This window comes from Panthera onca, chromosome E2 (genome assembly GCF_046562875.1).
Source record: "Panthera onca isolate mPanOnc1 chromosome E2, mPanOnc1 haplotype 2, whole genome shotgun sequence".
NCBI classification, from domain to species: Eukaryota; Metazoa; Chordata; class Mammalia; order Carnivora; family Felidae; genus Panthera; species Panthera onca.
The window spans coordinates 59,452,083-59,557,769 of NC_138353.1; the positions used below are offsets into that span (position 1 = coordinate 59,452,083).

General features: G+C 59.9%; 2 protein-coding genes and 1 non-coding gene across 4 annotated transcripts; 2 read left to right on the plus strand and 1 right to left on the minus strand.

The window, feature by feature from the left end:
• Positions 1 to 5,041: 5,041 nt before the first annotated feature.
• TRNAW-CCA (transfer RNA tryptophan (anticodon CCA)) lies at positions 5,042 to 5,126 on the plus strand. The gene has a single exon. It is a non-coding gene; the product is annotated as a tRNA-Trp (tRNA).
• Positions 5,127 to 22,388: 17,262 nt separating this feature from the next.
• LOC145713192 (uncharacterized) lies at positions 22,389 to 23,690 on the minus strand. Its single transcript, XM_081791383.1, has 2 exons — positions 23,657 to 23,690; positions 22,389 to 23,413 (listed from the first exon to the last, which is right to left on the minus strand). Exons 1-2 carry the CDS (start codon positions 23,688 to 23,690, stop codon positions 22,389 to 22,391), a joined length of 1,059 nt encoding a protein of 352 aa, XP_081647509.1.
• JPH3 (junctophilin 3) lies at positions 23,374 to 101,059 on the plus strand. Of its 2 annotated transcripts, XM_081791331.1 has the most exons (5): positions 23,374 to 24,070; positions 57,203 to 57,980; positions 95,341 to 95,465; positions 96,919 to 97,811; positions 99,393 to 101,059. In XM_081791331.1, exons 1-5 carry the CDS (start codon positions 23,689 to 23,691, stop codon positions 99,471 to 99,473), a joined length of 2,259 nt encoding a protein of 752 aa, XP_081647457.1. In that variant the 5' UTR covers positions 23,374 to 23,688; the 3' UTR covers positions 99,474 to 101,059. The 2 variants fall into 2 exon arrangements, with proteins under 2 accessions (XP_081647457.1, XP_081647458.1); XM_081791332.1 differs by lacking the exon at positions 99,393 to 101,059 and having other exon boundaries at positions 97,140 to 97,805.
• Positions 101,060 to 105,687: the final 4,628 nt, after the last annotated feature.

Consider the following 105,687-nt stretch of genomic DNA (forward strand, 5'->3'; position numbering starts at 1 on the left):
GAATATGTAAGCGCTTAGGTTGTGAAGACCGAGCAGCGAAACCCGCAAGTCAACTTGGGAGAGCCCCGCCCCGATACACTGTCGGGGGAGACGTGTGTCCTGGCAAAGCGATTATCAACAGCATCTGGGATGGATCCCAACCTCACACCTCGAGGTGAGAACGAGACGGCATCTTGGGAAACCGAGGATGACGGCTCAGGAAGCGGCTCTTGACGAAGACGCCGATGTCGACCACACGTGCAATGAATCTGAATAAAACTGACTCACAAACTGTGAGTGGACCAAGCGTTACCTCTAAGTTAACGTGTTGAGTCAAGGACCGCATGGAGCCCTTGAGACGTTCACGGGGTTCGTCCTTTTCTCAGATTAGTCGTAGTCGGGTGTTTGGTGGGTGGCCTTCAGAGGCCCAGGGCCCTTCATGCAGTGGGCCCACTGTCCCCTGGGGTGTCCAGACAGCAGATGGTCTACAGGCTGGGGAAAGCTGGACGTGGGAGGTTTCTGAGGCCAGGCCTGGAGCCACGCATGACCTGACTGCCCGATTTCCACCGGGCAGACTGTTGAGTGCCCGTGCTACCTGCCAGGGAGGCTGGGAAATGGGGTCAGCCTGTGTCCCCAGGAGTAAGAGGGAACCGTGCCCTGGACAATTCGCCAGCCTCCAACACGTGTTCTATGCGATCTCACTAAGGATTCTAAAACCGCCTTCCTGAGGGGCGCCTGCGTGGCTCGGTCGGTTGAGCATCCGACTTCGGCTCAGGTCATGATCTCTTGGTTGGTGAATCTCAGCCCCGCGTCAGGCTCTGAGCTGTCAGCTTGGAACCCGGAGCCTGATTCGGATCCTCTGTTCCCCCTTCTCTCAAATAGAAACATTAAAAAATGTTTTAAAATAAAAAAATAAAAATGCACTTCTAATTTAATTAAGATTTTATAAGCATTCCTGTGACTACTTCATGGACATCCAAAACACTTGTATATTCATGTTGGCCCAAAACCATTTTGGAGGGTCCCATACTAGGCATTTCCCCGGATTTGAGGCTCCCTTATATCCAGGCACAGGTGTGATTTCTTGATTGGGAAAGAGGTCTGCCCTAGGTGAGGTGGAAAGGGCAAGCCGACGAACGAGAGGTTCCTGTGGCTGCCCGCTGGCGCTTGCCCTCCCTCGACGTCCCAGGGGACCTGCTCAGGGGGCTCGTGGTGGGACTGCACCCGTGCGCACTCGCGGTCTGACCAGCGAAGACATGGGAGGCAGGCAGATGGCATGTTTCCACGAGACAAACACACGCCGATGTGCACGCGAGAAGGTCTGTAAGGAGACACCGCAGAGGGGAATAGTGGCGATCCCTGGGAACAGAAACGGTAAGTCTCTATTTGGTCAAGGTGTGATTGAGCGCACACACGTGGAAAAGCACGTTGTAAGTCAGACAAGCACAGACGCGCAGCCTCCCTGCTGGGCCACCACCCCAGCTTCTGGCGCCGCGGGGTAGTTTCACCTGTTTGAACTTGGGTGCAGATCATGGAGCCTTAGCGCGTCTGGCTTCCTGCTCGGGTCGGCCGCCGCTGTGTGCATGATCAGGGCGGCTCATCTCCTCCCTGGGCAGTGCAGTCGGGAGGTTTTACGTTCTTCATCATGCTTATCTATATTTTCCCATTTTTCTACAATGCATATACATTACATAATGAAACACATTTTTAAAAATCAAAGCAGGGGGGAAAGGCAAATTGGTTTCAAGGAGAATTCAAACGACAACAAAAACGGCACTGTCCTGGGGCTTCTGGTTCAGGAACAGCTTCAAAACATATAATTTCTGGCCAAGGCCAGCCTGTCTGGCGGCCAAATGGGGGGAGCGCGGGCAGCTGTCACCACAGGCGATGTCCTCCTCCGGTCCCATGACCCGACCCTGGCAGGCAGAGGAGGCCTGAAGCCAGGAAGGAGGCTGCCTCGCTCCTCCGCCCGGCTAAATATACACGCCAGAGGCCCCGCTCCCAGCCTTCGGGTCTCTCCTGGCCTTTTTCTTTCCCACCCAAGCATGCGGCGAGGAGAGAGGGGACCCACCCTCCAGAAGAATGAGCGGCCAGGCGGGAGCCGCCGCGGGGAGTGGGCACGGCTCCCTGTGCCGTGGGCAGAGGCTCACCTGAGAGTGACAGAGCTCGTCCTGACGGCCGTCGTCAGAGAAAGGACGAAGCTTGTGCGGGCTAGATGTGGTCCTGCAGTCTGGCGGACACGTGGGGTCCGCCTCTCCTCTGGGACCGCCGGGCTCCGGGAGGGTCTGGACCCATACCTGTCTCTTAGGGCTGTGTCAACTGTCTCCCTGGAGTCCTTCCTCTCAGTTGTCGAGTGAGCATACGCACCGGATACACCCCGGGATTTCTTACTCGTCTGGGCTGCAAAGGAGCCAGAAAAAAGGAAAGATCATCACTGACGTATAGCTCAGAAGGGAAAAATAGATTTATGTCTTCAAATACGTGCCCCAGGGGTTCAGAATGTGGGTTCCAGAGTCAGGCTGTCTGCTCTTGTGTCCTGGTCCCACATCTACCAGCTGTGTGGCTTGAGGAAAACCACTTTGCCTCTCCGAGCCTCAGTTTCCCCATCTGCAAAATGGGGAATAATGGTAAGACTTACCTTAAAGAGTTGTGCAGATTAAATGCGCTAATAAATGTAAGGCCCTGAGGATGATGTTGGGCCTGGGATAGATGCTCAATAGTATTGTGAGGTGTGCAAGCACATACACACATGCACAGTTCACTTATGCACACACATACACGTATACACACACTTCACTCATGCACATGCACACACACATGCACACTTCACTCATGCACACACACTTATACACACACTTCACTCATGCACACACACATACACACAGTTCACTCTTTGCACACACACATACACACACAGTTCACTCATGCACACACATACACATTTCACTCATGCACACACATATACACACAGTTCACTCATGCACATGCACACACACATACACACACGCACAGTTCGCTCATACACACATGGTATACTCATGCACACGCACACACATGCACAGTTCACTCATGCACACACACATACACATACATTCACACTTCACTCATGCACATGCACACACACACACGCACAGTTCATTCATGCACACGCACACACCAACATAATATACTCACCTACACACCCATGTATACGCATGTATACACACATGCACACAACACACACCAACACATATACTCACATACCCACGTATACACACACGTATGTACAGATGCATGTGCACGCACCCACACATACAAAAACATGCAAACACACAGTCTACAATACACGTACACGTGTCTGCATATACACGTACAAGCACACACATGTACATCCTGACACATGCGTGTGCACATGTGTACACAGGAGCGTTCTCTACAATCAGGACCAGGGCCACCAGGACTGCGGGGTGATCCCCTCTAGGTGTAAGCTTGCACTGTGGGACCCTGAGTGCGGGCGCCTCTTGACCTGTGCCCCCTTGGTGCCTTGCTTGCCTCCCCTGGCCCCAGCCCGACCTGCGTCTTCCAGAGGTGATGCAGCAGCTTGCAGCCCCACAGAACCAGAACGTGGCTGTGCCTGGAGCAGCAGCCTTGGGAAGGCCTCTTGATTCCGGTTACTTAATCCTGGGTGAGTCCGGGTGATTAGTCATTCCTCATAATGGCGAGGCTAGTCCTCAGCAGGACCAGAGGGCACAGCTTCCCGTCTTAGACTGGGTTCCGGAAGCAGACCCCGAGTTCGTTCTAGCCACAGTGGTGGGAGGACGTGGTGGAGGCCCTCCACCCTGTCGCCCGCTCTCTGAGGGCCGCCCCTGTGCAGACACCCCAGCGTTTCAGCCTCCCCGGTGCCGCACCAAGCGTGCACCACACCTGCCGGGCGGCCCTGCTCCCGGATTCTCGGGCTTGCCGGCGGCAGCTTTGGTGGCCCGGCGGCTCACGCCCGCGCTCCATTCTCACATTTGCAGCTGCTCGCTGGGTGTCTTCGTGCACCAGGCCTGGGCGCGGGGTGAGCAAGCCCCTCCCTGCTCACCTGGGGCTCGCAGCCCCCTGTCCGGACCTTGCCCCAAAGTCACGTGGAAAGTGACCCCTGGACAACGTGCAGTCATGAAAGCACTGCGCTCTCAGGGCACAAGGGGGGCCGGTGGGCGGGGGCGGGTGTCCTCGAAAGCAAACAGACCCAGTGAGTCCACACCCAGGCGTCTCCCCGGGAGAACCGAAGCCACCGGTCCACACGGAAATCTGTGCGTCGTGGTCACAGCGGCGTTATTCCTAATAGTCGCAACGTGCAAACAACCAGATGTCCGTCTGCCGAGGAACGGGTAAACAAAGGTGGCCTACCCGAACAGCGCCATGTCCCTCTGACACAGGCCGCAACGCGGACGCACTGGGAAACGTCTTCCGGAGGGAAGAAGCCAGCCATAGAAGGTCACACAGAGCAGGATTCCTCTTAAACGAAACGTCCAAAGACGCAAATGTGTAGACAGAAAGTAGAGTCATGGTTGCCAGGGGCTAGAGAGGGGGCGGGTTTCCTTTGGGTGATGGAATGTTCTGGAACTGCATTGTGGTGACAGTTACAACGGCTCTGTGCATGTGCTAAATGCCACTGGATTGTTCACTTTAAACAGTTAATTTGATGTTATGTGAATTTTATCTCGATAAAAAAGGAAAGAAAAAACAGCATTAGCAGCGGGTAGGAGGCAGCACAGTTCCATATGGAGCCCAGAGAAGGCCCAGGTGGGACATAGCAGGGACCGTCCCTGCTCCGGAGCACCTCCCTGCCCCACCCTACCACCTTCCACCCACGGCAGCCACAGGCCAGCCCTCCTCAGGGGCTGGCCCCAAGCGCCTCCTGTCATCTTACTAATACAGTCACGCTCTCTGCTAAGCGCTGGCCCTGCTCTTGGACCTCAATCCTCTCACCGTCCTGGAGACAGGATTGATTATTGATTATTGAGCCCACTCTCCAGATGAGGGGAGTGAGCCCGGAGGCAGCGTGGTGGGAGGAGATTGGAAACCCAGGTCTGGGGGCGCCTGGGTGGCTCAGTCGGTTGAGCATCTGACTCCAGCTCAGGTCATGATCTCACGGTCCGTGGGTTCGAGCCCCGCGTCGGGCTCTGTGCTGACAGCTCAGGGCCTGGAGCCTGCTTTGGATTCTGTGTCTCCCTCTCTCTCTGCCCCTCCCCGTCTCGCGCTCTGTCTCTCTCAGCCTCTCAAAAATAAAGAAAACGAATTAAAAAAAATTAAAACAAACAAAAAAGAAACCCAGGTCTGTCTGATTCCAAAATCTCTTGCCATGGGGAAAAATTCTAAAACGCTTTTTGTGGCAAGGATTGCTGGATTCTGTGATACTGGGAAGGAAGCTCAGCCAGGTGACTGAGCTGCAGGTCTGAGTTTATTCCGTGGCGATATAGTCCCTGGAGGGCAGACGGTGGGCTGGAGGGCAGTGGCTGAACAAACAGGACCGGGAGGGGGAGTTTGCCGTGGGTGCTCACACAGACGTGCTCCTGGGGTCGGTTGTCCCGGGTACGGCTCAGCATGCTGGGTCAGGGGGCCGCACTGGTGACTCCTGGGTCATCACACTCTGACACCAGGACAGTATGAGGAAGACATACCTGGAGACTGCTGGTGGTGGGGCCAGGTGGATGCCAGAATCCGCCCGTGTCCTACACCCCGCCCCCGAGTGTGCGAGTCAGCCGTTGCCTCGTAACAAACACTCCCAAACTCAGGGACTTAAAACAACACACATGCATTAGCTCATGGTTTTGGTGGGTCAGGAATCCGGGAGCTGCCTGGTGTTTCTGGCTCCTGGCGTCTCCCTTGGCGGTGGTCAGGAGGTCACGTGGGGCTCTAACTCGGGCACAAGGGTCCACTTCCCAGCTAACCGTGGTTGTTGGCAGGCCTCAGGTCCTCGCTGGCTGTTCACTGAGGCCTTTACTCCTTGCTATGTGTTTCCACAGGGCAGTTCCCAACATGACAGCTGGCTTCCCAGAGTGAGTGATGGTGGGGGGGGGGGGGGAGAGGGAGGGAGAGGGAGGGAGAGGGAGGGAGAGGTAGGGAGGGAGCAAGAGAGGGAGGGAGAGAGAGGGAGAGAAGGGGGGAGATAGAGGAGGAGAGAGAGTGCTTCGACTCTAACTTCGATCCCCTCAAAAAACACTCAAAGCACGTAAGAACAAAATTAGCATTTGTTCGATCTGGGTACACAGGCGTCCGGTACGTGCTGAGCTCTTCGTAATTTGGATCTGGGGTGCGTGTTGACAATGGAGCCGCTCTGGGGGTGCTCTGGAGAGGTGGGTTGAATTCACCCCCACAGTTGCTGATGCGCCGAGACTCCCAGGGGTCATCACGCTCCCCGTGCGTCATATGTGCACGTGGGTGTGCGTGTGACCAAGTGTCTCGCAACCGGAGGCAGGCGTGCCCACGTGCGGTGGCATCTGATTCCATCTTAGACTCTGCGCTGCTGGTGGCCGTCGAGCCCTATCCCCTCTCCCTGTGCCCCACGTCCCGCCCCGGCTGCTCCTCTCCTGGGGGAAGAGCCCCCACCCTCCAGCCGCAGTAAGGCCCCAGGCCCGTCTCCTTCCCTTGCTCTTTCCAGCCCTTTTGCAGCAATTAGGGGGCTGCCTGGCTCTCCCCAGAAAGCCCCATCACAGGAGTGACAACCTGTTCCCACCCTCTGAGCGTGTGTGTGCCTCATCACTCTTGACGTCCAAACCCAACTTTGGCGGGGGTTCCCCCTGTCCCTCCAGCGTGGCCACAGCACAGCGATCCCTGGGAAGTTCTCACCTCCAGATTCTGGAAGGCTGGGGCCAGGTGAGTCGGGAATCTGGCCACGTGTTAGCATATTGGTGCTTTTGTCTCCTGGAGCAGGAGGGCTCCACCCCACCCTGAGTTAGCATTCTCAGGGGGCGAGGAGCCCTCCGTCTGGCCTCCCTCCCCACCCCACCTGCTGGTCTTTCCTGGGGCTGACCCTCAGCATCTCGGTGGGAGAGAAAAGTGGAAGAGGAGGGGCCCCCGCCGACACGGACAGACGCCAGCGCCCCCCACCCCGGGGCCTCTCCCCCATGTTAGCCCCTCACCGGCGTGTGGCTCTGAGAAGCATACCATGAGGCACAGCAGCGCTCTTATGCTGGAGAGAAGAAACAGGAGCTCTGGCTCCCTAAAGTCCCCAGAGCTTCGTCCAGAATTTCTCTGCTGTCAGAGGGACAGAGGGACACAGAGCACCTGGCACCTGTTGGTAGCAATATGTGCGAAATACGTGATTGCATACAAATATACCAGCTTTGCGTGTTCCAAGGAAGGGGGTGGGGGGGACTGTAAAAACAACCCTGAATTTGCTCTTGGGATTAACACCGAACTGCGTGAAACAGCCCTTCGGGAGTACAAAAATGGCCCAAATCAGCAATTTCGTGTGGCCAACACTCTTTTTGTGCCCTCCGCCCAACTTGTACCAGGATTCAAGTTATCTGCTTGTTTGTCCGTTTGCCTCTGGCCTCCCCCGACCCCAGTGCGAGGAACGGGCGCTTGCAGCCTGGTGGGGTAGAAGGGAAACGGCATCTACTCCTGTGTCTCTGTCTCCGGTTGGTTCCCCGTTGCCGGGGTTTGCGGCCGAGAGAGCCGGCTTCCGCGCTGCACGGCCGCTCCCGTCCAGACGGGGTCTCCCTCGGCCCGCCATCCTCTCCGGACCTGCTAGCTGCTGCCGGAAGCCTGTAGGCCCCGCCGAGTGCGGGGCTGGACGCCCGCCGCCTGGCCTTGGTGCAGAGAGCTGGTCTCTCCCATCCTCTCGGGGTGGATTAGATTCGCCGAAATTGGCTGCATAAACAGCCCGGCTGGACCGACGGCTAATGGCAGAGGTTCAGGCTCCTTGGGGCTGGCGGGAGCTTGCCAAGAACCAGCCTTCTCTAGCCCCCCACGGCGACATTAACACCCTGCCTGGGGCTGTGGTCTGTGGGGCCCCAGGGGCACCAGGCTTCCTGCAGGAGGACGGTGGCAGAGAGCCCATGTGCGCCCCGGCGACCCCTACAGCTGAGAGGGTGCCCCTGGACCAGCGCATCAGAAATGCAGAGCGCCAGGCCCCGCCCAGTCCTGCTGAACCAGTGCCGCTGTTTAACAAGAGTCCAGGTGACTCTGGTGCTGTGGAGGGTTGAGCAGCGCCGTGACAAAGGGGACCGTCCGACGACAGCAGCAGGTTTGCAAAATGCCCTTGACCTGGCCCTTGTACGTTTCCGAATCTATTCAACAGAAGCGAGCGGAGGGCACACGTGGACACGTTTGATCTGGTGGCACAGCTCTTACTGTGGGTGTCCCATTCACAGCAACCTGGGCAGTGGCTCTCCGGGGCCCACGAATGTTGAGGAGGCCGGAGTCGTCCACCTAGGACAGGGCAGGGTTAGCAATTCGGGTCAGACAGTCGGCAGACCATTCTCCACCCCCAAGCCCCCCAGCAGCCCCACTGTGTGAGCCATGTTATCTATGCCCGAGGGCAGGACGGTACGTCTCCAGTGCTGGGGGCTGGCCGGGGGGATGCACTCTGTCTATAGAACTGGGGGTCCTACTGTCCAGTTTGGGGGACCCGCAAGGTCACGCAAACACCCTTCCATACCGGCCTGCAGCCTATGCCTTCTTCCCTTCTTCCCCTACAAAGTCCCAGAACCTCAGGGGCTTATGTGGCTTCCCAGGGGAAGGAGGGCCTGTTCTGCCAGCCAAGGCCCTTGCTGTTGTGGCTGCCCCTGGAGTTGCTGGTTTCCATGACCAGCGAAGCCCCTGTCTGAGGCAACACAGGCCAGCATCACTATCGGCAGCCTAGGGCATTCTGGAACATGACGCTTGAGACCAGAGGGGTCGGGAATCATTACTGCAGCTAATGCTGCTGAAGCTAACAGCAGCTCCGTGGTAAAGGGGTTTCCAGCACTTCTCACAGGTGCCAGAGGGCGCATGTGGCCACACAGACAGGTGCAACCACCTTCCCCACCGTAGGCTCCCGGGAACCGTGGGCACAGACAGCCTAGCATCGGTGATACGCTGGGCGCGCAGTCAGCTGGCCCTCCTGCCCCCTGTCAGGATGCCTTCCAGAGCTCCAAAGAGGAGACAGCCCGCCCTGACTCCCCGGGACCATCCCTGCCCCGTTTGTGCCCACGATGAGGGAGCTTTAGAGGCAGTGTAGACTCTGGGACCAGACACCTGGGCTCAGATCCTGGCCCCCGCCGCTTAGCGGCTGTGTGATCCTGGGCAAATGGCTTTACCTCTCTGCGCCTCAACCTCCTCCTCTGTAAAATGGGTCCTAAGAGGATCCTTAGCTCACGCAGGTGCTGTGTGGATTAAATGAGCTGGTATACGAAAAGCACTGAGAACATATGAGCACGAGGTAAGCCAAGGCCTCAAAAGCACAATATAAACAACACACACGTGTAAACGTTTGCTATTATTAACGGCCACAGACGGACACCAGCAGCTGTTAAGCTGGGCTGTAGAAGACAATTTAATGAAACAGGGAAATGTCCGGGACTTACTGCTACCTGAAGAAAAAGCGAAGGTCAAAACAGCCTTTTCCACGTGACGCTGAGTTTGTAAAGTAGATGCGTGTTCACTGCGCACCGAAGGAAACAACTTGAAGGAAATAAATCGTTAGCTGTGTGACTGCTGGGCCCTGGGGGAGTGGTTCTCGTTTCTTGGGTGTGGTTTTCCACACTCCCTAGAACGTGGGTAGTGAGTGTGACGGCTAACACAGGGACCAAGCACCTTGTTAACATCTGTTCTGCAAAAAAGATGCTATAGTTCAAGGGTCCCCAGCCCTTTCCACAAGGGAGCCTTGTCTCGTGCCCCCAAAGCCGAGGCCCCGCTGCAGGGCGAAGTGAGGTTGGGACAGCCAGCTCAGCGAGCACGGAGGCTCTGCGCCTCCCACGCTGGGGTGTCTGCTTCCTTTTCTGGGGGCCCTCCCACGTGGGGTTGTGCACAGTTCCGGAGTAATGCCTCTCCATAGACGGAGGGATTGTCGCCACCTGCCGCCAGGTCAACGCCAAGGCTCCCTTACAGTTGTGTGCCCTTGACTCCTTGCTACCCAAGTCGGGGGCTCCTCGACGGACACGACTCCTTACTACCCCAGTCGGGGGGCTTCTTGATGGACACGACTCCTTACTACCCAGACCTAACTGCCATTTGTCGTCAGGGCGTGTGGAGCCTCGAGTGTGATCGCTTTCTGGCCACGTGGACCCAGACCACGCCTGCTCTGCTCTCTGTATCCCTGACCCTAGCCTTCGGCTTCTCGAATGCATGTTGAGTGGTCGGGGTGACGGGTCTGTGTTCTGGAGGCAGGAAGGTGGGTGGGGAGGGAGCGGGGCACAGGAAGTATCCGATCTGCTCCAGTCTTCAGGTGGCAGAGGGCAGACACTGGCTCCCGCTAGCGCTAGCTTGAGGCCGCGTGTTCTCTGGGGTGGATGGAGCTCACAGGAGCGGTAACGGGCCGGGAGAGCCCGTGAGTCAGCAAGCTCCAGGCCCGTCAGCCCCCAGAGGGGTAGAGTGTGACCGGCGCCCATGCTCTGTGGTTGTCCGGCTTCCTGCCGCTGCTCCCTTCCTGCCCTTCCTTCGGGAAGCCCTGGAATGTCTGTCAGCTGCAGCCACGGTGGGGGGTGTGGCTCAGAATCTGGTCATCCCGGGTGCCTGAGATGCTTCCTCTGAGAACACGCTGTTTGCGGGAGCAGGTGACCCCGATGTGGTGGGCTCAGAACCACCCCCTCCTCAGGTTGTCGCTGGGAGGCCAGGCTGCCTCGCTGAGAGGACAGAGGGCAGGGGTGAGCAGTCCTCTCACAGAAGGTGGGTGTGTTCAGACTCTTTAGCAACGACCGCAGCAGCACAAGTGACACCGGGCGTGACCAAAATCAAAGTCCCGGAAAGGAAGACATTTTTTGCAAATCATCCATCTGAGAAGGGGTTTGTATCCAGAATATACAAAGAGCTCCTACAACTCATAATAAAAGCACGAGCTGCAAAAAGGAAAGGGGTTTGAATGAATATCTCTTCGGGAGGCATGCAGATGTCCAACAAACACCTGCAAAGAGGCTCTGTGTCACTAAGCCTGGGTGGTGGGGCAGCTGGTCCAGAATGTGGTCTGGGGGCCCCTCAGAAGGTGATACAGTCACCACATGACCCGGCAATTTCATTCCGAGGTTTGCACCCACGAGAAATGAGAACGCACATGAAGACTTGAACACACGCGTTCAAGGCAGCATTATCCACCGGAACCCAAGGTGGAAGCAACCCAAATGCCCAGCGGCTGAGGAACAGACGGACAAAATGTGCCCCATCTGCACAGTGGGGCATTACTCAGACGTGAAAAGACGGGGAGTTCTGACACCTGCCACAACATGGATGAACCTTGAGGACATTGTGCCGGGTGAGAGATGTCCGACATCCTCTCGGATGATTCTGTTTTGATGAAATGTCCAGAGCCAGCACATCCCTAGAGACTGAAAGCCAATCCGTGCTTTCCCGGGGCTGGGGGGTGGGCGCCGGGGAGTGACCGCCAGGAACTTGAGGTTTCTCTTTGGGGTGATGAGACGGTAACATCACCTTGTGGCGGTATTTCCCAACTTTATGATTATACTAAAAACACTGATTTGTACACTTTAAACGTGTGTATTACATGGCATGTGAATCACATCTCAATAAAACTATTTTAAAAAAAACACGCACCCCCTTTGCAAGGAAAGGAAACCCGGCTCCAAGTGATGTAACCAGAAAGGGGATTGTTAGCTTCTGTGCATCAGTAAGTGGCCAGGTTCAAACACAGGCTGGCTTCCGGTTCTGCGTGGTTCAGGGGGTAAAAGAGGTCATCAGCACCTGGGTGGAGACCTACTAAGAGTGGGGATGAGAACTGGGGGGAGGCGTGAACGCTTTCGCCGGAGTGGGGGTAACGGATACCGAGCAACCTTCTATCCGTTGAGGCTTTCTGTTCAGAAAGTAGCCACTCAAAGGGCGGAGAGGGAGGCCCTCCTGGCTCGCCTCTCAGGAAGGCAAAGTTGGGGGACAAGGCTGAAAGAGGGCAGAATCTGTCCCCACACCTGGTTACCTCTGAGTCACTCTCTGATGCTCTGCAAATACTCGATCACCATATTCATTCAGTCACCCAGAACGTATTTACTGAGCACCTGTTATATACAGACAGAGCTGGGATAGGGTGTGAATGCCATGGCCACGGTGCCTGTTGTAAGTCATTCACAGAGAATGTTGCTAGGGAAACAAGCCTGGGCCGTACACTGTGCCCGGTGCTATGACTCAGAAGGTCTGGGAGCACCTGTCCTGGGCTTGGACAGGGCGGGAGTCAGGCAGGCTTCCTGGAAGAAGCAGTTACTAAGCTGTGGCACGCAGGGGAGCAGAAACAGTGAGGGCGGAGCCAGCCTAGGCAGGGTGAAGTAGAGGAGGGAGAGCGGGGAGGCAGAGGGGTTGGCAGGCGCCGGTCAGGGAGGCCTTGTAAACCGTGTGAAGGAGGCTGGACGTCATCTGCAGGCCAGCAGTCTGTCATTAACAGGACAGTCGTGAACGCCCCTGGCCAGGCCTGTGTGTGGAACGAAGCTGGTCTACACTGGCCGGGGCTCCAATCCACTACTGTGACTTCTGGGTGCATATCCCCAGCCTCTGAGCCTCTCCACGCTGCCTTGGACCCTCAGAGACACCCCTAACCCATGGGAGCTCAGCCCCCTGCCCACAGCCCTCGCTCAGACTCTACAACTTTCGTCTTCCTTTTCGGTGAAGACGCCTGCCGCCACCCAGCTCACTCATTTTCTGGGGATGGGCGGGTCGGATACGCGGTGGGTAAGGAAGGGGCATGGGGAACCACTAGCCGCCTCATTCCGAGGAGGTCTAATCCCACTTGTTAGCCCTGGGAAGCAGAGGAGGAGCAGAGGCGAGCACTCCGGCCGGGAAGCGCTTTTCTGGATGTCTTTATGTCCGACACATCATCTGCTGAGCAGGGAGAGAGTGAGGCTCTCTCCCCGCTCCTCCACTGTGGACTACGTCCCCAAGTGCCATGTCGGTGATATCAGCGGGTGTCCAACAAGGTCAAGATGCAGATCGGAAACAGCCACGGCCTTGCGTCTTAACAGCGCCTCCGGGCTCTACCATTCACTTCCGTGACCTGCTCCGATTCAACAAATGTTAGGGGAACGCTGACTGTTCATTCATTTATTGGTTTTGTCGTTCACCATTTACTCGAAATTCTATGATCACATTCCTAGTGCCGGACGTTGTGCTGGGCGCTGGGTGGGGAGGAGAGGAGCCCAACAGGGTCCCACTGGGCCGCACGCCTCCCCGTCCCACGTGAGTGGATGAGGCCTTGAATCAAGAGATAGCTACCTGGCAGAGTGACATATGCTGTAATGGGGGGAGCACAGGTCCTACTGCAGCTCAGAGAGGAGGCACCTGCTGGGCGGGGATCCCTGGAGAGGGGGGTCTATGGTGAGTCCCGAGAGCAGTGAGTGTTCCTGTGCACACATTTCAGAACACACGGACTATGGCCCCGAACTGGAAACAACCCAAGTGTCCAATAACAGTGGAATGGACATCCAGACCATGGAATATTGTACAGCCAAGGGGACAAAGGACCCCAGAGACACACAACCGCGAGGATGAGCCTCGAGCATAATTTCGGGCAAAAAAGTATGAGTCGAGTCCAATTCCAGTCGCATAAAATTCAACAAGAGGCAAAATGAAACTACAGTGTTTCAGGATACAGAGTCACAGGTGGTAACAATAGAAGGGAAAAAAGGATGATCGTGTAAGTTCGGATGGATGGTTCCGTCCCACAGGAGGAGAGGGTTATGACTGGGGAGGGGCACAAAATGGGTTTTGGGGTGGGAATAATGTTCAGTTCGTGGGCCTGGGTGGTTGATTGCTCATGGACATTTGCTGTCTAACCATTTATTAAATTATACAAATATGTGGCTCAACCACAGACAACAGGTCATCTTCCCCAGTGAGGGGACGTTGATGCACTTGAGACAGAGGAACATGGTTGTCACATGCCGTACTCTGCTGGCAGCTGCTTGGGTTCGTTTCTACTTGGGCAAGTGACTTGACCTGTCTCAGCCTCAGGTTTCCCCATCTGTAAAATGGGGATAATAACAGTAGCAGCCTCATAAAGTTGTTTTAGGATGAAATGTGATAGTGAACGTAAAGTGCTCAATACAGAGCCAGGCACAAAAATGTGAAAATTAGTCATCATCGTCACCATCATCACTATCATCCTCCTCCTCATCACCGCTATTATGACCATCATCATCACCATCACCATCGTCATCATCACCATCACCATCATCACCACCATCATCACCATCACCACCATCATCACCATCACCACACCATCAACATCACCACCATCACCACCATCACCACCATCATCACCATCACCACCACCATCATCAACATCATCACCACCATCATCACCATCACCACCATCATCATCATCATTACTGTCACCATCCTCCTCCTCATCACCACCTTCCTCATCACAGCCTCCCTTTTCTTCTTGCTAATCCATCCATATCACTTCTGTATTATCCTCATTTTCCTCTTCCTTCTTCCTCCTCCACCTCTCTCTTTTTCATTAGAAATTGAATGGCCAGGACAGTGCTCCCTGGCATCATAGACAGTTGTAGATCTTGGTAAATAAAGAAGTATAATTACGCCTACCATTTTTCAAAGCTCTTCCATTCTTAATTTCAAATCATCTGTCCCATCAATGGAACATCCCAATTTTTGCCTCAGAATGTGCTTCCTCCACTTGTGCTAGAAAGGCCAACCATGTCCTTTGCTTGCCATCGCAAGGCAAGCCCCCAGTCCCTGACCACGGCTTATGGTCAGAAACGGTGCCTGACTCAAGCTGACCCTAGCTGAGTCTCACCCAGGAATCTGGATCTATAGAGTCCAGTTTATTGACTGTCAGGGACTGAGAGCAAAGGAAAGAGCAGAGTGTGCAGACTGTGGAGAGCAGACACAGAGAGCAGTCAGGCGAGAGCAGAGACGGGGGCCCAGGATGAGGGAGACACTTGGGTTCTGACTTTTCAGCCCCTGGCTTCTGTCTAGAGCCTGCTTTCACCTCTACCCCCAAAGCTGGAGAGGTCTCTACTCTACCCTCAAGTTGGAGAGGTCTCTCCTCTGCCCCCAAGGTTGGAGAGGTCTCTCCTCTGCCCCCAAGGTTGGAGAGGTCTCTACTCTACCCCCAAGGCTGGAGAGGTCTCTACTCTACCCCCAAGTTTGGAGAGGTCTCTACTCTACCTCCAATGGCAGAGAGGTCTCTACTCTACCCCCAAGGCTGGAGAGGTCTCTACTCTACCCCCAAGGTTGGGGAGGTCTCTACTCTACCCCCAGGGTTGGAGAGGTCTCTATGTCTTCAACAATTGCCATGTTCCCATCCGTGCTGGTCTATTCGTTGCATACTATTTCTCTTTAATTGGATCTCCCTCACCTCCTTTCTTTTTTTAAAAACTTGGATGGATTTATCTTCAAAGAAAACTTCACATTAGTAATCTAAATAGAAAATCAGTGGCATATGATACTCTCAGAAGGAGACTGTAAAAATAAATAGAGCAAATAAGAAATAAGAAAAGATATGTTTATATCTATTAAGTTGAAATTAAGTAGTGAGCTATACATAAAAAAAACAAGCCTAATTAATTTACAAAGTGTTTCAGAAACTCAAATTAGAATCACAATGATATACCACTAAGGCACACTACATTGGCTAAACTTTTAAAGGCTGATATCACCAAGTGTTGGTGCGGACAGGAAGCAGCTGGAATCCTCACCCTCTGTTGGGGGTGGGGGAGGGGGCTGCAAACTGACCTGACCACTTTGGAGAACACAATTCTAAAAATGAAATATACGCCTAGGCTAGGTCCCGGGAAATTCACTCCTAGGCATACGCCCAGGGGAGATGGGTGTCTGCCAGAAGACACACATACAACAGTGCTCAGACCAGCTCCGCTCAAGACAACCCCCAGGCTGGAAGCTCGGATTCTATCCACAGGAGAAGAGAGAAAGGAATTGTAGTATATTCGTGCAATGGAATCCTATACAGCACTGCCAAGAACAAAGTGCTCTTACCCAGAGCCAATCAGATGAATCCGAGATATAATGTTGAATGAGAGAAGCAAGACACAAATGTATGAGTCCACGGATATGAGGTCCAAGGACAAGAACTAATCTATGGTGATATAAGTCAGCATAGCTGTTCCCTGGCGGGGGGGCGGGGGGCGGATACTGTAGGACGTACCTGAGGGAAACGCTCTGTATCTTGAAGTGGGCGGTGCTATTATCGCCCCTGTGCTTGTCACCTGCATGGGGGGGGGGGGCAGGCAGAGAGAGCAGTGGCTGCAGTGACAGAGCACTACTGCTGCTGCTCCTGATGCCATCATTCCAGTGGCTGTGTCGGGGGAGGGGACGTCACAGGTCAGCAGGTGGCCACGTGTCTGCTGGGAACCCAGATGGCTGCTTGCTGCAGGTTCGCTCATTGGCCCTAACCTCTGGCTCCTCACCTGTAAAGTGGCGCCCACCCTACAGCGGACGTGTCTTGGAGGTCGGGTTTTGGGGACACTGAGCCCAGCTGGGAGAACGGCCAGGGATCCGGGTTCCTGGCACTCCAGCTGGGAGGACCGTTGGTTTGGATGAGTCTGGAAACAGCTGGAATTGGAATGCCTAGCTTGGAGAACCGATTCCTGGAGAATTGACTTGCGGATCTTGGGCAAGGCATTTACCTGCCCTCTGCCTCAGTTTCTTCGTCTGAAATGTGGGGGTAACAACATCGCCTTGGAGTTGTCATGAGGAATAAATGAATTAACCACTGGCACTCTGTTAGCACCCCTGTTAGCCACTGTTACCACTGCATTGCCGGGGACTAAGATGCGGGGCGGGCAGCATAAGGAAAAAAAAAAAAAAAAAAAAAAAGACGCTCCCAGCGGGGGGTCTGAGACTACAATTGCAAAGCTCAGACTAGGTTTCTCAACTTTTCTCCTTAGCAGACTTTCGACTCTGGAGGTGGTCATCAACTAATCAAGAACAAAGGATTCTTCTGTATCATGTCCATGTGGATCCATCTCTGGGGATGGGATGCCTGCCCAGAGGGCCAGGTGCTGGCAGCGGGCAGCACCCCAGGAGGACATTCCCCTCAAAGTTCACCTGGCTCTTCTGGGGTCAAGCCCCGACGCTGGCACTTGCTAGCTATATGTCACCGGGGGCCACTCGCTTTACCTGCCTGACCCTCAGTTTCCCCATCTTTAAGAAGAAAGAGATGGTCAGAGTCTGGATCCCAAAGGACTGGATCCCATGCCAGGACTCAGATGAAATAAGGCATTCAAGGTCCTCCTCCCACCCAGGGCTGGCATCGTTTTCTGCCTCTGGTCTGGGAGAATCGGGAGCCCCAGCACAATCTCATGGGTGCCTCCAAGTGACCGCCGTCTTGTATGGTAGGGCACACTTGGCCATACAAGCATGGGCAGGTGAAGTCCTACAATCAGGTGGTTTGGGAGGAGGACAGGGGGCACAGCACCCTCGGGGTCATCTCCGTTCCTGGGAATGACCACCCCTGAGGGGGCAAGGAATAACAGCTGTGAGTTATCGGGGACCAGTGAGGCAGTAGGGACCCCAAACCACCTTACTCACGTGGGCTGAGCCGTGTCCTCTTTGCCCCAGCCCTCCCTGCACAGTAGGAACAGGCGTTGGTGCCATTTTACAGATGAGGAGGGAGGGGCACAGAGCCATGTGCCAGAAGCACAGAAGCACTGGTCTGGGTGCCACTGCTCCGTAACAAACCACCCCAAAACTTAGTGGCTTAAAACAGGGTGTTACGGACTGAATGCTTGTGCCTTCAATTCACGTATCGAAGCCCTAACCTCTAGCGAGGCTGTCTTTGGGGTACGGAAGTACCAGAGGTTCAATGAGGTCATAAGGGTGGGACCCTGATCCCATTGGATTAGTGTCCTTATAAGAAGAGTCACCAGAGAGTTTTCTCATTCTCTCCCTTCCCACCCCACTGCCATGTGAGGACACAGTGAGCGGGCAGCCAGTCACCTGCAAGCCAGGAGGAGGGCTCCTCCCCGAACCTGAGCTCGGTTTCCAGCCTCCAGAGCTTCGAGAAATACATTCCCATTACTGAAGCCGCTCAGTCTGTGGCAGTCTGTTACGGCAGCCTGAGCAGACGAGGACACAGGGCTCTGCACGTTTCTCCTCTAAAGGAAAAGGTGGGGAGTATTTTAGGCTTTATGGGCCATGTGGTTTCAGTCGAAACTATTCAACTCTGCCGCTGTAGTGTGAAAGCAGCTGTCGCCGTGTGTTTGCGGATGGTCATGGCTGGGTTCCAATCACACTTGGTCTCTGAAGACCAGCCTTTGGCCCCTGAGCTGTAGTTTGCGTGCCCTCTGCCTGGCTTAACATAATAGCAATCATTTATTCTGTTCAGAAATTGAAATTATGATGGAGACGAGTGTCCACTGAGGGATGAGTGGCTCAAGAAAATGTGGTTCATGTCTATAATGGAATATTACTAAGCCATAAAGAGGACGTCTTGCCATTTGTGACAACATAGATGGACCTTGAGGGCATCTTGCTCCGTGAGATAAGCCAGACAGAGAAGGACAAGTACCATATGATCTCACCTCTGTGTGGAATCCAAAAACAAAACAAAACAAACTCATCTCATAGATACAGAGAACCGATTGGTGGTTGCCTGAGGTGGGGGTGGGGGGTGGGCTGAATGGGTGAACGGACTCGAGAGGCACAGACTTCCAGCTCCAAAAGAAATAGGTCACAGAGATCTAATCAACAGCATCATGGCCATAGTTAATACTGTCATATTTCAAAGTTGCCAAGAGAATAGATCTGAAAAGCTCTCATCCTAAGAAAGCGAAATTCCATTAACTATGTGTGGCAATGAGCGTTAACCAGACTTCCCGGCTGTCCTATGGGTACATATGTCAAATCGTTATGTCATACACCCGAGACTAGTACCGTGTTGCATGGCATTGTACCTCAAGTTTTAAACACTGCAGTTATGGGGCGCCCAGGTGGCTCCGTCGGTGGAGCATCTGACTCGATTTCAGCTCAGGTCATGATCTCATGGCTCGAGAGTGGGAGCCCTCAGGTTCTGTGCTTGGGATTCTCTCTCTCCCTCTCTCTCTCTCTGCCCCTCCCATGCTTGATCTCTCTCTTTCTCCAAATAAATAATCTTAAACAACAATTTTTAAAAATTGCAATTACGACCAGGCATGATGAGGAAAGCCCCATGGGTGAGGTCCCTGCTCGGCGTGGCCACAGCTGGGGTGACTGGCCTGGAGCTGGCAGATCTGGTGTTCTGACACAACCATCAGCGGGTGCCGGCTGTGGGCTGGGGTCCAGCTGTGGACATGGGCCGGAAGCCCCGTTGCTCTCCCTGGGTGCCCCTCCGTGGGCTGCACGGGCTTCCACGGTTTCAAGCACCAGCCCCTCAAGCACAGGGCAGAGGCCGTGTTGCCATGTACCTGACCTTACAAGTGACGTTGTGTCACTTGGGCTGAACTCAGCAGCGGGAGGAGAGTCGAGGGCACACAGAACGGGGCATCCCAGGGTCCTGGCGAACATGGGCACAGCCAAAAAGACAAACAAAGGTCTGTCGCAGCTCAGTTCGTTGAGGGAACGAAACAGGCTTCTGTGGACGGAAGTGGGGGGGCCTTTAAGATGGGGAGCCCAGGAGCCTTTCTGGATCTGAAATCGGAAAACTTGTGGCCGCGGGGAGAGGGAGCAGGCAGCGGAAAGTCAGGGCATGTGCCTGAAGGCCAGGAAGCTTCCAGGCTGGAAGACTAGTCAGCTTGGGTAGCAATCCTGCTCGGTCGCTCTGTTCCCTTCAGCCAGGCAGTTCACAGAGGCAGTCCCCAAGTCGGTCTTTCTGAAAGGTGAGTACAGAAGCCCAGGTCACCTGAGGAGTGCCCGCGAGGTCACTAAGGCAAGGTCCTCATCCCAGAGCCTGGTGCACAGAGCTGTGGAATTCTGCATGGTGCTATGGCTTTTGTTTTTATTTCTGGATTTTGTTTTGAAATTGCTGGGTGGTACTGTGTTTATAGCCTTAGAGAGTTTCCTCCAAAATGAAATCAGTACCACCAGCCGTACTTTATGGGGGAAGGATTTCCAAATGGCCCAAAAGGAATGCCTCTGTATCTGCATTTCAGAGAATATAAAGTCCGTCTCTGTCTCAAAAATAAATAAACGTTAAAAAAAAAAAAAAAAAAAGTCCGTCACTGCTGGAGCTAAACGTGACCACGCCTGGGAGAGGAGGGAGGGGTGGTTAGGGGAGGTCAGAAACAGGGTCTGTTGGAATTGCTGGGGGGAAGGGTATACGTGAGCCAGAGGCATAAGATGCCGGCCAGTAATTGCTTGAAACCAGTCACCATTTTCCAGCAAGATCTCAGTTGCAATCCACTGCTTATGTGAGGAAGGGCTGCTGAATCAGCAAAAACCGGTTTGGAAATAAAATGGAAGAAAGCAAGTGCAGAGTGTACAAGGGGACAGCAATTTGATGTCAACGAGGTTTGGAGGGAGCGGGCACAAGGTTGGGCCCCCAGGTGGGAATCCACAACCTTCAAGGAGCGGCTGGACTCCTTAATAGCACCGCCGTTTCCTTCTTCACTGCTTACTACGTGCTGGGGGGTCAGGTCCTTGAATCCTCATGGCAACCGTATGGGAACTAGTATCTGCCCATTTTACAGATGAGAAAACTGAGCTCAGCAGTATTAAGTGACTGCCCAAACCACACAGCTGGCCAGCCCTGGCGGCAGGATTTGAGCCTGAATCTTTTTTTTTTTTTTCTTAAGTTTATTTATTTATTTATTGAGAGAGAGACACAGAGAGACAGAGAGAGAGAGAGAGAGAGCACACGCCTGGGGCTTAATCTCATGAACTGTGAGATCATGACCTGAGCCAAAATCAAGAGTCAGATGCTTAACCAACTGAGCCACCCAGGCATCCTTTGAACCTGAACGTCTGCAGCCTGTTTGTCTACACGTTCACAATATGTAATTTTTCATTTACACCAAACAGCCCCGAGACACTGCCTCTTTCCATTTAGATTAACAAAAGAAAATAAATGGAAACATAGTAGGAAGTCTGGTAATAACCAACGGGTGGCCAGGGCTGGGAGAGCCAGAAGGGGAAGGCACAGCAGGGCGAGAAGGGACCAGCTCCAACCTCTTTAAGCCCAAGATGTGCTCTACCCAACAATTCCACCCCTAGGCATCTAGAGAAACCTTCCAGGTAGCAAGGGAGGCAGACAGCAACCAGAGGCGCATTGAATCATTGTAATTGCAAATCACAAAGCAAAACTGGAAACTCCCTAAATGCCCTTCTGCTTGTGGGGTGGATGAGGAGGTGACTGCTCTGAAGGCCAGGCCCTTAGAGCTTTAGGTGGGGTGTGGGGCTTTGGTGCCCAGGGCAAGACAGAAACTTGAGCTTGAACGCTGGGAGTCTTGGCGGGGTGGGGGGGGGAGGCTAGTTTTCCAGCAGGAGCCTGTTTAGCCAAAGATGGGACCAATGCAGGCACGAGAAGGTGTGAGCTGGGCCCCTGGCTGATTGGAAGGCTTCAAATCACGCCTCTTCCGTGGGCTACATCTCCGGCTCCACCGCCTGGCTGGCAGTTTCTGTCTCCCTGCCGGCGGAGTCTCGGGCGCACTGCAATTAGCCCAGACCCCGTGCAATCTCCCCCCTCCCCCCGCAGCACTCGGGCAGCGGCGCTGCCGTTTGCCGCACACGTTCCGGGGGAGCTGGGAACCCGGCTCCTGCCTGCAGATTTATGGTCCAGGAAATGCATTTTAAATTGGTCCCAGGATACTCGGATCCAGGAATCAGACACCATCGCTTGGGGGTGGAGGTGGGGGGAGTATCTGTGGAGAAAGTAACGCCCTAGTGACAATCCTACTTTGCTCCCCCAGAGCGCAACCGCTCCCGGAGTTGGGGGCTACCTGTTGGCCAGGGAGCTGGGAAGGGACGGCATTTGGGTGTCTTTACTCCCAGACATGCGTGTGGCTCGACTTTCTGTTAATTTATGGGGAGGGGACATTCATCAACTACATGTTTTCTGGGGCAGCTGCCTCCCTTCCTCCCACATGTGGCCCCCAAACTGTAAGGAAGAAGGATGGGTTATTTGTCCTAGGGGAAACCAACCACCTGTGGTCTGCCAAGAGCCTCTCCAGTGAAGCCAGGGACAGGTGTCGCAGATAGGAGCCAGGAGCCAGGCGCCAGGGGCGAGGTGCAGGGTGGGAGAGAGGAAACGCGAAGGGCACCCCAGAACGCCCCAGGCCTGCTCTGCCAGGCTTCACCTCCCGACTCCCGGGAGGGGGCAGAGAGCGCCCTGGGTGCTGGGCGCCTTCCCGTTACGCAGTTCCTGTCCCTTTAAATCTAAGTCCCGGGAAAGGGGGGGTGCTGGGGCGACCCGTCTGGACCCCAATTTCCAGGCCGGCCCGGCAAGGGGGAAGCGGGGCGGGCGGGAGCGCCGCGTAGGGGGTGCGGGAGGGCGGGCGCCGGGGGTCCCCGCCCGCGCCCTGCGCTCTCCGCCCCGGCGCCGCAGCGCCCCTCTCCAGATCGCCCGCGCGCCCGGGGCAGGGGGCCGGTTCGGGCGCGCGCGGGTCGGGGTTGGGTGGGGCGGGCGCGCCGGCGGGGAGCTGGTGCGGGGGCGCGCGGGTGGGAGACGCTCGGGCAAGCGGGCTGGGTCGGGGGCGGGTGGGGAGGTGCGCGGGCGGCGGGCCCGGTCGGGGGCGCGCAAGGGCGACTCGCGAGCCGGGGAGCCGGGGAGCCGGGACGGGGGCGCGCGGGCGCAGGAGGGGAGCGGATCGGGGGTGGGGGTGAGGGAGCGCCGGTGGGGTGCGGGGCGCGCGGGCAGGGTGTGGGCCGGGGGCGCGCGGGTCGGGGGCGCGGGTGTGGTGCGGGCGCGCGCGCCGCGCCGGCCCGAGCGCGCGAGCCGGGCCCGGAGCGCACGCCGCCGCCGCCGCCGCCCGCCCGCCCCGCCGCATTGCTGCTGCTGCCGCCGCCGCCGCCGCCGTCGCCGCCGCCGCCGCCGCCGCCGCCGCCGCCGCCCGGCCCGGCCCGCGGCCCCCAATATGGTGCAGCCGCCCGCGCCGCCGCCCGTGCCGCCGCCGCCCGCGGGCCCCGCCGCCGCCCTCGGGCGCCCGCAGCGCGGCAGCCGCAGGTGGGGGGCTGCGCCCCGGGCCTGAGCCGCCCGCCGTCTCCGCCCCGGCCTGCGCGGCCAGCCCGGCGGGCTCGCCTCCGAGGGGCACTTGCCGCTGAGGTGGAGCCGTTTGCACCAGACGCTCCTGCTCCTGCCCCCTCCCTCCCCCTCCCCTCCCTTCCCCTCCCCCTCCCTCCTCCCCTCCGGTCCTGTCTCCAGCGGGAGCGCGAGACGCTGGTCAGGCTCCGCGGCGCAGCTCGAAAAGGAATAATCGCCCCCAATTGACTTAAATTCCGCCGAAGCCGGCGCCGCGGCCTCCCGCCGCCCGGGATCTGCTCGCTGTGTTTTTTCGCTTTCTCTATTCTTCCTTAAAAAAAAAAAAAAAAAAAAAAAAAGCAAAACAAAACCAGCCAGCCAGCCAGCCAACCAAGAATCCGGTTTGTTGATCGCCTTGGTTTTTTTTTTTTTTTTTTTCACCGTTTGCGGGATTTGCAAACCGAGTTACATGCATGTCCAGTGGGGGTAGGTTTAATTTTGACGATGGAGGGTCCTACTGTGGAGGCTGGGAGGACGGCAAGGCGCACGGCCATGGCGTCTGCACCGGCCCCAAGGGCCAAGGCGAATACACCGGCTCGTGGAGCCACGGCTTCGAGGTGCTGGGCGTCTACACCTGGCCCAGCGGCAACACGTACCAGGGCACTTGGGCGCAGGGCAAGCGCCACGGCATCGGCCTGGAGAGCAAGGGGAAGTGGGTGTACAAGGGCGAGTGGACGCACGGATTTAAGGGGCGCTACGGGGTGCGGGAGTGCACGGGCAACGGGGCCAAGTACGAAGGGACCTGGAGCAACGGCCTGCAGGACGGCTATGGCACGGAGACCTACTCAGATGGAGGTAGGTGCCGCCCGGTGGGGTGGGGGGGGGGGGGCCGGGCCAGGGGCTGAGGGGAGGAGGAGGAGGGACCTTCTTCTCTTGCCTCTTCTGTTTACCTCTGGGGAAGTTGAGCTTCTCCCTCCAGCGGGGGGGCCGTGAGCACCCGGGGCATTTCCTGGGGCTTCCTGGAGGCCACAGTTGCCCTGGCTACAGGTTGCCCCATGGCCTGGTGGGGGGACAGCGCCCCTGTGCCAGGGGAAGGGTAATGGGGGCTTTCCAGGAGCAGAGCCAGGCCCGGAGCCGTGGAGCTGAGTAGAGGGTCAGTGCATCATCCAAGCGCAGGCCAGAGACCTGCTGGAAAGGCCAGACTCGCCCTGGGCCCCGGGCTCACGGCCTCCTCTGGGACCCACCAAGGGCAGAGGGGAGCTGGGAGAGGGCCCCTCCCCCTTGTTGGCAGAGCTCCCTCAGTGCTGGCCTCCGGGAGTCAGGCCCCAGCTCTGCTGCTTGTTTTCCTGCGGTGCCGAGAGGCCTCCCTTAGTCCTCATGAACCCAAGCCAATGGAAAGGGAGCGATTGGGAGAGGAGCACAAACCCAAAGCAACACAACACGGCAATAAACTTCTAGGTGGTTGGACGCGGGCTAGCGCAGCCAGAGAGGCTGCTGGAGGGAGGGAGGAGGAGGCCCAGGAATCTCGCCTTCCAGTGGCTGAATCATTTTCGCCGTTAGTTTAGGGAATGCTCTGTGCCTTCATTCTAACATGCCACCACATTCAGGGCTGAGCCCGCCCGCCTGTCCTGGCTGTAAGATGGTTTCCGTGCAGGGAGCCTCGGCCAGGGCTCCTTTGCAGCTGTGCTCCTGTCCCAGACACTCCAGTGTCCACTCCTCCTTGCATCCGACGGGCACGGAGCATTTTCTGTTCCTGGAAGCCAGACCCCAAACAAGCCTGCTCTCCAGATGCCCCCTTCCCCCACCTGGGAGCTTATCCTCAGAAGTGGCTCTGTGCCTCCCTCTTGGCGGCTTGCTAATTTTTCAGGCATGGATGCCTGGGAAAGGCGTGGGGCGCAGCAGTGACTTGTGTGCTTCTGCTGGGCATGGAAATCATGAACGGACGTGTGGTCTTCTCCCTGCCTGCTTGCTGCCTCCACATCTTAGGAAGCAGGCACTAGACACCTGCTCCCTGGCCACATCCAGGAGTGATGGAGGGCTGGAGAGTAATTATTATTTTGGCTTATGCAACTGAGAGGCAGGGTTCATCATTACTCAAAGGGGAGGAGGCGTGGGGGGCAGTTAATTATATAATGCTCCTGCCTGTCAAAGCCGTGCCCAGCCCCGTCCCAGGCGGCCTCTTTGCTGTTGTTGTTTTCATGGAGCAGGTTGGAGAGCCTTCTGGACCCTGGAGTGCAGGGGCTGGACCGAGCAGACAGCCCTCTCTGGGTTCTAGGCCGTGTGTGTGCATGCGCGCGTGTGTGTGCGCGCTCACGCGTGCACACGGCGAGGCTTGGGCAGCAGATGTGGGTGGCTGAGGTGGGCGGCTCAGCAGCCTGGCGCTCCCAGCTGGGCTCTTTGGGAGCCCAAGGGTAGTTGTCACCCTGGGGGCTCTGCCCATGCTGCTCTGCGGATCAGTCCCTCCAGAGGTGTTCCCAGCTGTGCCTGAGCCAGGAAAGCGGTTTCTAGGCCTCATATAGGAGCCTGGGGAGGAGATGAGCCAAGCCCCTGTCTCTGTGGAACTCCCTGGAATATCTAAGAGTGAGGTCCAGCTCTCTAGGCTGCCCAGCTTCCCCAGACATCTTGGGTGGCCCACAGAAATCCGTTCTCCGTTCAACAGATATCTACTGAGCACTTGCTATGAGCGGGTGCTCTGGGCTCTGGGAAACCAGCCGCGAGTGAAGCAGACAAAAATTGTTGCCCTCAGAAAGCTTCCACTTTAGAGGGAAAGGTGATGACTCCATTGTGTTTACCGGGTGGGGGGGGGGGTGCGGGGAGGGGGAGAGGATCTGATGCTGTGGCTGGCCATGAGTTTAGGGTTCAATATGATGATGTGAGAAATGCTTCCTTCCATTGGTCAGTGTTCTTGGATCTCTGTCCCCTATCCAGTCAGCGACACAGGATTCTGCTCCCTAAAGCACTTCCCTCCCTCCACATTGCCCCGCTGGAGTCTCCCACGGTGGAGGGGGGGGACCATGTCCATTTTACAGATGACGCCAGAGAGACCCAGGGGCCCTTGGGACAGGCCAGAGCCCCCCAGCCTGCGACAGCAGAGTCACGGTTGGAACCTTGATGTGTCCCCACATCACACCACCTGTAGGCCAACCGAGGCAGGCTTACAGGCACAGGACGCCAGGGCTGACTGCTCCCTTCTGGTTGGTGATATGGCATGATGGAAAATCGAATTGACCCTTTTGGCCTGGGATAATCAGGCCAGACATCTGGGGCCACCTTTCTGCAACACGGTCTGTGCTTCTCATCAGGAAGGAAGTGACTGTGGAGAATGTGTGCCCTCTAGCAGTCCGTCAGGCCAGCAGAACCAAAGTGGGGGTGTCGCAGCTCTGGGTCTGGATGCCGGTGGGCGTGGCGGCTCATGCTGCTAGGGAGGGCAGGCGGAGGCTTAATGAGTTCATGGTCCCGACTCCAGTCTGACGTTTCCTTTGCACAAGGGGTGGGAATACGGGGCAGGTATCAGCACAGCTCCTGAACCTCAGCACAGGTTCCAGTGCTGACTTGGGGAAACGGCGATTTTCATGAATGATGCACTCATGGCAAACATATTCTACATTTGGCTGCACTTGGTATGGACTCCATTTCAACTGGGGCCGCTTCTGCCAACTCCTCCCCTTCCAGGTTTATCCTCCCCCAAGTGCAAGGCAGGCGTTTTCTGTGGACGTGGGCTGAGTGACTTCTGCGGTCTGTGGGGTGACCCTGTGGAGAGGGTGAGGCCCTGGGGGCACGGGGCGGCATGAGCACGCGCTGTATAGAGTTGCAGCCATTTGGGCTTTGTGAGCTCAGACAAGCTACTTGACTTCTCTGAGCCTCTGTTTCTTCATCTGTATGAAGGGCTGGTAATAATACCTGTGAAGTAGGTGGGGATTAATTGAGGTGGCGTGTGTGGCTGTGCCAGGGATGTAGTGAGCATTGACTTTTACTTATCACTATTCTTTTATCACAGCACACGTGCAATGAGCGTCGCTTACAGTGACCGTTACCAGGACCGATAGCCAGGTGGGATCATGGTAATAACGAAAATGATGATCAGTGGCGATGTTAGACACTAACCGTGTGCCAGCCGGGTGGCCAGTGTTTGCAGGATGATAGCGCTTCATTCCCGTACCTGGGTTGATGCAGGGTTGCTTTTCTTGTCCTTCCCATTTCCCACACTGGGAAGCAGAGGCGTGGAGAGAGGAGATGATTTGGCTGGTGGGTGCAGGGCGCCATCAGGATTCGCACTCAGGACAGCGATTCCAGAGCCTGTGGTTTTGTGTGGAACACGTTCTCTAAACTCCCTTGTGCAAAACTACCTCCTCGTTCCTTCCTCTTCCTCCGCACCCTGCTTCTCCTCTGGGCGCGGCAGCTAGGAGCTGTAGGCAAAGGCACAGGCGCCCACCCGGGTGTTCCCCCCGCTGCCCCGCCCACGCGCACTGCCCCTTCTCCACTTCTCTACACCCCTGCTCTTGGCCACACAGGTAAACATTTCCTCCTGGTGCCATGTACACAGGACCCCTCGGACCAAAGTTACCCCCACAAATAAACCCTCCCACAGCCCGAAAGATGTGAGTCATCTCACGTACCAGGCCTCCCCCCTCAAGTGCAGATTCCGTTCACTGGCCCAGATCCCTCGGCCCACACAAATCACACACGCCCACAGTCAAAATCCCAGGCCCTCTGCGCCTGTGCGCACACACACGCACAATACACCTGTCACCCGGAGATGTTTCCACCCCGTCCCCCAAAACACAGCCACGTGTACCCTCCAAACCCCTCCCGACTCCTGCTCCAGGAGCCCCTGTGCCTGTGTGGGGAGAGTGCCAGCCTTACACGACGAGGCTCAGGTTACAGATGGAGCGGGAGGCTTAGTTTCCACTTTAAACACATGTTTATGCAGTTCATGCCCCCTTTTAAGGGGGAAGAAGCCCATATCCAATCAAAATAAATGACCATTGGGCATATTTTTGATGCTAGGCCGTGAATATGTGAAGGCAAACTTTTTAAAAAAGCAAATCCCAGTGCCAGGTCCCAGGTTAGGGAGGAAGCAGGTCGGGGACACCAGACATAGGCCAATGGGAGTTCGTTTCAGAAACAAAAGAAGCACTCAGCTATTGGAGATAAAAGCATCTCCTCAGAGATTCTGGTTCAGCCACTTTGGCAAGGGAAAAGGCTCCAGGAGGTGAAAGCAGGAAGAAAAAGCAAATAACTCGTTCTTTGTTGCCAATAATAGCTGAGGAAGAAGTGTTACTGAGCACCCCTCACCCAACATAGCCCTGGAGCCAGAGTTGGGCGCTTTATATCAGGAGCTCTACCCAAGCTGGCAAGGAGGCCAGGGTCAGCACCCTCTGGAAATAGCTGCCCCACCAGGTAGTTAGTGAGCAGCCCTGGCTGATGGAAACAGTTAACACAGCTGTCGGGCAGGGCCAGGAGCCTCTGCTGCCTCTCTTCGGGGCTCTTTTCCCTCCCCAGTTTCCCCTCGGGCCTGCACAACCGTAAGGACAGCTGGCTATCGATTACGGGCTGATGGCTGTGGATGTAACACTCACAGTGTCCTTTGATGACCACATATCGCAGGATATGTGGATTCGTGGGATCCACAGGGGGCGATGTGTGTTTGGAATTTCCACAGTGGTCACCCTCTCTTAGACCAGCCACTTCGCCAATTTGTAGTCTCCTGGCTTGTGTGAGGCACGTGGTGGGTGAAGGCAAGGGCCGCCTGGGGTCCTGGCTGTGCTTCCAACAGGCTCTAGGCATCAGACCAGGGGTTTTTCTGGGTCCGCCGAGTCTTTGCATAGGATAGGGGAGCGGCCGGTCTCTTCAGCACCTTGGAGAGCGCCACACACATGCCGCCATGGCTTTGCTCTCCTTCCTCCCCCACACCACCTCTAACAACCAGGGTGCCCAACTGAGCCTCCCGGCCAGTGACTGCCTGGCCCTGACCCGTCCAGCACATTTGGCCATGAGAAGTTTGCCCGTTCCCACCCTGTTGGTGTCTGGGGGCCACACTCCAAGGAATACCACCACCGGGGGCATTGGCTGTTTGCATCTCGATACTGTCCTGTTTTCCAAAAAAGTTGGGTGCCTCCAGGTGTCTGCTGGTGACCTGAGAGAGCATCTCCTGGCTAGCGGGGCGGGTCCAGGTGAGGTCTCTGGTAAGACTTGTACAAGGTGCTCTGAGTCTGAGGTTCATCTCTACCTCAGGTTGTGTGTGTCTCAGTTCTCACGGACTGTGCATGGTTATAGGTGCGCCAGAGGCAGGCAAAGGAATGGTCTTGTCTGTATCAACCCGCAAAAGACTACTGGGCCACCTTCCTCCTTAAATCAGCACCACTGGAGTACTCATCTAGAACAACCCTGACCAGCACAGTGGCTGCTGGCCACATATGGCTATTTCAATTAATTATGATGAAATGAAAGTTAGATATTCAGTGCCTCAATCTCAGCAGCCACATTCCAAGCGTCTGACAGCAACACGGATCTGGCGGCTCTCATGGACCATGCGGAATGTGTCCACCGCCACAGAAGGTTCTATTAGAGTGTGAGCTTCACGCAGGGAGGGGTGGGTCCATGCTGGTCACCACTGTGTGTCCAGTGACTACATGGTGACAGCACGCTGTTTGTGGAGTGAATGAAGTGTGCCAAGGCCGTATACGGGGTAATTTCACTCACCATCCTGCCACACGTCCATCTCATTACAAGAACTTACACCCGGGCATTGATAGTCAAAAGGAAAATGTTCCCTGAGACCCTCCTGCCTCACTGAAAGGTCAGCCTCACTGAAAATTCTCTGAAGGCATCACTGTTACAAGTCCCTGACGGGGTTTGTTTTGCTCTTGGTGCTGTCATTGCTGGTAAGAGGCCCTGCCAGTGTTTCCCATGAGTGAGGCGGATGGCATAGAATGAAGTGAATCCGTCCCAAGCGTGTTCTCATGATGTGAGGCTGCGATGCAGCCATGGCTGGAGGACACGGCTGGAGCACTGTGTAGCGAGCAGCGTTCCAAAGTGCTGGAAAAGATGCAGAAAAACAAGCAGCCCTTTATCTACCCGTGTCGTAACTCTCTTTACTGCTACGGTTGCCTTGGCTCGATTTGTTGGGTTGTTGAGAAGCATTTACTGAGCCCCTACTACGTTTGAGGTGCAAAGACAGAACAGTTCAGGTCGACCTTCAGTGAATCAACCTGGAAATAGTTGCTGAGTCTGACTGTGTCTTTGTCTGTTCGAGCTGTTGCAAATTACCACAGGTGGGGGTGGGGGGTGGGCGGTGCTTCTAAATGACAGTGTGTGTTTCTCACAGCTCTGGAGGCTGGGAAGTTTGAGATCAAGACGTTGGCCGATTGGGGGCTCCTTTATCAGGACACTGATCCCATTCATGAGGGCCCCACCCCCATAACCTCACCACCCCTGAAGGTCCCACCTTCTAACACCATCTCATTTATAACCTCTGAATTTAGGGGACACAGACATTCAGTCAGTAGCAGCCAGTGTGCCGAACATAGCTTGCAGTCAGGAATGTACAAGAAACAGGGGGATGTGACTTGTACCAAAAAGTCTGGATGTGAGACAAAAATGTGTACAATAATCAGGGGTTTCTCATTCCAGAGTTTGGGGACTGATGGAAACACTGCAGGTGAGGGTTCTGAGAAGGGAAGGGGGATGTCTGTGTCCTTGAGCAGCAGAGGCATCCCAGGGGAGGGGTCCGCTGAGCTCCGATGGTGGGAAAGGGATTTTTGCCCCGAGTCTGTTGACCCTGCAGGAGGCATGTTCTCTGTGATGGAATCATGACACTCCTTGTCAACATGTGCCGGCTCCCACCTTCCCGGGGGTGACCCAGGGGAGCTCCCTGGTGCTCCTGGAGGCATCTGGAAACACCCAGGGTCATCTGCGCTGCTGGCTGGGCAGGCTGCTGGTCCCCCACTGTTGCTACTCGAGGCCAGTGCTTTGCAAACTTGACTCTGCGTCAGAATCACCCAGAAGGTGCAGAAAGCAGATTGTTGCCTCACCCCTGCATTTCTGGCCGGAGATGCTGTCTGATAATGTCCATTTCTAACAAGTTTCATTGGGTGCTGCTGCTGCTGGTCTGGGGACTGCACCTTTAGGAGCACGGCTGGAGGCTGGTGCTTCTTTATTGAATGTCCATTTATTTTTGAGAGAGAGAGTGTGAGTGGGGGAGGGACAGAGAGAAAGAGGGAGACACAGGATCCTAAGTGGGGGAGGGGCAGAGAGAAAGGTGAGACACAGAATCCAAAACAGGCTCCAGGCTCTGAGCTGTCAGCACAGAGCCCAAAGCGGGGCTCAAACTCATGAGCCGTGAGACCATGACCTGAGCTGAAGTTGGACGCTCAACCCACTGAGCCACCCAGGCGCCCCAAGGCTGGTGCTTCTTAACCCCAGGTGCACAGCAGAATCCCTGGGATGGTCCCCTTGAGATCATCCCCTTAGAAATGCAGAATCTTGGCCCCTCTCTCCCACCCCTGGAATCTTGGTCCCTCTTCCCCACCCCTGCACGGGGGTCTCCAGGGCCAGAAGCTGCATGTGCGCAAGACGCCCAGGTGGCTCGCATGCGGGAGCTCCTAATCTGGCTCCTAATCTCTGCTGCGCATGGAATCTGGCTGCTTGGGAAAATGCTGATGCCTGGGCCCCACCCAGAGAGGCCGACTGAGGTGGTCTGGGATTGAGATTCTTTTAAAACTGTCCCAGAGATCCTAATGTGTAGCTGAGGTGGGGGGGGCCACTCATCCAGGGCATCACTGAGAGGGTGGCCGTGAAGAGCCTTGCTGGGGTTCTGCCTGGCACCACAGCAGCCTGGCTCTGGGAGGGTGGCCTCCTGGCCCAGGAACGTGACGGGAGCCGTCAGGGCCGAGAGCCGCTGCTCTGGACAGTTCTTCAAACTCCGGGTCAAGTGGCTCATGAAGTACATGTTGTGCTTCATTAAAAAAAAAAAAAAAAATCAAATAGACGTGCAGATTTTTAAGCATTGTGCCCATGTTACAGCAAGGAGGAGAGCTGCCGCGTGCCGGCCTGTCACCATGTAGCCCCTCCTGTCTCTGCCCTCTCCTCCTCCTTCCTTACGGCCACACCAGTCCCTGGATTTAGGGTCCAGCCCAAATCCAGGACGGTCTCTCGAGACCCTTAACTTCATTGCACCTACAGGGACCCTTTACCCACGTGAGCACACATTCACAGGCACTGAGGTTAGGGTGTGGACGTGTCTGTCTGGGGGACACTGGCCAACCCATTACAGGGTCTCACGGACTTCAGTTTGAAAGTGCTCCGAAGCACAAACATGCTCACGTCGAACCCCAGAGCCGTGGAGATTCCTTTGCAAGAAAGACACTCTCAGTTTTTGAACGTCCGCTTTGTTCCGGGTACTGGCCTGTGTGCCTTCCCAGAGTCCTTGCTCCTTTTGTTTATTTTATTTTTTTAAGCTTATTTATTCTGAGAAAGAGTGCATGAGAGAGCATGGGGAGGCAGAGAGGGAGGGAGAGAGAGAATCCCAAGCAAGCTCCGCACTGTCCACGCAGAACCCAACGTGGGGCTTGATCCTGCGAACCTGAGCCGAAACCAAGAGTCGGATGCTTAGCCGACTGAGCCACCCAGGCGCCCCAGCGTTGCTCCTTCTAGTTTTTAAAGTAGCGCCGTGAAGCAGGGCGTGCACTCCCAGGTAAGACAGGAGAAGGGATGCTCATAGGATGGCCGGGCTTGGTGAGGTCACAGGGCCGGTGAGGGGAGGGGGCACACTAGAGCAGTCTGCAGCATCCGCTGGGGGCGCCTCCTGACGGGACGGTCATCTCGGCCACCCCCTGGCTCTCCAGTTGAGGACGCTGAGGCCCAGGGAGGCGCCCACGGTCTCACAGTCATGCAGAGGTAGGGAAGGATGGCCCGGTCTCCTGAACCCCGGCCTTCGGTGACCTTTCGCTCAGCATTTCATAAACTTGTGGGTTCTCCCGGGTTCCTCCGAGAGCATGGCGAGGCTGAGGGTCCTCTCCCAGGACACACGCAGGGCCCTGCACACATGTGGCATTTTGTCGGTACTTGTGGGGGTTCATGGACTCCCTGAGACTTCTCTGTGGACCCCAGGATAGGAACCCTCCCGTTCTCCACAGGTGCCCAGACACACGGACGTGACCATCGCCGCACACGGCAGGTGGGACACGGGAGGAAGGCCGGAGCCAGCAGGCTCTGACCTGTGGGTACAGAGCAAAGGCTGGAGGGGGCAGAGCTGGCCTCCCCACCTCCCCTCCCCTGAACACACCCCTTCTCTCTCCAAGGCCTCAGAGTCCTGAGTTTGTCCTGCCGGGACTCGGCCGTCTGCCCCACCAGGCAGCGTGTGATCCTTAGAACTTCATCCCGCGCCCTCCCCACCAGGTCCACAGGCCTGGTGTCAGCAGTCTGGCCATGAGCTGGGAGCCACCTGTGCCTTCTTTCACTCGGTCCCTCTGGGAGGAAGGCATGACTCCTCCATTCTGCAGGGGAAACTGAGGCCCAGCGAGTCCTAGGAAGTTGGGGTGCTGACACGGTCTCAACATCTTTGGTCCGCTTCAAACCTCCCACCCAGGGCCCCTGGATAGACTCCCCAGGAGGGAATCTAGCCCAGGGCACACATCTGGGGCCATCCAGGGCCGGGGTCCTGAGGACCAGACCTGAGAATCACCCACTGCTCCCCGTCCGCCTCTGTGGGTTGGGGACAAACAAGGGCAGGAAAGGAGCCTCTGAAGGTGGCTGAGGGGAGGTCTCACCGTAAGGAGCCCGGGAGGGATTTTCAGTGGGATGTTCCCAGGAGCACCAGGTGGGGGCCTCCCTGGGAGGCCTGTATGATAAGCCAGTGCAGGCTTTCTTGGTCCTCGAGGGGCCGCGAGCTGGCGCCCCACTGTCCACCTGGGGACCGTGCGTGACCTTTCTGGGGCCCCGCCCCCGGCCAGCTGGTTGCTCGCTGGTGAGTTCAAAGGCCTGGCTCCCTGTGGGTGGATCTGGGGAGCTGTGGTTGAAACGCACTTTGGGGAGGATAGTGCGAGGCGCCCCTCCTCAGACCCCCAGAGTGCCTCTGGGCCTCTGTGCGTGCGTGCTCCCGGGCACTGTAATTACTGGCCTCTGGCTGTCCTGTCCCCCTCCCCATGCACTGGAGTCTCTTGAGGGGGCAGAGACTGGCTCTTGCGGGTTCCTCCCTGTGGCCTTGTAGCAGGGAAGGCTGCAGAAATCCTGGTTGGCTGATGCATGGATGACAGTCCCTCCAAGAGCAGTGGGGGCAGGGGGCGGGGGGGGGCGGTGTGTGAAGGGAGAACAGCAGGGCAAGGGCCCTGAGGCTGAACTGGAAGAAGAGGGTGAGAGGAGGGAGGGTGTGAGCACATATTCCAGGCCAAGGCAGGAAGGGCAGGAAGGGCGCTGAAGGGTTTAGGCGGTCAGCAGCACCCCGTGGTGTTCCTGCTTTTGAATAATTAAGTTTTAATTTCAAGATGCCCCTAGACTCCCGCGGTTGTGCCCTCCACCCTGTCTCCCCAAAGTAACACCTGACGGAAGGACCACGCAGCGCTGAGGCCGGGATATCAACATGGACGCTGGGTTTCAGCAGCAGGGACCCCTCCGCCCCCCGGCCTGCCACCCTTTCAGAGCCGCACCCTCCCCCCTCTCATCCCCGGCACCCACTCCTCTGTCCCCATCTTGTCATTTTCTCGTTTCCGGAATGTTCTATACACGGAATCGTGGGGTATGCAGCCTACGGGGACTGGCTTTTTTCACTCACTGTGGTTCTCGGGAGACCCATCCAGCTCGCTGTGTGCGCCCAGACTTCGTTCCTCTTCACTGCTGACCGGTGTCCGGGGTGTGCGTGTGCTTGGACCGTGGCTTTCGTACCCATCACGGTTCAGGGGCTTCCGGGGCGTTTCCCGTTCGGGGCTATGATGGACACAGCGCCTGCAGACTCTCACGGAGAGGTTCTTACGTGAACGTGAGCCTTGGTCTCTCTGCGATACAACTGCTGGGCCCTTGCTGTTTGTGACGGTGTCTTTGGGTAATGACTCTGGCTGCTGGGTGGGGAAGGAAATGGGGACCAGAGTGGAAGCTGGGGACCCCCAGAGGGTGCTCGTGTCCGGGGGAGGGGAGATGATGGCCTGGGTCTGGGTGGGGGCAGTGGCTGGGCAGTGCGCGGTGCCCAGGACGGTGTCTGGGGGCAGGAATTGGTGTGGAGGGTGTGTGGTGTGAGAGGCTGCGTGCTGGGTGAGGGTGGAGGGAGCAGGGGGTTGTGCGTCTGATCTGAATGGGGGCACCGTCCGCTGGGAGGTGGCACAGAGTCAGGAGAGAGTGGCACCGGAGGCGAGAAGCGCCAGGATCAGAATCGGGCCTGAGAAGGAGGACGGTGTGGAGGATGTAGACGGGCCGAGAGGCAGGTGGCCCTGAGGGGTGGGGGTGCAGAGGACAGCAGGAACAGAGACGGGACGTGGACCGTTGTCCCAGCCCTGTGTTCACCCCTTGCAGCCAGTATGTCTCCTTATGGCCCCACCACCCCACGAGGCCATTTCACAGACAAGGAAACCAAGGCCGGGGGATGGAGTGACTTTCCCGAGTCACTTGGAAGGTTTGGATTCCAGAAGCAACGGACTCACACGAGGTGGGACCGAGCCCAGCTGTCAGGTCCGTGGTCACGAGCCCCCCCTTGGGGGCTCCCGGAGGCCGGATGGGAGACCCGGTGAAGGTTTGCGCGCCTGCCTGCTGCACGCAGATGCTCCGTGAGCGAGCTGCCGTCACGTCGTGTGGTTGTTTACATCTGTGGAAGTCCCCAGCGGTGGATCGTGGCCCCCGCTCTGCCGTCACCTTTTCCCGCTTGTCATTCTGCCCCCGAGGTTGTTCCGTATCAAGCCTGCACCCCGAGAGCGGATGAGTGATGTCGTCGTGACGTGGTTTTCTTAAAATTTACCTTTTGAAGCGTATAGTTCGGTGGGTCGTGGTGCGTTCACGGGGCTGCGCAGCTCCGCACCGCCTGTTTTAGAACGTTTTTGTCACCCAAGAAAGAAACCCCTGGTGCGTTAAGCCGTCCCGCCCTCCACACCCGCCGGTCCGCTCTCTGTCCCTGGATTTGCTGGGTCTGGACCCTGGGGGTGGACGGCGTCACCGAGGGGCCCCTGTGGCTGGCCTGTCCCTCAGCACGGTGTTTCCGGGTGCGTCCGGGGGCCCACGCCAGAGCCCGCGCCAGGTTCCGTTCCTTTTCAAGACCCAGTGATGTTCCCTGGCGTGGCCACATTTGCTTGTCTGTTCATCGGTCGGTGGACATTTGGGCCGTTGTGAACGGTGCGGCCGCAGACACTCTCGTGTAAGCTTTCGTGTGGACACCGCTTTCTGTGCCCGGGGGGTGGGGTTGCCGGGTCCTCTGGGTCCTACGGTGGCCCCGTGATGAACCTCACAAGCAGCTGCTGCCCCATTCTGCGTTCCCGCCAGCCGTGTTGTGGGTTCCAGCCACGCCACATCTCTGTCGCACGTGTCACTGTCACCCCGTGATTGCAGCCTCCTAGCAGGTGTGAAGGGACGTCTCACTGCGGTCTGGATCTGCATTTCCTTAAGGATTAGGGACGTCGGACATCTTTTCACGTGCTCACTGGCCGCTGGGATGTCTTTGGAGACACGTCTGTTTGGGCCCTTGCTCGCTTTAAAATTGGGTCGTCTTTTTATTGTTGAGTTGTAAACGTTTTAATGTATTGTAGACACCACAGTGACGTAAGCCCCAGCGTCTACTCCTGACCCCCCGGGATTCCCCGCTTGCCGGCTGCCTCCCCCATTGGATGGCGGATTCCTTGAAATAAACTGCGGATGCCTTTCTCTTGCCTGTTGAGTACCTAGCACGGTGCCGGGCACACAGTAGGTGTTGAGTAAATGTTGACTCGGGCCACTGCCCACTGGCTAGGAGGTCAGGGGATCCTGTCCAGTTCCTGCAGCGCAGGCTTCGAGGGGCTGCAGTTAGGGTCTATTTTACTGGCAGGGACAGAACAGCCGTGGTGTCTGCAGGGTAGCTGGGACCCACACAGGTATTTATTGAGCACTTACTGTGTGCCTGGCAATGAGCCGGCCCCGGGGAAAGCAGCAAATAGCCCCAGGGCAGCGTGGGACCGTTGGACTGGCTGAGGGGGCCCTGTCCATGCAGCTGTCACATAGGTCCCCCTTTACTGCTGACGGGATGGAGGGAGCTGAACCAGGGCTGACAGTGAGACCTGGCGGGTGTGGGAAAGCCTTTGGGGGAGGGACTTCCCCACACGCCCAGAGGATGGCAGGGCGAGGTCACAGAGGCTCCATCCGTTTTAAGTGCAGGGAGGGGGAGCAGGGCCGCCCTGGGAAGTGCGGGAGCCAGCATGGCTGTGGCTATGCCAGACTCGAGGGGCCGCGCCAGGCGGGTGGTCGGGCCTTCCCTGGCTGTGGAGGGACACAGCCTGACCCTTTGGGTCTGCACAGAACCAACCTGTTAGGACAAACAGGAGATAAACATTCTGGGGATGAAGGGCCCAGCCCGCAGCCTTGCCTGGAGGCTCCCTGGGGATCCCACATCACCCAGACAGCGTGGGGGCTGAGTGGCTGTGTCTGCGGTGTGGGGCCCAATCTGGAGGAAATTAATTGTGGATCCCCAAGAGAATGCGGCAGAAATATAGCAGAGGTCAGGGTTTTCTCGGGGCTGGAGGCGGCCCTGGTGACAGTGGCCATGAAGTGTTCACAAGCACAGAGTGTCCTGTTAGCTGGAGGCCTGAGCAGGACCGGCGGGGGGTGGGGGGGTGTGCAGGAATGTGCCAGACAGTGGACCGACAGGGAGGGAAAGACAGAGACAGAGAGGGAGAGATGGAGACAGAGGAGAGGCAGAGATGGAGAGGGGGAGAGGGAGAGGGACAGAGGGAGAGACAGAGACAGAAGGAGGAAGACAGAGAGGGAGAGGGAGAGACAGACAGGGAGACAGGAGGGAGAGAGACAGAGAGGGAGAGACAGACAGGGAGGGAAAGACAGAGACAGAGAGGGAGAGACGGAGATAGAGGAGAGGCAGAGATGGAGAGGGGGAGAGGGAGAGGGACAGAGGGAGAGACAGAGACAGAAGGAGGAAGACAGAGAGGGAGAGGGAGAGGGAGAGACAGGGAGCGGAGAGGGAGAGACAGACAGAGGAAGAGAGACGGAGAGGGAGAGACAGACAGGGAGGGAGAGACAGACAGGGAGGGAGAGACAGGGAGAGGGAGGAGCAGGGAGGCCACAGGCAGGGCAGAGGGAGGAGGGACGCGTCCCTTCCTGCGGTCAGGTGCACCTGCTACTTCTCCCTGGCCCTTTGTTTTCAAGCAGCCGCCTAGCGCTCACTGGCGCCCAGCACCCTGCGCCTTACGCACCTTTCTGTTGAGTCTGAGCATCAACCCCCTGGAGCTTGCTGTCCTGCTGCTCAGAGGGAGGGGGCCACACGCAGCCCCCAGCGCCCCGGGCAGGCACCCTGCCTCGGTCTCCAGCCCTGCGCCTGCCTGTCAGGACTGTGGGGAGCCAGAGCCTTAAATGGGATCGAGCTCCCCGGACGTGGGGGGCTTGGAGGTGGCGCCCGTGAGCGCCGATCTCCAGCCCCGGCTGCCGGGGCTCAGCCCCCTCCAGCTAGTTCCCGTTTGGCCCCGAGTGGAGGGGTGACAATGCGGACCCTGCCTCCACCAGCCGATGGAACGGAGCCCCGGGCTGGGGACACCCCACACGTGTGGGGGTGCAGAACCCCAGGCTGGGGACCCCAGCCAGGCAAGCTGGAGCCAGGGTGTCTGAGCGTGAGAGGCCTCGGGGCTTGGCACTGGGGGCTTCTGAGTCCCCCTCAGGAAGGACAGCAGACCCTTGCCTCCAGGCCTGCCCTTCCACTCACAGCAGCCAGAGGGGAGGGGTTCCTGCAGAAGCATTCGGAACTCCTTCGGGGTGTGGAGCCCTCCAGCCCTGAGGCGGTTCCAGTTTACTCCTCGTTGCAGGGAGGGCAGACCCTCCCGTGGGAACTGCGGTGTGAGCAGGTGTCAGAGCCTTGGGTGGGCAGTCTGGGGAGGGTCTCAGAGCGGCGTCCCCTCCGCTCTTCCTCTCCGAGCCTCAAGGACTCTGGCTGATGGCTGAGCCAAGTAGTTTCGGGAGAGCCCCAGCTCAAGGGCCTGTCAGCCTGGGCTGTGACAGGCATCTGGGACTGGGGTGGGGTCTGGCCAGCTTTCCTGAGGAACTGGGCCCTGGGCCCTGACGGAAGAGCTGGGTGAGGGAGGGGACTCCCAGAGAGAGTAAGCCTGTATCAGGCCGCAGGCCAGTCCCTGTGGGGAGCCGGAGTCAGGTGGGGCTGGAAGAGGTTCAGCCTGTGACCCGTCCCCTCCCTAGACATGCCCTGTGGGCTGCCTCCCAGGGGTGTCAAGGCTTCTGGGGGTCCAGAGTCGTGTTGGGTGACTCACTGTTACCCCAGGTCCCCTAGGGCTTGAGGTCAGAGGAAGACCCTGGCAGGGGAGTGGCAGGGAGGGAGTGTGTGCCCCTCACAGGCCTAGCCCCGTGGACACTGAGTCATCAGGGAGGTGTAGGTGGAGGGTTCTGTGCCGGTCACCGCTCAGCCCCTCCTGCTTCCCCTCTGCCCTCCAGGTCTTTTCTCAGCGCCGCTCTGTCTGGAGACACCTGCACAGCCCCACCGTCCCTCCCAGCATGAGCCTGGAGCTGGCATCCATGGGGTCAGGGGGGACTCGGGCCCCGTGTGTCCTTGGCACAGTGCTGGCACCAGCAGGGTGGGTGTGAGGGTCCTCCTGAGCACTCTGGCCCTGCTCCGGCGGGGGCAGGCCTGGGGTGTAACCATATCCCAGATGTTTGCAACCACTCTCCCGGGACGTGCCGTTTCTATTGGTGACAAGATCACGGGTTTGGCGACCGACTGCTGTGATTTGCTGCCTGTCTAAATCTCAAGTAGAGGCCAGTGAAAATAAGGATGTAATTTCTTTCCCCACGACTCTTGATTCTTTCTGTGGCCCCCCTGGGAGTCTGCACACCCCAAGTTGGGGGCCCCTGCTCCCACCCTGCTCCTTGGGAGCAGCTGTCACGTCTGAAATCGTACTGTCCCCCTCTGTCGCCTGGGGAGTCCTGACCGGAGCATTCTTCCCCCGCACGGTTCTGTGGAGGTTTGGACACCACTCGGAAACAGCCGTGGGACCCCCTGGTGTGTTCACAGGGCCGTGTGCCATCCCCCCAGAGGAACCTTGTACCCCACTGTCCTTTCCCTAGCCCCCCCCCCCCCCCCCCCGCCCTGCCCCACACTGTCCCGTTGGTGGCCTCCGAAACTCCTCTGTCTCTGCATTTGCATCTTCTGGACATTTCACATACAGGCATCATACATGATACATGCCCTTCAGGCTCTGGGATGCTTTCTAGGTCCATCCGCTAACATGTGCCCGAGCTCTGCTCCTCCTTAAGACTCATGAGCTTTCCAGGGCGTGGACGGACCACATCCGGCTCAGCCAGCCCTCTGCTGATGGGTATCTTGTTTCCCTCCACCTTTGGCTGTTGGAACCTGCTGCTGCTGTGAACACTTGTGCGCAGGTGTGTGTGGGGCAGGTGTTTTCATTTCTCCTGGGTCCGTACCTAAGGGTGGAATTGCCAGGTCATATGGTCATTTGAGGAACTGCCAGACTGTTTTCCAAAGTGTCTGCTCCAACGGACGTTCCCACTTATTTTTAAAAAGAATCTTCTGGAAGCTGAGAAGTCCTTACCAGCCTCCCCCCTGGGGGGTGGATCTATTCCTGGACTTGGCAAAGTTTGTGTTTGGAGAGAACCCTAACAGGGATGGAGATGGCCGTCATTCCAGGCACGGAAGCGCTCAGTGCCCACCCCCCACCGGAGGTGGTCCCCACCACGTTTCTGCCCCTCTGCCTCCATCCGAAGCCCTGCTCCAGTCCTCTGCGTACCGGTGGTGGCCGCCTAATGTCTCTCCCTCTGAGTCTCAGATCCACGGGGTTCTTTGTTTTTGGCATGGTTTCCATCTTGGCACGTAGTGGGTACTTAGCAGACTGGTTGGGTGAACGAGGGTAAGGGTCTTCTCTCCACGCTGCAGAACTGAGGCCTAGGGGTGTGGAGAGGGGCCTGAAGGAAGCTTCATAGCTAGCGGAGCGGTGCCCATGACGCTGTGATTTAGGGAAGGGTCGTGGAAAAGGAAATGATGTTGCTGTAGGAGGTAGCCCCAACCACTGATCAATCTCTTTTTCTCCGGGAGGGCCGACTCTGGGGGACCCCGGCGAAAAGATGGCAGGCACTTGCAGGGACCCCCAGGAGGAGATGGCAGGCACCTGGGGCCTCGGGGCCCTTCAGAGTAGGAAGGTAAGGGCCTCCATGTGGTTGTACCAGGCACGTGGGGCCTCCGTGGCGCTCTAACAGGCAGTTGCGGGCCTGCGTGGGGCTATCGCAGGCACGTGGGGTCTCCGTGGGGCTATAGCTGGCAGGTGGGGGCCTCTGTGGGGCTGTAGCAGGCACGTGGGGCCTCCGTGGGGGTGTAACAGGCACATAGGGCCTCTGTAGGACTGTAACAGGCAGGTGGGGGCCTCCATGGGGTCTCCATGGGGCTGTAACAGGCATGTAGGGCCTCCATGGGGCTATAGCCGGCAGGTGGGGGCTTCCGTGGGGTCTCCATGGGACTGTAACGGGCACGTGGGACCTCTGTGGGGCTATAGCAGGCAGGTGGGAGCCTCCATGGGGTTATAACAGGCACGTGGGGCCTCTGTGGGGCTGTAACAGGCACGTAAGGCCTCCGTGAGGCTATAGCAGGTAGGTGGGACCTCTGTGGAGCTGTAACAGGCACGTGGGGCCTGTGGGGCTGTAACAGGCACATAAGGCCTCCGTGAGGCTATAGCAGGCAGGTGGGACCTCTGTGGAGCTGTAACAGGCACGTGGGGCCTGTGGGGTTATAGCAGGCAGGTGGGGTCCTCCCTGGGGCTATAGCAGGCAGGTGAGGGGCCTCCGTGGGGCTGTAACAGGCACGTGGGACCTCCGTGGGGCTGTGACAGGCACGTAGGGCCTCCATGGGGTTATAGCAGGCAGGTAGGGTCCTCCCTGGGGCTATGGCAGTCAGGTGGGGGCCTCCGTGGGGTTGTAACAGGCACGTGGGGCCTCTGTGGGGTTATAGCAGGCAGGTGGGGTCCTTCCTGGGGCTATAGCAGGCAGGTAGGGGCCTCCGTGGGCTATAGCAGGCAGGTGGAGGCCTCCCTGGGGCTATAGCAGGCAGGTAGGGGCCTCCGTGGGGCTGTAACAGCCACGTAAGGCCTCCTTAAGGCTATAGCAGGCAGGTGGGACCTCTCTGGGGCTGTAACAGGCACGTGGGGCCTCTGTGGGGCTGTAACAGGCACGTAAGGCCTCCGTGAGCCTATAGCAGGCAGGTGGGACCTCTGTGGAGCTGTAACAGGCACGTGAGGCCTGTGGGGTTATAGCAGGCAGGTGGGGTCCTCCCTGGGGCTATAGCAGGCAGGTGGGGGCCTCCGTGGGGCTATAGCAGGCAGGTGGGGGCCTCCGTGGGGTTGTAACAGGCACATGGGGCCTCTGTGGGGTTATAGCAGGCAGGTAGGGGCCTCCCTGGGGCTATGGCAGTCAGGTGGGGGCCTCCGTGGGGTTGTAACAGGCACGTGGGGCCTCTGTTGGGTTATAGCAGGCAGGTGGGGTCCTTCCTGGGGCTATAGCAGGCAGGTAGGGGCCTCCGTGGGGCTATAGCAGGCAGGTGGGGGCCTCCCTGGGGCTATAGCAGGCAGGTGGGGGCCTCCGTGGGGCTGTAACAGCCACGTAAGGCCTCCTTAAGGCTATAGCAGGCAGGTGGGACCTCTCTGGGGCTGTAACAGGCACGTGGGGCCTGTGGGGTTATAGCAGGCAGGTGGGGTCCTTCCTGGGGCTATAGCAGGCAGGTGGGGGCCTCTGTTGGGCTATAGCAGGCAGGTGAGGGGCCTCTGTGGGGCTGTGACAGGCACGTGGGACCTCCGTGGAGTTAGAGCAGGCAGGTAGGGGCCTCCCTGGGGCTATGGCAGTCAGGTGGGGGCCTCCGTGGAGCTGTAACAGGCACGTGGGGTCCTCCCTGGGGCTGTAGCAGGCAGGTGGGGGGGCTCTGTGGGGCTGTAACAGCCACGTAAGGCCTCTGTAAGGCTATAGCAGGCAGATGGGACTTCTGTGGGGCTATAGCAGACACGTGAGGCCTCCGTGGGGCTCTAGCAGGCAGGTGGGGCCTCCGTGGGTTTATAACAGGCAGGTGGGGGCCCTCCCGGGGGCTTTAGCAGGCAGGCGGGGGCTTCCACAGGATACAAACACCCCGGGCTCCTTCTTCACTCTTCACTCGGATCGTCTTCGGTTTTCGTGTTCGGTCCCTGTTCTTGCTGAAGTCCCACTGGGTTAGGTACTACTGTCATCATCTTTCAGACGTGCAAACGGAAGGTAAGTAATTTCCCCAGCCTTATGGTTGGTAGTGGAGCTAGACTTGTCCCCAGGGGGTTCGGTGGGAGTCCTGCCCCCACTTCTCCCTCACCTCTGTTCGGCCCTTGAAACGGGTAGCCCCACACAGAGGCTTTGGTCCTCCCCCTGCTTCAGGTTCTCTAGCCCAGAACTCTGGAAGCTAAGGCCTGTGGAAGCCTCCCTGGGGCTTAGAGGTGGTCTCTGAGGGTTACAGCTCTTGTTTCTGGCTGAGGGTGCGTGTCTGCCTGGGGTGAGGGTTCAAGCCCTGTCACAAGCCTTGTCTTCACGTGGGCCCTTAGCAATGGCCCTGCTGTACTTCTGGTGTGTGTATGACGTCCTGATCCTGCGAAGTGATCCATGGGAGGGTGGAGATCTTCTGGGGAAGTGTGCCTTGGAGGCTGCTGTCTGAAGTTCGATGGAAGCTTAACCAGTAAGTGACTTTTCAGCACCGAGATCGTTGGTTCTCCAACAACATAACGTGAAAAAGGAGACGTTGAGAGCCCTAAAATAGTCGTTCAAGAGGTTTTTAAAATGCTTTCCTGCCCAGGCCTCCCCCACACCCACCGAGTCTGTGCCTCTGGGTAGGCTGGGTGTCTGTGAGAACTCCTCAGAGTTCTCCAGATTCTAATAGAAAAACGTGGGTTCTCGATTTTTAGCGGCATCAGTCACCTGGGGGCTGTGGCACGTTCCAGGGTCTCTGTTTCAGGGGGTCTAGGGGCCTGGGAATCTGGATCTCCGTGAGTTCCCGGGAGAACTATGGGTTGGCAAAACAGCAGCAACTATCGATGTAGAGCTCTCCAGCACTGCCTCTGTGCCTGGTCGCCTCTCAAACCACCAAGGCCTCCTGACGGATTTTACACGAACGGCGTGACTGCTCCGTGCCCTCCCCATCTTGAAGTACTAACCAGTATATTCCCCATGATGACCACGTAGGGTGCTGTTCTCGTCCCTGTTTCACAGATGCGGACCAGTGAGGCTCAGGGGCCTGGCTTCTGACCACTCTGGCGATGAACCCTTTCCTGAGAGGGGCTGATCCCTCCCTTTTTGCCCACGCCCGCTGGCTCCCACCCAAGCGTTTCCGTGAACTCCTGACCTCGGGCTAACCTCGTGGGCCTCTGGCAGCTGCCGCCTCTCTGGGTGAGCAGGGAGGGGAGTATGGGTCCAGGCAAGGTGCTCCCCAGATGGTGGGATTCAGAGTACTTCTTTCTTCCTGCTGCATCCGGTTCCGGCCAGCCTCCCTTGTTTGTGCCCAGAGGAGAATGAGCGGGGCAGCCAGGGGTGGAGGAATCAGGGTTGGGGAGCAGGGGCGTTCCTGCTCACTGAGGCCCGGCAGGGTGTGGGGCTGGAGGCTGGTGGGCGAGATGCCCAGGTTTGTCAGCCTGTGTGTCTGAACCGTTCCCCAGGGAGGGGCCGTGCTGGACATCAGGGCGTCAGAGGAAACAGCCGGCCTCCTTTCGTGTGATGGGGGTACCGCTACCATGTTGGGGGGGCTTCCCTCGGGGCGCATTCCCTTGCCACCTGCCTCTCAGCCATCCTGTAGGAGCGGCTGTGCACACTGTGGGCTTGAGAAGCACCGGCCTTGGTGGGGAGCCGGTGGGTGGTTGGAGCCAGAGCCTGCATTCCTCGTTGCTGACCTTCCTTCCCCCTTCTCTCTCGGGGAGTAGGATAGACCGTTGCCCAGAACGTGGGCCCGGGTATCGGGCACACCTGGTCGGGGCCCTAGCTCAGCTCCTTAACGTCAGGAGTCTGGGCAAGTGACTCTGGGCACCCGGTGGAAGAAGCCCTGGGCGTGGGGTGGACCTGAGGCACAGTGCACCTAAGGTGTCTCTGCCCTCTCCGCGAGGTCAGGATGGTGCGAGGGGAGTCGGTGTCCCCGGGGAGTGTGGCTCGGAAGGAACCACGTGGGGCCATCTGGCTGGGGTCTACAAACCAGCTAATACTTAACGTTTGCCCTGCTGACCTCCGGGAGCATGGACGTCCCTGTGACGGGGACCACGGGGGGATGGAGGTTCCTTCCGGCTCTGAGGACAGCCGGGTAGGGAGACTCGGATCTCTCCCTTCTTTCTGCTGTGTGGCCTTGAAAAAGCGTCCGTCTCTCTCAACCCCCGTGGGCCCTTGTGAAGCCCAGAATCTATCGTGCGTGCTCCGCTGCCCTTCACACGCCGTGGTCGAGGCTCTGGACTGCCAGGCTCCCCAGCAGGATTATCCAGGTGCCCCTGAACCGAGAAGGCAACGGATCCGGGGAAGTCTTCGTGAACGTGATAGATCCTGGACCTTAAAAGCATATCCCTTATTCGGAGATTAGGTTTGTTTCCTTCTGTGAGAAAGTGCTTTCCCGTTACTCGTAACTGCTGACACTCGGAAGCAATGACACTGCCCTTCACCAGGGGGTGGGTGACTGCACCGCGGCCACCGGACAGCCGGACGCCTCCCGGGCCGGGGGCTGGATGCAAGAGGCAGGCCCGGAAGGGCTTCATCGTGCACGACCCCAGCTGGCCCCCTGGAAGGGTGATGCTCTGGCGACGGGGAGAGGGTCCGTGCTGCCCAGCATTGGGGGGAGAGAGGACTAGGCGGAATGCAGGATTCCAGGGCCGTGTGACAACTCTGTAGGGTGCCGTGATGGTGGATACGTGTACATCTGGCCAGCAGCGAGAGGGACCCCCGCTGTGAGCTATGGATCCTACGTGCGTCAATGTGGGCCCAGTGATCGGAACAAATGCCTTGCGAGGTGACAAAATGGTGCGAAGGGCGCCGTGAGGGGGACGTACGGGAAATCTGTATACTTCCTGCTTTTCCTATAAGTGGTTCTACAAACAGTTAAGTTTACAAGCCCTTCCCAGGATGAATGGGTGTGGGGAGCAGAGGGGCACCCCCAGGGCCCGCGGAGGGGGGCACTCCTGGATGGCTCCTCCTGTTCCTCCCTCCCCCCAACACGAGGCCAGAAGCACCGCCTGCGCCCGGGTCGGTTTCTCTGGGGCGGGAACTGCCTGCCGCTCTTCTCTGGGCGCTTCCTGCCTGACGGGCTGCTGGGGCCTCCCGGCTCCTTTTCCGGCCTCCACTCTGCACGCTGTGTCTGACCCCTCAGGGAAGCGTCTCCCCTCCATCCCGAGGAGCCCACTGGCCTGGGGCTTTGTGGCCTCTTCCCGGCTTTCCTTACCAGCCTTCTAAGTGCGGTCCGGACGCTCTCCAGGCTGGCATCTTCCGTGGGGAGCGGGGCTTCGCGTCGGCACCTCCACAGGCCCTGAAGCCTCCCTGAGCCTAGGCAGCCCGAGCAGGGTGGGTACCTGGACTGCTGCAGAACCTTCTTACGGAAGTCCCTCCCCTCTCTTCCCCCTCCAAAATGTTTCACTATTAGGGCGCCTTGGTGTCTCCATTCATTAAGCGTCTCTTGATTTCGGCTCAGGTGACGATCTCCCAGTTCATGAGATCCAGCCCCATGCTGGGCTCTGTGCTGCCAGCTTGGAGCCTGCTTGGGATCCTCTCTCGCTCTCTCCCTCTCTGCCCCTCCCCTGCCCATGACCTTTATCAAGATCCTCTGTGCCCATAGTTGAAGGTATCCATTCGTGCCCAGAACAAAATCCTGCTTCGAGCAGGGGGGCCTGGATGGCTCTGTCGGTTGAGTGTCTGACTTGGGCTCTTGTCACGATCTCACGGTTTGAGGGTTCCAACCCTGCGTCGGGCCCTGTGCTGACAGGTTGGAGCCTGGAGCCTGCTTCGGATTCTGTGCCCCTCTCTCTCTGCCCCTCCCCGCTCAAACAAATGAACATTAAAAAAACCTGCTTGGAACAGAAGTCCACAGAACCACCCCCCCTTTCCCACCTGCCCACAAATTTGAGCTAAGTGTGCTTCCTGTTTTCTTCACGCTCGCAGCCGTCCTGTGTGGACTTGTTGCTGTGGTTGATGAGGAATCTTTAGTCTTCGGGACCCCGTTCCCCTTCTTAAGCTTTCCGACGTCAGGTCCCATATTCGTTAACCCCATATTCTGGGTTCTTCCTGATTACAAGACTGACGCTTGTGGAGCTAGTCGGTGCGTTCGGGGTCCCTGCGCTCCTCCCGCATCTGTCTTCACAGGGCACCGGACTAATTGCCGCCTCTTTGCGGCCACGTAGTTCTGAGATCACTCGTTCTTTCCCTGCCTTCCAAATGGTCCGGAGAATACCTCTCCGTGCAGCTGTTCACATGAACGAAGCCTCCAGATTCCCTACCGGTCTACACCTATATGCAGCCACACGTTCTACGTGATCCACATTTTATAGCTTTTCCTCTGGTTTTTACAAGTCCTGTAGATGTTCTCTACTTCCCTCTGCTTCCTGGAAGTCCCCTTTGCCCTTCTTGTTGGCCGGGTCTTGCTTTTTCCTGGTTTACTCCCTTGTTTTGGTGGCATACGTCCTGTAGTATCTTCCTAAGGAAGGCTGCCTGAAAGCTGGTTTTTGGGGCTATGCTGAGGAATTGGTCGTTTACAGGATTCTAGACTGAAGTCCAGGGTTTGGGGGCGGGGGGGGGGGGGTGACTTCCCCAGACTGCTGGGTTTCACTGTTGCTGTTGAGAAGGCTCTTCCCGTTCTGATTCTCAGCCCTTCATGTGGGGTCGTGCCCCCCTCCAAGTGTTTGGGGTCTTCATTCTAGGGTGTGTGTGTGTGTTGGGGGTGTGGTCTGAAATTCCACAGTGCCAGGTCTTGGTAGGAGTGCTTTTCCTTCTTCGTGCTGGTGTCCTGAGCCCCTTCAGCCCGGACCCTTCAATCCCAGACGCCTTCCTATCCTGCATCTTTGGTAACTTTCCTCCGTTGCTTTTCCGGAACCCCTAACGTATAGACGCGGGGCCTGTGGCTTAGCCTACACAACACTTATTTTCTTCTATTTCCCACTAATTTGCCTGCCTCTTCTTTTCCAGTTTCTGATTTTCTTGACTTTGTCTTCCAACTCTCTTCCAAAATTCTTATTTTGGCCATCACACTTTTAATTTCCCGGAGTTTGCTCCTTTAATCTGACTTTTCTGTGTGTGTGTGTGTTGTGTTTGCACTTTATGGATACAGTGTTTTGTCTTCATGGCTTTACTTTCTGGCCTCCCTGATGCCTGCTGTACCCTGCATTTTCCAGGATTCTCTCCAGTTTCCCCCTTCCCTGTCACTTATTTGTATGTTTGGGTCTCTTTTCCTCCTGGCAGCTTCTTCCAAATGTCTGATGACCCTTGGCTGTTCTTTTATTAAAGGTCCCAAGAAGCAGACTGGCCGGACTCGACCTCTTCAGAGGACTTCTCCCCTCCTGCCTGCATGTGTCCGTGTACCTGCCCGTGCCTGGATCGGCCGGGAACGGGGGCAGGGTCTCTGCTCAGAACGTGGTCTTCCTCCTAGATGTCCTGTGTCTGGTCCCACACTTAGCCCCCGGCTTGTCTCTGCCCGGTGTCCCCCGGCTGTGATTTTCTGGTTCTGTTTCTCCAGGAACTTTTGTGTCCTGCCCAACGAGCGTTTATATGTTCTCGGCAATCTGGTTTTTATCCTTTCTCTTGGTTTATCCTCCTAACTTCTACAGTTCTGTCACCTGGTTAGAGACTGAGAATGTTCTATTGGCTTGCGGGGCCACCATAACCAAATGTCACACACTGGGAGGCTTAACCACTAGACCTTTATTCTGTCCCAGTTCTGAGGCTGGAGGTGCAAGGTCAAGGTTCCAGGGCTGGGTTCTTCTGTGGCTGCTGTTCTGGGCTTGCAGGTGGCCCCCCTTCCTGCCTCTTCATCTGGGTGTTCTCCTCTGCACACGCCCCTGGTTTCACTTCCCTGTTTTTTTTTTTTGTTGTTGTTGAGAGCGAGCAAGAGAGACCGTGTGAGCAGGGGAGGGGGAGAGAGAGAGAGAGAGAGATACACAGAATCCCAAGCAGGCTCCAGGCTCCGAGCTGTCAGCACAGAGCCCGATGTGGGGCTCAAACTCACGAACTGGGAGATCGTGACCCTAGCTGAAGTCGGGCGCATAACTGACTGAGCCCTCCACGAGCCCCCCACTTCTCTTCTTATAGGAACATCGGTCCTTTCGTATTAGGGCCCAGATGAACAGCTGCGTGTTTTTCATTGTGATAAAACCCCCAAAATTTACCATTTTGACCATTTTTAAGTGTGCAGTTCACTCGTGTCAAACATCCTGAGTGCTGTGCACGGCTGTTCCCAGCGCCCCCCTCCAGAAAGCGGGTCTTGTAAAAATGAGCCCCGTCACGCATTAACCGCTCCCCTCCAGGCCCTGGCACCTGCCGTCCTACTTTCGGTCTTGAATTTTAACTACCCGAAGTATCTCCCATAAGTGGAATAGTACGGTAATTATCTTTCTGTATCTGGCTATTAGCACAGTGTCCCGAGGGCTCATCTGTGCCCTGGCTGGTGTCGGGATTCCCTCCTCTTAAGGCTGAAAAATGTTCCATTGTGTGGACAGACCACCTTTTCTTGATCTGTCCGTGGACCCTTGGGTTGCCTCCACGTCTTGGCCGCTGTGAGTAGCGCTGCCGTGAGCGCGCTGCGTGAAGGTCCTGGAGACCCTGCTGTCCCTTCCAACGGGTCTGGAGGCGGGGCTGTAGTGCTTTTGTCCACGGTGGCCGCTCCGTTTCACATTCCCACCGACGGTGTGCGGTCCCCACGCTGTTTCTTATGGTTTTTTTTAAATTTGTTTAACGTTTATTTATTGTTTTTTAATTTTTTTTTAACATTTATTTATTTTTGAGACAGAGAGCATGAACAGGGGAAGGTCAGAGAAAGAGGGAGACGCAGGATCTGTGCTGAGCCGTCAGCACAGAGCCCGACGTGGGGCTCGAACCCACGGACCAAGAGATCATGACCTGAGCCGAAGTCGGACGCTTAACCGACTGAGCCACCCAGGCACCCCTTAACGTTTATTTTTGAGACAGAGACAGAGCATGAACAGGGGAGGGGCAGAGAGAGGGAGACACAGAATCTGAAACAGGCTCCAGGATCTGAGCGGTCAGCACAGAGTCCAACGCGGGGCTCGAACTCACAGACCGTGAGATCATGACCTGAGCTGAAGTCGGACACTTAACCGACCAAGCCACCCAGGCGCCCCTCTTATGGTTTTGATCGTGGCCGTCCTAGTGGCGTGAGGCGAGGTCTCGCTGTGGGTTTGAGCTGCGTTTCTCTGATGACCCGTGACGCTGAGGATCTTTTCGTGTGTCCGTTGCCTAACCCCGTTTTACCTTAATCCTCTCTGCGAACGCCAGGTCTCCCAATACGGTTACCTTCTAAGGTCCTGGGGAGGGTGGGAGAGGGGTGGGTAGGACCTCACCATGTGGGATGAGTTGTTTCCCCGGAATCCAGAACACGTGCTAGTCAGTAGCTGTAGCTCGTCAGAGCCCAGCTAAAACTGATTTTTTAAAATACATCCTGGGGCGCCTAAGTGGCTCGGTCGGCTACGCATCCAACTTCGGCTCAGGTCATGATCTCACGTTCGTGAGTTCGAGCCCCACATTGTGTTCTACACTGATAGGGTGGAGCCTGCTTGGGTCTCTCTCTCTCTCTCTCTCTCTCTCTCTCTCTCTCTCCCCCTCCCTGGCTTGCACACACACACTTTCTCTAATATTTTTAAAAACTCAGCGATAAAACAACTTATTAAAAAAATCCTTCCTGGTGTTGGTGATGATGGAGGGAGATGGTCACTCTTACATAGACTTCTCTCCATGGGCAATTTATCAAAAGCCCTAAATAAAAAGAAACTTCCCTTTGAGCAAATGCATTCTAGGAATCTATCCTGAGGCTATAACTTGTGTACAAAGATGAGCTGTCAAAAATGAGGAATGACCTAAGTACCCACAGAAGCTTGGCTTGTAACTTCTAGGTTGTGGAATGTTCGGGTTTGGGGCTGGCTGTCCTCACTAATGTAGAAAAGGCGGGAAGAGGGGCACCTGGTGGCTCAGTCGGTTAAGCATCCGACTGTTGATTTCAGCTCGGGTCACGATCTCCCTGTTTGTAAGATCAAGCCCTGTGCTGACAGCACGGAGCCTGCTTAGGTTTCTTTCCCCCCGTCTCTCTCTCTGCCCCCTCCCCACCCCTGGTCACATACACACTCTGTCTCGAAATATTTTTAAAATGGAAGGAGGTCCAGGGTATGTTGTGAAAGAAGGTTCCAGAGCCTAGTATGCCTGCCTGTGCTGTGATGCTGCTGCCCTGACCCGGTTGCTTATGAGCTGGGTGTCCTTGGACGAGTTTCCTCACCCCTGGGTCCTCCTCTATCACAGGAGATGCCCCAACTGCTGCACATCACATGGTCTCCTCTGGCCAGCCTGATTCAGTAGGTCAGTTAGGGCCTGGGATTGTGGCTTTCTACACACACACACACACACACACACACACACACACACACACACAAAATACGAGCACAACAGGTGGCTTTCATCTAAAGCGACATGTGGGCGGCACTCATTTCCGAGTCCTGCCTGCCTTGGAGATTCTGGGTTGGGCCCAGACGTGGACGTGTGGAATTGCTGGGGTGGTGGTTTTCACTCAGGGTGCAGTGCATTCTGCTATTGTTTCCAGAAACTCTGGGAAACCCACTTTCTGGGTGAAGCAGGAAGCAAAAGTCCGGGGTACAACCTGACTTCCCAGTGTGTCCCCTGCTGGTGAGATGGGGTTTGGGGATGGAGGGGCCTCCATGCATCTTCCCCCACTACCCCACCAGGCACGAATGTGGGGACACAGGGCATCCTGTGCACCTGAGGAAAGGGGGCCTGGAGCTTTGTGAATGCCGTCTGTTCCTCCCAGGGAGATGCCTGTTCAACACGGGGCTCTCATGCCAGGCCTGACACCCCGGGCCTTTTGGTGCAGGGGTCCAGGGGCACACGGACCCCAAGGAGAGGGGTTCTGGGTGTTTCAGGGACCCCTGGGCTCACTGGGAGGAACGAGGGGTGTTCTGGTGGAGCCAGCATTGGAGAATCAACTGTGTGCCCCTCTCTCTGAGGGAGGAGACTCTAGCTGCTTCTCTGGCCCCTCTTTCCTACTCTGGGCAGGAAGCGATCACTCGGGCTCCCTCCCCTCCCAGCCCAGCGTCCCGGAGGGAGACGGTGGTTGGCCACATTCTGGGATCTAGTCACCTGCGATGGGGGAGGGGAAGGGCTGCACCCTGTGCGCACTGGGGGTAGTGGACCTCTGGGAGGAGGGCCAGTGCAGGTGGAGTGGGAGGCTTCTGGAGGGGAGAATAGGAGCTGGGCTGTGGCACTGGCCCCTGGGTAGGCAGGTGTGATGTGGGGCTAAGGAGAGGGGGGTTCAGCCACCTGCAGGCCTGAGGCCCTCCAGGCGGGCAGGCAGGCTTTGAGATCAGCTCCAGCTGGGTTCAAATCCCCCTCTTGTCAGTAACATCGGATGGCTCTTTTGCTCCCAAGCCTCAGTCTTCTGTCAAATGGGCACAATGAGTCCTGACTTCACAGCAAATGTTGTTCCTTCCTCTCCTTCCTTTGACCCTGGGGCTCCCAGCTGGTCCCCTGGGTGTGCCCCCAGGAAGATCTGTCCCTGCCCAGGGCATGCTCTCAGGGTGCGCTCAGGAGGGCATCTCCGCTGATGTCCAGCCCTAGAGGCCGGCCTGTGGCTGAGACTGCATTTTCCACCAGGGTGGTCCTCTGGGTTGTGTGACAAGTGCTTTGGAAGAGTGTCAGCTGATGGGCAGGGGCTTCAGATGGGAAAATAAAAGCCTGTGAGAGATGTGCGGAGCTCTAGGGAGCCACATAGAACTCGGCAAGAGCTGACTGTCACCCCGGCCCAAGATGCCAGAAGCTGGGGGTTGGGGCTTGCCTGGGCTCTGGCTTTTGGAATTTGGATGGCGTGCCAAGCCAGGTATGGAGCCTCCATGGGGTTCCAGATGCAGTGGCAGGGTCACCTGGGAGCCTGTTAGGAATGCAGAAGCTCAGGCTGCACCACCTGACTCAAATTCAGGGGGTTTTATCCTGCTCCTCGGGGGATGCTGGTGCTGCTCAAGTGTAAGTTAGTCCCAGGTCCCACAGCCTTGTCCTGTTGGCTCTTTCCTGCGAGTCTTGCCGGCTCTAGATGGCATTTCCCAGGCAAGGATCGGGGAGGTTTGCTTCCTCACCTGCAGTCCCCTCAGACCTCCTGATTCCAAGTTCCGGGTGATGGGGATGGAGGGGCCAGCCCATTATCTTCATCAGGATAGGCAGGTGAGGTGGGTGAAGGCGGAGTCCACTCGAGGGTGCTCTGCCTTACTGAGCTTGCCTGGAGAGAAGTAGGCATGCCCCCAGCTGTCCATCCGCGCCTGAGTCTTTCTGTGACCGGTGGCCCAGGGTCATGGTGGAGGTGCACACAGGACGTTTCCCCTGCTCTGGGGCCCTCACAGCATCCTGCAGGGACAATACCTGTCAGGGTCACTTGGTCTTCCCGTTGTACTGGGCATGTTGGCTCCTGCCTTCTCACACGCAGGCTGCTTGGGGTATAAAACAAAACACTGGATTTAGGGTTTTGTAAATAACTGATTGGATTCAAATGTTGGGAGGGGCTTGAACCCTTTGTCTCCCCTGCCCCCACCCTGCCAGCCCCGGCAAGGAGGGAGAGGGCTGAGGACTCTGGGCAGAGAGGCTGGGGAGGGCAGGGGGTGGGGGGATGGGAGCCTCCCCACGGCCTCTCTGGTCGCTGAGCTGGCCTGCGTCTGTTCTCTTGATTCTGTCAGCCCTTTGTGGGGGAGGGAGGAGGCTGTGCTCCCAGGCCGGTCCTAGCAGAGCTGGGCTGTGGTGTTTCCTTGATGTTGAAATCCAGTTTCTTACCAATGTCGACTGCAGCCTTGTAGAAGAGTTCCCACTGGGGGCAAACATGCAGATACAGGGGCACCTGGGTGGCTCAGTCGGCTGAGCGTCCAACTTCAGCTCAGGTCATGATCTCGTGGTTCATGGATTCGAGTCCCGTGTGGGGCTCTGTGCTGACCGTGCAGAGCCTGCTTGGAATTCTCTCCCCCCCCCCCCCCACTTGTGCTGTCTCTGTCTCCCTCAAAATAAATACTGTTAAACAACGCAGGTCCAACAAAACTGTACACTCTGGCCAAGGAACCTTCCTTGGATGTGGGTGTGGACGCTCGCAGCTTGGACTGGGCGCAGGAGGCCTTCAAGGGCCTGCTTGCCCCACCCCCAGGGAAGGAGCCGCCGGGACCACTGAGCCTGCTCCCGGTGTCCTCCTCACGGCCTTGGGTTGGTGGAAGCCACGGGCTCTGTCCCAGCGTGGGCCCTGGCGTGCTGGGTGGCACAGAGTCAGCCACCGCCTTTGTCCGTCCTGCCCCCTGCTTACAGCCAGGTTGACTTGACTCTGGGAGGGGTGCGGCGGACGCCATGGGGCACGTGGATAAAACCCATATCCTACCCTCCGGAGGACAAGGTACCCACTGCCTGGCACAGGCAGCCAGCCGGAGGCAGGGAGAGCTCTTGGTTAGGGCAGGGGTGGGAGGAGGGGAGAGCCCTTGCTGCACTGTATTTCCCCGAGTTAAGGCCGTGGGCCCGGGGCCGCTTCCCCCAGCGGGGTGCACCCCCACCCGGCTTTGCGGTTACCAGATGACTGACCCGGGTGGGGGTACAGAAGCCCTCCCCGCCGGGTGGGAGGAGTTCCACGGGATCGGGCTGAAGTGCATGTGCAGCTGAGGCCGCCCTCCCTCGGCCCGCCCCATAGGATAGGTTCCCAAGAACCGTGCCCTGCTTCTAGAAAGCACCTGTGTTGTGGGGCACTTTTTAAATGGACAGGCTGCCGTCTGCTGGAGCAAAAGGCTCCCTGGTCCTTTGTCCCGGCTACGTCTCTTCCCACCCCGGGCATGAGTCATGAGAATAACGGTCTAGAATACAAGGCCCTTACCTTACTCTCTGGGGAGCTGGCAGCCTGGTTCCGCAGGCGGATGTGTCCTGCAAACGTGGAAGGACCCAGGCACTCTCCAGAGTCCACCTGTGGAATGCCGGATGTCCTGTGCGGTCGGCTCCGTGGGCTGGGGTAGCCTAGGTGTCGGGAGGGGGCTCCAGCTGGGCTGGAGTGGGTGGGATCTGGACGGCGGGGTGGGGATTAAGTAAGGGCAGGCTGCGAGGTTAAGGTCTCAGACGAGCCCTTGGAGGGTGAGGACCTGTTCTGACTTGGGGGCTGTGGGTGACCGTGGTGGGTAGTGGCGTATCGATGGCTGACGTCCTTTAGGGATGCCCTGTCTAGAGGACCAAGATCCAGGGTTGCCAGATCCTGTAATTTTTTTTAGGAGAAACCAGAACTGAGTTTCCACGTGGAAACCCCTTGAGTTTGAAATGTTGGCTCTTCCAGTTTTTTTATGAAAACACTACGGGGCAGATAAAACCTGTATGTCGCTTCTGTGACAGTGAGTTGGGAGAGGAAGGGGAACAGCCCCCCCGCCATTTTCACTGAGAAGCCCTTCCGGGGTGGGGAGCCCCTCAGTGGTGCCTAGCTGAGGCCTGGAAGTGACTCTAGGAACCCTAGGGTTTTCATCCCCCCCCTATCGATGAGGAGACTGAGGGTCAGAGAGGTTCCCATCACACGACCAGTGAGTAGAGCAACACGAGCCTGGTTTTGCCGCTTTATTTTTCCTTTTTATCCTCTTCTGTTCGGATATTACGTATATAATAAAATCTGCAATTTTGATCCCTCTTCAAGCGCGCAGGCCAGTCACGTTACATTGACAATGTTGTGCCACCGTCACCTCTGTCTACTTTCAAAACTTCTCTGTCACCCCGAATAGAAACTGACCCCATTCAACAACTTCCTGTTCCTCCCTCCGCCCCCACCCCCACCCCTGGCACCTGCCGTTCTTCTGTCTGTGAACTTGACTACTGGAAGGGCGCCGTGTAAATGTGATTGCGGTATCTGTCCTTCTGTGACTGGCTCGTTTCACCGAGCGTAAAGTCGTCACGGTTCATCCCTGCTGTAGCGGGTGTCAGAGTTTAACGGCTGGATAATATTCCACTGTATGGATAGACCCTACGTTATCTGTCCATCCACGGATGGACCCTCAGGTTGTTCCCACCTGCTGGCCATCTCAATCACACTGCTGTGAACGTGGGTGTGCAAATGCTTCTTCGGAGCTTCTGCTTTTGATTCTTTTGGGGACGTCTGGTCTGCGGATTGCAATACCTTAATTAAGTTCCCAATTGTCTTCCAAACCCTTCCTACCCCCCCCCCCGCCCCCCCCCCCCTGCTTGTACTGGGTTTGTGGCCTGGACCTGTGTCCCTGTAGCTGGACTCCCAGACCCCACGACTCTTGGGGTCACTCGCTAATGTGCTTCCCTCTCCTTGGCTGCGTCCTCTCCCTGTCTTCTCAGGGCAGGGCCTTTGTCCCTGTGCAGGGTGAGCTCTGTAGTTCACAGCTGACTCTGTATGAGACTCAGCCACCCCCCTTCTCCCTCTCCAACTTGTAATAGCTCGAGGTGCAGCTGTAGGAAGCAGGGCTCAAGGGTTCTCCGCCATCGGTGGTCCGTCTGCCTCAACGTGAACCGTGCCAAGATGTCTCCGGCAACCCACGGTGTCCCCCCCCCCCCACCGACCCCCGTGGTCCTGCGGGGGGCTCACCCCTCTCTCCGCTGTCTCCGCAGGGACCTACCAGGGCCAGTGGGCCGGCGGCATGCGCCAGGGCTACGGTGTGCGGCAGAGCGTCCCCTACGGCATGGCGGCCGTCATCCGCTCGCCCCTGAGGACGTCCATCAACTCCCTGCGCAGCGAGCACACCAACGGCGCCGCGCTGCACCCCGACGCGTCCCCGGCGGCGGCCGGCAGCCCGGCCGTGTCCCGAGGGGGCTTCGTGCTCGTGGCGCACAGCGACTCCGACAGCCTCAAGAGCAAGAAGAAGGGGCTGTTCCGGCGCTCGCTGCTGAGCGGCCTGAAGCTGCGCAAGTCCGAGTCCAAGAGCAGCCTGGCCAGCCAGCGCAGCAAGCAGAGCTCGTTCCGCAGCGAGGCCGGCATGAGCACCGTCAGCTCCACCGCCAGCGACATCCACTCCACCATCAGCCTGGGCGAGGGCGAGGCCGAGCTGGCGGTCATCGAGGACGACATCGACGCCACCACCACCGAGACCTACGTGGGCGAGTGGAAGAGCGACAAGCGCTCGGGCTTCGGGGTGAGCCAGCGCTCGGACGGGCTCAAGTACGAGGGCGAGTGGGCCGGCAACCGGCGGCATGGCTACGGCTGCATGACGTTCCCCGACGGCACCAAGGAGGAGGGCAAGTACAAGCAGAACGTCCTCGTGAGCGGCAAGCGCAAGAACCTCATCCCGCTGCGCGCCAGCAAGATCCGCGAGAAGGTGGACCGGGCCGTGGAGGCCGCCGAGCGGGCCGCCACCATCGCCAAGCAGAAGGCGGAGATCGCGGCCTCCAGGTAGGAGGGGCGCGGGCGTGCAGGGCGGCGGGGCCTGGGCCGCTCGGGGCGCGGCGCTGCTGTTTCTGGACTGTGCCCGCTGGAACTCGGGGCTCCTCGGAGGTTCTCGGGGAGGCTCTGCGTGGAAACTCGGGGTTCCTTGGCGGTTCTCAGGTGGGGAGGCTGTGTGCAAGAACTCGGGGTTCCTCGGAGGTTCTCGGCGCAGGAACTCGGGGCTCCTCGGAGGTTCTCGGGGAGGCTGTGCGCGGAAACCCGGGGTTCCTTGGCAGTTCTCGGGTGGGGAGGCTGTGCGCAAGACTCGGGGCTCCTCGGAGATTCTCGGGGAGGCGGTGCGCGGGAACTCGGGGTTCCCCGGCGGTTCTCGGGGAGGGCACAAGAACTCGGGACTCCTCGGAGGTTCTTGGCGCAGGAACTCGGGGCTCCTCGAAGGTTCTCGGGGGGTGGGGAGGCTGTGCGCAAGAACTCCGGGCTCCTCGGAGGTTCTTGGGTGGGGGATGTGGGGGGACACAACTTGGGGCTCCTCAGAGTTCTCAGGGAGGTGGGGGGCACAAGGACCGGGGGCTCCTCGTAGGTTCTCTGTAGGTGGGGGGACATGCAAGAACTCGGGGCTCCTTGGAGGTTCTGGGCGGGGTGGGCAGGACACAAGAGTTCGGGGCTCCTCGGAGGTTCTCGGGGAGGCAGTGCGCAGGAACTCGGGGTTCCTCGGCGGTTCTCGGGTAGGTGGGGGGGCCGCAAAGCAGTGGATGATCTGAGGAGGTTCTGGGCCCTGTGGCCTTCCATCCGACAGGACAGCATCTCCTTTATCTGTTTTGAGTGCTGGTGTTTAAGGAGAGGTGTTGAGGGATAAAGGAGGTGGGCTGTTCTGGGGAGACAAAAGTGTGATGTCCCCAGGCTGTGGGTCTAGCCCTGCAAGGACACGGGGGAGGGAGGAAGCTGTCTTGGCTGTCCACGGGCCCCAGGACACAGACCTAACTGCAGGGACTGGCTGGGGGCACCCGGAAAGGGGTCCGTGTAAGACTTGGTGCTGTGGGCAAAGGCTGTTGTGAGACGCGGCCCTTACGGAGTTCGGGGTTCCGCAGGGCTGGCGGGCACTTAACATCGGTTTCGAGTTGGCTGTTGGCAGGTGCCATGTGGGAATTCAAGGTGGCTTTGGTGTTGGTGCAGGGTGGGGGCTTCAGAGCTGGAGAAGGGGCTCAGGGCCTGGCTCCCTGGGAGCTGCAGATGTAGGTGCCTGAGCAGCGAGGCCGTGGACGGCAGGGACCACTTGCAGCTGGGAGGAAGTGGCCCTGTTGAAAGCCAAGACCCCCCCGGAGGCCACATGCCTGGGTTCTAAGAAACCATTCCTGATTTGAGTTACCTGAGAGCTTCCTGTCCTGCGTGTGCTTTCCTGGGTCAGGGTGGGACCTGGGGGTCTTACCCCGAGGTGCTCAGGGATGGAGCCCCCGGCTGCCTGGGCAGGAGGCTTCTGGGAGGACAGACCCCAGTGTCTTTCTGGATGATTCTGTGTTCCTGGCCGGGGGCAGGAAAACTTCCCAACTTTGCTAATTAAGGTTTTAGTGTGTGTGGTTCTAGTTTTCAATGAGCTTTGAACAGTGCGAACAAAACTGGTAGGTGCCGTTTATTGCCAGAATATGTACTGCTCCCAACATCCCAGGTTTTAGAGGGAAACAAAATCCTTTCTAAGAAGCCAAGAGAAAAGCGGAGTCCCTGCCCGAGCACCGAGGTCCAAGATGGCTGTTCGCCCCCTCTCACCTCCCCCCGGGTACGTTCAGGCCTGGAAAGAAACAGAAGCAGCATTTATGGCCACTCCCCTGGGGGGTTAAGATGAAATTAGGTTTCATGTTATTTCTTCCAGTATAACTGTGACAGTCGCTCGTATAGAAAAATTGGAACACAGATCGTAAGAGGAAGCAGGCGTCACGAGCCCCGGTCTGCTGCGCCATCCAGACTCTGGCTGGCATCTGGCTGTATTTCCTGCCTTCCTGTCTGTCGTTCATTCCTTCACCTTTTGCATTTGGTTTATTTTGTTGACCTCCGCGCATGAGAGGTAGTTACAGGGCTGGGGGACAGTGTCGTCGAGGACCCAGGGTGTCCCCTCATGGCAGCTCGTCTCTGGCCTGTGGCTGAGTTCTCGGCCCAGGATCCATGAGGACGCAGGAGAGTCTGCAGAAATGACTTTGAAGTCTAGCGACCAGGAGAACTTCCTCGGGACTGAGGACGTGGGACGCGGGGTGGTTTTCTGACAGATCCCACAGAAATGGGGCTCTGGGTCCCATGAAGGAGTCGAGCCCGTGTTGTGGGCAGAGGTCCGAGTCCACACGCCTGAGGAGCTCCGCTTGGGGCTGGTTTCAACCTCTGAGCCTCGGTTTCCTCGTCTGTGAAGTGGGACTAAGGGCCCCTGCTTGCAGCGAAGGTCTGAGAACCCGGGTGCCAGCTCAGGGAGCGTGTCCTGGTCTGGCTCAGGCCCGTCACTGCTGAGCAGCCTGGGGAAGATGCTTCCCCTCTCTGGGCTGGGTTCCCCGTCGAGGGACGGGATGCAGTGACGCACGGTGCCCTCAGCCTGCGTGGGGCTGGTGCACGGCACTGTCACCCTCCCCCGGACCATGCCACCCCCTCCCCTTCCCCTCTGACCCCAGGACCTCTCGGTGGGCGGGGGGGGGGGGGGGGGAGTGGGTGTGTCTGCACATTTGCGCCGTGACTGAGCTGTGTGGGCCTCTTGGTGTCCAGGGCCACCCACTGGAGGCAGGGGTGACCACGTCCTCTATCCCTGCAATAGGGTCCGGGATAAGAAGCCTCCCTTCGAGGCGCAGGATGAAGCCCTGCTTCCTGCATTGTCTCAGTGGGCTGACAGGCCAGTTCCCTCTTTTTTTCTAACTCTGCCTGGACAGCGCAGCCCACACGAAAGCTTGGTCAGCGTCCCAGAGGCCCCAAGGCCCGCCCTCCACTGGAGCGTGAAAGTGGCCTCGGCGGCTGCGGCGTGGCTAAACCCAGGAGGACCCTGGTCATTGTCACAGCCAAGAGACGGCCAGGCCGAGACAGCAGGAACAGAGAGGGGCCACCGCTCCCTCCTTGGGCCCTGGCCGGGTTCTCATCGGGGTGCCCAGGACCCTCCCCGGGGGGGTGCGGGGGTCAGCCCCGGGGGGGGGGGGGCGGCAGCTGTGGAGGGAGGGGACAGGCACACAGGCTTTCCTGGGAAACGTGGTGGGGGTGGCATTCTGACCCATGGTCCCGGTCTCTGGGTCATACAGCCAAGGGGGCTGTGGGGGTGGGGGCGTGTCTGCAGCCGGATCTCAGCCCCCACCTCTGTACAGGGGATCGCCCGTGACCCCCAGTCACGCTGAGGCCAGCCACCCAGAGATGCCGGGACCTTGTCAGGTGCCGCCTTGGCTCCGCTCTTCAAAGCTTTCCAGGCCACGTCCGGTGTCGCCAGCACCTGGTGGTGTATAAAACTCGCACGGCCGGGCCCCACCCCAGAGCTGCTGATTCGGGGGTCCGGGTGGGGCCCGAGAACCTGCATTCATTCTTCATGAGCCCCCGGGGGATGCTGGGAGCCTCCAGCGCTTCTGACAGGAGGCCCGCAGGGCAGAGGCGTTGGAGGGTCCCAGGTTGGTCTGTCTGGGCCGCCAAGGTCTGAGCGGAAGGCGCTGCTGTCCTTCACCTGGGACTTCCTGCCAAGTTATGTCTGCCCGGTTGTGCGTGCTGGTGACAGGGTCCGTGATAGATGGGTGCCACCCTGTCACCAATGGGACACCCCTGAGCGCCCTCTGGGAACTGCTTCCAGCATGTGTGTTCTGACTGCCCACAGCATAGACGCCTCCCGTCCTCATATACTCGGGTGCTCCCCTGGAGCGTCCTGAACGGGATGGCAGGTCTGTCTCTTCTGTGCCTGCCTGCCTCCCTCCTTCCACCCTCCCGGTGCCCGCAGCAGGCATGACCAGTCCATCCCGGTGCTCCTGGCAGTGCCCTGGCCCGGGGCACAGGACCTGCCAGCTGTGATCTCACCAGAGGGGCTGGTCCTCCCAGGGACCAGCCTGTGGTGAAAACGCAAACCCGTCCCCGCTAGTCAGGAAGACGGTGTGCAGGACGCCTGGCCCGAAGGCCGCCACACGTGAGTGTCCAGCAGCTGCCCTGTGTCGTGCAGCGATCCCGGCCCCCCCCCCCCCCCCAGGAGGAAAGAGCTGGTAGAAACCGAGCTGGGGGTGGGCCGGTCGGCCTCCTGCCCTGTGGTGGCCCCGGGACACCTCCCAGCGGCCGGGGCTGGTGGATGGTGCTGGAGAAGGCGGCAGGGCGAGGGCTGTGAGCCCCCAGCTGTGACCACTAGGCGAGGGCGGGGAGGGGGCACCCCTCACCTGGGGCGGGAGAGCCCGCACCCGGGTGGTGGTCGTGAGCCGGTGTCCCTGGCCGCTGCCTCTGGCAGTGGAGGAGAGCTGTCAAAGGGGGCACCAAGTCTTTGAAGTTTTATCTTGTTCTGTTGGAACATAACGTCGGGGCCAGGTGTGGTCTTGTCCCTGGATCCCTGATGCCTGGAACCGTGTGTGTGGCTCGGTCACGTGGCATCTGTGTAACAGCCGTGCTTTGGATGAATGTGTGGCTGCTTGGGGCCCACCTGCTCTCATCGTCGGGGACAGCTTCCTCTGGCGCTGGGAGGCGGCAGCTTCCAGGGGGGTGTGGGGCAGCTATGCCGTTTGAGGGGGACTCTCGCTCCCACAGGAGCAGCCCCAGCTGGGCCTGGGCGTGTGGGCAGGACACGGGGCCGTGCTGGGACGCCCTGGGGGTGAGGTGGCCGGGTGGCTGAGGACGCCTGTTCCTGGGCACTGAGCTGGCTGGGTCATTGGGGCGGACCGGTGTGCGTGCTGGCCGTCAGCTGGGGTCCGAGTTGTGTGACGCTTGGCTGAGTGAGAATCGTGGGTGGGGGGAGATGGGAGGGACCCTGACCGGGCACTTAGGTGGCCGAGGCCATTCTTGACACGCAGACGGCTATCCCCCTCCCACACTCAGGTAGACGGGGCTCCCTGCTCACCACTGTCCAGATCCTTCCGTCGGGCAGACCGGCTGCTCTGGGCGGGAGCTGGGGAGGGGAGCCACATGGACGGCATAGCCGAGAGCCGCCCCGATGCTGAGGGTGGGGTGCCCAGGTCTCCGAGCCGGGCAGCGGCACGGTCAGGACTAGACGCACTGCCGGGGTATTGCCCCTTCGGGCCTGGGCCGTGTTCTGGGACCCCCCCACTTGTGGATATGGGGGGGGCTGGCTGGCTTCTGCAAAATGCTCTCTAAACAGACCGTGGTCCCTAGGACAGGGAGGACTTGCTGTACAAAACCTCAGGGAGGCCTGTTCTGGGAGGGGCTCCCAACTCCCCAGCCCCTGCTTGAGCGCCCGCTGTATGCCCAGCGAGCTGGTGTGTCTGCACCGGGGCCTCGGCGCCGTTCGCCGTGCGCCCTGGCTTCCCGGCCTCTGTGAGATCTGGACCTGATCTAGGCCGTTCCTGAGGGGTCGGTACAGCCTGCGGGCAGGGAGGCGGAGTCCTCCGCCAGGAGGTTACCTGAGGCATGTTTCCTTCTTGAAGGAGACAAAACTTTCCAGGATCTGACGTTGGGGGCCGGGAGGGGGGGGGGGGGTTCTTTTTTTAACGTTATTTTTTATGAAGGTGATCCCTCCACAAAAAAAATATTAAAACCATAAAACGGATTGGTGTAACGTAACTGTCATGCCCAGACCGGTTCATCTCCTTAGAGGGAATTAGAGCGACCCCCCACCCCCAACCGACCAGCCACAGGGGGTCCGTTCCCAAGACCCGCAGTGGATGCCTGAGACCATGGATAGGAGCCGAGCCAACCCAACCCAACCCTGTCCACGCCGCGTGTCTTCCTGGACGTCACACCTACGAGGAAGTTTAATTTACGAGTCAGGCTACGGCAGAGACGAACGATAAAACAGAACCTCCGCAGCAACACTGATAAAAGTTACGTGAGCGTCGTCTCTCTCAGGACCTCTTGTCCCCTTCTCGTGACGCGGATGCTGAAATGCCCCCGGAGGAGGCCAAGTGCTCCGAATGACAGGGGTATGTGACAAACCTTAGGCCACCACGGACCCCTGACCACACGTCAGAAGGCGATCCTCTGCTTCCAGACCTCGGTCGACGGGCTCACTGAAACCGTGGACAAGGGGACCGTGCACATTTTTGTCAGGCTTCTCTCCGCCTGGATGCGGAGGCGGATATCACCCCCTCGTGGTTTCCCGTTACAGGCATGGGACTGCGCCGTCCGCGGCGTTCTCTGGTTTGTCTTTTCTACCCCTTCTGTCAAGGACGTCTTTCCGTTTCAGGGTGTCCGGACCTGTGTGTTTCGCTAACGGCTCCACGATATTGGGGAGCACGGATGCACCGTGCCGGTCCACCCCGGACTCTGTGAATGAGTGTTGGGGGTGCGTCTGATCGCTCAGTCTTACAGACGCGGCTGCAGGAGCTGTGGTCGCCCGTCCGCTGGGCTGCCGGCTTGCACATTCCCGCAGTGTAGCCTCCCCGAGCAGCCGCTGCCGGCTGGGAGCCGCGTGCGTTTCAGGTTGCTGGTGGTGCTGCCAGGTGGCCTGGCGGGAAGGCTGCCCTGATTTACCCTGGGGGGGGGGCCCCCGCAGGGCAGTCCTGGCTGAGCGCCGTCATCCAGCGGTTTCCCTCTGCCGCAGGCTGACCGTGCCCCAGAGACCCTGTCCTCCCAGTCCCCCGGGCCCGGTGGGTGCGCGACCTTCCGTGGCAGGTGTGGTGAAGGATTTTGAGAGGAGGGGGTCATGCAAGATTAGGTCCCCACAGGAGGAGTGCACGGGGTCACAGAGCTACCCCCCCATGTCCCCCCAGCCTCTGGAAGGAATCAGCCCTGCCCACGCTGTGACTTGCACCCACTGAGACTCTGGTTTCTGCCCTCTAGAGTCAGACCGTGAGTGCACGTTAAAGCCACCGTGTGTGTGGAGATCTCTGCCTGAGGGCGGGGTGCGTCACCTGTGGTCCCTCTCCAGAAGGGTCACGCCTGTCCCCTTCCCACCCCACCGGGCGGCCAGCTCTCCCGGTCCCTGCGGAGCTGGGCTCTCTCTGCAGGGTACACGAGCTTCCTGCTGCCGGGGGAGGGCCGGCCACCTGCTAGGAGAGGCCTTCGGGTGGGCGAGAGCCATCTGTTCCGGCTCTGGCCTCCCGACGTGGAAACCATGAGAGACTGGGGAGTGGGGTGCCGGATCCCGGGAAGGGGCCGGGTCGGGGCTGGCCGCGTGCACCTGCCAACCTTGGGTTCCATCCCAGAGGTGCGGGGGCTCGAGCTCGGGCCTGTGTCCAGTGCCTTCTGTCTGTGTGCCTGGCGGGTGCCGGGGACCTGGGGAGCCGGCCCCTGCCCGCACCTCCACCCTGCACCTCGCCCTGTGGTGCCCCACCCTCGCTCGTGGGGTCGGGACATGGGCTGTCGGACGTGATTGGGCTCGTTGCCCGCTTTGCTCCACTTGTGCCACTTGACGGAACGCACGGAGCCTGGGACTCGGCCACTGGCAGCTTGGGTGACGCGGGAGACAGGAAGCCAGTCCCATGCTGGCCGAGTCCAGGCGAGCCCGGGGCCGGGTGTCCTGGGGGCCGTTTAACCTGCCTTCCCCTGAGTTCACCTCCTCTCGAGAGAGCCCGGTGCCTTTTACGAGGCCCTGGGAAAGGGCCGTCAGGTCGGTCTTGGTGATCTGTCCCCAGACTTGGTGAGTCCGGGTGTTCCCCCTAAACTTGCCCCCTGGCCGTCCTATTGCAGCGGGAGCCCGGTTCTTCGGGAGAAAGGGCGCGTGGCCCTGCTGTCTGCAGCCTCAGGCCAGGCTCCCGGGGCCTGTGTTTCAGCTCTGTAAAACGGGTTGTAACGAGCAGGTGCCTGCCGGTCCCAAGGAAAAACCAGGGACGCCTGCTCTCCTTCCCCCGACATGCCAGAGCAGGCAGGAAGAGGGACAGAGAACTCCCCTGCCCTTGACCCTCGGCAGGCCCCGAGCCTCGGTTTCCCCACCTGAGTGGAGCACACAGCCGGTGCTTGGACAGCCACGTCTACACTAGTCAGACCTGGAGAGTTTTGTTTTATTGAAGCTTATTTCAGTCCAGCCTGGAACCCAGTAGGCACTTGGGGCAAACCACACATTTGTTCCTGATTCCAAGCCCCGCCCCCCCTCCCTGCAACTGACCATGCCCTTTGCCGTGCGACTCTGGGGTCCCTCCTGTTGGAGGCTCTGCCACGTGCTTTGGTCAGCGGCATGGGGTGGGAGGGGTATCTAGTGCCCCCACCCCACCCCTCTTGTGCCCCTGCCAGCACGTGACCGTGTGACCTGGGGATGAGCAATGCCAGGAAGACCCAGATGCACGGGTGAGAATGATCAGGTCCCCTCCTTTTGGGAAAGGATTGTTACGCAGCACTGTGGCTGACTGATACGGCATCTGTGAGTGGTTCCTTTTTTTTTTTTAATCTTTTTGAGAGAGCATGAGCAGGGGAGGGACAGAGAGGGGGACACAGAATCTGAAGCAGGCTCCAGGCTCTGAGCACTCAGCGCAGAGCCCGACACAGGCCTTGACCTCATGAACTGCGAGATCATGACCACAGCCAAAGTCGGATGCTTAACTGAGCCACCCAGATGCTCCGAGAGTGGTTCTTGAAGGAAGAAAGGAGTGTTTCTGCTGAGCTCCAGCCACGTTGGACTGTTGGTTCTTTTTCGGGAACATTCCCGACCCTTCCTTGTGTGAGTGCCCTGGGGCTACCATGACCACGTGCCCCTCGCTGGGAGGCTTGAACCAACAGGAGTCTGTCTATCCTCTCCCAGCTCTGGGGGCAGAAGTCTGAAATCAAGGTGTGGGGTGGGGACATGCTCCCCTCCGGAGGCTCCAGGGAGGATCCTTCCTGCCTCTTCCAGCTGCTGGGGACTCCAGGTGTTTCTTGGCTGTGGCCGCATCCCTCCAACCTCTGCTCGTGTCCTCACTTGCCCTCTCCCTGTGTCAGTGGTCCCTCTGACAAGGACGGGTCATCAGGTTTAGGGGCACCCTAACTCAATCTGACCTCCCCCTAATCAGGTCTGCAAAGACCCTGTCCCGAGTGAGGTCATGCTGAAACTCTAGGGGGATGTGACTCTGGGGGTCCCCATCCAACCCACTGTACTGTGTGGCTACACCACAGCTGGGCTCTTCCCCGGCTCATGGACGCTGTTCCTTTTGCTCGGGGGCGTCGGTAACTCACAGCTGTTGTCCGTGGAATCCACCTGCCTCCAGAGAGCTGGGGTCAGAACTGCCCCCTTGCCCCCCCTCAAAAACTTTCCTTTCTTCTCCGGGTCTGTGTTCTCGTGGGCCCTGCTTCAGCTTTCCTGGAGTTTTCCGTGAAAAACCACCTACCCGAGGCATGTGGTGTGATGGGAGTTCACCAAAGGCTTGGCGCGACAGAAGGGGGTTGATCTCAGTTACAGACAGAACCTGCCGTGGCTCACAGATGCCGCTGTGCTCCAAACCCTTCCCGCCCCCCTCCCCCAGCCGCTCCTTCCACTTGAACTTCAGCCTTTGTGCTCAGGGCCCCCACTGCCAACTCCCCCCGGGCTGTGACCTGGGCCTCCCCTGCCCCTCCCAGGTCCCACCAATGGGCTCTGCCAGGCACTGGGGCACCCGGCACGGCTGGTATCCAGGGAGGGCCCACTACTTGAACGTGCAAGCCCCCACCAGCTCGGGGGGGGGGGGGGGCGCGGTGGTGGATAGAAGGCACAGGATGGGAAATGGGAACCCCTCGCTGCATGAGCACGTCGCTGACCTTAGCCTCTGCTGTGGAAGGGTCTGCGTGACCAGAGCTCCGAAACGTTTGCTTTGGGAGACTTTGAAGAGTGATTCTGGCCACGGTGGTTCCTGCAGACGTATGTCTGTCAGGCGGGACTTGGTGTCGGAACCAGGACTCCACTGCAAATGACAGAATCCCAACTCAAACTGGTTCAAGAGAAAAGGGGCTGTGCGGCTCTTGTTCCATGGCTTGCTGTCAGGCACGGCTGGATCCAGGGGTTCGGATGATGTCAGGGCTCTGTCCCTCTCTGTGTTCATCCCCTTGTCTACCAGGTCCCCTGCAGGAGGTGGGAAAGACCGGCAGGTCCCTGCTCCCCTAACCCTGCAGCTCTCAATCCAGAGGGAAGGAGCACCCATGTCAGAATGATCTGGAAAGGCTGTGAGTGACCACGCTGGGTCACAGGTGCACCTCCAGCTTGGGGGGGGGGGGTGTGGTCGAGGATAGACACCCCACGGGACACGGAGCAGGGGAGAACTCGTCCCTGATGGGAGCGCTGTGCTAACTAGCCCAGCCCAGACTTCGGAAAGGAGCGGTGCCGGGATCCGTTTCCTCGTGTGTGTGATGAAAGTCGGGAGTGCCTCGGTCCACGTCTTCCTGTCGAGATGCACTGGCATCGCGTCCTCAAGGCTCGTTCACGTTGTGGTGGGTGTCAGAGCTTCGTTACCTTCTGGGGCTGAGGGACATTCCGGTGTGTGGATCGCCACGTGTGCTTAGCCACTTGTCCACGGCTGGTTTCCACCTTTGTGATGGATCCTGCTGCTGTGAACGTTCACGGCCAGGTGTTTGTGGGGACGGGCGCACCTAGGAGCGGAATTGCTGGGCCACGTGGCGGTCCTCCATTTAACTTTCTGGGGACTGGCCACACAGCCACGGCCCCGTTCCACGTCCTGACCGGCAGTGCAAGTGGGTTTCGGTTTCTTCCCGTCCCTGCCGGGAAGAGAGGGAGGAAGAGAGGATCCTGACCAGCTGAACCACCGAGGTACCCAAGCGTCGGACTCTTGATTTTGGCTCAGGTCATGACCCCAGGGTCGTGTGATCAGGCCCCAGGTTGGGCTCTGGGCTGAGCAGGGAGCCTGCTTGGGATCCTCTGAATCTGTCTCTGCCCACACTCTCCTGTTACTGTCTGTCTGAATGCCCCCCCCCCCCAGCCCGCCTCGTGGTCCATGGGATTTGGATTCATGTTTCCCCGATGGCAAGAGAACGATGTACTTGGCCATTTGTGCATCTTCCCTGGAGAACCGCCTGCGATCTGGGGCTTTAACGTTTGCTCACTCCTCCCCGTCAGCCACGTTTGTTTGTTGGAGTCGTTCCCTACCCCCCCCCCCCCCCAGCTGAGCTGGAGGCCTGGCGAGTGCTGCCTGCATTCCTTGTTGTCCAACCCCCCACGGTGTTCCTTGGGGAGCCTGGGGACAGTGTCTCTGCTGGTGTCGCCTGGGGGACTCGGTCCCCCCCCCCCCCCCGCCCTGTTGAGCTCATCCACTAGTGGTGTTATCACTTGGCCTCCCCAGCGTGGGTCCCTCGGGGCAGGAGACTGAAACTGCTCGGGACCCGGACCCCTTCCTGCACTCCGGTGCCACCCAAGCACCCCGGACGTCGTGAGCATGCCAGGGAGGCAAGAGGACCTCTGTTCTCCTCTCCCCTTAGTGTCTCTGGCTCCCACACTCTCCTCCTTTGAGCCCCTAGCCCTGGGCCCCCAGTGGGTGTAGATGTTAGAGCCCCAGCTCTGCCCCCTTGTGGCCGGCGAGAGGCCGTGCCTACAGATGGGGCTCCCAGAGCCTCGGATGGGAGGTCCACATGCTGTGACCCCTTTACCCCATTGCTGGGGTGCTCAGCCCCTCATTTTCTCTGCTGTGGGGGAGGCATCACCCTCAGGTCCCAGGGCACATGGCACCTGCCCTTGGCTTGGGCAGAGTCCTCCCTTCCTCTCAGCTTTGAAAGCTGCCTTGAATAGGAATTTTCCTAGGGTGACAAGGAAAGTTAAAAGGAAGCCATTTCCCTCCCTGCCCTGTTGGCACTGGGTCCAGCGTGGCCGTGCAGGGCTGGCTTGCGGCCCACGGACCCGACCCCTTCTTCCCAAGGGCGCGGCGGTCCCTGTGGCTGGGGTGGCACAAGCCACATGTTCCTGGAGCAGGAGCCAGAATGAAATGACCCACCCCCCACCCCCACCCCATGCCCTTGGCTTCACCAGATGCCCATGGCAACCCGGAGAGCCAGTGTTGAGGATCAAAGGCCCTGAGGTCCTTGTCCCCACCTGGAAGGGAGCCACCGCCAATTAGGAACACTTCTTCATTTAAAAACTTCGCGGTAAAACACACGTGACATGCGTTTTTCCACCAGAACGACTTTCAGGTGGACGGTCAGGGGCTGTGAGTACGCTCGGAGCGTTGTGTAACCCGCACCACCGTCTCTGGCCCGGCTCCTCTGCCCGGACTGCAGCTCTGTGTCCGTGAAACCGTGGCCCCCGGCCCCCCGTCTGCTTTCTCCTCCAGGGGCCTCGTGTAAGTGGAGTCCTACGGGTGTATCCCGTCGTGACGGCTGGTTTCACCGGGCACGGTGTCCTACACGTCTGTCGGTGTTAGGGGGGCGGGGGCACTTCCCTTTCATGGCTGAGCGGCCCCCCGTTGTGCTCGTGGACCCCGTTTTGTCCACCTGCCAGCGGGCACGCCGCTTGCATCTACCTTCTGGCCGCTGTGGTGAACGTGGGCGTGTCTTTTATGCAGGCTTTGTATCGTGGAAGATCTCAATTAGGTGCAAAAGTGGAGGGAAGAGTCTGTGACACCGTGGACCGCTCACCTGGCTTGAGCCACTGGGAGCTCCTGACTCCTCTTGTCCGCTTGAACCCTGACCCGCCCCCCCCCCCTCCCCCAGGATTACTTTTGGAGCGAATTCCAGGCCTCCTAAAACCTTGTCTGTAAAGATAAAAGTAATCGGGCGTGCCTGGGTGGCTCAGTCGGTTAGGCATCCGACTCTCTTTTTGGTTACTTATTTTGAGAGAGAGAGTGTGAGCAGGGGAGGGGCAGAGAGAATCCCAACCAGTTGAACCACCCAGGCACCCAAGTGTCCAGCTCTTGACTTTGGCTCAGGTCATGATTCCCAGGGTCATGTGATCAAGCCCCAAGTTGGGCTCTGTGCTCACAGCGTGGAGGCTGCTTGGGATTCTCTCTCTGCCCCTCCCCTGCTCACACTCGCTCTCAATAAACATTTAAGAAGATAAAAATAATTAGAAATCTAAGCTTAATATCCTCCCATCTGAAAAAATAGCACCAATGTCTAATAGCCTTAAAAATCCAGCCAAGCCCTCATACTACCTCGCTTTTTCATTAGTTATTTGAATCCTGATTTAAGCACATACACCGCTCCAGCTGTGGTCACCGGTTGATCTCCCTCCCGGGTCTCGTGTCCGCGACAGGCTCCCTCCTGGCAGCGTGTTTATTTGGGCAAACCAAGTTCTGGAGAATTTTCCAAAGTTGGGGTTTTGCTGAGCGCATCCAGGGTGGGCTTGACCTGTTCCTCTGTCCCGTGGATTTGCTGGAATGGGTAGACCAGGAGGCCTCACCGGATACCCATGCTGTTTGCTTCTTTCCGCGAGAACGCTCCCCAGGTGGACGTGCTCCGAGGACAGCGGGCACAGAAGGGCCGTCGTGTCTCGGTGAGGTCGGGGGTCGGTTGTGGCCGTCGTCTGCCCCGTTTCAGGGGCACCTGGTTAAGCTGAAGTCCATCCTGGTGCCGGCCCAGCCCTCGGGGAGGCTGCCGGGGGCTCGCGAGGCCGCTGGCCGGTCCCCCAGGGCACCGGAGGGAGGAGGCCCCTCCGTGCACTGGCTCATCTCCAGGCGGGCCGCGGCCGCCGGTCCCTCTGGAGCCCTGCGTTGTTTGATTGGAGCCGGGCCCAGCCAGCCCCACACGGCGGCAGAGTCCACGTGCTGTGACCCGGGCAGGCAGAGGAGGGGGCCGTGCTGGCGGGTGGGACCCTGTGCCCGGGGCTCTGGAGCAAGTCCCCCGGCCAGCACTGCTTTTCTTCAGTCTATCTCAGACCAGTCCGTGGGCCTCCAGCCTGTTCTGATGCTACGGTTTCCTGGCTCCCAGGTTTGACACGGTGACCTACGGGGCCAGGCCCCACGGCGAGGTCTGTGGGGCCCGCTCCTCTCCAAGGGGCCGAGCGCTGCTGCTGGCACTCTGGGAAGAGGAGGGTTTCGGGGACCAGAGAGCTCAGGCAGTCGGGGTCCAGCCCCACCGGGCATTTTCAGGTTGTCAGCCTGGCCGCCAAATGCCCACGGAGGTCCAGAATGACCGGGAGATTAGCTGGAAACCACGGTGGCGGCCTGTCTCGGGGGTCTGGGACCTGAGTGGGGGATGGGCCCAGCTGCGTGGGAGGTCTGTGCTGGTGCGGAGGGGGGATGACCGCCACCTCTGCTGGGAGAGCTCGCCTGCACGTCGTCACTGCCTCCCATCTGGTCATCTCTGCAGTCCGCGGATGGGGCATCAGCTGTAAGAGGAGGAGTCTGCTCTCCGGGAAAAGGGCCAGGCTCTCCACCCAAACGCAGCCCCCCTTGAATTTTGGCCTCGGATCCTACCACCCCCTGGCGGACGTCCTGCACTGGTGCCCCACCACCCTCTGGGCAGCCTTTCCCTCCGCACATTCTGTTCCTTCCTGGAATGCCCTTCCTTCAGCCCAGTGAGCTCCTCTACAACCCTCGAGACACAGCTCAGATGCACCTCTCTGAATTCAACCCCGACCCTGAGGAGGGAGTCGGCCGCTCCCTTTCTGTGAGCCCTCTGTGTTGGCATGTGTCTTGAGGCGCGAGAGTTTTTAACCGGTTGGGACTCTGAGCCCCCTGAAGTCAGGACTTTGCTTCTCCACGCAGCAGGGACAGGAAGGAAGCAATTCTTATGCCGCTGACCGCATGTGAGGAGCAAGCATGGTGGGCCGCAGGGCCAGAGCCTCCGTTTCCTCCTCTGTATGTCAGGCACCACTCCTGGGGCGGCAGAACGGGACAGGAGGATGTTCGTGGAATGCTCAGCACGTCCCTGCCACCGGGAAGCCCTCGGGGATCGCACTAGTCAGCACCGCGGTTTTCACCGTGGGATCCTGTAGGCTGGTGTGAACCTGAATCAAACCCAACAGTTCTCCAGCCAGCCAGGCTCTGGGTCCCATCTCTGCACGCAGATGCTGTTCCCGTGGGTTCTGACCGCTGCTCCGCCCAGCCCCAGGGTGACCACGCATGATCGCTGCTCACTTGGCAAAGACTCGCGGTAGATTCCCGCCGAGTCCGGAAAGCCTCGTCCCCGCAGACAAGTGGCTCTTTGTTGCAAGCACCTGGAGGGCGTGTCTGGTGGGTTGCTGGCGGTCACCTCGGCCGGGGCCGGTGTCAGCCGTGAGCCTCGGGGCTCCGAGGGGTGGTGCTCTGGGCTAGATGCGACTCGGTCACTTGTGGTGGCCCTGCTCTGCCTTCTCCTGGAAGATCTTGTGGTGGGGGGGGACCTCGGTCGGCAGCTGTCCTGTCACACAGAGGCCACCAGACTGGCTCCTGCTCGGGCCCTCACAGAGGAACTTTGCCGCTGAGGCTCCGTCTCCCTGCGGGCCGGGCACCCTCCGCTTCTGTTTGATTTTTCATTTCCTCTTTTGCCTGTGTCAGAACCTTCTGGGTGCCGGGGAAAGTATTTAACGGCCTAGCACTGGCCAGGGTCCGGGGTCCACACTCTGCTGGGGTAGCCTCCTAGGAGGCGAGATTAAGTTCAGGCACTGCCTTCCCTGAGCGCCTGGGGGCTGTGCTGGCCCCGTCCCCGCAAGGCAGTGTGGCCCGCTTGGTCTTGCCCACCCACCCCACGTCGCTCCTCCCTCGGCCGCTGAGGCTGCCTGTGCGTGAGGCTGTGTCTCGGGGCCTGGCGCAACCCTGGCACTGGGCAGGTGCTCAGCTAATACTTAGCACATGATGAGCAAGGGCCGGACAGCAAGCGTGACTTCCCGAGGTCACAGACCCTCCTGATGGTCCGGGCTGGGATTTGAACCCCAAGCACAGAGCACCTGGAGGGGAGAATTCTGTGTTCTCTGCCTTCGGGAAGAGCCCAAGGTGTTTGGACAGGGATCCTGTCTCTGTCTCCACCTGGGGAATTCTGACAGGGCCGAGGGGGCCGTTCTTCCCAAACCTCATCCTACCTCACGCTGCCTGCTTGGGGGTCTGGACCTGAACCCCAAACCGCCATCGGCAGGCGGGTCTGGAGCTTCGTGTCTGCTCCCTGCTGTGGCCCCGGGTTCCTGCCCTTCTGGCTGAGCACCTGTTACCTGGTCAGCTGGCGGCTTGGCCGGGAGACAACAGGATCTCTGTCACTGTGACCTGTGTCAACACTGCGGCTCCTACGGCCAAGGCCTGAGGCGGCCCGCCCTGCGTCTGGAGTGGCTTCTCGGGGGCTGCTGGCCGCCATCTACAACCGGTGTGGCTGCCCAGGGCCCTGGGTCGAGGAAATTTGGAGGCCAGGTCGGGGCTCGGTGGAGGGGCCCCGATTGACAGGAGTCAGTATGTGGGGGTGGGGGGGGGAGTGTATGTGTCTCCACTTGGCTGTCGGTGGGGGGGTTCAGGGCAGATCTCTCTAGAGCGAGCTCCCCTCTCTGGCCCTCGGTGCCTGTGGCGGTGGTGTCCAAAGTCCAGTGTCGTAGCGTATACGTGGCGTGAAGTTTACCCCGTGCGGCTCTCCTCGAGGCCCCCCGATCCCGCGGGGATGCTTCCGAAGCAGGACGGCCGGGACCCGCCGTAGTTCTGGGCCCCCTTCCTTGAGGACACGGCAGCCACGCCACGTTCTGTTCCTGCCGAAAGGGAGCCGGGCTCCTCGTTCTCGCCAACGCTAGTTTTCCGTCTCTGACGACGGCCGTCCTCCTGGGTGAGCGCTGGTGGTTTGCGGCTCTCTGTTAAATCTCGGCTTCCGGTCTGGGTAGGTGCCCCACGCGCTCCCCTCCGTCATGGCCACCATCAGGTTCCCGAGAGGCGGACTCTGTGCTTCCCGCCCGCGAGAGGCCGGGCCCCACAGCTCTGGCAGTCCTCCCACCACCCTGCCCGCTGGGGCGCTCTGGCTGGGCGTCTCCCCTGGAGGCCCCGTTTTCCCTACCTTCCCTGAAGTCCCAGCACCGCTCCATCCGGACCGCTGGAGGTCTGTGGACACCCGTAAGGGTAGGTCAGGTCTCGGACAGTGCTGTGTTCCGGCCGTGGGGGTAGAGGGTAAGCGTCCCCCTTCTAGGCCGCCCTCTCTGCTTAGAGGGAGAAGGCTTCCGGGGCCTCCAGGAGATAGGAGGGAGCTCAGGCCCTGGGGCTCCACTCACCGCTCTGGGATAGTGCCATCGCCTATCTGAGCCTCAGTTTCCCAGTCTGTAGAGGAGCTCACGACGGACCCACCCCCAGGCTGTGGTAGAGGCCGGAGACGGTGGCTGTCTGGTTAGTGTCATATCCCCCCGCCCCCCCCCAAGGCAGGGCTCCCAGAGCCTGTACAGGGCGGTGGGCCTTTCCCCGAGTACGTGCTGCAATGTCCCCGCAGGCGGGCGGCTGGGCGTCTGCGGGGAGGGTGGACCGCGCAGCCGGAGCAGAGGCAGAGCTAGGGGCGCCCGAGACTCCCTCCCAGACTCTGTGCCAGAGGTGGCCAGGCTGATCAGGCCTGCCCTCCCCTCGTGCCCAGGACCCCCGAGGGTCTGTGATGTCAGCTTGTCCTCGGGCAGAACCGGGCACTGTGGCCCCCGCCGCTGTCCCGTGGTGCCTGGTGGCCAGGCGGGTCGGGACCGGTCCACACTCTGGTCCTCACGACAGCCCTCCCCTCGGAGAGGAAGCCGCACCCTCCCGGCCGGTCTCCGGCCCGGGCACCTCTTCCCAGACACGAAGCGCTCATGCCTCCCGTCACCTCCCTGAACCACGCGGTCCTGGTCTTTTTTTTTTAATGTTTATTTTGGACAGAACAAGCTGGGGGAGGGGCAGAGAGAGAGGGAGACACAGAACCCGAAGCGGGTTCCAGGCTCCGAGCCGTCGGCACAGACCCCGACGCGGGGCTCGAACTCACGGACCGTGAGATCATGACGTGAGCCGAAGTCGGACGCCCAACCGACGGAGCCGCCCAGGCCCCCCCTGTGAGCTCAGTGTCCTAAAAGCACACTCTTGCCGTTCTGGAGGTCTGAAGCCTGGCTCAGGTGTGAGCAGGGCCGGTTCCTTCCGGAGGCTCCGGGGAGCAACTGCTCCTTGCCCTGGGCTCGTGGCCCCTCGGCCATCACCGCAGCACAGCTGGTCGCCAGCATGCCCACCAACCTCTGTCCCGACTCCTGCTCTGACCTCCTGCCTCCGATGAGAACCTTGTGGAGTCACGGGGTCCCCCTGGAGAGTCCAGAACGTTCTCCCCACCTCAAGATCCCAGACTAAATCCCCTCTGCGGAGATCCTTGGGCTGAGGGGATGTTCACGGCTTCCAGGGCTTAGGGCGTGGAAGTCTTGGGGCCATTACTCTGCTGTCCACACCGTTTTCTGGGCCTGCCGTCTGGACCCGTGGGGGACAGGATCCTCGCTGGAGGGAGTGAGGCCTCGGCCCCGAGTGTGGACTGGCTTTCTGGGAATCAGGCTGGGGGGTGCCCCTGTTTGGGGGCAGCTGTGGTGAGGGCTGGGTGTCTGGGGGCCTGAAGGCCGAGGAGAGAGTGCCCCTCGCCCCCCGAATGCCCAGCCCACCAGGGGTCACGACCTGCTCGGCTGGGAGGAGGTCACTGGCCTCAGTGAAATGTGTTTTCCCGACCGGGCGCTCTGGTCCCGCAGCTTCAGCAGCGGAAGCCTCCGCGTTTGTGCCGCCAGGGGAGTCAGGCCGTGCGAAGAGGCGTTTACCCGGCACCACGGAGTCGCACCCCCAGTCAGGCTGTGACCGGGCTGGGGTCACGTGTGCGAGCACAGTGCGGGCCTGGCTCTCTGGTATGATTTGTAAGTCGCGTTTCCAGATAACCGGAGCTGACTTCATATATCGAGAACCATCCCTCGGGGGGCCCACGGGGCCCGCCTGCCACCCCCCACTAAGCTTCCCCGTGGCACTGGGACAGCACAGCCATCGAGGCAGGGGCGCCATGGGCAGCACCTGGCCCGGGAGGTGCCCCGTGGACCTTTGAGGACCCTGTGACCTGGCGGGCCCGTCATTTCTGTCAGTGGCAGACTGGGTCCCCATGAAACAGAAAGGAGGATTTTATTCCCCGCCGCCTGATTTTACCAGGGTCGTGTCTGACTTCTTGGGACCATCAGTGAGCAGGCTTGGGTTATGGCTGTTTTTAGTGGAGTCAGACACCGGTCTCCTGTGTCTGACTCTTCTGTTTGGGGTGTTTTGGGTCAGGGTCCTGTGAGGTGCATGAATGGAGAGCAGTGGAAAGTGAGCCTCGACCCCTCCACGGCCAGCCCCGGGTCAGGGCTCCGAGTCCGCGGAGACTCGCTGAGGGTTTTGGGGTCAGGAGTGGCTGGATGGTCCTCCCCCACTTGTCCCTAAATAAAAAAGCTGCTCAGACCCTTATCATCTGCCACCCAAGGGACCCTCTAGAACTGCCCTCACGGCAGCCCCGGGACCCACGATGGCTCGGCCGCCGGCAGGGGTGAGGGCAGGCTTGTGCAGCCTCTGGGCCCCACCTCGGGCACTGCCAGCCTCCCGGCCCGGCGCTCAGCAGCCTTGCTGTCACGCTGTGCCGCTGGGAACAAAGGGGACAATTAGGTGAGGTGTGATCCTGTCTGCGGACCAGGTGATGGGACAGTTTCAAGGTGGCTCTTGTGCCACAGCTTTGTTAGAGATTAGGGGGCAGTTTGCATGTCAATTGTGTGTTTTACACACGATTTCATCTGCCAGGAGCACGGGGTGAATGGACAGGGTGCACCCTGAGCTGGAGAGCCTCCCTCCCCGCAGCACCTGCCACGGCCGTCCGCCCAGGGCCGCGTTCATCGGGATCCTTATGCGTGTGACCGTGGAATGTACTAGAAACCGACTAGTCTTATCAGGCTCCTGTCTGTACGTGTCCCTCACGGTGTTGGAGTTTTGTGCCCCAACTCTGTTTCCCCCACAAGCCCCACGGGTTTTGCCGTGGGAGCTCGCACGGCACGGTGATCTTTAGGGACGCGTGTGCTGTGTCCTTGCACTGATTGTGCTGTGTTTACTCCAGGGGACCCCCTTGTTTTCAGGAAATGCTGAAGAATTTAAAGCCTGAAGGTAATCTCTCCCCGGCCCTGGACCCCGCCTCTCTCCCCAGCCTGAGGGTGGCTGGGGCGCAGCAGGGAGTGGGGGCAGGTGAAGGCGCAGGGGCCCAGGTCACTGCCGGGGTCCCTGGTGCCTGGGGAGGAGAGTGCCCCGAACGGGCTTTGGGCAATCTGGGCAGAGACCCCACACCTCCTGGCATCTCCCGGGGTCCCGTCTCTCCTGACTTCTCTTCTCCAGATCTGTTCTCTCACTTAAAATGTGTAGCAATTAAACATCTTTACCGGTATTTAAACTTCCTGAAAACAAGTCCTTGTGCTCCCGGGCGTGGTGGTGACGACAGGAGGGACGGCCCTGGCAGGTGTGTGCCGGCAGGCCCCGTGCCCGCCCCGCATAGGCCCGTGACCACCCTCAGCACCTGCTCGTGGGGCCTTGTGCCCCCCCCCCCCACCCCGTCCTGGCCGTGAGGCACCTGACAGTCCGCTGATGGTCGTCCTGGCCACGTGTAATGCTTGTCCTTTCGCAGCTGCTCACGTGTATGACCCTCTCATCCCATCACTGACCTCCTCAGACCAGGAGATAGACACGTGGGTGCACAGCCAAGGCCAGGCTGGGTCCCCTCCCACTTCGGGGCCCAGGTGTCTGGCTTGGTGCCCCCCCCCCCCACCCTCCCAAAGGCACAGTGAAGAGCAAACCAGCACATTCTTGTGAAGGGAGGGGCGGAGACTGGTCCCCGCAGCCGTGGTCAGAGACGCCCCGGCCCCCACCGCTGGACGGGCCTATGTCCCAAGGGCCACCTAGTGGGTGGATGGCTGTCCCTGAGTGAGCAGGACAGAAGGGACTGCAGTTCTCAAGCCCAGGGCTGGCCACACGCCCTTACTCCTGTCAGGCCAGCGAGATGGGAGTTGTGGTCCGTTGCACATGGGGGGACACTGGTCCTTGTGACTCTGTCCTTCGCACTGAAGTCGGATCGTGTTGTCGACTCCTGACCCCGGGCGGCCGCCTGCCATCCCGCGGTGTTGGTGCACAGCTGGCAAAGACAAACCAGGACGCCCAGGTGTGTGGGACTTGCACACAAACCATCATTTTTACGTATTTAAAAAAAATTTTTTTTTAACGTTTATTGTTTCTTGGAAGACAGAGTGCAAGCAGGGGAGGGAAAGAGAGAGAGAGAGAGAGAGGGAGTTACAGAATCTGAAGCAGGCTCCCGGCTCCGAGCTGTCAGCACAGAGCCCGACGCGGGGCTCGAACTCACGAAGTGTGAGATCATGACCTCAGCTGAAGTCGGGTGCCCAACCGACTGAGCCCCCCAGGTGCCCCATAAACAATCATTTTTAAAGTGAGTGTGCCCTGTGGTGATCCTCACCCGACTGTCCCAGTGACCCTGGGAGGCAGGCGGCTCTGTGTTCCCATTCTATGGGTGGGGAAACTGAGGCGAGGAGGATTGTGGCCCTCAGAGGCTCGGCTGGGATTGGGCCCGGGTGGTCTGGCTACAGCCCGCGTGTGCCCCCTGACGGGCTGTGTGTCCCTGTCACCTCTGTCACGTCCAGTGCCGCCAAGCACCATGGGCTCACGCCGTCTCCGGCTGCCACACCCTCCTCTGTGCCTCCTTCCCCTTGGTCTCTCTTCTGGGGACACTCCTGATGGCACCTGGAGCCCGCCCCGTAGTCCAGGATGGTCTTCTACCCAGCACCCCTAATGTAATCATGTCTGCAACAGCCCCCTTCCCAAATAGTCACGTTCCCAGGTTTTGGGCGCTGGGACAGGGACATAACCTTTTTGAAGTCGCCACTCATCCCACTGCGGGGCCCCAGGTCAGCCGCTGGGCAGTGGCAGGATGAGAAGGTCACATCTGATCTCAAATCCCTCCGTTTGCTGTCTGCCTGTCCCCCCAACCCCAGAAAGAAGGCAGAGTGGCCCCCCAGGCTGAAGTCGGGGGTGTGCGGGTCCCTCCTCCGATCTCTGGAGGCCTGGGGCAGATGGGGGGCACAGGACGGGCTCGTGGGCAGGGCCTGGCATCAGGAGACCTGGTTTTGGTTCTCGACGGTGACGGCTGAGGGGTCTCGGAGCCTCAAAGATGAAGAGGTTAGGCCCCGGTCCCCAGAGTCCCCTCGAGCAGGTGCGCACGCTTTCTGTCGAGAACGGGACAGCACGCCTCTCGGGCTTTGCTGGCTCTAGGGCCTCTGTCACACAGCCGCCTCTTTTCTGCAGCCCCTTAAAATACAGAGCCCAGACTGCTCCCTCCAGGCCTTGGGCTCCATTTGCCCCCTGGGCCGTAGCGGCCGGCTGGCCTGGTCCGTAAGTGTGGTTTCCAGGCTCCGTCCCTCTGGTCTTGGGGGTGCCCCGTCTTAGACTGTGCACCTGACACCAGAGCACCCTGGCCACCTCTGACCTTTGCTCCCTGCCCTCTTCTCCTGCTGCGCTTCCTCCGGGAAGTCCTCCCGGTGTCCCCACCCCCGACGTGCTGCTTCTGGCGCCTGAACGCTGCTCCCGGAAGCTGGGCCTTCCGCCCCTCGCTGCAGATCCTGCTGGAAGAGAGGGCTGGGGCCAGGGATTGCGGGGCACAGGGTGCCCCCGACGTGTGGCCCGACATCCCTCAGGGCAGATGGCTCCCTCCTCTGTAAAGCTGGGGGGGGGGGGGCACCGCCTGCCGTGTGTCTGGGGCACTGTTGTTGACTGGGGTCCGGGTGATGCTCACCCGTCAGGCCCTGTCTTCTCCCTCTGCCACGAAGCAAGGCCCCCGGCCGCTTGGCCGGATGGTCGGTCTCCGAGGGGTCCTTTCGTGGCCCGGCCGTCACGCGCTCACCACTGCCGACCGCGGCTGGGCTCCTGAGGCCACCCCCCTCCCTCCTCCACCTTGAGGCCGGGACCCCAGCTGCCGAGCCCGCGCTCCTCCCGCCGGCTGCCTGCACTTGCCTAGACCTGGTCTCTGGGGAGCTGCAGGCACTTGACAAACACGTCGTTAATCCCGTCCGGGTCCCGTGAGGTTACCTCCTGCCTTCAGAGGCCTGCACACCAGCGCTGAAACCTCTCCCAGCTTCTTGGGGGAGGACTTCAGGGAACCCGGGCCACTCCCGGCGTCTCGTGCCAGGTCGGGTGGGCGGGTGACCCGTTTGGGACCCGGGATGCCCACCTGCCGGGAGGGGTGGACGGGTGAGGTCGATGTCCTCCTCGCCTGACTCGGGAGGGGCTGAACAAAGGGGGACTTGGGTCCCTTGGGGCTAACGCTGGTGCCCTGACACGTGCTCTATCATCGTGGGGAAGAGCGGCCCCCCGGCTCAGACCCGCGCTGTCTCAGTCTCTCCCCTCGGGCGGGTCGTGGGATGTCCGGTGCCTCGGTGTCCTTTTCGGTAAAGCGGGGTGGTCCCGCTGCAGCCTGTGGCCCGGGGCGAAGGCTCTGGGTGGGCTCGGGGAGGAGAGGAGGCCGGGCTGTAGCCAGAACAGCAGCGGCCCACACCACCAGGGCCTGTCCCCAGGGCTGTGTGCACGCTCCCTGGATCCCCGCGGTTTCGGGGCTCTGGGCCCAGAGAGGCTGGAGTGTCCGGCTGCACGGGGAGCCCAGCCACCTGCCTGGGAGCTGCCGCGGGGCCAGCTCACGTGCCTGCCTCCAGAACACGTCTGCCCTTCCGGGGCTGCAGACGCGGAGGGTCGGTAGCGAGCCGGGCCCACCCCTGCAGCCCCTGGCTGCTGGAAGGCCCTGTCGGAGACTGGTCTTCCTCCCTCCCTCCTGCAGAAAGGAGGGCAGGCCCTGAGGAGGGGTCTGGACGGGCACGGGTGGGCGGCTGTTGAGGGATAGCCGGCAGCAGGGGCGGTGGCCTGGGGGAAAGTTCTGGAAAGATGGCACCTTTGCCTCTCTGTCCCGGAACTGAGATCCTGGGAGAAGCAGGCTAACGGGGAAGCTCCGGGGGGGGCAGAGGTGAGAGCACAGGGCACGGCCCCGACTGGCATCCCTGCTGCCAAGGGTCCCCTAGGGCCTGGCCTGACTTCATTTGTTCCGCAAACACACGCTCGTTGATTCTGCCTGTGAACACTGCTGTGCAGGCACCAGGACCCAAGTGGGGGGAGCACAGGCGAGCGTCTGCCTGCCCCCGCCAGGAGGCGCCTGGCCTTGGCTTATGCTGTCGTCTCCTCCTTTCCACGCACTGACCTTCCTTCCGGTGGCCCCGTGCACCCGCGCTGCCTGCCGCTGGTCGGGCACGCAGTTCCGACGGCCTGCGGGTAGGAGGCGTTTCTGGAAAACTGCAGAAGGGTTCTGATCTGTCAGTTCAACAAATGCCCGTGCCGCGGCCTGCCCCGTGCCAGCCACCATTCTGGGTGCAGGGGACGACGGTCCACGGTCTCGTGGAGCTCATGCGCTGACCAGGAATACAAACTGAGCTCGAAGTCCCTGTGGCTCTGGGAGCTTCTCAGCAGGGTGGAGAGTGGGAGGGGACCAGGCCAGGAGGACCTTGCCAGGAGAGCCATTTGGTCAGAGATTGAGGGGCCGGTGGGATTTAATCGGGGCTCTCCCTGAGTCAGGCAGCATAACGGTCACCAGAGCGTCAAGGCGGTATCCGGGACAGGTTTTACGGGACGGCGGACGGTGCGGTCACCCCGCCCCACACCCAGGAGGGCCCTGCACTGGGGGATCCGGGGCTCAGCGTGGCCGTCTCGCAGTTCCCAACCCCAGCCATCGCGACACATAAGTGTGGTCTCGACTCCCGTGGGACGGGCGCTCAGCTGCCAGCCCCTGGCCTCTCCGGCCCCTGGCATCCTCGTCCTCCACGACGGTGACCAGGTTGTACTGGTGAGGGAGCTCCCGTTCCACCATTACCCGCTGCCCCAGTGGGGGCCTGGGGGGCGCGGCTGCTCAGGGCCACCCTGAGCCGAGGGGCTTATAGCACATCTGGTGGGCCACGTGGCAGGAGCCCCTTGTTCGGCCCCATCGGACGGTGGCAGATCAGCGCACGGAGAGTTGCCCGCCCAGTGGCCTGACCGCTGGCGGGAGGGGCAGACTGACCGCCAGGCCCACCTCTCACCTGCGCTGGGTCTCCTGCTGGTGACGGCTGATGCGTCCTCTGCTTTGCTGCCCCGTTGACGTCATCCCGGGGGGAACCCTGCTGGGCCCCTGCCCGGTGCTGCCCTGCCGCGCTTTCTGGAGTGCGTGCCCGTCCTCTCCTCTCCGACCCGCCGAGGCCAGCGGTCCTAGGCCCGGTCCGGACGGGTTCCTTTCCTAACTGAACCCGGCGGGGTTCTTCCAAAGAGGAGGTTTCAGGCAGGACGTCAAGTCGGCAAACCACAGAGGACGCGGATGTGAGCTTCCCCAGCTGGCCTTTAGGTAAATGTGTGTGTCCCATGGGGGGGGCCTCCCCAGCCCAGCCTTTTGTGCCCGAGGAAGATCACACCCACCACTTGGCTCTCCCCGGGGTCAGGATGTGCCGGGGCCTCTGCCTGGCTCCTTCCCCTCCCCCACATACCGCTGCCCTGTCCCCGGCCGGTGCGCCTGCCCGCGGGTGGAGGTGCGGCACCCAAATTAGCCCTCTTTCCACTTGCTCAATGGGTGTGTAGGCTACTCGCAGGGTGGCGGTTTGCCTGCTATTCCTGGCGCGTGGGGGCTTGGGTGTGGGGTGAGGGAGGAGAAGAGGGGGCGCTCCGTCTAAACATAGACCGCGGCGGGGAGGGGTGGCGGAGAGAAGGGCAAGATGATGTTGGAAAACCAGCTCCTTGAGAAAGCGGGTGCCTGAGGAGAGGAGCCTGTGGGTTGCCATGGCAACTGGGATGAGCCCCCCCCCCCCCCCCCCACTCTCCCCAGCAAGAAGGCTGGGCCCGATGGGCCTGTTCTCTGGGCTTCCAGCCGCGGACGGTCAGTGCGCCCGCTGTGCCCCCAGGCCGGACTTGCCTGCGGGAGCCTCGGTTTTCTCACCTGTGAAATGGGGTCGGTGGTGGCAGCCTGCCAGTTTCTTTGTAAACTCCCACAAATTAACGAGGAAGCACCCCGCCTCGCTCCGAATAACCAGAACGCGAATTAAAACAATGTGGTGTTTCACCTGTCCGCTTGGGAAAGATTTCTTAAAAATCGACGATCTGCCTAAAATTAGCGCAGATGTGCGGAAGTAAGCAGTCTCGAAGCATGTCCTGGAAGGTGGATTTACGTGTGAAATACCCAACATGCAGAGATGCCATCAGACCGCGTCGATCGGCAGGGGCGGGCTCGATTTATTTCGGCACAAAACCTGCTAAAGAGAACAAGAGAGCTCTGTGTTTGCTGGTGTGGAACAGTCTCCAGGATACAGTGTTGGGTTAAAAAAAAAAAACAACAAAACAAAAAAACCAACAACGAAAAGGCAAGAGGCAGAACCGAGTGGCGTGCAAACGTGTGCGTTCGGAGTTTCTGACGCGCGTGACCGTGTGAAGGTTGCTGTTTGGCCATTTGGCACGCTGTTACGCAGGCACTAAAAGCCATGAGAAATACCTTCGTAAACCTGTAAGCAGGTGTCTGTGACATATTAGCGGCAAAAACAACTAACGGGAGAAAACAGAGTATGGTCTCGTTTATATTTCGAAAATAAGGCACGGGTGCTTTTAAGTACAAGGACAGTGAGCCGCCGAAGAACGTACCGGAAGTCAGAGTGGCTACCTGTGGGACGTGAGTAGATGGGGACGCTTGAAACCTGCGATCCTCAGGCCTGCTTCCACACCGCCCGCTCCCTCCGGACTTCGCCTCCTTGTTTCCGACCTGCGAAGCCTCCCCTGCCCCTGGGCCTTTGCACCTGCTGTTCCTTCATCCTGGAACTCTTGCCCTGGCCGCCCCCCCACACCCCGTCACCTGCAGCTCGGAGATGCCCGTGTCCACCCCAGAATGCTGTTGCCGCCTGCCGCTCTGAGGTTCTGTCCAGGAGGCCAGTCGTCGCCATCAAAAGTGCTCCCTCCTCAGGGCAGGGCCCACCCGGTGCTTTGAGTCCCTGGTGCCAGCCTGTGGTCGTTGAGGTCACCAGACCCGCTCGCCCTGGTCAGGGGGGAGGCTGGTGGCCTGTGGGGGGCACTTGTGGCCTGGGGTGTGTCTGTAGCCCTTCTGTCTTAGCCGTTCCGGGAGGGTGGCTTTCTAGAGTTCTGTTTTCATAGCAAAGAGTTTCTTTTACTCCAACGGGAGCTCCCTAATGCAAGTTGAGAGGCGGCCTGGGTGCTGTGGGGGAGCAAGGAGCGGGCGTCACCGGGTCCTGCCCTCCCGCGCACATCGTGTCCCCACCTGCCAGCTCAGCCCTCTTGTCCTCAGCTCCTGCCCAAGAGACGTACTTTCAACACTGCAATGAAAACAGCTTGGGGAGCCGGGGCGTGAGCTTGCTTCTAAGGGCAGAATCGTGAAACCAGCTAATGGGGCTGGTGGCATCGAAGACCGCTGGGCTGTCCCCTCCAGGCAGCGGAGCGTGGTGGTGTACAAGCTGTATCTTGTTAGTGCTACAAAACCCAAAAAATGCCCGCTAAAAAGAACCACCAGGCTGTGCGCCATTTTCCTGACCCTCTGGAGAGATCCTTCGAGGATGCTTATTCTGTCCCTTCTTACGGATGAGGGAAACTGAGGTCAAGAAGCCAGACCCGGTCATCCTAGGAAGCCGGGGCGCTGGGGGCGTACGGCGGGGTCAGGACCACTTCCTGGGGTGAACCTGGCCTGGGTTGGAGGTTCATGAAGGGCAGAGCGCTCACGCCCTGTAGCAGGTGGGACGGCGGGCCTCAGACTGTATACACCCTTATTTGGAATAAAGGAACGTGACTGCGGCTGTATAAGGATCGCCAGATGAGGTCATCCTAGATGATGTGGGCCCTGAACGCAGTGACAGGTGTCCTTAGGGAGAGACGGGAAGGCCAGGGAGAATGGAAGCCGAGATGGGAGTGGCGTGTCTGTGTACAAGGACCCAGCAACACCGGAGCCCCCCAGCAGCCCTGCGGCACCGCGGTTCTGACTTCGGGCCCCCAGAGCTGGGAGAGAACACTGCTGTTCTCCCCAGGACATTGACACAGCCCCCAGCCCACTCACCCCACCCACCCCACCCACCCCACCCACCCCACCCACCCCCGCGCGGGGCAGGGTCTCAGTGTCAGGCAAAGGCCACTCCTGACCCCAGGTCTCCTCAGCCCCGTCCCCAGACCGCCGGCAGCCGGAGCGCTGGCGGCTGGACGTCCGTCTCCGACAATACTCCTTGACCCCCGTTGGTGTCTGTCTGGCTGCCTTTGTGAGTCAGCCTTGCTCGACCCGGCTGGTGCACCGGGCACCATTTCCTTCATTAGTTTGCATTTTTCTCTTCGAGGATCTTTTTAATAGGAAAAAAAAAAATGGGGGTAGGGAGAGATGTGGCAGAAGAGAAGCCCGCTGTTGTGGCTTGATCTAGAATGTTCTCTGGCTTTGCAGGCTGCTCCAGTATCTGACCAGGTGACACCTGCTTTGCAGAGACCCCGGCGGGGTTCAGGCTCCACAGAGACCTCCCCCTGCCCCAGATCCTGGTTCCGGCGGAAAACCCCCTTAAAATAACTGCAGCGAGGGGGGCTTTGCTTTCAGGTTATACCATCTGGCTCCGAGTTCGTGTTTGACTTGAGTAGCTCTTAAAAATCCCGCTGATCCCCCACCCTGCTGGCACACCTGAGAACTCCCAGCCTGTCTGCTGGGCTTCAGGGCTGGTGGCCCACATGGTCCAGTGACACAGCACGTGTGACAAATGGTGGACCGCCAGTGCCCAGGGTGGCATGTTTCGCGTGGGGTGCAGGGCTGGGGGCCCTGGCTCAGGCTCCCAGCTCCCAGAAGAGCCCCAGGGCTGTGTTTGGCAGCCCCGGACAGAGCGCCTGCCCCTGCCCCCCGACAGGTGGCTCCTCCCCCAGGGAAGGAGGGACCTCTGGGGGAGGGTTTCTCTGTTGGACGAGGGGACTCAGGCTGCTATAAATTGAATTAGCCTGATGACTTCCCTCCACCCCACGTGTTTCTGCAGGCGCGGCCCCCCACGCTGGGCACCTGCCTTCCATACACTGCCCTGCTGTGCCCGCTGCACCCCCTCACCCCCCGGCCCCAGAGGCGGGTCCCCAGAACTACCAGGGCTTATCGGCAGCACCTTGACAGTGTATTCTCCGTCTCAGGGAAGCTCCCCCGCCTTCTAGGTTTGAGAGAACACCGGCCCCTCATGTGCCCCCAGCTGGCAGCCTAATGGGGACTGAGGTACAGCAGGGAGCACTGGGTCAGCCTTGCTGACTCCGCGGGGCTGGGGGGGCCTAAGGGTTTGTCTCCAAGTGATGCCGATGCTCCAGGTCCCGGGACCCCGCTGCGGGCAGCACGGGTGAGTGCTGGCCTCCGGCTGGTGTGTCCCATCCTGGCGGGGGCCGGGCACAGGCAGGGCGAGCGGTTCCTGTAGACGGGCGTCTACGGTGCGTTTGGGACTGCCAGACGTGGCCAGGGTTCCCCGCGAGCTTCTGCCGGGGAGGAAACGCATACCCGCACACCCAGGGAAGGCACCTAGTTCTCAGCTTGTCCGAGGACTCTGATGGCTGGTCGGGGTGGCCGAACACAGGGTTCCCGGACTGTGGCCAGAAGCCCCTGGGCAGAGTGCAGTCCGGGACTGCTGGGAGATGCCTACCCTGGGTGGGGGGAGCAGCCCCGGCCTGAATACTAATTTGCTTTTGAGGTTGCCCATGTGGTTCCTATAATCAGCCTTGGGTTTACGCCAGGAAGGGACGTTCCACTGTAGATGGGAGGGACCCCACGCGAGGACCCAGGACCGCCACAACCCGGGGCCCCTCTGACCGAAGCAGCTTGCTCCTATGTCTTTCACGTTTGTTTATTTTGAGAGAGAGCACCAGCAGGGGAGGGGCAGAGAGCGCAGAGCAGGCTCCACAGTCACCCGGAGCGCGACTGGGGGGGGCGCTCGTTCCATCTCACGAACCTGAGATCGTGACCTGAGCCCAGGTCGAGAGGCAGACGCTCAATGGATGAGCCACCCAGGCACCCCCTCCCTGCCAGCCCTTTGGGTGGGCCTGGCCCCTGGTAGCGGGGGTCAGCTCTGTGCCTAGAGGTCCACGGGCCCCGGCACAATTCTGAGGGCAGCAGGGAAGGGGCTGGGAGAGGGAGCAGGGCTGACTCGAAGCTATAGCCCCCTCCCTGCAGCTGGGTGGGGCTGCCGTCCAGGGCTCCCTGCTGCTTTACTGCTGGGGTCTCCGCGGTCCCCCGTGGGGAAGCTGGGGTCTGCCGGGGCTTGGGGACAGAGGCAGGGGGTCAGGCCCTGAGCCCAGGCCTGTAACCCACACCCAGGACTCCCGGTGCTGGTCTCTGGGGAGGCCCCATCTTCCCGGCACCCCTGACTGACCGTGGATGGAGTCCTGGTCTCCAGGGCAGCTTGGCCTTTCCCGAGCTGGGTTCCTGTGATTCTGCAGGTTGGTGGGGCCTGAGAACCCGCGTTTCTAACCAGCTCCCGGGTGGTGCCGTGGCTGCTCTCACTTGAAAACGCTCAAGCCAGCCAAGCCCCCGGGCGGTGGTGGGGCACGGGCACACGCGGGGTGCCCTGAGCACCGGCTCCTGCCCCTCCCCGGATGGGAACGTGGGGTGGGGGGAGCTGCGCGGAGCAGGGCCTTCTGGGAGGGAGGTGTATCCTCGGCCGTGGGAGGGGCCTCCTCACCGCTGGGTGGACGACCCAGTGGTCTGGGCCGGAAGGCAGCTCCCGGCAGGTTAGTGGCCGTAGACACAGGATAATGGCACCAGCGTGCCCCCCGGGAAGTAATGGTTCTGTAAGTGTCCACGCCTGCACCTGGCTTTGACCTGCCAGCGCCCGCTCGCGGCTCTGCCAGGGCCCCACGCGGGGCGGGCTGCACACAGGTTCTGCTCCACGACCCGGGCAGAGCGAAGGCGTCTCCTGCCACCGGGCCACGGGCCGAACGGTGACCCGCACACACGTGAGCTGTGGAGCGTGCGTGGCCCGGACCCTGAACCTGAGCTGGGTGCCCGTGTGGCGCAGGACCCTGATCACGGGAGGGGGTGACTGCTGACGGGGGCGGGGGTTCTTGGGGGAGTGGAGATGTTCCAGAACTGGTGGTGGTGGCCACATAGCCCTCTGAATGCGCTACAGGCCCCAGGTCGTAAGAGGGTGAGCTGTGTGCTACAAGAAACCGGGGGCAGGTGACAGTTACGGCGTCCAGATGCCATCTCCACGTGAGCTGTCCGGGTCGCCTCTGGGGGGTCGGGGGTCCGCCTCGCAGATTGCTGGGAAGGAAGGCTGTGTAAGCTCGAGGGCAAGGCCAGTGTCCTCTCTGTCCACAGGCTGTGGGGGTATCACGCACGTGGACACCCCCAGTGGGAGGGGAAGGTGTGGCACGGGGCAGGTGCCCTAGTGTCGCAGAGGTGTCCTCTGCACTGAGGCCAGGCTCCCCACGATTGCCCTGAGGCTTTTTTTTTGGGGGGGGGGGGGTCACTGGAGAGGAGGGACTGGGTAGCCCGGCAGCCTGCCTTCCTAAATGTGCCCAAAGCGTGTCTCCACTTGTGAAAGACGCTCCTTCACGTGGCCCAAGACCGCGTCTTGCACTTTGAGCTACAGCCCTAAGCGGCGCCCCTGGGCTGCGCCCCTGGCCCGAAGCAGTGTCCTGGGGCTGCCCTGACAAAGGATCATAAGCAGGAGCCTCTAAACGACAGGAATGTGCCCTCTGCCAGCTAGAGTCCAAATCCCGGTGCCACGGGGCCACATTCCCTCGGAAGGCTCCAGGGGAGGGTCCTTCCCGCCTCTTCCAGCGTCTGGTGGCCCCACCCCTCCATCTCTGCCCCCCGTGGCTGCCTCCACTGTGTCTGTGTCCCCTCGACTTGTAAGGACACCAGTCATGGGATTTAGGCCCTCCCACAACTAAGTACTGAACTAAGTACATCTCAAAGACCCCACTCCCAGATAAAGTCAAGGTCCCAGGTCCCAGACGGATGTGAATTTGAGGGCGGGGGATGCTGTTCATCCCCTACAAAGCCCTTTCCAAAGCAGATGTCCCGGGAAGGTGGTGGCCTGAGTCACTTATCAGAGACTCCTGGCACCTTTCTGAGCTAGAAGAGAACTTGTATCATCAGGCCAGACCAGTGAAGCATGTGAAAGCCCAGACCTCTGTGCCTCAGTTTCCTCATCTGCCACAGATGTGAAAACAAGTCCTCTGTGGAAGATCCCTGACCCCAGGCCAGGGTGTCTGCCAGGTGGGAACAAACCAAGGGCTGGTAAAGGGGGAGTCCCTCCCGCACGGGGCCCCTCGGCCCACCTGTGCATGCTCAGCAAGGACCCTCCCTGGGTGCCCCTTGGTCCCAACAGAGACCCTCAGTTACCAGCACTGGTGACAGCTGGGTGCCCAGCAGCTATGTCCCACGGGGACCTAAGCGCTGAGGCCTATGTTTCGAGTAGACCTGCCCTCGGGTATCCAGGAACGGGGTGCTGTGCAGATGGGCAAATTCTGATTTGGGTGGGAGGGTCTGGCGAGGCTGGAGACCTGAGGGCAGGGGAGCCGATCACAGGGTGACACAGGCCCACCTCTTCGGGTCTGGGGTGGCACTGGGGCGGGAGGCCCCCGTTCCAGGGTGTGGGAGGGGGCTGCTGTCTGTGGGGTCTGGATCGGGTGCAGGGGCCCAGAAGACGGGGGGCCGTCCGGGAGGGCTGGATGCGGAAGGCAGACAGGGGTGCAGACTGTGGTCGGGGGCAGCTGGAGGGCTCTAGCCTTGGGCGTGGTGGTCCTGAACTGGGACCAGCAACGTCCCAGCTTACAAACCCTCCGAGGCCGACACTCTAGGGCAGTTAGGCTGTCTGGCTGTGTCACGCCTCACAAAGGACCAATGTCCCAATACGGTCACATTCGCAGGTTGTGGACGGCCGGGGGTGGGGGCGGGAAGCCAGTCCAGTCCAGGCGCTAGCGGTGGAACTGGTTGGGCGGTTGGGACGGGCACGGGCTGGTCCCCCTACGTCACGTCACCGTCCTCTGCCGCCTTGTCTTAAGCTGCCCCCGAGGCTGCCTACCCTGCGTCCCCCCCCATGTCCCTCCTGCACTGCCTATCCTACGTCCCGTCTGCGCGGTCTGCCCCACGCCCTTCCCGTGCGGTCAACGCGAGGTGGTGTCGCGCACTGGGAGGGGACCCCGCTTCCTTCCCGCCTGCTCTCCAGGTCCCTGCCCTGCTTGTGGGGGTGGGGGCCTGGGGCGTCGCTCTCACTGCTCCCCCTGAGCTAGACTGAGCCCAGCCCAGCCCCGAGGGTCACAGGGAAGATCGAGCCTCATGATGCACTGGGAGGTCTTCTCTATTAAACGCGCTCACTCTTCTCGATTCGATTTTATTTTAGGGCTGGCACAGCGGATTCTTTTTCTATATGTGTGAACGTATATATGTAAATACACGTACAGTGTTGGTGAATTAACGTTTGTGGTATTTTTACTAAGCGGAGAGGTGGAAACCAAACAGTGGCCCCGTGTGCTGGGCTGGGGACGCAACGTGTCCTCCTCTCCGGGAGTGTGCCCGCCACGGCAGGGTCAGAGGTGGGGGCGAGGCCCTGTCCACAGGGTCACGGGGCCGCACCCCACCATGCTGGCCTGGAGGTCGGGCGTCCACGGGGCAGTCTGAAAGCAGTGACAGGCTCTCACTGTCCACTGGGGCTCAGGCCACAGGAGTGAGGCGTGGACGCTGCCCCAGATGGTGTGTCCACCGGCCCTGCCTGGAGGCACACTGGTCTCACCGGGAGGTGGGGAGGGGGGTGACTTGACTTCCCAAGGTCTGGGACAGGAACGGAAGAGAGCAACAGTCTTGTTGGCTTTTCAGACAAGCCCCCTCCCCCCCCGGCCTGGGAGAGGCTGCCGTGGCCAGGCCGCATGTCCACTGGGGACACAGGACCCGAGGTGGTGGCACCCACGTTTACATGCGCGGCGCCGGGGCACGTGTGTGCAGAAACGCTTACAAACAATGCCCCGTTAGCCCGACTCTTGGGGGTATTTAAGTGGAGTCCTTCGAGCAGGATGCCTGTATGATCACACGTGCACGCTGCTCCTCGGAATGAGGGGCCCCCAAACTCGCTGCTTTAAGCAACACAAAACCTCACTCTTGTTTTCCTGCGACCTCAGCGTGTGAGCCGCCTCGTCCAATCCATCAGGCTGTGCTTGGCTGTAGCTCCGAAGGCTCTAACCTCTCCTCCTCAACAACCATCTGTAGCTGCCCATTACCTCCTGTGGCCTTTCCTCTAGTGGCCACACTCGGTAACCCGTTTCTGTTGGGTGGCTGGTCCCATCTGTTGGTCCAGAGCTGTGTGGGCTCCACGACCACCCACATGTGTCTGGTCGGCAACAGTAACTGTTAGGAACGGAGAGTAGCAGGTCGGAGAAGACGTTCCCACGTCCTCGGGGAGGAGTCTGGGCAGGGGGTGTGTGCCTGCCCTAAGGTCCAAGTCCAACTTGGAGGAAGAGCTACTGTGGAACAGCACGGAGCCCCGTTCCAGACTCTCGCTGCTGGTCTTTGGGTCCTTCCAGGCCCTTCTGGTTGTTTGGCCGAACTCTTTGTGGGGCCCCAGCGGCCTAAACCTGTGAGGCCGAGAAACTTCTTCCAGGTCCCAAGCCTGGCCCTTGCCGAGCCACGGGTTTTTGTGTGACGTGTGCCCCAGATGGCATCCTTGCGGTTCCCTGCTTGCCTTGGCCTCCAGGGAGCTCAAGCCCTCAGGTACATACTGTGTGCTACTCTCAGCTCAGCTGCTCTTTGTTCGGGCTCCTTGTGCCCAAACCTATCTGTCGGCCTTTTACTAGAAGCCACCAGGGGCCAGGCCCGGTGAGCGGTATCACGGTCCTTGGGACTGCAGCCATGAATAGGCCCGGCCACTGTCCTCAGTCTTTCCAAACTTCACTGTGCCTCCCGGTGGGCCTGGGAGCCCCTGTGCCCCCTCACAGGACTGTCTCTGGGGCTCGGTTTACAGGCCCCGTAACATATTCCCTTTTCAGCATTCTGTCACACGGGTGGCAGCCTGCTGTGCACCCGAGGGCCAGGCCTTCCCAGACTTGTTGCACGAGGGTGTCTGAGAGGCGAGGGTGGTCGTCGCCTGCTCGGGTCCCACGATTCACGCTCCTTTGCCGGACGATGACCCCAGGTCCCAGGATAAGGGCCACACCCAGTGTCGCATGCAGCAGCCACAAGCCGTCAGGCCCTGAGACCATGGCGGGTGCTTTGTCCACACCAGCAGGTGGCTCAGAACTGCCCACGCTGGGGCAAGGCGGGGGGGGGGCGGGAGTGACAGAAGGGCCGTGCCTGTGCTCCATGTGACAGGCACGGACCCCTCTGTGACGGACGCGTCCTGGAACCAGACGGAAATGGATACACAGCTCGGTGAACACAGTGGCCCAGCTGTGCACTTGTGTTTCATCATGTGAACTTCAGTTAAAATACACAACAGTCAGCTGGGTGGGGAGCCCCCAGAGCAGGTCCAGCCGGTGAGGGGGAAGTGGTGTGGTGGGTACCTCGGGCTGTGGGGAGGGGGTGACGGATGATGAAGGACACGGGGTCTCGGGGTGCTGAAGGTGTCCTAAAAATGACCGTAAAGACGCTGAAAACCACTGCATCGTCGGTCTTACACGGGTGAACGGTATGGTTGGAGTCACAGCTTAATGAAATGGTCATATCCCAGAGCAGCCCGGGGAACATTCTGTGGAAAAGCTGTATCCTTTCCCCAGAGCCAGGCTCAGGGGCTGCTCTGCTTCCGGGGCGGGGGGCGTCAAGAACACTCCATCGGCAAGGGCACCTCTTTTTCCCGGGGCCGGGCCTCCTCTCTCTGTCTGTGTTGAGGCGCCTGTCTCTGTTTCGGGGGACACGGGGGCCCATGTGAAGGCCCCATGTCAGGGTTGCTGGGCAGCGTGTGGCAGAAACGGCTTCTCTGGGGCTTCTGGAAGCCCCCGGCATGTGGGGCACAGGTCCCCAGGTAGCAGTGATCGTTTGTTAACTCATCTGTTACTGATAACAGGCTGCCTGTCCCGGGGACAGGCCACGGTGTGTTGGTTTCTCTGGGGTTGGGAAGCAGTGCCCCAGAGCCAGGACACGAGGCAGGTGAGACGCGTGGACCCCTGGTGTCATCCTGCCCTCTTTTACGAGGGAAGAGGGTCTCCTTTGGGATCGGCCGCTGAGACCCCGTGGAGGCCTGCGTCAGAGCCCCTGGGACGGCTGGGCGGGAAGGTGCTGCTCACAGCTACAAGGCGCTGTCCTCAAGCTCAGCTGCGGGCCCGTCACCGCACCTGCAACCACGCTGGGCTGTGGCGTCGTCAGGTGTGGGCTGGCAGCACGTGTGTGCGTGTGGAAGGTTCACGCACCTGGGTACGAACCCCCTTTGCTGGGGTCCCCGCGTCAGGCCTGTGCGTAGGGGCTGAAATCAGTGCTGCCTGAGTCCGTTTGACTCCCCGGGCAATACAGCTCCTCCACAGAAGGGCCGTGCCCGTGCTCCACGTGACGGTCACCCCCAAGTTTAGAGCTGATGGGAGCTGAGCCTCCTCTCTGGGCAGAGCCTGTAGGAAAGCAGCTCTCTCTCAGCAGCTGGAAACCATGATTCATACAGACGTAGAGAAGTTTCTCACACTCTCGGATCTGGTCTCTTCCACACACAGAGGGCTAGTGACTGCGCTTCCAGAAGGTGCCAGAGGATGGCTGGGTCGATGGGCTGCGGCGACTGCCGAGGGTCAGGGTGGCCCCGGGGCCTGCCACGGTACACCCAGCCTCGGCTCCCCGGGGCTCCCCCCTCAGAGCCCAGAAGGTGCCGGTGATGGGAAGAGGGAGGCCAGGTGCACGCAGGGCCGGGCGGTGGGGCAGCTGCGTGTGGGGGCTTCTCCGGCGGCTGCCAGGTTGGTGCTGTCTTGGGAGGCAGGTCTGGCTCCGACGCGGTCTCTAGAACGGCCAGCCGGTGCCCTCCCTGGGCCTGGAGCCTTCCCCTGGGGAAGGGGAAGGTGTGCTTTGTTCTTTCTGCCCTCGGACCTGCTCCTGACGGCCGCTTGGCCCTGCCCCCGAGCCCGGCCAGCCAGTCGCTCAGCCCACACGTGTGGCTGGGCACAACTCTCCCCCTATTCCTTCCCGGGCAGCCCAGCATTCGCCAAGCTGCTGCTGCTCTCTGGAGGCCCAGAGCCGAGTCGGCTGTGCACTGGGGCCCCTATCTAGGATGTGGACACGACGCAGGGGAGGAGGGGAGCTTCCCGCAGCAGGTCCTGGGGCTCACGCAGGCTGACCGCTGCTTCAGGCCAGGCCCTGCGCTCGCCGGGATGTGCTCTGTGCCCAAAGGCGCCGGCAGGCACTCAGGCCCGGCCACGCGGGGGGCAGTGTTTGCTGAGTGAACGAACGGATACGTGAGATCGGAGGCCACGGCCCTCCCCGTCTTGCTTCTGGAGCCCTTACCGCCCTCCCTGCCTCTCCCTGCCAGGACGTCGCACTCCCGGGCCAAGGCTGAGGCCGCCCTCACCGCAGCGCAGAAGGCCCAGGAGGAGGCACGCGTCGCCAGGATCACTGCCAAAGAGTTCTCCCCTTCCTTCCAGCACCGGGAAAACGGTGAGTGAGGGTCCCCCGAGGGGCATAGGTGTGGGGCCGTGGCACATGCCTCAGATTTGCCGGTCAGGGTGTGAGGCTTCTGCACGTTCTGCCTCCGCGTCTCAGTGCGCTACTGATACCTTCCCCAGAGGTCACCGTCTGCCTGTTCTCCCTGCCCTTCCCACTCCTGTTGTTCTAGAACTTTCTTCTGGAACCTACTCGGTCCGACCAGGTGGCTGCTAGGAAGGTAGGAGCGTTGCTAGGGCAGTTGAGGAAGTAGGGCTTCAGTATTAACGAGCTGTGAACTGCCCCGTGTGACCAGTGGGGGCAGGCAGAGGCAGACGGAGGGGCTCTAGAACAGTGAGGGGAGCTCCTGCCCTGTCCTCCGGGAGAAGCTGGAAGTCACTGCGCGTCAGCCAGACGCGTGACCTCTGTCCCTCGGGAAGCCGGCAGCCTCCCTCTGCTGTGTAGAGTCCACAGGGCCTGGTGTCCGGGCTCGCCTGGCCCCTGGGCTTAGAGGTGCAGGACCTTTGCCCTGAGGACACCCTGAAGGCAGGCAGGGCAGGTCAGGGTCTCGATCACTGCGTCCTGTCCTAGGGACCCCCATGCAGGCGTTAGCTCTCAGTGTGGTGCTTCAGAACCCTGCGCTTGGGCGGTGCACTGTGGCCCCGGCCCCGTGTGCCCGGCCACAGAGGCATTTCCTGGCCACACTGTCACGTGATGGACGGGGTATGCACGGACTGGGGGGTGGGGGCTGACTCCATACCCCAGTGCTCACGGGTCTGAGGACCCCCGACCCTGCCTCCAGGACCACGTAGGGCCTCCCTTGGTCACCCTCTGTGGAAGAGACCCCCTTTCAGGTGGCTGCAGCTCTGCCTCGTTCTGCCCGCTGGCCCCACCTCAAAATCCCCAGGAAGGAGACTGGGGCCGCTGTGCCTGTGGCCAACAGCATGGGGACTGGGCCCAGCCCCACCAGACCGTGGGGGGCTGTGTGTCCCATGGCCCCTCCCGCCCGGGCTCAGAGACTCTGGCATGGAGTTGGAGAGACCACTCCTGTCACGCTGCACCCAGGCAGGCCGTGAGGCCCTGGGGAAAGTCACCTAGCGCGAGAGGCTTCCTTCCACCTTCGGGAGGGACCTGTCGGAGGTGCGGCCTAAGCCTGGAGCCGGCCGGCCTCTCCCTTGCCTGGCACCCTTGCCTGCTGAGCCTTGGGTCTCTCCTGTAGCCAGGGGGCAGGACCGGAACCTCTGCCTGCCACTGCCCCTCCGGACCTGGTCACCCTCCCGGTGGGTGTCGGGTCGGGGGCTCCCAGATCTGCGGCACCCACCCCCCCACTGGAGAGTGCCCCGTTGCCTGTCGCCCTGGACCCAGGCCCCGTCTTGCTCCCCCGCAGCCCTCTGGTGAGGTCAGGCCTCACGAGGCACAGAGGGTCCGAGTAACCCAACCTCTGTGTGCTTCCTGCCCCCACATAAAGGGCTCGAGTACCAGCGGCCGAAGCACCCGATTTCCAGCAGTGACATCGAGGTGGCCTCCACGGGGACGCCCCTGCAGCAGGAGAGCCCCGAGCTGTACCGCAAAGGCACCACCCCCTCGGACCTGACCCCCGACGACAGCCCCCTGCAGAGCTTCCCCGCCAGCCCCACGGCCACCCCGCCCCCTGCCTCACGGAACAAGGTTGCCCACTTCTCCCGGCAGGTCTCTGTGGACGAGGAGCGAGGCGGGGACATCCAGATGCTCCTGGAGGGCCGGGGAGGGGACTATGCCCGCAACAGCTGGGGCGAGGAGAAGGCCGGCGGCTCCAGGGGCGTCCGCGGCGGCGCCCTCCGCAGCGGTCAGCCCGCAGACGACTTCCGCTCCCGGAGCTCGGGCCACAGGCAGCCCGGCAACCCCAAGTCCCGGGAGCGGCGGACGGAGTCGCCCCCCACCTTCTCCTGGACTTCCCACCACCGGACCGGCAACCCCGGCTCGGCGGGCGCCAAGCTGCTGGAGCTGGAGGAGGAGAAGCTGAGCAGCTACGAGACGGAGATGAAACCGCTGCGGCGGATGGACTCGTGCGCGCAGGAGGCGCACCCCCAGAAGCGGCGCTCCAGCCGGGGGGGCGCCTGCCGGGGCCTGGGCGAGGACCACCGCCCCGAGGAGCGGGGCTTCGGGGCGCAGAGGCTGCGGTCCAAGCCCCAGAGCAAGGACGGCGCCAGGCCGGCCTCGTGCACGGAGCCCGCGGTGCAGAGGCTGGAGAGCCTGCGGCTGGGAGAGCGGGCTGAGCCGCGGCTGCTGCGCTGGGACCTGGCCTTCTCGCCGCCCCAGAAGTCCTCCCCGGTAGCGCTGGAGTCGGACGGAGAGGACGGGGACGAGCTCAAACCCAGCACGGTGAGTGGCGGCGCTGGCCCCGGGCCCGCGGTCAGCACGCGGCCGCCTCCGGCCGAGGGCTGGCTCCTTCCCTCCAGGAGGCCGGGGTGGGCGACGGGGTCCCCCTCCCTTTAGGTCTCAGGGAGGGCTGACCCCAGCCGCCAAGGTGCGTGGGCGGTTCTGGAGGCGCCCAAACAAACCGGGGCAGCCCGGGAGCCCCGTCTTCACCCAGACTCCCCCATGGTCCAGGAAGGTCGGCCCCTGCTCTGGTAAGGAGGCCGGGGCTCGCGCCTGCTTCCTCTCACGGCAGGCAGCGTGGAGGCACCTGGACTGCGTCGTGCCAGGGTGGGCCCACCCCCAGGAGGGACTTTCTGGGACCCTCTACCTGTGAGCAGACGTGTTCTGCCCCTCCCCCGGCTTCTCAGACCCACCCTGGGACTGATGCCCCCGTGTGCTCTGTGCCAGGACCTACGGCCCCAGTCCCTCAGGGCCCGATCACCTGGCCGAGTGCCACGTACCTGCCCCACGGGGACACTTCTGGGACCCTGCTGCGAGGCAGGGTCCGTGTCCACCGCCGGCCCCTGGAGGAGCCACACCATTGGCGTGTCAGGGCCCCGTGCTCCTTGAGAGAGACGCTTTCTGCGGATGGGTGCCCCCGAGACCACCGTGAGCGTCTTGTGAGCAGGCTGGTTCCTTAGTGCTCCTGCCTTCCCGCACCCAGGTCCCCCCAGACAGCAGCCCTGTGGTCGGCACTGGGAGCACCCGTGGGCTCGCTGCTCTGTTCCCTGTCCCAGCAGCCAGAACCATCTGCACGCATCTGGATATGGAGCGTGTGCAGTGTGGTTACTTTTGGAAGCCAGATGACGGACGGGGAAGGGATGTGGGGGGAGGTTCCAGATTTGGCCCCCTTCACCACGTTGGTGCTTCCCAATGGAGCTCCCTTGGGGTGAGGTGCCAGCCAGCGGCTGGCCTCCGCCGGGCACCTGTATTTATTCCATTGGGACGGCCGGTGTCCTGTGTCCTCCGAGGTCCTCTCGGGGTCAGCGCGGTGCCCTGTCCGATACGGTGGTCTCTGCACCCATCGCCGCGGAGGCTCCAAGGAGAGCCGGGCCCGGGAAGGGGAGGCTGAGACCTGGATGCCCAGCTCACCCGAACCTCTGCTCCAGGGGCAGGAAAGGCCTGGAGGCGGCCGGTGGCCGGGCAGGAACAACACTTAGAGCTTGAGCAGCGACGGGGAAGGAGGCATTTGCTGAGGAGCGTGTGCTTAAAGGATCGCTCGAGGGCTCGGACGTTGCCGGGTGGTGTGGGGTCTCGGGCTGAGTGCTGGGGCCGTCCTGGGTGGGCCGCATCTGAAATCCCGGCCGGTGTTCTCTCGTCCCAGTTGCGGGGCTGGGGACGAAGGTTGATACCGGTGTGGGGACGCTGACTTAAAGCGACCTGGCGTGCTGGGAGGGAGGTCAGCACCGGGCATTCCGGGCCCAGTCGCTGCAGCCCGGGGAGCAGGAGGACCCTCTCCCGGACTTCGGTCGTCCTCTGGGAGCTCCTGGTTTGGGGGGGCAGGGGCAGGCTGGGCGCGGGCTCACCTCTGCTGTCCTGTTGCAGGGCTCGGCCCCCATCCTGGTGGCCATGGTGATCTTGCTCAACATCGGAGTCGCCATCTTGTTTATTAACTTTTTCATCTGAGGAGACGTCGCGTGAGCAAAAACAGTGGTCGATGTACAAAAAGGGGACGTTAAAAAAAAAAAAGACGACAGAAAGGAAAGGATCGTAACTGAGACGGCCGGACAACCACTTCTGAGACTTTTCACAGAACAATGTGATTGGGTATTACTCACAGTTTGCCTTTTTTTCTGGGTAATGTTTTTTGGATTTTAGCCAAAATTCTTTGCTTGTATAACACGATGCTGTGTGGCATGGCAGAAGGAGGCCAGCACGCCGACCCTCCAGCTTGGTGTGGAAAGGAAAGGGACCCCGGCAAATCAATGGCCAAAAAACAAAACGGTCACCGTCCTCGCTGCCATCACACTCCATCTGGGACTGGAAAAGGAGGCGGCCGGAGGAAGACCCCAGCGCGTCCAGCTGTGCTGTGAGGCTGAATGCGGGAAGTCTGTTACCTGCGCCGCTCCCCTGGGTCCTGGAATAGTGGGTGACAAGTAGGGGTGTGCGGCGGGGAGGGCGGGGGGGGGGGGGGGGGGGGAGTGGGCGTGCCTTCCCAGCAGGCAGCAGCCGCTTCCTGTTTTGAGTCTGTGCCGTGTACCTGAGGAAGCAGGGATCTGCCGCCTCTCCCCATGGAGTCTGAAAGCAAGGTCCTCCTTCCCCACTGTCTGCCCCCTCCCCCACCACTCCCCCCCCCTTTGTCCGACACCCCCAGCAGCAGTGGTGCGGACGGGACAGAGGGCAGGGAGTGCCGTGGGGCCACCTAGCTGCCACACCCTCCTCCGAGTGTGTGGCCTTTCTCCACTTGGCATGCAGGATGTGTATCCCGGCTCCCCTGTCCCTGTCAGACGTCCGTGGCAGTGACCTGGCCCGCGGCGACATCATTCCCTCTCGCGGTCACCGGGCACATGGGTTTTCACGTCTTTGTCCTGTGCCGGCCTCCACTTCCCCCACAGATATGCACACTCTTTCCAGATGCCTCGTTCATACTCCAGAGCTGGTCTGGGCCCAGGACAGGAATGTGGGTGAAACCCAGTGGCTTCAAAACACCTGAGCACCCGCTGCTGCCCCCTCTCCCCCAAAAGACACAACTCTGCCTTCTCGACCAATGTTGCACCATCATCCAAACGAGAGAACAAGGTTCCAGAATGTGCGGGCGCCCCGTGGTCCTAGCGCTGGAGCCAGCCCCGGCCAGGGCGTATGGACGTGTCTGTGGGGCACGGCCGCGTCCATACCCTGGCCCCTGCGCTCACGCCCGGGACGGCCCCGACCGTGAGCTTCCACAGCCGTCCTGGGCACAGCCCGGCTATGGACTCTGCCTTGCTTTGCTTATGTTTAGCTGTTTCTCTGCTACCTTTCAAGCAGATTTCTTTACTACACTGCACTGGATTGCTATATTTTTAACCAGAAATAAACTAAAGATTAGAGCATGTTCCAGTAAAATCCAGTTTTATTTTTTCCGTTCTACATTCTCTCTCCCCATTTCTTCTCACAGTTTGGCTTAGTTTGGGGTCTTTTTGGGGAGTGGGGCACAGGAGAGGGAGGGTCCGTAAGAAACGCGTTTCTGGTAACGTTACTTTCTAAAGGGATATTACATCTTTTGTACATCTTACTTTCCGTTCTTTTTTAATATCGAGTGGTTGCTGCAGACCTGAAGTGAACCAAATAAAGATTCCTGCTCCTTGCAGCTCAGAACCCTCCATGTGGGACATGTGTTTTCTAACTGTTTGCACCTCTTCGTAAAGACCACAGCCTTTTGTACGTTCTGGTAACTGCACGACACCAAACGGTACCTCGGACCGCAGGTTACACACGCACGTGCTGCCCCGGGAGGAGATTAGGGAAGGGTGTGTGGCCCAGTGAAAGCAACAGTGATTTCACGCCCGGGGCTCCCGCACAGGTGACTGGCTCGTGTCCCCTCACACGTCCGGCCCCTGCTCCCACAGGTGTGAAAACCAGACTGCACACCCGGGGTATCCCGGCAGATCCCCCCGAGACCACTGCTCCGGGTCTGAGAGGGTCTAGAAGCCGATTAAGGAGCGGGCCGCCCAGCGGGACAGTGCAGCACAGGGGAGTGCTCCTGCTCACCTGGCGGGCTGGGCTCGTCCTACCGGCCCAGAGGCTCAGCTTTTCCCAGTGGCTGTGCCAGTCCCGGGCAGGGGCCAGAACAGCTGACCTCCTCCCGTGCGCTCCCGGTGGACGTGCGCACACAGCAACACCCGGCCACGAGGGACGTGTGGGTCAGGGCCGGCCCCCAGGGGGGTACAAAGTGACAAGTTTTAATTAGTCCCAGAGCCACCTCGTGAGAGTCCTTTCCTCCCCTGGCAGCTGCTTCCACGCTCTGGACGTGAAAGCCAGAGGCAGAGAGATGGAGTTGCCAGGGATGCTGAGCCAGGGCCTGTGGGTAGGTGAGGCCGAGAGGCACCGCTCCACACCCCCCTCGCGCTGCCCTCCCGCAGCTGGGAAACCTGCACTCACACCCTCCACCCCAGGGTCCTCAGGCGACTCGTCTGTGCCCACAGTCCGCCTGCCGCCTTCACCAACGTGAGGAAACTTGCACACTGGGTTACTTGTGCTTCTGGGCACGTGCTCGATGCCCCAAGTGCTCGGGTGACTTCGGGCACGTGAAGAACGATCCATTCTCCCAAGCTCCCTGATCAACAGCACCCAGGATTCCTAAAGACACAGAGCAGGGATGTGACACACGAGCCCGTGAACTTGCGAAGAGGATGTCGACGTGGAAAACCTGTGGGTAGCCACGGCAGTGCGATGCCTCCTGCCAAAACCACTCTCCCGAGAAGTCCACAACCACGTTTACCAGACCACGAACTCCCGTGTTGCAACTGCTACACAGGCGCTGAGCAAACACGTACACTGTAGGATGACGGGCTCCCCAGCGGGGCAGGAAGAGCACGGGCCGGGCTCCCCCGTCCCTGGACGCCCCTCGGTGCCAGGCTGGGGGCCCAGGGCACCCAACCCCTGACGTCCCAACCTGGCCCTAGAAATGCTCCCTCTTGTACCGTCCACAAGTCCCGGTCTGGACGGTAGATCCCACGGCCGCCCCACTTAAAGCCAGATGACGTGACCGAGGGCCCCGAGCAGACGCATCACGGGCTTGACCTAGATGAACATCTGGGGGACTAACGGAAATAAAGTGGTGTTCGCATTTTTCAGTTTGGGATCTCGGCCACCTTGCTCTCATCTCCCCCCGACTCCGCACCGATGCTGCCGCTGCGGGCAGGGGTCCCCTCGAGGTGAATCTCACACCTGTAGGTGGACGACGGGTGCCCAAAGCGGCCTCGTCCGGGAGAGGTGCTCGCTTCGCCCCCACATGCACAGGACGACACCTCTCAAGACGGAGGGGAGGGGAGGGCCAGCCTCCACTCGGCATTAGTAATCCCGCTTTCTCCGGCTCAAAGAGGTCTCGTCTTCCGGGTTTTCTTGCCTTCGGTCTCAGAAACTTAAAGGTGCCTACTAGATTTTAAGGCCTCTATGTCCGTAGCTGCACGTGCTGCCGACCCCACCATTAACGGACGGCACCGAGGACCGCCGACGATGTCTCGCGTTTCCACTGGGTCTTGCCTGGACAGGACCTGCTCGTGTCAGTAAAGCCTAAAAGTGATTCCAGACAAGAAACGGGAAGAAGGGTGAAGTGCTCTAGTCGGAAAACCAAGGTGTCTCTCAGTTTTGTTCCCTGCCCGGGGAACCGTGTGTCACGCGACACCGTCCGTAAGCAAAGACTAGAAAAATGACCCGTCCCCAAGTGTCCTCAAGATCTGTCCCTGAGAAGCGTCGCTAATTCAGCCTTAAAAGCAAGAGAAAGTGCAGTTGCCTTCGTTGAAAAACGAAACAGCGAAGCTGTATTTTTACCATGTTCCCATACGCCGGGACGGTCCGAAAGCCGTGGGAAGCACAGGCGGCCGTCACTGGAAGGCTGCGGAAGGGGGCGGGGGACGCGCGGGCACCTGGAGGCGCTGCAGGCGGGAGACGACGGCACCCGGGTGGCGCTCAGACCGTGAAAGCCCCCAAGGGCGCAGAAGCACCTCGCTGCGGGACGGCCGCGTGCTCTCCTCCACCGGAGGCTGAGAGCCAGGAACCGAGGGCGCCTCTGCCCGAGAACCCACGTGGAGGGGGCCTGACGCACACGTGGGCAGACACGTTCCAGCCCGTTCCCCGGCCTCAGAGGGGCAGGCAGCCCTGCCAGGAGGGGCAGATCCACGAGTGGCCGCGAGCAGTCCAAGGCGCGTCTGGGTGCGGCGGCCCGCGCCTGGGGCTTCGGGGACGGCAGGGAGCGGCACACCTCACACCTACCTCATCTCCGTCCGCCCCTAACACTCCCCCCGCCGCCGTGTGCGCGCACGCCCTCCCCGCCGCCCCCACAGACGCGCGTGCGGGCCTCTGGCCGTGCGGCCTCCAGCTGGTGCCACGAGGATCGCGGCAGCCCCGACCCAGAGAGGCAGGAGGCCCCAGGGGATGGCGAGACGGGTCCCGGCCGGGCCCTCACTCCCCTCCACCTTGCCGGTAGCACCTGCCGCGGCGACCTCCCCCCCCCCGACGCCTGCATCGAAGGTCGGACAGAGATGGGCACCCAAGCTGCTCGAGCACACGTGAGGACTGCTAGTCCCTTAAGATCGGAGTTCCCGTCTCCCACTGCTTCCCGCGTGAGAACACATGTCGCAGACGAAGGGCCTTCCACCAGACACTCCTCAACCGCGTCTCCCTCCCCAACCACGATCGGCTCCCCGCGGGGCGCACCACGCAGCCGAGCACGGCTCGGGGACGGGCACGCCCGCCAGCGGCCTGTGGAAGGGGGGAAAGGGCAGGAAGGGGGCTGCCCCGCGGGGGGCAGGTTCAGGGAGGAGACCGGTCTGCGGGCGCGCCCCACCACCCCCGAGCGGGCCCTGCGCTGGCCGGCACGGTCACTGCCACCACCAGGGCGACGTAGCCTGCTCCTCCCGCCCCTGCGCCCGCCCGTGAGCGCTGAGCCGCTGGTGCGTCCCGTGCACTCAGCTGAACCCCCGTCCTCTCCGGCCGACCCTGCCCGTGTGCCCCATTCGCCACGTCCAAAGAAAGCCCACCCGGTATAATGTAGCCTGACAGAAATACCGCCCTCACCGCCCGGGTGAGCAGCGTGTGAGACCCGGCCCTCACGCCAGACAGCAGGCCGCTGACCCTGACACAGATGCCTTTTCGCGAGTTCTAACCGAAACCGGTCTCGATCTGCATTTTCTTCTTTCCACCTTTTCCCCTGGTGCATGTAAACTGTTTGTTAACACAGTGCAATCATTTGTGCATTGACGAAAAGGGAATGTCGACTATGTTCTGATTCTTCTCACTGACGAAGCAGCTAAAAATGTTACCTCGCCATTTTATCTTTTAGCTGGAAAAAATAGCTTGGTTACTTACAAAATGAAAATTCAATACTTTTCTTTAATGAATGTAACAGTTTGAGTCCTACCACTATTCTGTATTTCGCTCTCTGAAAGCAAGGGCCGCTGTCCAGGTTTGAAAACATTTTGCTCCTTTTAGTAATAAACATCATCGTTTGACAACTGTGGGTTCTCTGCATCGTCTCCTCGCAAACCACGGTCTTTACCACGGCGTCCTTCTCGTGCCCAAACTCTGGGATGGATAAACGCAAATCCCGCTCGGGGCGGAGCTCTGGCGGGAGAGCGCTGTGGGCAGGGGCGGAACGCAGCCCCACCTCCCCGAGCCCGCCCCGCCCCCCGCACCCCCCCCACACCCCCCCCCGCCCCCCCAGCCGACCAGGGGCCTCACGGCATAGTTTTGTTCCACCTGTTTTGATTTTCTTAACCTTCAACGTCCACGCTTCTTGTGGGGGGCTTCCCCGGCCTTTCTTTCCGACTGGAGTTTCCCCCACCCCCGATCCCCCAACACACACACCTGGGCCTTCCCAGGCCCGCCCCCGCACTCAGGCACAGGGCTCCTGAGCTCCACACCCCAGCTCAGGTCCGGTCCAGAGGACGAGGACAGGCCCCGGCCCCACACCCACTCGACACCAGCAAACCAGGCCCAGCACCGGATGCGCCCGCGGCGCTCCCCACGCGCCGATGGCTTATATCCTTGGCCCCTGGCTGTGCTGGTTGGTGCCTCGGCTGCCCACGGGACACCGTGGTCACACCGCCGGTGGGTGACCAGACCCAGCTGGAACCCGGCACTGCTAAAGCTCTCTCCCAAGACAGCAACGAAGGTGCCTGTGGCCTACGACTCGGGAGCTCCC

Excerpts from the sequence above, each read along its gene's own strand:
- JPH3 (XM_081791331.1), top strand. The coding sequence starts at position 23,689 with ATGTCCAGTGGGGGTAGGTTTAATTTTGACGATGGAGGGTCCTACTGT. Across the intron at positions 57,981-95,340 it reads GCGGAGATCGCGGCCTCCAG|GACGTCGCACTCCCGGGCCA; the intron begins GTAGGAGGGGCG and ends TCTCCCTGCCAG. Across the intron at positions 95,466-96,918 it reads CTTCCAGCACCGGGAAAACG|GGCTCGAGTACCAGCGGCCG; the intron begins GTGAGTGAGGGT and ends CCCCACATAAAG.
- LOC145713192 (XM_081791383.1), bottom strand. The coding sequence starts at position 23,690 with ATGCATGTAACTCGGTTTGCAAATCCCGCAAACG. Across the intron at positions 23,414-23,656 it reads GTTTGCAAATCCCGCAAACG|CGTCTCGCGCTCCCGCTGGA; the intron begins GTGAAAAAAAAA and ends GAGCCTGACCAG.